This window comes from Hyperolius riggenbachi, chromosome 2 (assembly GCF_040937935.1).
Source record: "Hyperolius riggenbachi isolate aHypRig1 chromosome 2, aHypRig1.pri, whole genome shotgun sequence".
NCBI lineage: Eukaryota > Metazoa > Chordata > Amphibia > Anura > Hyperoliidae > Hyperolius > Hyperolius riggenbachi.
Genome location: NC_090647.1, coordinates 323,788,610 through 323,932,788, shown reverse-complemented (window position 1 = coordinate 323,932,788; position 144,179 = coordinate 323,788,610). Strand labels below are relative to the sequence as shown.

The following is a 144,179-nucleotide window of genomic DNA, read 5'->3' as shown; positions in this document are numbered from 1 at the left end:
GGGTAGATTAGGTAGGTGCCCCCCAGTATAGGTTAGATTAGGTAGCTGCCCCCTCAGTATAGGTTAGATTAGGTAGCTGCCCCCCAGGTTAGATTAGGTAGATGCCCCCCAGGATAGGTTAGATTAGGTAGGTGCCCCCCAGGATAGGTTAGATTAGGTAGGTGCCCCCCAGGATAGATTAGATAGGTAGGTGCCCCCCAGGATAGGTTAGATAGGTAGCTGCCCCAGTATAGGTTAGGTAGGTGCCCCCCATGATGCTAAACAGGAAGCAGCATGTGTGTGAATCAGCGTGTAGGCAGAGAGGAGACTGGCGGCGAGAGAGCAGCGCTTGGAGCCAGCGAGGTGAGTAGTTTTGCATAGCGCTCCCTGCTGCATTACTCTGCACTCCGAGGGGGGATCGCACGGAGGGCGGCCCGGGGAGAGGAAGGGAGGGAGAGGTCGGGCTGCCCTCCCCGCGGCTGCAGCTCCCCCTCCATCACAGCGCCCCCCTCCCAGCAGCACCCCGGGCGGCGGCACGCCCCGCACGGCCGTAGAAACGGCCATGGTGATTGTGATTCCTTTATCCCGCGATTGTGTTACCTTTATGCTGTAATTGTTCTGCCTTAATACTGTAATTGTCCATGCGTTTATACGGTGTTTGTGCTTTCGTTATGACGTGACATAATTGTGCTACATTTATGCTTCAATTGTCCTGGCTTTGCACTGTAATTGTCCATCTCCATGCTTTTATACTGTGATTGTACTGCGTTTCTACCGTGATTGTGATGCCTTTATACCACGATTGTGATGCGTTTATACCGCGATTGTGCTACTTTATGCTTCAATTGTCCTGCCGTTAAACTGTAATTGTCCATGTCCATGACTTTATACTTTGTTTGAACTGCCTTTATATCGCATTTGTGCTGCATTTAGACTGCAATTGTGAAGCCTTTATAGAACAATTGTGCTGTCATTATACCACAATTGTGATTCCTTTATAAAACGATTGTGATACCTTTATGCTTCAATTGTGCTGCCTTTATACTGTAATTGTTATGTCCATGACATGGTGCTGTGATTGTGCTGCCTTGATACCATGATTGTGATGTCATTATACCACAATTGTGAATCCTTTATACCACAATTTTGTGCTACGTTTTGCTGCAATTGTCCTGCTTTTCTGCCATTCATCCGCAATTCTAATGCCTTTATACCACAATTGTGATGCCTTTATACCGCAATTGTGCTACGATTATGCTTCAATTGTCCTGGCTTTGCACTGTAATTGTCCATGTCTTTATGCTGTGATTTTCCTGCCTTTCTACCACTATTGTGATGCCTTTATACCATGATTGTGATGCGTTTATACCATGATTGTGCTACTTTATGCTTCAATTGTCCTGCCTTTACACTGTAATTGTCCATGTCCATGCCATGGTGCTGTGATTGTGCGCCCTTTATACCGTGATTATGATGTCATTATACCACAATTGTGAATCCTTTATACCACGATTGTGCTACGTCTTTGTTGCAATTGTCCTGCTTTTATACGGTGTTTGTGCTTCCATTATACCGTGATTGTGATGCCTTTGTACTGCAATAGTGATGAATTTGTAACATGATTGTGCTACTTTATGCTTCAATTTGTCCTGCTTTACACTGTAATTGTCCATGTCCATGCCTTTATGCTGTGATTGTGCTGCCTTTATACCGCAATTGTGCTGCCTTTACACCACGATTGTGCTACTTTATGCTTCAATTGTCCTGCCTTTACACTGTAATTGTGCATGTCCAGCCTTTATGCTGTGATTGTGCTGCCTTTATACCACAATTCTGATGACTTTATGCTGTGATTGTGCTTCTATTATACTATGATTGTGATGCCTTTTTACTGCAATTTTGATACCTTTATACCCCAATTGTGATGCCTTTATACTGTGATTGTGCTACCTTTATGCTGTAATTGTCCTGCCTTAATACTGTAATTGTCCATGCATTTATATAGTGTTTGTGCCTCTATTATGACGTGATTGTGCTGCCATTTAACCGCGATTCTAATGCCTTTATACCACAATTGTGATGCTTTTATACCGCAATTGTGCTATGTTTATGCTTCAGTTGTCCTGCCTCTGTACTGTAATTGTCTATGTCCATGCCTTTATGCTGTGATTGTGCTGCGTTTCTACCGTGATTGAGATGCGTTTATACCGCGATTGTGCTACTTTATGCTTCAATGGTCCTGCCGTTACACTGTAATTGTCCATGTCCATGGCTTTATGCGTTGATTGAACTGCCTTTATATCGCAATTGTGCTGCATTTACACTGCGATTGTGAAGCCTTTATAGAACTATTGGGATGTCATTATACCGCGATTGTGATTCCTTTATAACACGATTATGATGCCTTTATGCTTCAATTGTGCTGCCTTTATACTGTAATTGTCCATATCCATGCCATGGTGCTGTGATTGTGCTGCCTTTATACCATGATTGTGATGTCATTATACCACAATTGTGAATCCTTTATACCACGATTGTGCTACATTTTGCTGCAATTGTCCTGCTTTTACACAGTGTTTGTGCTTCCATTATACCACAATTGTGATGCCTTTATACTGCAATAGTGATGCCTTTATACCACGATTGTGTTACTTTATGTTTCAATTGTCCTGTCTTTACACCTTAATTGTCTATGTCCATGACTTTATACTGTAATTGAGCTGCCTTTATACGGTGTTTGTGCTGCTATTACAATGTGATTGTGATGTCTTTATACCACAATTGTGCTCCCTTTATGCTGTAATTGTCCTGCTTTAATAATGTAATTGTTCATGCGATTATATGGTGTTTGTGCTTCCATTATGACGTGATTGTGCTGCCATTTAACCGCAAATCTAATGCCTTTATACCACAATAGTGATGCCTTTATACAGCAATTGTGCTACGTTTATGCTTCACTTATCTTGCCTTTGTACTGTTATTGTCCATGTCCATGCCTTTCTACCGTGATTGTGATGCCTTTATACCACGATTGTGCTACTTTATGCTTCAATTGTCCTGTCTTTACACTGTAATTGTCCATGTCCATGCCTTTATACTGTAATTGAGCTGCCTTTATACGTTGTTTGTGCTGCTATTATAATGTGATTGTGATGCCTTTATAATGCGATTGTGCTACCTTTGTGCTGTAATTGTCCTGCCTTAATAATGTAATTGTCCATGCGTTTATACGGTGTTTGTGCTTCCATTATGACGTGATTGTGCTGCCATTTAACCGCGATACTAATGCCTTTATACCACAATTGTGATGCCTTTATACCGCAATTGTGCTACATTTATACTTCACTTGTCCTGGCTTTGCACTGTAATTGTCCATGTCCATGCCTTTATGCTGTGATTTTCCTGCCTTTCTACCGCGATTGTGATGCCTTTATGCCATGATTGTGATGCGTTTATACCACGATTGTGCTATTTTATGCTTCAATTGTCCTGCCTTTACACTGTAATTGTCCATGTCTATGCCATGGTGCTGTGATTGTGCTGCCTTTATACCGTGATTATGATGTCATTATACCACAATTGTGAATCCTTTATACCACAATTGTGTTAAGTTTTTGCTGCAATTGTCCTGCTTTTATACGGTGTCTGTGCTTCCATGATACCGTGATTGTGATGCCTTTGTACCGCAAAAGTAGTTGTTATGATCGCTTCTGCAGCGTTTACTGCTGACTGCAGTGGTATTGCAAACCAAGCAGTTCTAATGTCATTACATGCATTTGCTTGCATAGTTTGGTTTGCACTTAAACTAGTTGCTGATTCCATCTGCAGTCGCTCTGAAGTTAATGACAGTTTAATATGCTTTTGTGTAAACAAACATTGTCTGCTGCAATGGAGGGGCAATCCCTTTCCTGCAGGCTGCATATCATTGTCTGCCTTTTCCTGCTATCAGCCTGTGATTAATTACCATTCACTTGTGTGGGAATCTGCAGGTCTGCTCCCATTGGATGACCTCAGTATAAAGAACTGCTTCCTGCAATGCCTCATGGGCTACCATAGTCTCAGATTCTGTCTGTTACTCTGCCCGTGCCCCACCTCGTTCCTAGTCCGTGTGGACTGCGCTGACTCCTGCGAAGGGGTCAGCGAGTCCTCCTAGTTCTGCTCTTGTTCTAGAAGTTGTTACTCTGCTTGTCTTGTGTCATATATTGGTTCATCGCCAATATATACGCATACTTGCGCATTTTATTATTTTCCTTGTATTCGTGTTACGTTGATACATCAGTGTCGCTGATATATACGTACACAAACTGTTTATATCCTATGTTCCGTTAGTCAGCGTTCCAGCACGCTGAGCTAGTTATCCTGTTCCTGGTCCTGTTTGTGGATTGCGTTCATCTCTGCGAAGAGATAGCGAATCCTTCTGAGTCCTGTTCCCTGTTTTACTCCAGCCTTAGTCAGAGTTCCTGCTTATGTCATATATCGGTTCATTGCCGATATATACATATGTTAGTCAGACGTTACAAATAGTTTCATTAATAGCTGTAATTGTAATACGCTAGGAAATCATACTTATTGTATATTTATCTGTGTTACGTTCATCTATCTTGATCCTGCTATTTCCTGACTATCCTGTCCTGTCTTTGTGAGGCACGCCATTGCTGCAAACGCATTGGCTACCTCATTCCAGTCTGTTTTATTGTGGACGCTTGCTGTCACTAAGTAGTGGCTAGTTTAGCAAGCATTCATTCTGTCTACCTGTCCTGATCTCCTCAGTCCTGGTTTATGCGCTCAGCGCTACTTTGCGCTGAGACGTTATTACGAAAGTGTTGTTTGTGGCTGTTCGGATCTGCACCGGCTCTGTGCACCACAATCTCCTATTGGAGTCAGTCCTCTCCTCCACTAAACTGGGGATATCCTGATTCCTTGTGCTGGTGTGTGTACCTCCTTCACGTCAGCTTATGTGTTGCATGCTGACTGTGGAGATTACACCTCCAAGCTTAACATTATGGTAGCCCCATTACCAATCCCTATTGTGGGGGGAATTTCCAGAAATTATGACACTGTTTGTCAGGGGTCCTGCTCCTTTAAAAAATTTGAAAAGCTTGGTCCTGAAGTTACAGACAAATTTATATCAGAATTGGTTAAAGTTCTGGCCAATCCCGACTTTCGGGCTTCTGCAATTTCTACCTGGTCTGATTGGATCGTTTGTGCTCTTTTTAAAGAGAACCCGAGGTGGGAATTACTTTTACTATTGGGGCACAGAGGCTGGTTGTGCGCATTAAGACCAGCCTCTGTTGCCCCATCGTGTGTCTCCATGTCCCCCCTGCTCGCCGCTATACCCCCCGCATTGCTGGCGACACGCAGCGTGTCGCCAGCTCAATGTTTACCTTGCGCTGTCAGTCAGCGCTGCTCCCCTGCCTCCTCCGCATCGGCACACCCGCCCGTGTCCCTTCCCTCCCGCTGATAGGAGGGAAGTGACGCGGCGGGTGGCGCCGATGCGGAGGAGGTGGGGGAGCGGCGCTGACAGACAGCGCAAGGTAAACATTGAGCTGGCGACACGCTGCGTGTCGCCAGCAATGCGGGGGGTATAGCGGCGAGCAGGGGGGACATGGAGGCACACGATGGGGCAACAGAGGCTGGTCTTAGTGCGCACAACCAGCCTCTGTGCCCCAATAGTAAAAGTAATTCCCACCTCGGGTTCTCTTTAAGGGCAAACTTTTTGATTGGGCAATCGATGTCTTAGATCACACTCAGTTTAGACAAAGTCCTTTGCAATTTATAGCTTTTGTAATTCACAATTAGTTGCGCATAGATCCATTGCCTTTTCCTCTTAATGAACTCCTGGCAGCAGGCCAATCAGCTGCTCCTTCAATTGCTTGCAAGAATGAGCAGCAAGCAGAAAGTGTTACTGATAATTTTCCTGCAGCTTTGAATAAATCACCAAAAACAGCAAGGTCAAAGGCAAAACGCAAACGTTCTAAGAAACGTGTCCAATCTGCAGAATCGTTATCTTTAGCGACTGCGCATCAGACCTGCAATGAGATTCTGCCATTAACAGATAATGAAATGCAATTGTCTTTCAGGGGAGTTAAATGGACTTATGAAACTACTAATGAACTTTCATCACTGGCTAGGGAAAATAAAGATTTTTGTTTAAAAGAATTATCTGAGTATGATTATGAGGATATATTACAGAGTATTGAACAAATCAATCTATTCGTGCAGCAAGAAAAATTTGCATACACTACAGTCCAACATTTGCTACAGGTATTGGAGATCCTTAGGAATAAGAAATCTGCCAATCGCCTGCTAAATAATCCAATGTATGTTTCTGCCAAAACCACATTTGCAAACTGTCATCTGCCTGTTAAGTATGCTTGGAATCCTCCATTTGAGAAAGGAGAGATGGAAGCTCTGGTCAATGAATGGAAGAATGATTCAAGTTCATTTTGTCAATTTTACAGTGCAAAAAGTGAATTAGTATTGAATGCATGCATTAAGTCTGCCTATAACCTAATAAAAACTGGTGTGTGTGGGTATGACCTTGTGGCTCCATTGATCGATGTGTGGAAAATGATTTTGGATGATTTTTATGCGATTCAATCAGTTGATACCAGGGAAGACACACTGTCAATTGGAGACTGTTCCACTTCTCCAGTTACTGAGTCCCTGCCATGTCTTGTGAATGTTCCCGTAACTCCACCCTGTACCATGGATAACTCAGTGTTACTTCCCAGTAAAACAGAAGCCACTGATACTTTCTTAACTTTGCCCTGCACAAATTTCTCAGCAGAGAATCCAGAGGTCCTGCTGACTTCTGAGTCCAGCCTAGCCAGTACTCATGAGTCTTTGTTCAGTGAAACAGACACCAGAAAAATCTTGCCTGTCTCTGCAAACACTTCTGCAGAAATTACCTGTGTTAATAAAGTTCAACTCCTGTCTGATCCAGCAGATGCCAATAGATGCACTACATCAGTTTCCGAGTCCCAGCAATCCTGTCCAGAAACCTCAGAACCCCAGCATCTGAATTTTCCAATTTCACAATTGAATGGTGATTTATATGCGCAAACATTGTGTTTTGATCTTCCTGTTTCTACACCTCACTCTAGCTTCGTGAATAACTCAGAGCGTCTGCTATGTGAATCCGAAATCGCAGAATTATTACCGTGTTCAGAAAATGTCCCAGTAAATTTGCCCTGTACCATGAATTGTGCAGTAGATCTCTCCAATGAAACTCAGGTCACAGAATCATTATGCTGTCCAGCAGGTGCTTCCATGGTTTTGCCCTGCAATATGGACTGTTCAGTGATCCTGTCCAGTGAAGCTGTGGTCGCAGAGTCTTATGCTTCACCCAGTACTTTGGATACTTCAAACCCTCTAGCAGAGGAGTCTGAGGCACTGCTTACCTCAGTTGGTGTTGCAGTAATATTTACTTGTCTAGCAGCTGTTTTGGAATTACAGTCTGCTCTAATAAAACTTGATGAATTTCTGCCCAGCGAAGCAGAAGCCATTGAAATATTGTCCTCGTCAGCAAGTGTGTTAGATACCTTGCCCTGTACACAGTCTGATTTAACCAATGTTGTTGAGTCCCTCTCCAGTGTTGTAACAGCCGAGGAACTCCAGCCCTGTCCTCTGAATGTTTCAGAAGTCTTGCCCTGTAACATGGATAATTCTGACTCGCTGGAAAAAATAATAGAAATCTCAGAATTTCAGTCCGGGTTAATGAGTGTTTCTGAAACCCAGCCCTGTATCCTGGAAAATTCTGGTTTTCTGCCCGGTGTGGCAGTAGTTCCAGAGTCCCCTTCCTGTCCAGTGAGTTTCTCAGTTTTGCCTAGTTCAGTGGGGATTGCTGCAATATTGACTTGTTTTGCAGCCCTTCATGAGCTCCAATCCAGTGTATTTGATGAGTCTCTGTCTAGTCCAGAAGAAGCTATGGGAACCATGTCTAGTTCAGTGCATACATCAGAAGATTTGCCCTGTCTTGTAAATGCCCCTGAACATGATGTGTTAATAACCCTGCTGGAATCAGCGACATCTAAGTCTGATCCTGCAGTTTTTAGTGAGAATCCAGTAACTGTGAAGTCTAGTCATGATGAATTTTTTTTGCCCAGTTCTGGTTTCGGTCCTGTCTTGACTGACTTTGAGGTTCGCAGTTCCTTGACATGCCCAGAGGTTTCTCTTGTGCCGGTGTGCCCAGATGTGCTTCGTATGCCAGAGTGCCCAGATGTGTCTGTGTTAGCGTGCTCACGTGCTTCCCTAGTGGAGACATGTTCTGATGTTGCCGGTTGGCCTGCATGCCCGGAGATGGTTCTGGTCCCTAAAAGCCCTGATCTTGATGTTTGTCCTTGTGACCCTGACTCTGGAGTTGCCCTGGGTTCCATAGGGGTTCTTGATAGTTCTCCATGTGAGCCTAAGGGGCGTTCTGACCTGTGGGGATCTCTTTGGAGCTTCCAAGTGTTCTGGGAGATCTCTGAGGAAACTTGTCCTGGTACCTTGGACTGGTTCAACAGTGGGTTTTGTGTTGGTAAGGACAGTTCCGGTGGGCATTGCAAAGGCTTTGGCGTTTTTGGACAGTTCCTGGAAGGCGGTGGGTATCGCTCAGAGAGTTTCTTGGGGTTGTTTTCTGGAAGTCGTGGTTCTGATGGGTATCACACTGAGGCTTGTAGTGCTGACGGGCATGGTTCGGTAGGTTCTGGTTCCAATTGGTCTAGTTTTGGTGAGACTGATTCGGGAATTTGGTTTTGTCAGGCTGATCCGACCTTCATGAATTTTCAGTCAGATCAGTTTGCTGGATTTCCCACTTCTGATTTTTTGGTTTGGGTGGTTCATGAGAAATATGTCAGTTTTTATAGGCGTCCAGAGGCCGCGTTTAAGGGAGGGGGTACTGTTATGATCGCTTCTGCAGCGTTTACTGCTGACTGCAGTGGTATTGCAAACCAAGCAGTTCTAATGTCATTACATGCATTTGCTTGCATAGTTTGGTTTCCACTTAAACTAGTTGCTGATTCCATCTGCAGTCGCTCTGAAGTTAATGACAGTTTAATATGCTTTTGTGTAAACAAACATTGTCTGCTGCAATGGAGGGGCAATCCCTTTCCTGCAGGCTGCATATCATTGTCTGCCTTTTCCTGCTATCAGCCTGTGATTAATTACCATTCACTTGTGTGGGAATCTGCAGGTCTGCTCCCATTGGATGACCTCAGTATAAAGAACTGCTTCCTGCAATGCCTCATGGGCTACCATAGTCTCAGATTCTGTCTGTTACTCTGCCCGTGCCCCACCTCGTTCCTAGTCCGTGTGGACTGCGCTGACTCCTGCGAAGGGGTCAGCGAGTCCTCCTAGTTCTGCTCTTGTTCTAGAAGTTGTTACTCTGCTTGTCTTGTGTCATATATTGGTTCATCGCCAATATATACGCATACTTGCGCATTTTATTATTTTCCTTGTATTCGTGTTACGTTGATACATCAGTGTCGCTGATATATACGTACACGAACTGTTTATATCCTATGTTCCGTTAGTCAGCGTTCCAGCACGCTGAGCTAGTTATCCTGTTCCTGGTCCTGTTTGTGGATTGCGTATATCTCTGCGAAGAGATAGCGAATCCTTCTGAGTCCTGTTCCCTGTATTACTCCAGCCTTAGTCAGAGTTCCTGCTTATGTCATATATCGGTTCATTGCCGATATATACATATGTTAGTCAGACGTTACAAATAGTTTCATTGATAGCTGTAATTGTAATACGCTAGGAAATCATGCTTATTGTATATTTATCTGTGTTACGTTCATCTATCTTGATCCTGCTATTTCCTGACTATCCTGTCCTGTCTTTGTGAGGCACGCCATTGCTGCAAACGCATTGGCTACCTAATTCCAGTCTGTTTTATTGTGGACGCTTGCTGTCACTAAGTAGTGGCTAGTTTAGCAAGCGTTCATTCTGTCTACCTGTCCTGATCTCCTCAGTCCTGGTTTATGCGCTCAGCGCTACTTTGCGCTGAGACGTTATTACGAAAGTGTTGTTTGTGGCTGTTCGGATCTGCACCGGCTCTGTGCACCACAATCTCCTATTGGAGTCAGTCCTCTCCTCCACTAAACTGGGGATATCCTGATTCCTTGTGCTGGTGTGTGTACCTCCTTCACGTCAGCTTATGTGTTGCATGCTGACTGTGGAGATTACACCTCCAAGCTTAACAGTAGTGATGAATTTGTACCATGATTGTGCTACCTTTATGCTTCAATTTGTCCTGCCTTTACACTGTAATTGTCCATGTCCATGCCTGTATGTTGTAATTGTGCTGCCTTTATACCCCAATTGTGATGCCTTTATACTGCGATTGTACTACCTTTATGCTGTAATTGTCCTGCCTTAATAATGTAATTGTCCATCATGGGCGTCCGCAGAAAATTTTCCAGGGGGGGGGGGCAAAAAAGGGGGGGGGAGAAGAAAATTTTGGGTGGTGTGGGAAAAAATGGGGCTACGTCAGCCGAACAGTGGGTGTGGTCATGAACCAGAATGTGGGTGTGGTCGCGGGTGGAGACAAGTTTACATGAACTTAGCAATGGTGGGACATTAGATTAGGACAGTGGTGGCGAACCTTTTGAAGGTCGAGTGCCCAAACTGCAACCCAGAAGTCACTATACTATCGCAAAGTGCCAACAGCAATTTAAACTACCGTAAATACAAACGTTTAAACTCATACATGAACATTATGGAAAATCCAAGTTGAAAATAAACTGTGAAGATAAACAATTTCATCCATCCGACTCCTGAAAAATGTGTTCATTTTTTTAGAACCTCCCAGTTTCATTTTCGATTTTAAAAAGCTGAAAAAGTAGGTTTAATGCTATTGTCTCATATGATGATGATCCAGCTTTTTCCATAGTCTCGCAGTTAGCAATCATGTGACCCCCAACAAGACAAATTCAGCAATCATGAGGCCCCCCCATCAAGACAAATTCAGCAATCATGAGGCCCCCAACATGACCAACTCAACAATCATGAGGCCCCCAACAAGACAAATTCAGCAATCATGAGGCCCCCAACAAGATAAATTCAGCGATCGTGAGGCCCCCAACAAGACAAATTCAGCGATCTTGAGGCCCCCAACAAATCATGAGGCCCCCAACAAGACAAATTCAGTAACCATGAGGCCCCCCAACAAGACAAATTCAGCAGTCATGAGGCACATAAATAGACAGCATTTCACATAAATAGGCAGAATGCCCCCTTAATATGGTAGACACCTCTCACCTGGCAGCAGTTCCCCAAAATACACTCAATCTGACAGCAGTGGTTCCCAAAAAATAGGTAGCCCCAGGTCTATAGGTGTCCCCAGAATAGGTGGCCAGCGGTATAGATGTCCCCAGAACAGGTAGCCAGGGGTAGAGATGTCCCCAGTATATGAAGCCACGGGTATATGTCCTAGTATATGTAGCCACGGGTATATGTGCCCAGTATATGTAGCCAGGGGTATATGTGCCCAGTATATGTAGGCAGGGGTATATGTGCCCAGTATATGTAGCCAGAGGTATATGTCCCAGTATATGTAGCCAGGGGTATATGTGCCCAGTATATGTAGCCAGGGGTATATGTGCCCAGTATATGTAGCCACGGGTATATGTGCCTAGTATATGTAGCCAGAGGTATATGTCCCAGTATATGTAGGCAGGGGTATATGTGCCCAGTATATGTAGCTAGGGGTATATGTGCCCAGTATATGTAGCCAGGGGTATATGTGCCCAGTATATGTAGGCAGGAGTATATGTGCCCAGTATATGTAGCCAGAGGTATATGTCCCAGTATATGTAGCCAGGGGTATATGTGCCCAGTATATGTAGCTAGGGGTATATGTGCCCAGTATATGTAGCCAGGGGTATATGTGCCCAGTATATGTAGCCAGGGGTATATGTGCCCAGTATATGAAGCCAGAGGTATATGTCCCAGTATATGTAGCCACAGGTATATGTCCCAGTATATGTAGCCACGGGTATATGTGCCCAGTATATGTAGCCAGGGGTATATGTGCCCAGTATATTTAGCCAGGGGTATATGTGCCCAGTATATGTAACCAGGGGTATATGTGCCCAGTATATGTAGCCAGGGTTATATGTGCCCAGTATATGTAGCCAGGGGGATATGTGCCCAGTATATGTAGCCAGGGATATATGTGCCCAGTATATGTAGCCAGGGGTATATGTGCCCAGTATATGTAGCCAGGGGTATATGTGACCAGTATATGAAGCCAGAGGTATATGTCCCAGTATATGTAGCCACGGGTATATGTCCCAGTATATGTCGTCATGGGTATATATCCCAGTATATGTAGCCACGGGTATATGTGCGCAGTATATGTAGCCAGGGGTATATGTGCCCAGTATATGTAGCCAGGGGTATATGTGCCCAGTATATGTAGCCAGGGGTATATGTGCCCAATATATATAGCCAGGAGTATATGTGCCCAGTATATTTAGCCAGGGATATATGTGCCCAGTATATGTAGCCAGGGGTATATGTGCCCAGTATATGTAGCCAGGGTTATATGTGCCCAGTATATGTAGCCAAGGGGATATGTGCCCAGTATATGTAGCCAGGGATATATGTGCCCAGTATATGCAGCCAGGGGTATATGTGCCCAGTATATGTAGCCAGGGGTATATGTGCCCAGTATATGTAGCCAGGGGTATATGTGCGCAGTATATGTAGCTAGGGGTATATGTGCCCAGTATATGTAGCCAGGGGGATATGTGCCCAGTATATGTAGCCAGGGATATATGTGCCCAGTATATGTAGACACGGGTATATGTGCCCAGTGTATGTAGCCAGGGGTATATGTGCCCAGTATATGTAGCCACGGGTATATGTCCCCAGTATATGTAGCCAGGGTTATATGTGCCCAGTATATGTAGCCAGGGTTACATGTGCCCAGTATATGTAGGCAGGTTTGCCTCTAGCAGGAGGGGAGCAGCGCAGAGAAGAGGGAGAGCTATGGGCACTCACCTTAGGGGGCTCTCCCTCCCTCGCTGTCCTTTCCGGAACGAAGTGTTGTGCAGCAGCTGGGCAGCGGGCGGAACTTACCTCCGTCTTGTTCAGGCGCCGGATGGATTTGCCGCTAGACAGTGGCACCAGAACTTCCGGCGCTGGATCGAGACGGAGGTTATGGAGGGGACAGCGAGGGAGGGAGAGCCCCCTAAGGTGAGGGAAGGGTGGGGAGATGTCCGCCCTTCCCCACTGTGCCCATAGCTTTCCCTCTTCTCTGCGCTGCTCCCCTCCTACTGGCCGCATAGGCACGCGGCCAGGGGGGGGCAACGGGCGGCCAGCATCGGGCAGATGCCCGATTTTGCCATATGTGCGTCCATGCATTTATACAGTGTTTCTGCTTCCGTTATGACGTGATTGTGCTGCCATTTAATCGCGATTCTAATGCCTTTATACCACAATTCTGATGCTTTGATACCGCAATTGTGCTATGTTTATACTTCAGTTGTCCTGCCTCTGTACTGTAATTGTCTATGTCCATGCCTTTATGCTGTGATTGTGCTGCCTTTCTACAGCAATTGTGATGCATTTATACCGCGATTGTGCTACTTTATGCTTCAATTGTCCTGCCATTACACTGTAATTGTCCATGTCTATGCCTTTATGCGTTGATTGAACTGCCTTTATATCGCAATTGTGCTGCATTTACACTGCAATTGTGAAACCTTTATAGAACGATTGTGATGTCATTATACCGCTATTGTGATTCCTTTATAACACGATTGTGATGCCTTTATGCTTCAATTGTGCTGCCTTTATACTGTAATTGTCCATATCCATGCCATGGTGCTGTGATTGTGCTGCCTTTATACCATGATTGTGATGTCATTATACCACAATTGTGAATCCTTTATACCATGATTGTGCTACGTTTTGCTGCAATTGTCCTGCTTTTACAGTGTTTGTGCTTCCATTATACCACAATTGTGATGCCTTTATACAGCAATAGTGATGCCTTTATACCACGATTGTGTTACTTTATGCTTCAATTGTCCTGTCTTTGCACTGTAATTGTCCATGTCCATCCCTTTATACTGTAATTGAGCTGCCTTTATACGGTGTCTGTGCTGCTATTACAATGTGATTGTGATCTCTTTGGCTATCATTCATAAAGCATTGCCGCATGCGGAAATGCTGAAAACAGCCGACTTTACCGAACACATAGCAAGATCTCCATTCATAAAGGCTCTTTCCGCATAAAAAGCTGACATTACCGAGCAGAGCGATAAATCACCGCCTTGTGCGGTGACTATCTTAACAAATGTAACAAAATGTTAATTAATAAAGATTTACGCAAGCGGTATGAGGACGGGAAATACCGTCCCTTGGATGTGGCGATAACCATGATAAGTTAATGGAGACACAGACCTCCCAGGCAGCTGCAGTAGAGTGGAACACGGAGAAATGTATCAACTCGGCAGCTTCCTGTGTTTCTGCAAGCCTACCGCCAGCCTACCGACAGCCTAGTGCGAGAAATCTCTGCACTGCTATCGCAACTGGCAACATTTTTATGAATGAGCTGCCAGAAGTCTAAAATACCGAAAGCGGTGTTTCCCCGCATGGATTTACTTTACCGACCACACTTTTATGAATGATAGCCTATATACCGCAATTGTGCTACCTTTATGCTGTAATTGTCCTGGCTTAATAATGTAATTGTTCATGCGTTTATATGGTGTTTGTGCTTCCATTATGAAGTGATTGTGCTGCCATTTAACCGCAAATCTAATGCCTTTATACCACAATTGTGATGCCTTTATACCGCAATTGTGCTACGTTTATGCTTCAATTATCTTGCCTCTATACTGTAATTGTCCATGTCCATGCCTTTATGCTGTGATTGTGCTGCCTTTCTACCGTGATTGTGATGCCTTTATACCACGATTGTGATGCATTTATACCGCGATTGTGCTACTTTATGCTTCAATTGTACTGTCTTTACACTGTAATTGTCCATGTCCATGCCTTGGTGCTGTGATTGTATAAGACCGTGTACCGAGGGGTACCCCAGGATACAGCGAAGTCACTGAACAAGGAAGGCGACACAGACACCAGCTTAGTGCAACCAAAACTTTCTTTACTGGAAAGTATTAACAGGAACAGTTACAAACACAACAAGATTTGCAATACACAGGTTACCCTATACCCCAGAGCCCCCACTTCTGTCCATCAGGACACCTCTACCTGATGGCAGTTTACAGCAGAGCCTCAAGTCATACTGAACTGCAGAATCACTCTTATCCATTAGCAGACACAGCAGAGCGAACAAGTCATGCTGAACTGCAGGATCAACTCTAGTCATGGGCAGTTTACAGCAGAGTCTCAAGTCTTGCTGCACTGCAATATCAATCCAGTGTCACCTGCTAAAAACAGTTCCTAACTATCTGCCTAAAGCAGGCCTAAGTCTCAGTTTCTTCAGGTACCGTACCACAGAAAAACAGTTTAATGAAAACACAAGAACCCGGGTTCACTGACCTGTTCCTACTTGGTATCAGCAGATGCCTCTCTTTAGGACAGCCTCAGGCCTGCAACCACACTTGCAGCCTTGATGGGTAGCTGGCGTAGAATCCTAAGCCCAGGGCAGCTAACTGGGAACAATCTCCACTCCAGCAAGCAGGATTCAAGGAGAAAACAGCGGTCAGCCTCTCTGCAGCTTGGATGGATCCAGATTGTCCTTTTCACAGACAGCTCTCCACAAAAACAACCATGTCTGTCTCTGTCTTCCAGGGACGGATCTAAGGGGGGGGGGGGGGGGGGGGGGGCAAGCGGGTATCTTGCCCCAGGCGCAGTTTGTTGCATTCTTAAAAAGGCGGCAAAATGAATGGCAGTTTAGGCGCCAAAACCTGACCTTTAGGTGCCAAAACATGACCTTGCCCCAGGCGCAACTTGGTCTTGATCCGTCCTTGCTGTCTTCTCTTCCTGGTCTCTCTATAGCTGCCAGGCCCCACCTCTCATGCTTGTTCATCCCTCAGCAGGATTAAGTTATAACTTTTTGATACAGGCGGCATCTAGTGGCCAAAATGCAAACTGTCACTTCAGAACTTAATTCAGGCAAGATTATTGACAATCTCACAATTGTGCTGCCTTTATACTGTGATTGTGATGTCATTATACCACAATTTTGAATCCTTTATACCACGATTGTGCTACGTTTTTGCTGCAATTGTCCTGCTTTAATACAGTGTTTGTGCTTCCATTATACCACGATTGTGCTGCCTTTATACTGCAATTGTGCTGCCTTTATACCACAGTTGTCATGCTTTACACAGCGATTGTGCTACTTTATGCTTCATTTGTCCTGCCTTTACACTGTAATTGCAGTGTTGCCAACCTTTCACGTTATTTTTTACTGACAAATACCTAAAAATTTACTGACAAAAGATTTTTTTTACTGACAAAACACCCTGCGCGGCGTGCCGAAAAATGGGCGTGGCCATGCAACAGAATGTGGGCGTGGTCATGGGTGGGGCAAAATATACATGATTTTAATATTGCTGTGAAAGGTCTGCCAGGGAAGTTTGAGCTCTGCCATAGTGTTTCCCCTTCTTCCCCCAAAATACATGTAATCTTACAGCATTTCACCAAAAATCCACGTTATCAGGCAGAGGTTCTTCCAAAATACATTTAATCTGACAGCAGTGGTTCCCCAAAAATAGGTAGCCCCAGGTCTATAGGTGTCCCCAGAATAGGTGGCCAGGGGTATAGATGTCCCCAGAACAGGTAGCCAGGGGGAGAGATGTCCCCAGAACAGGTGAACAGGTAGCCAGGGGTATATGTGCCCAGTATATGTAGGCAAGGGTACAGGGCTGGTTCTAGACTGGCACATATGAGGGGGCAGTCAAATGGGTAGGGAGCAACATGTTCGAGGAAATTTGCGGCGACTAAAGTGGGCATGGCAAGTAAATGCACATAATGAGAGACAGCGTTTCACCAGTAAATGCACATAAGAGACAGCCTTTCACCAGTAAATGCACGTAATGACAGACAGCTTTTCACCAGTAAATGCACATAAGAGACCGCCTTTCACCAGCAAATGCACGTAATGACAGACAGCTTTTCACCAGTAAATGCACATAAGAGACCACCTTTCACCAGTAAATGCACGTAATGACAGACAGCTTTTCACCAGTGAATGCACGTAATGAGAGACAGCTTTTCACCAGTAAATGCACGTAATGAGAGACAGCTTTTCACCAGTAAATGCATGTAATGAGAGACAGCTTTTCACCAGTAAATACAGGTAATGAGAGCTAGCTTTTCCCCAGTAAATGAACATAAGAGACAGCTTTTCACCAGTAAATGCACATAATAAGAGACAGCTTTGCACCAGTAAATGCACATAATAAGAGACAGCTTTTCACCAGTAAATGCACATAATAAGAGACAGCATTTCACCAGTAAATGCACATAATAAGAGACAGCTTTTCACCAGTAAATGCACATAAGAGACAGCTTTTCACCAGTAAATGCACATAATGGCAAACAGCCAGTGTCCTCAGTATATGTAGCCAGCAGATATATGTGCCCAGTATATGTAGCCAGAGGTATATGTCCCCAGTATATGTAGGCAGGGTTATATGTGCCCAGTAGATGTAGCCAGGGGGTATATGTGCCCAGTAGATGTATCCAGGGTTATATGTGCCCAGTAGATGTAGCCAGAGGTATATGTGCCCAGTAGATGTAGCCAGGATTATATGTGCCCAGTAGATGTAGCCAGGGTTATATGTGCCCAGTAGATGTAGCCAGGGTTATATGTGCCCAGTAGATGTAGCCAGATGTATATGTGCCCAGTAGATGTAGCCAGATGTATATGTCCCCAGAAGATGTAGCCAGATGTATATGTCCCCAGTAGATGTAGCCAGGGTTATATGTGCCCAGTAGATGTAGCCAGATGTATATGTGCCCAGTAGATGTAGCCAGAGGTATATGTGCCCAGTAGATGTAGCCAGAGGTATATGTGCCCAGTAGATGTAGCCAGGATTATATGTGCCCAGTAGATGTAGCCAGGGTTATATGTGCCCAGTAGATGTAGCCAGAGGTATATGTGCCCATGGGTAGCCAGGGTTATATGTCCCTAGTATATGTAGCCAGGGTTATATGTGCCCAGTAGATGTAGCCAGGGTTATATGTGCCCAGTAGATGTAGCCAGGGTTATATGTGCCCAGTAGATGTAGCCAGGGTTATATGTGCCCAGTAGATGTAGCCAGATGTATATGTGCCCAGTAGATGTAGCCAGAGGTATATATGTGCCCAGTAGATGTAGCCAGGGTTATATGTGCCCAGTAGATGTAGCCAGGGTTATATGTGCCCAGTAGATGTAGCCAGATGTATATGTGCCCAGTAGATGTAGCCAGAGGTATATATGTGCCCAGTAGATGTAGCCAGATGTATATGTGCCCAGTAGATGTAGCCAGATGTATATGTGCCCAGTAGATGTAGCCAGATGTATATGTGCCCAGTAGATGTAGCCAGATGTATATGTGCCCAGTAGATGTAGCCAGATGTATATGTCCCCAGTAGATGTAGCCAGATGTATATGTGCCCAGTAGATGTAGCCAGATGTATATGTGCCCAGTAGATGTAGCCAGAGGTATATATGTGCCCAGTAGATGTAGCCAGGGTTATATGTGCCCAGTAGATGTAGCCAGATGTATATGTGCCCAGTAGATGTAGCCAGATGTATATGTGCCCAGTAGATGTAGCCAGAGGTATATATGTGCCCAGTAGATGTAGCCAGATGTATATGTGCCCAGTAGATGTAGCCAGATGTATATGTGCCCAGTAGATGTAGCCAGATGTATATGTGCCCAGTAGATGTAGCCAGATGTATATGTGCCCAGTAGATGTAGCCAGATGTATATGTTCCCAGTAGATGTAGCCAGATGTATATGTGCCCAGTAGATGTAGCCAGAGGTATATATGTGCCCAGTAGATGTAGCCAGATGTATATGTGCCCAGTAGATGTAGCCAGAGGCATATATGTGCCCAGTAGATGTAGCCAGATGTATATGTGCCCAGTAGATGTAGCCAGAGGTATATATGTGCCCAGTAGATGTAGCCAGATGTATATGTCCCCAGTAGATGTAGCCAGATGTATATGTCCCCAGTAGATGTAGCCAGATGTATATGTCCCCAGTAGATGTAGCCAGATGTATATGTCCCCAGTAGATGTAGCCAGATGTATATGTCCCCAGTAGATGTATCCAGGGTTATATGTGCCCAGTAGATGTAGCCAGATGTATATGTGCCCAGTAGATGTAGCCAGAGGTATATATGTGCCCAGTAGATGTAGCCAGAGGTATATGTCCCCAGTAGATGTAGCGCAGTGGCAGGCGGCAACGAGCGGAACTTACCTGCGTCTTCTCTCGTCGCCGGCGCGTGATGATCTGCCGCTACTCTGGTCTGGTCCAGACCAGAGCAGCAGAACTTCCGGCGCAGGAGCGAGACGGGAGGTAAGTCCTGCCCGCTGCCAAGCGCCACTGCCAGTCACTCGTCGGAGGGGGACAGTCAGCGAGGGAGGGAGAGCAGTAAGGTGGAGAAGAGGGGGGGGGGAGATTGTCCCCCTTCTCCACCGCTGCCCACAGCTCTTCCTCCACTGCGCTGCTGTCCTGCAACAGAGCGGGCGGCCCGTTGGCCGCCCTTTTACGGACGCTGCTGAATTTCTTACGGAATTCACGGGCAGCTTCATTTGTATACAAATTTACGGGCTGCCCGTAAATTTACGGGCGGTTGGCAACACTGTGTAATTGTGCATGTCCATGCCTTTATGCTGTGATTGTGCTGCCTTTATACCCCGATTCTGATGTCTTTATGCTGTGGTTGTGCTTCCATTATACCACGATTGTGATGCGTTTATACTGCAATTGTGATGCCTTTATACCGTGATTGTGCTACCTTTTGTAACGATTGTGGAATTCTCTCCGTGATCAGCGCACAAGACGTGCGCTGACACTGTGGAAATCCTCCACAAGCGTGTAATTTGAGGGAACCCAGCAAAAGGTGCAATGCACCTGTAGAGGGAAATTCCTGTCGACAGGTGGAGCTGTGGAGTGCCGAGGAACAGCTCCTCTGCCCTGCCACACACGCCAGACAGGAATTGCACGAAGGGAAGAAACGCAGGGCAAGATAGCCCTGAAAGAGAGAGATCAAAGCGACAGAGGGTATGTGTGTCCACCAAACTAGTCGCCACCCTGCGACGATGAACACACAACCATGAAGACAAAGTGAGAAGGCAATCGCCAGAGATGGCGATTGCTAACAGCGACACAAGGCCGAATAAGCACAGATGAGGAATGTATGTATGTCCACCAATCTAGCCGCCACCCTGCGACGGCGGACACACAACAAGGGAAACCAAGTGAGAACGCAATCGCAAGAGAAGCGATTGCGAAAGAGAATGAGCACAGGGACAGATTGTATGTGTGTAGACCAAACTAGTCGCCAACCCGCGACGGTGCATACACAACAGCAGATATGAAGTAGGAACGCAATCGCGAGAAATGCGATTGCCCGAGGTGACACAAGGCTACAGCAAGGCAGAGCACGAGAGTAGCAAAGGCACAGCAAATGATACAATGAGAAGATAAGGAAAATAACAAACGCTAGCTAAACGCGAACACCGCACTCATTCGCAACAGTGCACGCGTTTAGGCGCGGTCTCCGCGTGTTAAGCACAACAGAGACAAGCACGCCTAACCCACCATCGACAGACAAACATGAAACAGAGGACGTGAGCACTTGATTAACGGTTACTTCACCGAGCCTCCAGCAAGCGTTCGTAGCAGACAAGACAGATACACGAAAACAGGAATAAGTGAGAGAGACGGATCCACAGCACTAGCGCAAGGCGAGTGTGATCCAGGCGAGACAGATTAGAGGAGATAGCTGGTAGCAACCGCTGCTCCAGCTATACTCCAAGAACAAAGATCAGAATGACTTCCTGTCGACCACCGCTGGGACAGAACAATCGCAACAGACAAACAAAACAGATATGCAATCCTAACTGCACTAGGGAAACTGCCTAGTGCAGTTCCAGGAATTACTCTAAGCTAATCTTCAAACAATGAGCAAGGCTGACACTCCGAGAGTGTTCCACAGGACTAACCCTTATGACCAGCAAAGGACTCTGGGAAACATAGCTCTTTATACTGCCAGTCATCAAAGGAGGCAGGTAGCGGATTTGCATAACGAGTGTATGCAAATTCCTCAGCAGCAGAACAGACCAGAAACTTGTAATGGAAAGACAGGTCTCTCTTGCAGAGACCTGCAGCCCACAGACTAGAGGAATGGTCAAACAGCTGTCTGCCAGTGCATCCAGCTGAGCGGATCATTACACCTATATGCTGTAATTGTCCTGCCTTAATACTGTAATTGTCCATGCGATTATACGGTGTTTGTGCTTCCATTATGACTTGAATGTGCTGCCATTCAGCCACGATTCTAATGCCTTTATAATACAATTGTGATGCCTTTATACCGCAATTGTGCTATGTTTATGCTTCAATTGTTCTGCCTTTGTACTGTAATTGTCCATAGGCCTGATTCACAAAGCGGTGATAACTCAGTTATCATGCCTAAAAGACTTTAGGCGTGATAACCTTTGCACCACACTGGTGAAAAGCCAGTTTAGGCGTGATAAGTTTAGGCATGATAAGTTTAGATAAGTTTAGATCGCGCACAAAATCCTGTACGCAAAGCAGCGCCATTAAACTCTATGCGAAGTGCACCAGACTTTGCTAGCGCAAAACTTTTGATCAGCTGTGCACTGCGGTGCTAACCCAGTTGGTGCTTAAACTTATCACACCTACACTTATCACACCTAAACTTATCATGCCTAAACTTATCACACCTAAACTTATCATGCCTAAACTGAGTTTAGGCATGATAAAGGGCTTTTCACCAGCGTGCTAACTGTTAGCACCGATTGTGAATCAGGCCCCATGTCTTTATGCTGTGATTGTGCTGTGTTTCTACTGCGATTGTGATGCCTTTATACCACGATTGTGATGCGTTTATACTGCGATTATGCTACTTTATGCTTCAATTGTCCTGCCGTTACACTGTAATTGTCCATGTCCAAGGCTTTTTGCTTTGATTGAGCTGCCTTTATATTGCAATTGTGCTGAATTTATACTGCAATTTTGAAGCCTTTATAGAACATTTGTGATGTCATTATACCACAATTGTGATTCCTTTATGCTTCAATTGTGCTGCCTTTATACTGTAATTGTCCATGTCCATGCCATGGTGCTGTGATTTTGCTGCCTTTATACCATGATTGTGATGTCATTACACCACAATTGTGAATCCTTTATACTACGATTGTGCTTTGTTTTGTTGCAATTGTCCTGCTTTTATACAGTGTTTTTGCTTCTATTATACCGTGATTGTGATACCTTTATACCGCAATAGTGATGCCTTTATACCACGATTGTGTTACTTTATGCTTCAATTGTCCTGTCTTTACACTGTAATTGTCTATGTCCATGACTTGTGAGCAAAAAAGGCCGGCACCACCCAAAGTAGAAAAGTAAAAATGAGCTCTTTATTGATCAGTCATTAAAATGACAGCATGGTCAAAAAATAGGCTCTAGCGGCGACAGCCCGCTGTTTCGAGCTGCTATAGCTCTTTTTCAAGCCGTTTAGCCCATAAAACTTTAACAACAATGGCCACACCTTTATATACAGATCTATACATCAATTAGCCAATCAATTAAAAATCGCATGCCAAGCGGCCACATGTATGAGTTCATTGTTACGTTACGCATTATGCGTCCTTTTATACGCATCCCTTTGAAGACTATGCGTTTGGACGGCGGATGGCGTCGCTTTTATGCATTGATATCGCGTCTTTCGGACGTGTATTATGCGTATATATGTAAGCGCCCTCCATGCGGAAATTGAGTGGTGGGCTGATAGTGTTTGTTCCCATTGGTGCATGTGATCTTTGTTTACAGTGCACATCGCGTTTTTGCATGCGGAAGTCTCTATGCCTTGCTACAATGGGCGGTCCTGAGTCGGCTGACTGGGAGGTATGTTTCTATGACATCACACACTGCCTGTTCCCCATCAGGTCCATCCACACATCCTTGTGCTCTGATTGGTGCTTCTGATTTTGAATTGATTGGCTAATTGATGTATAGATCTGTATATAAAGGTGTGGCCATTGTTGTTAAAGTTTTATGGGCTGAACGGCTTGTAAAAGAGCTATAGCAGCTCGAAACAGCGGGCTGTCGCCGCTAGAGCCTATTTTTTGACCATGCTGTCATTTTAATAACTGATCAGTAAAGAGCTAATTTTTACTTTTCTACTTTGGGTGGTGCCGGCCTTTTTTGCTCACAATGTTTGAGGATTCTGAGGATACAGGAACCCAAGGCTTGGGCACACATTAGTTCCTTCCTATGGATGAGTGCTCCTCCAACTTACATTTTTGATCTATGTCCATGCCTTTATTCTGTGATTGTGCTGCTTTTATACAGCGATTCTAATGCCTTTATACAGCGATTGTTCTATGTTTATGCTTTAATTGTCCTGCCTTTACACTGTAATTGCCCATGTCCATGCCTTTATACTGTAATCGAGCTGCCTTTATACCGCGATTGTGCTACCTTTGTGCTGTAATTGTCCTGCCTTAATAATGTAATTGTCCATGCCTTTATAGGGTGTTTGTGCTTCCATTATGACGTGATTGTGCTGCCATTTAACCGCGATTCTATTGCCTTTATACCACAATTGTGATGCCTTTATACTGCAATTGTGCTACTTTCACACTTCAATTGTCCTGCCTTTGTACTGTAATTGTCCATGTCCATTCCTTTATGCTGTGTGATTGTGCTGCCTTTCTACCACGATTGTGATGCCTTTATACCATGATTGTGATGCTTTTATACCGTGATTGTGCTACTTTATGCTTCAATTGTCCTGCCTTTACACTGTAATTGTCCATGTCCATGCCATGGTGCTGTGATTGTGCTGCCTTTATACCGTGATTGTGATGTCATTATACCATTTAACGATTGTGGAACTTTCCCCGTGATCAGCGCACAACGCGTGCGCTGACACGGCGGAAATCCTCCACAAGCGTATAATTTGCAGGAACCCAGCAAAAGGTGCTACGCACCCGTAGAGGGAAAATTCCTGTCGGCAGATGGCACTGGGGAGTGCAGAGGAACCAATCCTCTGTACCTCCACAAATGCCAGACAGGAATTGTACGAAACGCAGAACGCAATCGCAAGAGAGGCGATTGCGAATGAGAATGAGCAAAGGGACAGGTTGTATGTGTGTGCGCCAATCCAGTCGCCACCCCGCGACCGCACACACACAACAGCAGATATGAAATAGGAACGCGATCGTGAGAGGTGCGATCGCCAGAAGAGACACAAGGCAGATCAGGACAGAATACGAGGTTAGCAAAGGCACAGCAAATAATACAATGAGGAGATACGGAAAATAACAAACGCTAGCTAACCGCGAACACCGCACTCATTCGCAACAGTGCACGCGGTTATGCGCGGTCTCCACGTGATAAGCACAATAGAGACAAGCACGCCTAACTAACCATTAACAGACAAACATAAAACAGAGGACGCAAGCGCTTGCTTAACGGTTACCTCACCGAGCCTCCAGCAAGCGTAGCAGACAGACACACGAAAACAGGGACAAGCGAGAGATAGGATCCACAGCACTAGCAAAAAGTGGCTAGCGCGATCCAAGTACAGAGTAGCAGAACAGAAGGATCCCCAGCGCTAGCGAAAAGTGGCTAGCGCAATCCCAGAAGACAGAACAGAAGGATCCCCAGCGCTAGCGAAAAGTAGCTAGTGCCATCCCAGGAGACAGAACAGAAGGATCCCCAGCGCTAGCGAAAAGTAGCTAGTGCGATCCCAGGAGACAGAACAGAAGAGATAGCTGGTAGCAACCGCTGCACCAGCTATACTCCAAGAACAGAGATCAGAACCATTTCCTGTCAACCACCATAGAGACAGGACAATGGCAACAGGCAAGACAAGACAGAACAGGCAATACAGATAATACAATCCTAACTGCACTAGGGAAATCTGCCTAGCGCAGATTCAGGAATTACTCTAAGCTGATGTTCAAACAGAGAGCAAGGCTGACACCCCACCAGGAGTGTTACATAGGACGAAATCCTTATGAACAGCGAAGCATTGTGGGAAAGACATAGTACTTATAGTACACGCCTCCAATGAATGTGGCCAGGCAATTTGCATGACAACGTATGCAAATTTCTCTGCAAGCACAAGCTGCAAAACTGACAGAAGCTCTTCTTTCCAGAGTCCTGCAGCATGCAAACCTACACAATGGTCAAAAGGCTGGCTGCCTGCACAGGCAGCTGAGCAAATCATCACAGTACCCCCCCCTCCAGGGTCGAATTCCAGACGACCCTCAAAACTGCTATTAGCAACAGACTCAAACTGAAGACTCATGAAGGTTGGGGCAGCCCGACAAGGTCCAATTCCAGAGTCAGTCCACCCGAAACCGACCTCATAGGAAACAGAAGCCACCGAAACATGCCCATCAGTACTACCAGTCTCAGTATAACACCCATCAGGACTGTGAACGCCAGAGAAGAAGCCATCGACACCCTCCAGACAATACCCACCACCTTCCAAGGAGCGTCCGAAAATACCAAACCTGCCACAATACCTGTTCGAAGTGTCCCTTACAACACAAAAGCAACCGTTGATCTTATCCAGGGGACCAAGCAAAATTTCTCCCGGAATCTCCCAGAACCTTTTGAAGCTCCACAGAGATCCCAAGAGGGCAGAACAATCACCAGGCTCACATGGAGAATTACCAAGAACCCCCATGGAACCAATGACAATTCCGGATTCAGAATTACGAGGACACCCATCAAGATCAAGACTTTCAGGGACCACTTCTGGGCATGCAAGCAGGCAGGCTAAATCAGAACATGTCTCCACCGAGGAAGCATCTGAGTATGCTGGTAACCGAGGCACACTTGGGCTTTCTGGGTCACAGAGCACACTGGGGTACACCAGCACAGGAGAAACCTCAGGACATGTCGGGGAACTGCCAACCTCAGAGTCCAGCACGAGGAAACCAAAACCAGGACCGGGCAGAGAATCATCACGAGCATTGGTCTCAAGCACTGGACTTTCAAAAGAAGACTCGGATTCCAATTCGGAAATTTCTGTGACTGCAATATCATCATTGACTACACATGACTGAAGCTCCACCAGAGCTGAAAAGGTAGCCAGCAAGGCAGCAATGCCTACGGAAGAGGGCAACACCTCAGAAGGACTTGGGGGACAGGAGACATCTCCTACAAGTTCTGCACCCTTTGGGAGGAACTCGGGGACCTCCAGAACATCAAACAAGACCTCAGGAACATCATTTTTCAAGTTTTCTAGGAAGGATTCTGAACTATCCATGTTACAGGGCAAAACTGGAATTTTATTTTGTGGACAGGGCAGATGTCCCAGGAATGGTTCCACCATAACCTGAGACTGGATCTCATCATCATGAGGGGAATGTACAGGTATACTTACTGGAACACACACTGACTCCCTAACTTCATTCTCACTGTACCCAGAATTCTGTGTGGCAGTCAAACTAGCTTGTAACTCCAAAACTGCAGAAAAACAGGTAAAAATAGCAGCAATACCTAGACGAGCCTCTAGGGGCAGGGCAGGAGATATTGTACAAGGCAATATTGACTCATCCAGAGTACAGGGTGGAGAGTCAGAACTTCCCTCAGAGCAAGAAAGGGGCTCACAAACGTCAGTGCGAAAGGAAAACATGTTTTTATTCATGGTACAGGGCAGGTTCAGAGAAAGCATCTCTGAATAAGGCAAAGAGGGTTCAGCATCAGATTCGCAAAACCGAAGCGCTGTCTCACTCTTAGATTCGGCTAACAATGTCGAATCCGAGGAATCAGAACGCAAAACCTGCAAGTCAAAATTCACTTTAGGTTGTGAAACTGACGCTTCTATAGCGCAAACCTCCGCGATCTGCGGAGCAGCCTGCAAGGCATCTAGGACCGAAACGCTGGAGCAACTGTCCCCAGGCAACGGGCCCTTACAGGTGTGAACAGGGTGAGACAGGGAATCATTTGCAGAAGAAATAGCGACATCAACAGGATAAACTTTATTAGGCATATTAATTTTACTTTTGACGCTGCACAGTCGAGAAACTTTCCCCATAGCAGGGTCACAGATGGAAGATCTCAAAGATCTGTTTCTAAATGACAAAGGATCCCACACATCCTTGAGGAAACCGGCAGACTCATGCCGATCACAATCTGCAGGAACATCCGAGAAACAGGCATTACATCGCACAGATTCAAACTGCACACTGTCAGGAGCGAATCCTTCAGGATTCGCACAGGAATCAACCACAGCGGCACACTCATTCATTTCAGATTGCACAAAGTCAAGACTCACATGCTTTACCCCAGAAAGGCAGGAACAATCATCCGACAACGATGTCTCTTTATTGGAATCAATTGGTTGGTGTGTGTGCAACTCATCCAAAATCGTTTGCCATACATAGATCACCAGATCCACATCATCCTTGTCACATTCATCGGAATCAATCAGAAGGTACATAGAGTCAAGACAAGCATTCAAGACATCTTCGCTTTTTGCGAGGTAAAAATCGCAAAAGGCTTTCCAATCCAAATCAAATTCCTCCAGCAAGGCCCCAACATCCCAGGAAGCAAATGGGGGTTCAAACAGGCCAGTATCCAAATAATCTCCATAGGGGTGGAGTTCAGGAACAAGAACAGATTTTCTAACTGCTTTAATGTAGTGTGCGATCCTACCTATAGCAGGATCCACATAAGCTTTGGATTGGGGCAAAAAAGCCGGAGACGGAACAACATCATTACAAACATCAATAGGGAGTGTTTTATTCCGATGCTTGCGTTTTTTAGTTTTTCTCTTTTTCGCCACTTTTCATGTCTGCTGTTTAAAACCTGAAGTGGCAACAGACACATTGAACTGATTGTCATACTGAAAAGTTTTGCATGGAAGGGAAAGATCAGCTGACTTGTCAGCAGCTACACACTCAATCAGAGCAGGTGGTAAACCAGGCAGTTTAAAGCAGTGAGAGAAAATCTCTGCAAGCAACTGATACAGATTACCATTCCAAGAATTGATTTTTAACAGATTATATGCCCAGGTGAACAAATCGTCTTTTAAGAGCACATAGGCAAACAGAAGAGCCGACGTGGATGGATCAGAAATCTGAAAGGTGGGATTCAGACAAAACCTCACACATTCAGAAAGAAATTCCACCTTGGTCTCTGAATTTAGCCTTTTAAAGCTCTTAAAGACACAGGACCCAAACTCGACAAAATCGTACAAATCGGGATTTCCGTCTACACTGGGGTTTTGGGTTGGGCTGTTCATACTGTAACGATTGTGGAACTTTCCCCATGATCAGCGCACAACGCGTGCGCTGACACGGCGGAAATCCTCCACAAGCGTATAATTTGCAGGAACCCAGCAAAAGGTGCTACGCACCCGTAGAGGGAAAATTCCTGTCGGCAGATGGCACTGGGGAGTGCAGAGGAACCAATCCTCTGTACCTCCACAAATGCCAGACAGGAATTGTACGAAACGTAGAACGCAATCGCAAGAGAGGCGATTGCAAATGAGAATGAGCAAAGGGACAGGTTGTATGTGTGTGCGCCAATCCAGTCGCCACCCCGCGACCGCACACACACAACAGCAGATATGAAATAGGAACGCGATCGCGAGAGGTGCGATCGCCAGACGAGACACAAGGCAGATCAGGACAGAATACGAGGTTAGCAAAGGCACAGCAAATAATACAATGAGGAGATACGGAAAATAACAAACGCTAGCTAACCGCGAACACCGCACTCATTCGCAACAGTACACGCGGTTATGCGCGGCCTCCACGTGATAAGCACAATAGAGACAAGCACGCCTAACTAACCATTAACAGACAAACATAAAACAGAGGACGCGAGCGCTTGCTTAACGGTTACCTCACCGAGCCTCCAGCAAGCGTAGCAGACAGACACACGAAAACAGGGACAAGCGAGAGATAGGATCCACAGCACTAGCGAAAAGTGGCTAGCGCGATCCAAGTACAAAGTAGCAGAACAGAAGGATCCCCAGCGCTAGCGAAAAGTGGCTAGCGCGATCCCAGAAGACAGAACAGAAGGATCCCCAGTGCTAGTGAAAAGTAGCTAGTGCGATCCCAGGAGACAGAACAGAAGGATCCCCAGCGCTAGCAAAAAGTAGCTAGTGCGATCCCAGGAGACAGAACAGAAGAGATAGCTGGTAGCAACCGCTGCACCAGCTATACTCCAAGAACAGAGATCAGAACCATTTCCTGTCAACCACCATAGAGACAGGACATTGGCAACAGGCAAGACAAGACAGAACAGGCAATACAGATAATACAATCCTAACTGCACTAGGGAAATCTGCCTAGCGCAGATTCAGGAATTACTCTAAGCTGATGTTCAAACAGAGAGCAAGGCTGACACCCCACCAGGAGTGTTACATAGGACGAAATCCTTATGAACAGCGAAGCATTGTGGGAAAGACATAGTACTTATAGTACACGCCTCCAATGAATGTGGCCAGGCAATTTGCATGACAACGTATGCAAATTCCTCTGCAAGCACAAGCTGCAAAACTGACAGAAGCTCTTCTTTCCAGAGTCCTGCAGCATGCAAACCTACACAATGGTCAAAAGGCTGGCTGCCTGCACAGGCAGCTGAGCAAATCATCACATACCACAATTGTGAATCCTTTACACCACGATTGTGCTACGTGTTTGCTGCAATTGTCTTGCTTTTATACGGTGTTTGTGCTTCTATTAAACCGTGATTGTGATGTCTTCATACTGCAATATTGATGAATTTGTACCACGATTGTGCTACTTTATGCTACAATTGTCCTGCCTTTACACTGTAATTGTCCATGTCCATGCCTTTATACCGCAATATACTTTGTGCTGCCTTTATACCGCAATTCTGATGTCTTTATGCTGTGATTGTGCTTCCATTATACCACAATTGTGATACGTTTATACTGCAATTTTGATGCCTTTATACTGCGATTGTGCTACCTTCATGCTGTAATTGTCCTGCCTTAATATTGTAATTGTCCATGCATTTATACAGTGTTTGTGCTTCCATTATGACGTGATTGTGCTGCCATTCAACCGTGATTCTAATGCCTTTATACCGCAATTGTGCTACATTTATGCTTTAGTTGTCCTGCCTTTGTACTGTAATTGTCCAATCCTTTATGCTGTGATTGTGCTGCGTTTCTACCATTATTGTGATGCTTTTATACCACGATTGTGATGCGTTTATACCACAATTGTGCTACTTTATGCTTCAATTGTCCTGCCTTTACTCTGTAATTGTCCATGTCCATGGCTTTATGCTTTGATTGAATTGCCTTTATATCGCAATTGTGCTGCATTTATACTGCAATTGTGAAGCCATTATAGAACGATTGAATGTCATTATACCGCAATTGTGATTCCTTTATGCTTCAATTGTGCTGCCTTTATACTGTAATTGTCCATGTCCATGCTGTGGTGCTATGATTGTGATGCCTTTATACCATGATTGTGATGTCATTATACCACAATTGTGAATCTTTTATACCACGATTGTGCTACGTTTTGCAGCAATTGTTCTGCTTTTATACGATGTTTGTGCTTCCATTATACCGCGATTGTGATGCTTTTTTTCCGCTATAGTCATGCCTTTATACCACAATTGTACTGCTTTATGCTTTAATGGTCCTGTCTTTACACTGTAATTGTCTATGTCCATGCCTTTCTGCTGTGATTGTGCTGCCTTTGTACCGCGATTGTAATGCCTTTATACGGCGATTGCGCTATGTTTATGCTTTAATTGTCCTGCCTTTACACTGTAATTGGCAATGTCTTTATACTGTAATTAAGCTTCCTTTATATCGTGTTTGTGCTGCTATTATAATGTACAGACTAACCACCAAGCTCATGGTGAACCAGAACTCATTGGAGTGTGTGAGGGGCTACAATGGTCCTAAAAGAAAAACAAAAGTTAGCTTTCTTAAAACAGAAAGAATTTGCGCTAATTCAGCTTGAAGTGAGCTTGAGATGTCTCCCAGTGCATCACTGCTGAATATATGCAAATTAACCAATGTTACTCTTAGAAGCTAAACACACCTCCAGAACCGCTGGAATGCAATGATGTGTCAGCTTGTTAATTTATACTGAACCATAATAATCCAACATGCATACAGACTGTTTCGAATTGTTTGATCCTCATCAGTGCATGGCATGGATTAATATTATAATGTGATTGTGATGCCTTTATACCGCAATTGTGCTACCTTTATGCTTTAATTGTCCAGCCTTGATAATGTAACTGTCCATGTGTTTATATGGTGTTTGTGCTTCCAATATGACGTGAGTGTGCTGCCATTTTACTGCTATTCTAATGCCTTTATACCACAATTGTGATGCCTTTATACCGAAATTGTGCTACATTCATGCTTCAATTGTGCTGCCTTTGTACTGTAGTTGTCCATGTCCATGCCTTTATGCTGTGATTGTGCTGCCTTTCTACCGCGATTGTGATGCGTTTATACCACAATTGTGCTACTTTACGATTCAATTGTCCTGCCTTTACACTATAATTGTCCATGTCCATGGTGCTGTGATTGTGCTGCCTTTATACCGTGATTGTGATGTCATTGTACCACAATTGTGAATCCTTTATACCACGATCGTGCTATGTTTTCGCTGCAATTGTCCTGCTTTTATACGGTGTTTGTGCTTCCATTATACCGCAATAGTGATGCCTTTATACCACGATTGTGTTACTTTATGCTTCAATTGTCCTGTCTTTACACTGTAATTGTCTATGTCCATGCCTTTATGCTGTGATTGTGCTGCCTTTATACCGCGATTCGAATGCCTTTATACGGCGATTGTTCTACGTTTATGCTTTTCTTTTCCTTCCTTTACACTGTAATTGTCCATGCCCATCCCTTTATACTTTAATTGAGCTGCCTTTATACGGTGTTTGTGCTGCTATTCTAATGTGATTGTGATGCCTTTATACTGCGATTGTGCTACCTTTATGCTGTAATTGTCCTGTGTCACGGACGGTTGCGGGGCCGCAGGCGCGTCCTGGAACCGCCCGTGAAGAAAAGAACGATCGCACTCGATTCCCTGCATCGATTGCGCTTCAGATCAATAGAACCAAGATTTGATGTGTAGTATCCCTCTGCCTAGGAACAGCTGGGGGATCTGTCTTAGCTGAGTGAAAGCCTGGGGGGAGGTGTTAATTAGCTTGGACATATTCCTGTGGAAGGCACAATTCCCCTTTCTGTTCTGGGAACCAGGTGACACCTAGCTGATCTCATGTAGATGTTAATTAACCAAAGGGTGATCAGGATGCCTAGGTGCAGCCAGGCAGGCTACGAATCCTCGGGAGGTCTTGACACCTTGCTCTCTGGTAAAGATCAAAGGGAAGTCAGCTGTTAGCAGCTAGAACACATCCTGAATAAACCTGAGTCTCATAGCATAATCCATAACTTTCCAGATCTGTCATATTTCTGGGGTTCCTGAGATGGCAGCTTCGCCAAACGTGGGGGAAGTGTAGCATGAGTCCCGATGCTGGTTCTGAGGAAGTTTCAGAACATTCTGCGGTAAGGACTGCCAGTTAGGCAGTTTGAAAGTGCCCTGATGATACCACAGGGGTCCCACCCCTCATGTCTGGTATCAGGGCGCTGGGTAAATCGAGGCAGACCTGAAAATATTAGTAAATCTGCCCTGACCTGTACGGTTCTGTGAGATAGAGCCCATATATGGTTAAGGCATGATTTCTGGTCCCCCAGGACAAGGGGAGGACTCATCTCATGGTCTAAGGGGGTGTGTGGGCCCGCCCTCACTCCCTCCTACTGAATCAGGGGCATAAGAATGGCAGAGGACCCAAACTCAGTGTCCTCCACCCTGAAAACATCTTGAACTCATCGGTGCCAGCTTGAGGATATGCTGGCATCCACCTGGTCTGAACTCTGAACTTTGATTGAAACCCAGGACTCTGTTTTTCCCACAAAAAGGACATCTTTCCAGGAACTAAGTATTTTTCTCCCTTCTTTTATTTTTTATACTGGCTATTACTGTTTTAATAATTGTTGATTTTAATAATTGTCTGTATATATTAATTATTTATATTGCGTGAATAAACGACTTTCTCCAAGTCATTCACTGTCCACTACCCTGCTTATCAGCACACACAGAACTGATCCCGGGTCTCTGAAGATACGCTACTGTTTGTTTGTTGTTGGCTAGACAGAATACCGTGTGTTTAACCGTTTTATTCGCAGGACTAGTCAGTCAGTTAGTGGGCTCCACGGTCCCATGGTAACCGCGGTGGTGGCAGTTTACTCTGAACCAGTGGGTGAAGTTGTAATCACCCGTGTCTCACAGGCTCCCTTCTGAGTTGTCTGCGGCTAATTCTTAACGGTTCCTGCGCATTGACTGCGACCAGAGTTCGCACGATCTGTGCGCTGGCACCGTTTAGAAGGCTAAGTGCGGTCAGCCACTAGGGCTCCTGTGACATCCTGCCTTAATAATGTAATTTTCCATGCGTTTATATGGTGTTTGTGCTTCCATTATGATGTGATTGTGCTGCCATCTAACCAGGATTCTAATGTATATTTTTGGTATTAACGTGGACGGCCACATATATCACAATTAGCACAACCCTATTAGGGGAGCGTCAACCAGAAAATTGATCATTTATTGTATATAAAAGACTCTGGTGACCCTACCTGTGCTTATCAAAAAAATGTATTAATTTTTATTGTCATACAAAAAATCTGGTCGAACAGTTTCGTACACCCCACACAATATAAAAACATTTAAAATCATACCAGGGTAGGAAGGAGAGCTCCTTCATATGTCCACTGAGCCATATCAGGTAATTGCTCAAGCACAATTACCCAGCACAAGCCTATGCAAACCGTCTTGGCCACCAATAGAAATGGATCATGTGTGGGCCCACCACCGATGCACACCACAGAGGCCTCAAAGTTTTATTCTCTCTAGTTGGCTGTACAGCATGGTTTTTGGCAGGACTAGCTTGATGACACTATGTATTGCTTGATAACCAAAATGTTAATACATGCTCTTATAATTTCTCATCTGGACTACTGCAACGTACTACTTTGTGGACTACCTTCTAACAAACTGGCCCCGCTCCAGTCGGTACTGAACTCAGCTGCTCGTCTCATTCATCTTTCTTCTCGATCTTCCTCTGCGGACCCTCTCTGTCAAGCTCTTCACTGGCTGCCAATTAACCAGAGGATCCAGTTCAAACTCCTAACCCTAATCTACAAAGCTCTCCACAATCTCTCTCCCCGGTACATATCCTCACTAATTTCCAGATACAAACCCAATCGCAATTTCAGATCTGCACACGATCTTCTGTTGTCCTCCTCTAGAATCACCTCCTCACATTCATGCTTACAAGATTTTGCACATGCTTCACACCTTCTCTGGAATCCCCTCCTACAACACATCCGTCACTTGCCAACCTTTGTTACTTTTAAACGCTCTCTAAAAACTCATTTGTTCCGACAAGCATATGCGCTACCTTAAGTCACTTCCCTTTGTCCTAAGACCAAATTGCACTCCTACTAGGTATCCTAAAACACACTGCCCTTTATATATTTTATCGTATACTACCCCTCCTCTTGTTTCCCTCCATTCCCTTTAGATTGTAAGCTCGCAAGTGCATGGCTCTCTCCCCCTTTTGTGTCTTGGAAATCATTATACATTTTATTCATCATGTTACTTTTTATCACTGTCATTACCACTTCTGTATTTTGTATTCTGTATGCTGTATCATTTTTTGTATTTTGTCACTAATTATGTATCTTGTATATTAGTGTACACCATTGTCTGTATTGTGTACAACAGGTTTGTTTCTTACTTTGTACAGTGCCACGGAATATGTTGGCGCTTTATAAATCAATAATAATAATGATAATCTAATACACAGTTCCCACTCAATGTGTGGCTAAACTCTCGCATCATAAACTAATGTATAGCTGAGAGCTGCAGCGGGGAGCTGCGTGTGTGACGGCAGCTGGCGGAGCCTTCCATTAAAGTCTATAGTAAAAATGTGAGCGAGAACAAATTTGCGTTTTAGGCGAACTGCGAACAGTGAAAATTTGCGCAAACTACCCCCCGGACGAACCGTTCGGGCCATCTCTATTGCACAGTTCTGGATTGATCTCGTTGTGACATCTCCCGAGTTGAATCACACCAAGGGTTGGACTGGGCCACCGGGAACACAGGAGAATGCCTAGTAGGCCTAGCTCCTTTACTTTAAATGAGCCCTCCCAGGCCCCGCCGAGCAGCAGGAGGGGGTAGCACCCCAGGAAAGGGGGGCTTTGGCACACAGCAGCGGGAAGTGGTCCCAACTTCCCCCTTTTCCGGAAGTACGGTGAGCAGCATTGGAGACTGAAGACAGGTTAAATGCAGAGGCTCTGCGGCAGAGCTCCGGCTTCTGGAACCAGGGCAAGGTGAGTCCCACCCGCTGCCGCCACTGTGCTAAAAACTAGAGGGGAGAGCACAGAAGGATGGGGCGGGCCCAGGTGAGGGAGTTGGGCCCCATATCCACCGCTGTGTGCCAGCAAGCTCCCCCTTCCAGGCTACCTATACGGGGACACCTATAGCTAACTACCTATACTGGGGACATCTATAATTAACTACCCATATTGGGGACACCTATAGCTAACTACCTATACTGGGGACACCTATAGCTAACTACCTATACTGGGGACACCTATAACTTGCTACCAATACTGGGGAACATGGAACATGGCTACTTAATTTATGTATACAGGGCCCATTTGGCTACTAGATTATTTTATCTTGAAGCACCTGGCTATTTATTTTGTTCATTGTAAGGCACCTGGCTACTTAATAATTTTATCTGGAGGTATATGACTACTTTATATTTTTATTTAGCGGCATTTGACTACTTGATGAATTATCATGAGGCATGTAACTACTTGATTGTTTTATCAAAAGTTTATCTGGTCAGACCCACTCTCTGTGAATAACACCACTACTTATTTTGTGTATTTTTGAGTCTGCGCATGACCCATCATGACCACGCTCATGTTCCAGTGCATAGTCACTCCCATTTTTCCCCTGCGGCGTGCGCCACATGTAGCTATCTTCCTGTTATGGACTGTCCTCAGAAGAGCTCACAATCTATTCCCTACCATAGTCTAATGTCCTACCAAATTATGTATTTATATAGCACTGTCATCTGCGCAAAATTTCTAGAGTACATGCATATGTGAGCTCAAAAAGGGGGGGGGGAGGGGGCAGGGGCAGACTGGCCAGGGGGGAAGGCTGCCTTTCATTCAGTGATTTAGGGCCGGTCCAGTGTCTGGTGTATGCAGGTTTGTTGTTGTAAGGCAATGTGAAACACTAGGCTAGCTGATAAAAGTGCAATTAGAGGGTAGGCAAGCTGGTAAATATACACTGCATAATGCAGAGCTTGCCTGGAGGGTCCGTGGGCAAACATCTGTCTTTTCTCTCCCCATTGTTATAATGACTGCATGTGTAGATAAGGTGTTAAACAAGTTGAAAAGTTTTTGACAGTCCCTAGACTCCAGGAGGGCTGCTTTCTGACTTGTGTGAGAGACTGGCAGGGACAGGAGTCATATTACAGGCAAGTAGCCTCTGTGTGATGTGAGACTGCAATACAGATGTAATGAAACGCGGAAAAGCCGCGGCCTCTCAAGGTGAGGCGGCTGTTTCCGCGTCCACCAGGGCGCCACAACGCGGAAAAAACGCTGCATGCCGCATAGGCAGAGTGGCGGAATCCGCATTGGAAACGGCGGAATCCGCATTGGGAACGGCGGAATCTGCATTGGTAACGGCGGAATCCGCATTGGAGGCGGCTCCCGCACTTGGTTCACTAGATACATTGCAGAACAGTACTGGTGTGGCTGGGACTGATAGTCCACCAAGATTCGGACTTACACGCGCGCGAGCACAGAGGCTGAGTTTAAATAACAGCCAGAAGTGAGTCAGCTGACCAGGCTGGTCAGCTGACATTTTCCACAACTCTCATTGGTCCAGCAATTAGGGAGGTCCTGGAAAGGTCCTTGAGTATATATACTGCTGGCTGTTCACTTGCTCTTTGTCTAGCGTTGCGATCACATATGTGGGAGCACCCAGATCCGTAGTCAGATCCGCAAGTGTGCCGGGACCAGCTGGAGCTGTAATCCTACACTTAGCTAGATTCTGTTGATAGCTAAAGTACTAGTTTGATTGTATTTATTTGTTATGACTTTTGCCTGCCTTGACTATCCTCCTGAACTCTGATCTTGTACCTCGATATTTCTGATACTCTGTTGCCGATCCCCGGCTCGTTCCTAGACTCCGCCTCAGCCTCCTGATTCTGTACCTCGATATATCTGATACCCCGTTGCCGAACCCTGCCTGTACTTAGACTCCGCCTTTGTCTCCTGATCCTCTACTGTATCTGTCCGTGTGTGTACGACCTGGCTTGTCTGACCTCGAGAACCGACCTTATCATTAGAGGCGGTTCCTCGCTCTGTTAGCGACTCTTCCTCCTGAGGGTCACTTTCAGACATCCTTCCTACTGTGAGTCTGACTCCTCCCGTCTTGGAGAGCTCAGGTCTGCGGAAGGAATCTGTGCAGTACTTCTTGCTGCACTGAGGCTTAGTCCTCAAAGTGTTACTGTCACACCAAACACTACACTCTACTCAGGTGAACAGAGGTTAGCTAGTATATCGGATTATCAGTGATACTGCAGATCACTTATAATCTGGTATACATCTGTATTCCCAGTGATACTGCAGATCACCGGTAATCAGATCCTCTCTGTGCTTCACCGATCGTTACAGAATGCCAGACCAAAAAACAGATGGACGCACGCACTGACCCTCTGACTGTGCTTGCCACTTCGGTGGATAGCATCCATCAAGCACTGGGCCAGCACAAAGCCTTAATTGATGGCCTATCAGGCTCTGTGCGAACTCTTCAGACGTCAGTTGATTCGGTGCGATCCCCTCCGACTAATGATATACGTATGCCCGTACCTGATACATTTTCCGGCCACAAGTCTGACTTCCGGAATTTTAAGAGTAGAGTGTTATCATATTTCGAGTTGAGACCCCGATCCTCGGGGACTGAGACCCAACGGGTCATCTTTATTAAAACTTTGTTAACTGGTGACTCTCAGTCCTGGGCGTACAACCTGCCCCCCACAGATACAGCTCTGACCTCGGTAGGGGAATTCTTTAAGGCCATGGCGGTAATTTACGACGACCCTGACCTTGCTGCGACCTCTGAGCGGAAGCTTAAGCTTTAACGGCAAGGCAGGGGTTCAGTCAAAGATTACGCGGCCGAATTTCGTAGGTGGTCAGTTACGGCCAGGTTTGACACCTATGCCCTCTTAGATTATTTCATGTGTGGGTTGTCGGATGAGGTCTCCGACCTAATGTTAAGCCAACCCGAGCCCAGAACAGTCGATGAGGCCATCTCAGCGGCCATTCGAATCGACCGCAGGTTGCGCTATCAAAGACAAACCCGGGGTAGTCACCGTGTCAGAATGGTGTCTTGCGCCACAACCCCAGTGACCCCACCTTCTCCCGAGTCAATACAGATTGGTCGGTCTGAGCTGTCCCTAGAGGATAAACGGTTGCTCCTCCCGTGTACAATTACATGGGAAGATAAGACCGAGCTCACGGAAGCCTTTGCTGATTCTGGCGCTGCAGCTAATTTTATGGACTTTGAGTTTGCTAAAAGGTTGGGTATTCCACTCACCCCGGTAAAACCACCCGTCCAGGTTACAGCAGTGGATGATTCCCCTCTGCAGAGGAATCACCCGTTATCACAGACTTTAGAAGTGGGAGTCACTATAGGGGTGCTGCACAGAGAGAGACTGCAGTTCATTGTATTACATATGTCCACCTCCACAATCATCCTAGGCATGCCGTGGTTACAAATCCATTCACCACAGATAGATTGGGCCACGGGGCAGTTAACAGCATAGTCACCTCATTGTTTCCAGCAGTGTTTAGGGAGGTTGACGATAGGTCAAACCAGTGTACAGGTGGAAGGAGTACCTGAACAGTACTCGGATTATGCTGACGTGTTCTGTCCTAAGGCTGCGGATAAATTGCCTCCGCATCGCCCTTTCGACTGCCCCATTGACCTCCATTCTGGTTGTATGCCCCCTCGAGGTCATTTGTATAATCTGTCTGGACCTGAAAAACTAGCCATGCAGGAGTATATCCGTGGAAACTTGGCCAAGGGCTTCATTCGCCCGTCCTGGTCGCCGGCCGGGGCAGGCTTCTTTTTTGTTAAGAAAAAAGACGGGGGTTTGCGGCCATGTATCGATTACCGGGGCCTAAATAAAATCACAGTGAAGAATCGCTACCCGTTGCCATTAATAGACGATTTATTCACACAGGTCACTGATGCGAGGATTTTTTTGAAATTAGATTTACGGGGGGCATACAATCTGGTGCGTATAAGGAAGGGCGATGAATGGAAAACGACCTTCAATACACCTAACGGGCACTACGAGTACCTGGTGATGCCCTTCGAGTTATGTAATGCCCCGGCCGTTTTCCAGGAACTCATTAATGAGGTCTTTAGGGAGGTGTTAGGGAAGTTTGTGTTAATCTACCTGGACGACATTCTTATATTTTCTAACAATCTCCCTGATCACAGAACCCATGTCAGATTTGTACTGGACAAACTGAGGCAGAATTTGTTGTACGCAAAACTTGAGAAGTGTATTTTCGAGGTTACGTCTGTCGCCTTTCTGGGATATATAATCTCCACCTCGGGCCTGTCTATGGACCCTGCCAAGGTCTCCGCGGTCCTGGAGTGGCCGCAGCCGGTGGGGTTGAAGTCTTTGCAACGGTTCTTGGGTTTTGCAAACTATTATAGAAGGTTCATAAAGGGGTACTCCACAGTAGTCGCACCCCTCACCGGTCTTACAAAGAAAGGGGCAGACACCACTCACTGGCCTCCCGAGGCTTTACAGGCATTCTCTACTTTAAAGGAACTGTTCTGCTCAGCACCCATACTGAGACACGTGGACACTTCTTTTCCTTTCATTGTTGAGGTAGACGCCTCAGAGGTTGGAGTGGGAGCGGTGCTGTCTAAACGTTCAGGCTTACAGGGTAGATTACACCCGTGTGCCTATTTTTCTCGGAGGTTTTCTCCTGCGGAGAGAAACTACGATATAGGCAACAGGGAGCTTCTAGCCATTAAGTTAGCCTTCGAGGAATGGCGTCATTGGCTAGAAGGAGCAGAGCACACGATCACGGTTTATACCGACCACAAGAATCTGGAATACATCGAGGGGGCTAAGAGACTGAGCCCTCGGCAGGCCCGATGGTCTCTGTTTTTCTCGAGGTTCACATTCTTGATTACGTATACTCCAGGTAGTAAGAATACCAAGGCGGATGCCCTCTCCAGGTGTTTTGAACCAGAGACAGCACAGTCCCCCGCTCCTGAGTCCATCATCCCGCAGAAACTAGTGTTAGCTGCCACGGAAACCTGGGAGGATTGGACAGAGGTTTTGGGTCCCTTTCAGCAGGATGTTCCTGAGGGAAAACCTGAAGGGGTCATGTTTATCCCACTACCATTTCGCTTACAAATCCTGCAACTCTTTCATGCCCATAAGAATGCTGGTCATCCTGGAGCTGCCAGAACGCAGGATCTGATTGCCAGGTGTGCTTGGTGGCCTTCTTTGGCAACAGATTGCAAGGAGTATGTCAGGGAGTGTGCGGTATGTGCCAAGAGTAAACCCTCCCGGCTGGCATCTGTAGGAAGGTTGCAGCCTGTGCCCACCCCGAGTGAGCCATGGACCCACTTGTCCATGGATTTTGTGGGGGAATTGCTCAGGTCTGAAGGCATGTCGGTCATCTGGGTGGTAGTCGACCGTTTTAGCAAAATGGCCCATTTTGTGCCTCTGAAAGGACTCCCCTCGGCTCAAGAACTGGCCGAATTGTTCATCATTCACGTCTTCTGGCTGCATGGCATTCCGGAAGACATTGTGTCAGATAGGGGAGTCCAATTCGTGTCTGGATTCTGGAGGGCATTTTGCAACCAAATGGGCATGAAATTGTCTTTTTCGTCAGGCTACCACCCACAGACAAACGGGCAGACTGAACGAATTAATCAGTCTTTGGAGCAATTCCTGAGATGTTACGTTGCAGAGGCTCAGAGTGACTGGGTAAAATTTTTACCTTTTGCGGAATTCGCACAAAATAATTTAAAGAATTCTTCGTCTGGTTTCTCTCCATTCCAGATTGTGACAGGGAGGTCACCCAAATTTTCCCCTTTTCCAATTGTCTCTTCTCCTTTTCCAGCACTGTAGGATTGGCAGAGGTCACTGAGGGACAATTGGGGAATCGTTAAGGGGAACTTGCAGAAGGCATTCCAGAATCAGAAGGGTCAAGCGGACAAGAGACGGTCCGTGGAATGGAAATTTCAGCCAGGGGATTTAGTCTGGGTGTCCACACGTCACTTGACCTTGAAGCAGCCTTCTGCCAAACTGGGCCCTAGGTTTGTGGGTCCATTTTCCGTGACTAGGAGAATTAACAACGTCACTTACGTCATTGATCTTCCTGCCAGCATGCGAGGCGTAAGGTCGTTTCACGTGTCTCTGCTCAAACCCGCAGTCCATATGGGCCCTACTCCGCCTCCTCCGGTCTAAATAGATAGCCAACCCGAGTTCGAAATAGAGAAAATTTTGGACTCACGTGTTGTCCAGAACTCGGTACAGTACCTGGTACACTGGAAGAGGTATGGCATTGAGGAGAGACAATGGGTCCCGGGGACTCGCATGCATGCGGATGAGTTTAGGGAAGAATTTCATACCTTACACCCCGAGAAGCCTGGTAGGAGTTGTCCGGAGTCCACTCCTCGGGACTGTAATGAAACGCGGAAAAGCCGCGCCCTCTCAAGGTGAGGCGGCTGTTTCCGCGTCCAGCAGGGCGCCACAACGCGAAAAAAAACGCTGCATGCCGGATAGGCAGAGCGGCGGAATCCGCATTGGGAACGGCGGAATCTGCATTGGTAACGGCGGAATCCGCATTGGAGGCGGCTCCCGCACTTGGTTCACTAGATACATTGCAGAACAGTACTGGTGTGGCTGGGACTGATAGTCCACCAAGATTCAGACTTACACGCGCGCGAGCACAGAGGCTGAGTTTAAATAACAGCCAGAAGGGAGTCAGCTGACCAGGCTGGTCAGCTGACATTTTCCACAACTCTCATTGGTCCAGCAATTAGGGAGGTCCTGGAAAGGTCCTTGAGTATATATACTGCTGGCTGTTCACTTGCTCTTTGCCTGGCGTTGCGATCACATATGTGGGAGCACCCAAATCCGTAGTCAGATCTGCAAGTGTGCCGGGACCAGCTGGAGCTGTAATCCTACACTTAGCTAGATTCTGTTGATAGCTAAAGTACTAGTTTGATTGTATTTATTTGTTATGACTTTTGCCTGCCTTGACTATCCTCCTGAACTCTGATCTTGTACCTCGATATTTCTGATACTCTGTTGCCGATCCCCGGCTCGTTCCTAGACTCCGCCTCAGCCTCCTGATTCTGTACCTCGATATATCTGATACCCCGTTGCCGAACCCTGCCTGTACTTAGACTCCGCCTTTGTCTCCTGATCCTGTACTGTATCTGTCTGTGTGTGTACGACCTGGCTTGTCTGACCTCGAGAACCGACCTTATCATTAGAGGCGGTTCCTCGCTCTGTTAGCGACCCTTCCTCCTGAGGGTCACTTTCAGACAATCCTTCCTACTGTCAGTCTGACTCCTCCCGTCTTGGAGAGCTCAGGTCTGCGGAAGGAATCTGTGCAGTACTCCTTGCTGCACTGAGGCCTTGTTCTCTAAGTATTAGTGTTACACCAAACACTACACTCTACTCAGGTGAACAGAGGTTAGCTTGTATATCGGATTATCGGTGATACTGCAGATCACTTATAATCTGGTATACATCTGTATTCCCAGTGATACTGCAGATCACCGGTAATCAGATCCTCTCTGTGCTTCACCGATCGTTACAACAAATAAGCTCTCTGCTCCATCTCAGGCTAGTCTCAGTCTCTCTCCACTCCTCCTCTCTCTGGGATAGTGCATGCCAAAAACGCAATAGCAATCGCCAGCAATTTGCGAGTGCGATTTTGTGAAGCGATTTTCAGAGCGATTTTTGAATGAATCGCTCCAAAAAATGCTACATGCAGCGTGTTTGCGATTTTTTAAAAAATCACAACGCTGCTGTGAGAACACCGTCATAGGGTAACATTAGCCAAGCACTTCTCAAATCACTGTCGATTTGAAAAACGCTCAGAAGCACTCTTGGTGTGCACCAGCCTCCCTCATTCACCTTTGTTTCCCTCTTCCCCTAGAGCTGGCTGGCTGTGTCTTCTTCTTATACAGGAAAGCTAAATAAAAGTGCAATCCTGGTGAGGCAAATTATTGATATAATTATTTAGTATTTATATAGCGCACCATCTTCCGCAGCGCTGTACAGAACATATTGTCTTGTCACTTAACTATCTTCTTCCTTCTCTTTCAGCTTCTCTCTCCTCACCGTTTCTCCCCTTCTCTGCATAAGGTCTCAGACACACTATAAGCGCTTTTCTGAGAGATTTTACTGCGATCATGATTTTACCATGAATTTAATGTAAGTCAATGGGAGCCCTTTTTAAAAAGCTCTCAGAAAGTTCTGATGGCTAAAAAGTGCTCATAAAAGCGTTTATAGTGTGTCTGAGCCCTTAGTATTTGTATGCTGCGGGTAAGTTGGGCGCCCGGAGCGCCGAATGATGGCTCTTCCTGCTGCCACTAAACTCCCTGGCTATGTTAAATACTATTCCCCCTCCGAGTCGTTGCAACTCTGAGGGAGGTGTAATTTGGGGTACGCCGATCACCGAAGCCCCGAATTTCCCTTAAGCGCCCCGCGCAGCATATTATTGCTGCTATGGGTCTCCTAGTTTGGGTAACCGGTGCTGAGCGCCTTGCACCAAAACCACCTGCTTTGCCTTCTCTCTCCTCTCTCCATTCTTGTTATTAGAAACCATAATCTAAAGCTGGCCATACATGCATCAATTGTTACGGACAGATTCTTTCACTATGATCGAATCATAATGGCTTTTCCACCTATCAGTACTGAGTATGGATGTGGCCTATAGGGTTTCATACTATAGTGAAGTGGGTCGTGGGCAGGCAGTGATGCACTGCCACTGACCACCAATAAAAAGCAGGTAAGCAAAGCATGGATGTTGGGGGGGGTGGTAAAAGCAGTGATGGAAGAAGGGGTATCGAAACTTTGGAAATTAGCATTAACGAAGCAGGGATCATGGTGCCAGCAGGAAGGTCAGTAAGGATGTGTCTGGTAAAGGGGGAGGGGATATCCAGGGTGGAAGAGGGGCATATATGGAGGATTAGTATGGTGGCGAAGGGGAGGACATACCGTATTTTTCGGAATATAAGACGCACTTTTTCTCCCCCAAAAGAGGGGGTGAAAAGTCAGTGCGTCTTATATTCCAAAGAGTAGAAAATTGCACATAAATGTTGTAAAATTGTCACCTGTGTGTGTGTGGTCAGGCTCTATGGTAGTGTTAGGCAGCGTGTTCAGTACCTTGAGGCTCTGACTGTACCATGGGATCGGTGCGGGGGTCTGAGCAGGGTCTCTGATCGGCGGACATCTCGGCATCTCAGCGGGCTTCAGCGGCTGTGCTGTCTGTACCATGCTGGGATCCATGTGGGGCTCTGAGCAGCGCTGCAGTGTCTCTGATCGGCGGACATCTCAGCGGGATTCAGCAGCTGTGTGTGTGGGATCGGTATGGGGCTCTGAGCAGCGCTGCAGGGTCTCTGATCGGTGATCCAGGCGGGTCATTTCAGCGGCTGCGTGTGTGGTCTACCTGCTGGGATCAGTGCGGAACTGAGCAGTGCTGCTTTCTGTAATCCGCGATCCTGGCGAGGGCTTGTGTGGGATCCAGCATGTGGATGTCCTGGCTGTGTGTGCGGCGATCCTGGTGGGGACCTGCGTGGGATCCAGCATGAGGACGTCCCGGCTGTGTGCGCGGGGAATTGGTGCCCAGTTCCTCATCTCAAACAGCCCGGGTCTTCTTGCACAGCTCCATGCTCCTCCACCCATTGGATACCGAAGAGGCTGAAGTTCCGCTCCCTCCAATCCTTCTCCACTATCTATTGGTTCCTGCAGAACATCCTCCCGCCTCCACTACGTCACATACTAAGCCTCCTCACACTTGCAGCAGCAGCCAGCTACGTGAGTGAGGAAACACAGGTACAGAACTACTGTACCATACTATGAACCCCGTAATGGGGACTGAGGGGGGTTTATAATAATAATAATAATAGTAATACAGTACTGAGGGTCATAATGAGCGTGTACCATATGTACTGTTCCTCATATGTACTGTAATCAAAGTGGAATCGTGTGGAATGAAGTGTAATCACACTGTAATCAATTTTAACTTGAGGGGGGGGGGGGGGGGGAGGGAGGAAGGTTCTAGACAATAAGCATGGTAATGGACCATAATTAGTGTGTGAATTTGGGGGAAGGGGAGGGAGGGTGGAAGGTTCTGGACACTAAGCATACACAGTACTGTACTAATCAGTGTGTGAATTTGGGGGAGGAAGGTTCTGAACACTAAGTGCAGTACTGTATGCAGTATGCGTTGGATATTTTTGCTGTGCAATTTGAAAGACAGTTCATTCTCACATAGGGCTCATTAACAGTTGCAATGCAAAGCCGCACCGCTATGCTTTGCCAGTGCCTCCCCGGGGGGCGGCGCTTGCGATCCCATTCACTAAACGAAATGGGATCGCAGATGCAATCGCCCCAAAACTCAGGCAACCATGTGCTGCAATTCACCACTGAATCACAGCACATGGTTGCCTGAGTTTTGGGGCAATTGTGTCTGCGATCCCATTTCGTTTAATGAATGGGATCGCAAGCGCCGCCCCCCCCCCCCCCCCCCCCCCAGGTACTGCATGTATGGTAATGGCAGACAGTGCAGTCTATGCACTGTCTGCTGCCCCTGCGATCATGTTTCCATAAGCGTACCTAAAAGCACACTATATGGAAACAAGCCCTTAAGCTATTGCCTATCTGTTGAAGGAAAGCCTAACAGTATTACACTATGCGAGATTCAACTGTCTTTTAGATTGCTTCGAAGTGGAGTGCGCAGCAGAAAAACACAATGTACTGTATATTGAAATTATTCGATTTGGTGGAATATAGGGGATAATATGACAGCACCTGATGGAATATGGGGTGATATGACAGCACCTGATGGAATATGGGGGGATATGACAGCACCTGATGGAATATGGGGGGATATGACAGCACCTGATGGAATATGGGGGGATATGACAGCACCTGATGGAATATGGGGGGATATGACAGCACCTGATGGAATATGGGGGGATATGACAGCACCTGATGGAATATGGGGGGATATGACAGCACCTGATGGAATATGGGGGGATATGACAGCACCTGATGGAATATGGGGGGATATGACAGCACCTGATGGAATGTGAGGGGATATGGCAACACCTGATGGAATATGGGGGATACGGCAGCCCCTGATGGATTATGGGGGGATATGACAGCACCTGATGGAATATGGGGGGATATGACAGCACCTGATGGAATATGGGGGATATGGCAGCACGTGATGGAATATGGGGGGATATGACAGCACCTGATGGAATAGGGGATGATATGACAGCACCTGATGGAATATGGGGGGATATGACAGCACCTGATGGAATGTGGGGGGATATGGCAGCACCTGATGGAATATGGGGGGATATGACAGCACCTGATGGAATATGGGGGGATATGACAGCACCTGATGGAATATGGGGGCAAGGGGGAATGAAGAACATATCGGTATTACTGGAACTGACAGTTCTTCCATTATTTGCAGAAAAATACCAGTACCACCTCCTACTGTGATTGTACGTGCTGGTACAAAGATGTCCAAGCAAAAGAGACTAGCATACAGAATTCCTTATAAACTGGAAGTAGTGAAGTATGCAAAGGAACATGGGAACAGAGCAGCGGAGAGACACTTTGGGCCACCTCCAACGGAAAAAATGATTAGAGAGTGGAGGAAACAGGAGGAGCAGCTGCTAAAGTTTGATAAAACCAAGCACAATTTCCGTGGGCAAGCTGCAAAGTGGCCACAGTTAGAGGTGGAGATGAAAGAGTGGATAACACGTCACCGGGAGAATGGCATTGCAGTCTCAACTAAAATGGTCATTTATGAGGCCAAACGTGTTGCTGCGGAGAAAAACCTTCAGGACTTTACTGGATCACCGTCGTGGTGCTACAGGTTCATGAAGCGATGTGGATTTGCTATGCGCACAAAAACAAGAATAGCACAAAAAATGCCCAAGGAATATGAAGCTAAGCTTACATCTTTTCAAGCATTTGTCATTAATGCGAGAAAGAAAAATAATTTTGAACTGAGCCAAATTGGAAATATGGACGAAGTCCCACTAACTTTTGATGTGCCATCCAACAGAACTGTAGACACAAAAGGTGCTAAAACCATAACTGTAAAGACCTCAGGACATGAGAAGACCCATTGCACAGTTGTGTTGTCCTGCTGTGCCGATGGTACCAAACTGCCACCAATGATAATCTTCAAAAGGAAAACATTTCCTAAAGAAGCGATTCCAAGGGGAGTTTATGTACACGTTCATGACAAAGGGTGGATGGACGAAAATGGAATGCGACTTTGGATTGAAAGAGTGTGGGCCAAACGTCCTGGTGGGCTTCTGAAGAAACCGTCCTTATTGGTGCTTGACCAATTCAGAGCACATATCACAGAGAATACAAAAAAGAGGTTTAAAGAGGTAAAAACGCACATTGCTGTAATTCCTGGTGGTCTGACCAGCCAGCTGCAACCCCTTGATGTATCAATGAACAAGCCATTTAAAGTGTTCATGCGCGAACAGTGGAACAACTGGATGGCTGCTGGGAACCATGACCTGACACCCACAGGCCGCATGAAAAGGCCTACTATCACCCAAGTGTGTGAGTGGGTGAAAACATCCTGGGACTCGGTAAAGGTCGAAACCGTCATCCGATCATTTAAAAAATGTGGCATCAGTAATGCCTTGGATGGATCTGAGGACGGTATCCTGTATGAGGATACCAGTTGTGATGAAAAGGATACCAGTAGTGATGAAAGTGCAGCAAGTGACTGTGTGGATATGAGTTTCTTAAACTCCGACACCAGTGATGAGGAGGAATTTGTGGGGTTCACCTAAAACAAGAAGACCACTTAACATTAACTTCAAATGTTTCTTGTTTTGTTACTGAAGTTTCTACTGTTTTTTACACACTTTTGTGATGGATCTTAATACTGCTGTTCATTTTAAGTGGTTGTTATAAAAATGTCTTCATGACAGGTTCCAATATGGTTCTTAACCCTCCTGGCGGTTAATTTTTTTTGCCAAAATGGCAAAAATCCTTTTTTTTCTAATTTTTTTTTTTGTGTTTCATGTAAAGCTACCAGAGTGGTAGCTACATGAAACACCACTAGAGGGCGCATGTGTCCCTCTAGTGCGATCGTCGCCGGCATCAATAGCAAACAGGGGAACGCGTATATAACGCGCTCCCCTGTTTGGCTTCTCCTGTCGCCATGGCGACGATCGGAATGACGTCATGGACGTCAGCCGACGTCCTGACGTCAGACACCTCCGATCCAGCCCATAGCGCTGCCCGGAACTCATTGGTCCGGGCAGCGCAGGGCTCTGGCGGGGGGGGGGGGGGCCCTCTTGCGCCGCTGCGTACGGGCGATCGCCGCAGAGCGGCGGCGATCAAGCTGTACGCGCGGCTAGCAAAGTGCTAGCTGCGCGTACAGCATTTTAAATGGAGCAAATCGCTCCATCAGGGGCTGAGATATCTTCCTGCGCGGCATAGCCCGAGCTCAGCTCGGGCTTACCGCCAGGAAGGTTAATGCTGCTGTTGTGCTGCTGGTCACTTTATATAGTTGATATAAAATGTTTTAAACCACTATTTGGCTCAGAATCTTTATTTTTTCTTAATTTCCTGCTCAAAATCTTTTTTTCTTAATTTCCTTGCTCAAAAACTGGGTGCGTCTTATACTCCGGTGCGTCTTATATTCCGAAAAATACGGTGTGTGTGTGTGTGTGGGGGGGGGGGGGGGGGGGGGGGTTTGAAGAATGAGCTTTGGGGAATTAAAGTGGCCATAAATCTGTTGACAAAATTTTGGGTGGAAATTGGTTGAATGTATCAATCTGAGATGTTGGGAAATCTCGGGCCAGTGTGGTTGTCAGGTGCGATAATCACGGCATGCAATAACCACGAATGATAGACACGACGTAAACCCCGGCCGTTGTCCCTCAAAATGTGTGTGCACCCGTTGCCTGTATTTCCGCATTGGTGCTCCACGTGACTACTGGCATATACGACGTAAAGTGCGTGTGTGACGTAATTTGGGCTGGGGCTGCCATGATAACGGGCCTCTGGTTTGTGTTTCCCCCCAGGCCAAAAGGTCCCAGTCCTCCCCTGGGAGGGGGTGTTGGGATGGTGAGCCCCAGGCTGAAACTTTCCGGGTGGGCCCTTAGTGTCCGATCCTGATCACGTCTCCTTGATCATGATCTGGATCTTCTTGAATCTCATCTAGAATAAGAAGGTCTCGAGTCTTTGTAATATTAATATCTACTTGGACTTCTGTATCTCATTGGAGAGCATAAATATCTTCTTGGTCTTGAGCGTGATCGGTCACGTTGAAGAAATCTGCATGGGCTAATCCAGAATATCAGTATTAGTACGAATATGATTAGCAGAGCAATTATGCCCCTCCTTTTTTTTTTACTTTCAAGCTGGCCACTAACGGTCCAATTTCTAGTGAAAAATCGTTTGAGCGATCAGAAATTCTGATCGGATTGATTGTAAATAATCTCCATTGGTGGACACAATCGATTATGAACGAATGAAAAAAATGTCGCCCGAATGAATTTTCGGCGAACGAAAATTTGGATTTTCTTGGTGGTCGTGATAGATAGGAAGCAATGATTGGTTAGTTGATGGTGTAGTTAACGATTTTTCGTCCGATCAGCATTTGATCGCTCAAACGATTTTTCGCTAGAAATTGGACCGTTAGTGGCCACCTTTAGACTGTCTGACTCTTTTTCTTCTTCATCACAAAGATCTGTGAGGCACAGTGCACAAGAAAAACAACTAAAAAGAGAAAATAAAGAGAAAACAAAATGTAAAGAAAATTAAATATATGAATGCAGCCACAAGAGGGCAGCAGAATCGGTGAAATGACAGTTACAAGCATTAATACTGTAAAGGTTTGCACGGAGGTGAAACAATGTCAGTATCCTTTCCAGGACTACTACTACTGATGCAGCCCTTCCCTAAGCTGCCTGCATGAAACTAAGCAGAATCGCAGTTTACAGCGTTGCCTTTTATAGGCTACAGCCAATTAACAGTGACATCGTCACTGCCCTAAAGCAAGATGGCCACCGCTGCCTCTTGTCCTTGCCCAGCCACCAATCCACTGACTGGAGTAGTGCTGACATCACTTCCAGACTTTCAGAAAGAACCCGGAAGTAACATGGCTGTCGATGCTGCAGGGGAGAAGGAAAAAAAATCCTGTAAACATACCGGACAAATACAGAGGTAAGAAAAGAGAAAAACTGCGATGAAAATGTATGAGCAATGTTAGCATCAAAATGCCTATAAGTCAAAGAGGACAAGGGGAAAAACAGTCAGGGGTAATAGCAACATTTAGCCAGTGGTGTAGCTTGGGTATTTGACACCCAGTGCTGACTTTTCACAGACACCCACCACCAGCACCCGATCAAGCAATTTTTGTGTGGTGTGTGTGTTAGGGGAATTTTGTGTTGTGGCAGAAGTTTGGGGAAAAGGAGTGAGTACACCACGAAAATGGTTGTGGCCAAGGTAGCAGTGTAACTCAGAGGCAGTGGGTCTGCATTTTCTCCTAAAACACAGCAGGCAAAGTGACCTTAGGTAATTGCCATGACCCTAAAAGACTGCCACGAAGAATTAAGGCAGTTCTGAAGACTAGAAGGGGTCAAACTCAGTATTAGCAAAACATAGTTAATTAAGTGGCCAGTGCAATATATCAGTTTTCCTATCGGTGTTGTAGTGGTTAGCACTCTCGCCTTGCAGAGCTGGGTCCTCGGTTCGCATCACGATCAGTGTACTTTCTGCACAGAGTTTGTATGTTTTCCCTGTGTCTGCGTGGGTTTCCTCCAGTAACTCGGAGTTTCTCCCACATCCCAAAAACATACAGATAAGTTCATTGGCTTACCTAAATTGGCCCTAGACTACGATGCATACACTACATGATACATACATAGACCTATGACTATGGTGGGGACTAGATTGTAAGCCCCTCTGAGGGACAGTTAAGTGACAAGATGATATACTTCAGTGTTCTTCCCAGGGCTAATTAGGTGGGCGGGCCGCCTGGGTGTTTTCAAACCCTGCCCGGCTGCCAATAGTCTGTGCTGAGGGTTTGATTGGCTGGTGTGTCATCGGCGATTCGACGGGGGGCAGCGTGTCTCGGCCATGAGCAGTGTGGAGTAGCGGATTGCCAACAAGTGCAGAATCTGGAGTCCGACCTCTATCCTCCCTCCCTCTTCCCCCGCTCAACCAGCTCCTCCGGCGGTAGATTCAGCGTCACTGGCTCTGCGCTGTCTCGAATGCTAGAGCACAAGCTAGCCGCCTGATCCACACTGTCTCCTGTCCTTTCTCTGTGATGCTGCACATACTACCTCCTTTTTTAGTGTGCGCAGCATTGGAGAGAGGAGACAACGTGGGTCAGAGCGGCTGGCTTGTACTCTAGCGTTCGAGACAGCGCAGAGCCAGTGATGCTGAATCTACCGCCGAAGGAGCTGGTTGGGAGGGGGATAGAGGTCGGACTCCAGCTTCTGCACTTGTGGGCATCCGAGACATGCTCCCCCCCCCCCCCCCCCCCCCGCTGAATTGCTGATGACGCTTGAGGTTTGAGGGAGGAGCAAGTGACGCTGTATCTACTACGGAGCAGGGCTGAGGTGAGTTGCACATCCTCCCCACTAGCCCACCAGCCTGACCACCTCCCCACTAGCCCATCAGCCTGACCACTAGCCCATCAGCCTGACCACCAACCCACTAGCCCATCAGCCTGACCACCAACCCACTAGCCCATCAGCCTGACCACCAACCCACTAGCCCATCAGCCTGACCACCAACCCACTAGCCCATCCAGCCTGACCACCAACCCACTAGCCCATCCAGCCTGACCACCACCCCACTGGCCCATCCAGCCTTACCACCACCCCACTGGCCCATCCAGCCTGACCACCACCCCACTGGCCCATCCAGCCTGACCACCACCCCACTGGCCCATCCAGCCTGACCACCACCCCACTGGCCCATCAGCCTGACCACTAGCCCATCAGCCTGACCGCCAACCCACTAGCCCATCAGCCTGACCACCAACCCACTAGCCCATCAGCCTGACCACCAACCCACTAGCCCATCCAGCCTGACCACCAACCCACTAGCCCATCCAGCCTGACCACCACCCCACTGGCCCATCCAGCCTTACCACCACCCCACTGGCCCATCCAGCCTGACCACCACCCCACTGGCCCATCCAGCCTGACCACCACCCCACTGGCCCATCCAGCCTGACCACCACCCCACTGGCCCATCCAGCCTGACCACCACCCCACTGGCCCATCCAGCCTGACCACCACCCCACTGGCCCATCCAGCCTGACCACCACCCCACTGGCCCATCCAGCCTGACCGCCCCCCCCCCACTGGCCCATCCAGCCTGACCGCCCCCCCGCACTGGCCCATCCAGCCTGACCACCCCCCCACTGGCCCATCCAGCCTGACCACCCCCCCACTGGCCCATCCAGCCTGACCACCACCCCACTGGCCCATCCAGCCTGACCACCACCCCACTGGCCCATCCAGCCTGACCACCACCCCACTGGCCCATCCAGCCTGACCACCACCCCACTGGCCCATCCAGCCTGACCACCACCCCACTGGCCCATCCAGCCTGACCACCACCCCACCATCCTAACCACCACCCCACTAGCCACCAGTCTGACCACCGCCTCACTATCCCACCAGCCTGACCACTAGTTCACCAGCCTGACCACCCCCGCACTAGCTTACCAGCCTGACCACCCCCGCACTTGCTCACCAGCCTGACCAACACCTTACTAGCCCATCAGCCTGACCACCGCCCCACTAGCCCACCAGCCTGACTACCACCCCACTAGCCTGACCACTAGCCCACCAGCCTAACCACCACCCCACTAGTCCACCAGCCTGACCACTAGCCCACCAGCCTGACAACCACCCCACTAGCCACCAGCATGACCAGCTACCGACCCCACTAGCCACCAGCCTCACCACTTACCAACCCACCCCACTAGCCACCAGCCTCACCACTTACCAACTCACCCCACTAGCCCACCAGCCTGACCACCACCCCACTTGCCACCAACCTGACCACCTACCCACCCCACTAGCCACCAGCCTCACCACTTACCATCCCGGCAGTAGATTCAGCGTCACTGGCTCTGCGCTGTCTCGAATGCTAGAGCACAAGCTAGCCGCCTGATCCACACTGTCTCCTGTCCTTTCTCTGTGATGCTGCACATACTACCTCCTTTTTTAGTGTGCGCAGCATTGGAGAGAGAAGACAACGTGGGTCAGAGCGGCTGGCTTGTGCTCTAGCGTTCGAGACAGCGCAGAGCCAGTGATGCTGAATCTACCGTCGGAGGAGCTGGTTGGGAGGGGGATAGAGGTCGGACTCCAGCTTCTGCACTTGTGGGCATCCGAGACATGCTCTCTCCCCCCCCCCCCCCCCCCCGCTGAATTGCTGATGACGCTTGAGGTTTGAGGGAGGAGCAAGTGACGCTGTATCTACTACGGAGCAGGGCTGAGGTGAGTTGCACATCCTCCCCACTAGCCCACCAGCCTGACCACCTCCCCACTAGCCCACCAGCCTGACCACCTCCCCACTAGCCCATCAGCCTGACCACTAGCCCATCAGCCTGACCACCAACCCACTAGCCCATCCAGCCTGACCACCACCCCACTGGCCCATCCAGCCTGACCACCACCCCACTGGCCCATCCAGCCTGACCACCACCCCACTGGCCCATCCAGCCTGACCACCACCCCACTGGCCCATCCAGCCTGACCACCACCCCACTGGCCCATCCAGCCTGACCACCACCCCACTGGCCCATCCAGCCTGACCACCACCCCACTGGCCCATCCAGCCTGACCACCACCCCACTGGCCCATCCAGCCTGACCACCACCCCACTGGCCCATCCAGCCTGACCACCACCCCACTGGCCCATCCAGCCTGACCACCACCCCACTGGCCCATCCAGCCTGACCACCACCCCACTGGCCCATCCAGCCTGACCACCACCCCACTGGCCCATCCAGCCTGACCACCACCCCACTGGCCCACCAGCCAGACCACCACCCCACCATCCTAACCACCACCCCACTAGCCACCAGTCTGACCACCGCCTCACTATCCCACCAGCCTGACCACTATCCCACCAGCCTGACCACTAGTTCACCAGCCTGACCACCCCCGCACTAGCTTACCAGCCTGACCACCCCCGCACTTGCTCACCAGCCTGACCAACACCTTACTAGCCCATCAGCCTGACCACTGCCCCACTAGCCCATCAGCCTGACCACTGCCCCACTAGCCCATCAGCCTGACCACTGCCCCACTAGCCCATCAGCCTGACCACTGCCCCACTAGCCCACCAGCCTGACTACCACCCCACTAGCCTGACCACTAGCCCACCAGCCTAACCACCACCCCACTAGTCCACCAGCCTGACCACTAGCCCACCAGCCTGACAACCACCCCACTAGCCACCAGCATGACCAGCTACCGACCCCACTAGCCACCAGCCTCACCACTTACCAACCCACCCCACTAGCCACCAGCCTCACCACTTACCAACTCACCCCACTAGCCCACCAGCCTGACCACCACCCCACTTGCCACCAACCTGACCACCTACCCACCCCACTAGCCACCAGCCTCACCACTTACCATCCCGCCCCACTAGCCACCAGCCTGACCACCCACCCCACTAGCCAACAGCCTGACCACCTACCCACCCACTAGCCACCAGCCTCACCACTTACCCAACCCACCCCACTAGCCACCAGCCTCACCATCCACCTACCCAGCCACCAGCCTGACCACCTACTTACCCACCCACCAGCTTTAAAGGACTTACGAGGTGAAATGTGACATGATGAGATAGACATGTGTATGTACAGTGCCGTGCACAAAAATAACTAGTCAGTGTTCCTTTTTTTCTTTCTCTGCCTGAGAAAGTTAAACATCAAGTATGCAAGTGACAGTTTCTGTCTGGGTCGGGACCGGGTCAGACTATAGCATAACCCTCACTGATAAGTAATTACAGCCATAAAACATTTTTCTGTCAGTAAATGGCTTTTAAGAGCAGGAAAGAGATAAAAAGGGTCAATAATTCATAGATTTGAGCTCTGGCATACTCAATGAAGGTGTCATTGAGCAGAGACAATGAAACAGTAAAGACTTAAAAACTAGATTTAAATATAAAATAAAACTGTGGGATATCTAACAAAGTCATTTTTAGGAGAAGTAGGATAGATATAATTGTTTTTCTCAGAAGTGTATTTTCACCTCGTAAGTCCTTTAACCTACCCACCACACTAGCCTCCAATATGACCTACCTCACTAGACACCAGCCTGACCACCTACCCACTTACCCAACCCACCAGCCTGACGTACTTACCCACTAACCCTCCTTTTCTACCCAGCATGACCTTAGGGCCCTTTTTACACTAGCTACGATCTGCTTCAGAAAGCGTTAGCGATACGCTTCAGAAAGCGTTAGCGCTATATTAATAATAAATAAAGTCAATACTAGGGAAAAGCAAAGGTGGCCATACATCAGATGACTCAGCGGCCCATCAACCATCTGATTCAATAATTATCAAATCAGATGTAAATCTGTGCCACCACAAGCATGCCCGATTGACGGTTCAACCAATTTCAGCCCAAAATTGGTTGAATGTATTAATCGGACATGGTGGAAAATCTCAGGCTGTCGTTGGTAAACTTGATCCATGGCAGTAATGGCATGGGATATCGTGACAAGCGAGACGGAACCCCTGTCCCCCCAATGCAAATGTGCCTCCGTGCAGTTATACTTTCCCTGTCCACTGTTGCCCATTGTGGTGCCCATCCATTTTCCGCTTTCGTGCCTCACTCGCTGCCGGGGTATAGCACATGACACAACACACGTGCCCCTAGTGCTATATGCCAGTAGCCATATAGGGTGGCAATGCAGAAGATGGATGAGCAACCGAGGAGGCTGATTCCCAAGAGATTTCATGCTGAAATTGATTGCGAATCAGCCTGCGGTGTATGGGTGGCCAAAAGATCTCTCTGATCAGATTCGATCAAAGGGAGATCTGTCTCTTGGTTGATCTGCTTATACATCACTAGATGTATGGGCACCTTAAATGTAGCCATACATCTAGCGATGATGGCCAGATTCCACAAAGAGACAAATTTCTCTCTGATTGGAGAGAGATCTGTCAGCTGCCCATACACCACAAGATGATTCCCAATCAATATCAGCATGAAATATCTCGGGAATCTGCTGAGCCCGCCGCATCCGCAGCCTCGCCGCTGTGTGTATATGTTATGTTTATGTGCTGTAATGTGTGTTTATACATTACCTGTTCTGTGTCCTGGTGGCCATCCATCTTCCGCCTCTCTTAACTCATCCACATACATGTTGCCTAATAGGTAAAGAAGATGCAGAGAGGCACACTTGTCCTGGTGATTATTTCGGGTGCATGACCTTGGATGCTAAGCGACATCCCAAGTACAGTCCAAGTAGTAGATAGGTTGGTCAGCACTAGGGCTGCACGATTTTAGGTAAACATTGAAATTGCAATTTTTCTCTCAAATTGCGATTTCGATTTTTTCACGATTTTTTTTCAAATCGTTTTGGCACTAAATTCACTATGCCCCCAGTATAGTTTATCCAGATACTGCGGGCGGACGATTGCTTTAAGAGAAACTCGCTCGAGTGGACGCCCCCCCCCCCATTAATCATAATGCACATTCACTGCTTCTGGCGACTCTGGCCAATCGGCGCACAGCGGTGCAGCCAGACAAGCGTGCGGGCAGCGGGCGGGCACTCAGCAAAAACCGAGGATACTGACGATCACCAGATCGTTTTGTCACGAACCGCGGTTTCGGTTTTGAACCGGAAAACCGTGCAGCCCTAGTCAGCACACCAGCTTCTCAATGAGCAACGTTTAATATAAATCACATGTCAACACTAAGGTTAACAAGTGTTGCGGGGCCACAAAGGGTCTTCATCAGAAAAGTGCAGACAAAAAAACTGTTCTGATGAAGGGGACCCTTTGTGGCCCAGAAACAATTGTTAACATACACGTTGCTGGCGTGGCGCGTGTGATGTCATGTGTAGGCGTGTTTTGCGCCAGCAACATGTATGCGGCTGATTGAAGAGAGGCGGAAGATGAACGTACACCGCGACACAGGACAGGTAATGTGTACACACACACACACACACACACACACACACACACACACACACACACACACACACACACACACACACACACACACACACACACACACACACACACACACACACACACACACACACACACACACACACACACACACACACACACACACACACACACACACACACACACACACACACACACACACACACACACACGGGTTTCATCGCTTATCCCGATATCACTCACCGCTACCGCCACACACCCTATCAAGCAAGTCAGCCCTACATCTTGCAGCATGTCTGATTGCCTAATGCAACAAATTTTGCCCTGAAATTGGTTGCATTGTCGGTCGGGCAAGCACTTGGCGGCAACAATTTTTATCAGATTTTGATTATAATAATCAAATCTATGGTCAAGTCGCCTGATATATGGCCACCTTAATGTATTGCAGCTTGCAGTAATGTGACAAACCATACATGAAAGAAAAAAATCATTCATGAACTATCAACAAATAGACAATACAGTATATCCAACTAGAATCAATTTCTGTTGAAATAAAAATAAGCTGTCCCATAGAGAAAGATAATGTGCATGAGCTAAGCATGTGTAAATAAAAAGGGGAGGGGGAGGAGGCAGACAGCGGCAAGAAAGTACAGAGAGAGAGAGAGAGAGAAAGGAGAGACAGTGAGCAGAAGACCCTTGAGGATGAAAGCCACTTCCTGCTACATTGCCCCAAATATACTGCAACCAGGGATACTTACTTTAAGAAATTGATGGAACTATTCCCAGACTTTCTCACATTAGAAGATGAGAGAAAACATGTATCTTACTGGGAGAAGAGGAATCCAAAGTGGCAATCGCTGCACGCTATGTCACAGCATGCCACAGACTGAGAGGAGCATAACGCAACTGTAAACCTAAAAATGTCCACAGACTGCTTAGCCATTGTCCCCCTACCTCACCCCTTACCATGTCCCCTTTTTCCCCTTGCTTCGCCAATACCTGTATGAATCTTGGTCATGTCAATAAGCTGTCTTTGATTTGAGAGTGGAACTTCTTGGAATAACAATAATAAAGATAAGATCACAATGCCTAGACAGGTACGCTTATGTGAACTTGGCTGCAGGAGAAGGTGCACAGGAATATGAGGAGGATCGCCTGTCACACACGCTGCTCTCTCCTACATCTTCTGCTGGTTTCCCGGGGATTGTGTGGGCGGGCTCTCAGCTGGCTGCCTCTCTGTTTCATTGGTAGGAGAGAGGCGCCAGCATAGTAAAGGTCTTTACTGATTGGAGAGAGGGAGAGAAGGGGAAATGTTACTTCTGCTGTGGCCGGAGATCCCCTGCCTGTAACCACAGCGATGCGCTAATGTAAATTGCAGCAAGGAGCCCTTACTATAATGACATATACCTGTCATTATAGACAAGTTGGCATTAGCAAGCCTGGCAACCCTCTCAGTGTCAAGTGTGGTGCGGATTGCACTCCCCTAGCGACGCCAGTGCATATAGCTGCATATACCAAACCATGTATCCCATGGCTTCCCCCAATCTGGCTCCTTTAGATGCCTATGTGAGGACTTCCCACAGGAAAGGGGCAAAAACCTGCAGGGCAATAAAAATTAGAAAAGAAAAAAATTACCAGAAAAGGTTTGAGGGGGCGGAGTCAAACCCATTAGTATGATGCCATGGAGGCACCAGGGAATTTTCTTTACAGCCTACCTAATACTTTTGTGGTACACAAAGAAAGATTTTACGAGAAATGTAGCTACAGTACAGTGCATATAGAACATGCTATTGTTGAGGTTTCAAATAAAAACAAAACCAGTTGGGTTCTCTGTTATGCTTTTGGTTTAAACAGCTAATCTCTTTAATTTTTCTAAAGCATTTCCTTTTATGTACATGCAGGCATGTAACTGTTTACTTTCTTTGTTTTCACTGTAGAGATACCTGAGTATGAAGGGAAGCAGTGATGCTACAGTTTCTGTCACTGGCGCTCTGAGCTCCACTTCTTAGCTTTAAGATGGAAGGCATCAGCATTGCTCAGGACATTATTTATAGGCAGATCAGGGTAAGTATGAGGGTACTAATACAGTTTATCCTGTAATAACAGACATACAATGTGTATTATATAGAAAAGAGCTGGTGGCGTGCAGGGCAGGGGTGCGCACACCGTTTCTTTGGACATAGCGTGTGCCATTTGGGCTGCATCTAATCACAGTGAGAAGCGGACGTACGTACGTACGTGACAGCTTAGAAATTATTATTATAGATATGCTCTTACCCCATACACCAGTCCCCAGTGCACAAAGAAAAGGTTTTTTTTTATTTTTCAAAACTGTGCTTAGGGCAGCCCCTCGCTCTGACCCGGCCGGTGATTTTCCCACCATAAGTCCACAGTACCCACACTAGTGCACCTCAACTTCCCGCTTTACCTGTCCGAGGTCTCAACACCTTTCCCATTGACTGACCTGGCACTCTGCCCTTACCATGAAGGAAGAGCCCATAACCCACACTTGGCTGATTTCCTGTGGAGACTTGTTATTTCGACAAGCAACATTCACATTTGAACAACAAAATACTGCCGTGTGATAAGTACAATTACATATTTACTATATCTGAACACATAATATTGTAAGAATATATATATTTTGTTATACTGCCTCCACCAACTGAGGCCAGATGTATGATCTGTATCTGCAGGACTCCCACCTCCTGGTTTTCTTGATGAGAAAGAAGTGAAAGTGGACTCAAAGCACTTGAGCTGCAGCCACTAGGGGCGCACAGTGGGCAGTTAGTGTTAGAGAGCCTTCCTCAAGTTCTCCTTACTGAATAGGTGCACCCGAGATTGAACCCAGGCCTTTTGTGTCCGAGGCAGAGCCCTTAACCAGCACACTATCCAGCCACTGCTTGTGGCCCCTGAGCTATCTGCTCCACGAGGTTGCCATCACAATGCACCTCCTGAGATACCTGTTCCACAGAGGTGTTCTGTGACAGCACCTGAAATGGCAAAAGTGAGGAAGAAACTCCCTCCAACCACCCAAATAGGTGGCCTCTATCACGACTAAGCTGTACATTACTCTGTATCATTACCTGACGCTCGCGTGGCTAAATTGTGGATGGCTGACCGCTCTCCTCATTTGTGTATGGCTGGCCGCTCGCTCCGCAAGGTACTCATATATTGGAAATGCTATATAACATATACTATGCCCTGCCCTGATCAGAATCTATACTGAATACACTATATGATGTAGCTTAACAGAACGGACCTGAACTCAGAACTTCCTCTCTGTTCTAAAAGATAAGCAGCAGCATAATACCCTTTTCAAAAAACCTTTTTTTTCGTTTTGTTACAGCTGATACAGAACCAGCAATAAATCTGCAGTGTGTCTACTTGATGGAAGCAGGCATATTGTTAACATGCTGTGCTTTAAAATGAGCTTATCTGCCTTACCTGCCATGACAGTCAGGGGAGAGATTGAACTACAACTTGGGATAGACACAAATGAGGGGGGATTAGTTAGGCTAAACTCTATAAATACACACAGGGTGCATGTCTCCATGTTTTCCTCTTGTCCTGTGCAAGGGTTCAGGCCCACCTTAAGTGTAATCCTGTTCAACGTAGGTGCAGGTTCAACTATATGTAGAACTGTATGTTTAGGATTGCCTGAATCCACCTGCATTACAAGAACTGTAACAAAGGGTATATTTAGAAAAACTTTATACAGAACATATATGCTACTCTACATTTAAGAGTGGATAAATCAAGGTACACATAGTGTACACGCTGCATAATATGTTGGCGTTTTTATAAATAAATAAATATATATGCTTACCTTACTTATCTATTATTATTATTATAATAACAACAACAATAATAATCACAATTATGATTATTATTGCTACCACTATCATTACCATTATTAATGTACTTATTTAAATATATTAAAGTTGTGTACCTTCTAAATTACATCCCTTATCAGACACAAAGCATTTCCAGGTATAAATGCACCTTAAATGCAAGAATCAGTCTATATACTATACAATACAAACAGAATAACCAGCATGAAGCGGGGGAGCAATTGTTTCAGCTGATAGAGATTATTATTTGTTGTATTTATAAAGCGCCAACATATTATGCAGCGCTGGACAATAAAACAAGGTTATAGAGGCAAACTGGGTGTAAGATGCTTTATCATGCAATTCAACAGAGACTCCACAGGAGACCCCAAGTTAGTCTAGGGGAAAGTTATTGGTGGAGCTCCACCAATTTGGGTGGGGGGGGGGGGGGGGAGGAGGTGGCTGATAAAAGGCTTTTGAAGATTAAAAGTACATGTAGGGTTGTTGTGTTTTTTTTTTTTGTTTTTTTTTTTTGTTTTTTTATGAGCGAAATTTACACGCAATCCTACCTTGAGTTGATAAACAACTTCAGTAAACTAAAGGCTGCCATACACTGGTCGATTGCCACCAGATCGACCAGCAGATAGATCCCTCTGTGATCGAATCTGATCAAAGAGGGATCTATTGGCTGCCTACACTACAAACAGATTTTGAATCGATTTCACTATGAAACCGATTCACAATCTGTGGAGCTGTCGCTGCCGCCTGATCTGGCCGTCGCGAGTCCCCCGGTCCCCGCTGCCTCTTCTCCGCACTGGGCTCCAGCTTCACTTTACTTCCTGTCGGGGGAAGGTTAAACAGAGGGCGCTCTACTGTTTAAACTTCCTGTCAGGACAGGAAGTAAGTAAAGCCAGCCGGAGCCCAGCGCGGAGAAGGGACAGCGGGGACACACGCCGGCGGAACAGGTAATGTATTGCCGCTAGCCTTGGACATTCGAATGCCACTATCAACGCACTCCCGACCTGCCGGGGATCGAGGGAAATCTTCCGCATGGACAGATCGCCGGAAACGATTGATTTTGGACGGAAATCGATCGTTCGGTCAGCGTTTGCGCAAGGATTTTACAGCAGATTCGATCACAGTGATCAAATCTGCTGTATATCGGCGGGAAATCGTGTGTGTATGGGCCCCTTTACTGTATCTATTTCCATGGAACTGTATTTACTCACAGGGGGAGGGGGGTTGTTGTATGTGAAGGATATAGCTCCCCCACTGAGTGTAGGGCTCACTGACTAACATCTCTCCCCCCTCTCACTGTAGTAATACCACATGGCTCTCTTCCCTCCATCCTGTGCCGAGTTGGAGGTATTTTACAGTCTTTTTCACTGGAGGAAAGTTACTTCTATAATACTTTTGTAATAGACCCATTTGCTCTAACATGCAACAAGTTCATTACCTGACAAGCACCTGCACACACACCAACCAACCAAACAACCAACTCTCTTAAATACCATGGGCTTGATTCGCTAAACCGTGATAACTCAAATATCACACCTTATGAAAAGATAACACGCCTTATCAGAGTAGCATAGCGAGTGCTACGAACCCGCAGGAGCTCAGGGCAGGACGAGTGCCATTGCCAATTAGCAGGCATAAGTTCGTAGCACTTGCTATGCTACTCTGATAAAGCGTGTTAACTTTGATAAGGTGTGATATCTTTGATAAGGCGTGATATCTTTTCATAAGGTGTGATATTTGAGTTATCACGGTTTAGTGAATCAAGCCCCATGTGTGCAAGCTAAATGACAAACTTCACAACATGTTTGCAGTCAAAAACAACAAAGTTATTCAGAAGACTTGTACACACGCTCCAACAGTGGAAGTGTTTAGTTCTTTTTTTGGGGGAGTTTTACTTTATAGGAGCAGTGTCTGACGTGTATATAGACCCTTTGTGGTTGGATAAATGGCCACACTTACCAGTCTTTCTCTGCTGGACAGAGCACTAGTGTTGAGCAAAAAGTCTCCTAAAATGCAGGACACATTCACAGTGGTGCATTGCAGTGTAATGGCTTCTTTCTAACATGGCTTACCACAAAGCAAGGTACCACTTATGCAATGGTCACAGTGTGGCATGAGCGTTGTGGTGTAATGGATTACGGCATTGTAATGCACTACCGCTAAATGTGCATATTGACAGCAAAAGTAAGCTTTACTGTACATGACACAACGCAAGGATAACGTGTATTCTGCTGTCACAGGGAAAGCAGTGCAATGGCCATTGTGAACATGGCATCACTGATCCAGTGAGGAGTTCGCACCTTGGTTCAGTTTTATAGCAAGATGTGAACTATCAGTAGAAGAAAAAATTGTATTGGAAAATCATGTTTATATTTACAATATAAAAATAAACATCCTGCTGCAATAGATCACAGGTGGCCTGCAGTCTGTTCATTACCTCCCCTATGAGTAGCAGTTATGCTGTGCACATTATAGGTGTGTGGGAAGGGTTGGGACTCTTGGGCCAGAGGGGCCCCAAAGGGCCCTCCCTCAACTACATTATTAGTTCTCTATTGGTCATGTGCTCATAATCACTTCTATAGATACTTTGAATAGTGGTAATCATTAACAAACTGTTTCACATCCTCTTCTTGCACCTCTAACACTGTAGTTGCCATTGGCAGGTTTTGGAGCGACGTATCAATTATGTTTAGAGTGCTTGGGGGGCCCCATTGTAAAACGTGCATCGGGGCCCACAGCTACTTAGCTACGCCACTGTATTGAACTCCCTCTCTCATCCTCATCAGGCTTGCCCCACCTTCATCTAATTTAAGCAGGCCTTAAAGCGGATCCGAGATTAAATACTCACTATAACAAGTAACTTGTCTATATATCTTATCTAAAGTTTAGCACAGTAAATCTAGCTACAAATAGCTTCAACAGTTTATGATTATTTATTCTTGTGATACAATGAGAGCAGCCATGTTTTGTTTGTCACATTACACACAGGCAAGCTGATCTGTATCTCCAGCCCTCAGCCTGCGAAAACTTCACTCCCCTCTCCTCCTCCCCTCTGCCTCTGAAATCTCTGGCTAGTAACCTCCTCCTGCCGAGACTGAGCTCCCATAAGCCCTTGCTACTAAGACTGAGAGTGCCAAGGCTCTCTGAAGAAGCTGTGGGCGAGGCTTTTTTTTAGTTTTTAGGGAATTAGAGCATTAAAACAAACAAAAAAAGGATTTGGCTTTAGGAATGCCCTATAAACTATATGAAAGGAACACAATTATGCAATGAGTAAAAGTTGATCTCAGACCCACTTTAAGTAGAGCAATTATTTATCTACTTATATATGTGTTGTTGTTTTTTCTGAGATAGTATGGCTGACAGCTCCTCCTTATCATTTGGTTAATAGGTAACCAGTAGAGAGATTGGCAGAGAGGGGCTGTGTCAGAGGAGTGGGAGAGGTGGAAGAGGCGCACAGCAGAGTTCAGTAGGGACTGAAGAGGTGCCTGTCTATTTTTTGCAACCTAAGCTATAGGTCTGTACAGGCCTTAAGTGACCACTTGCCAGTCTGAGTGCTTGCAATCTCATTTATTTAGTCATCCTAAAAGTGACCACAGAGGGTTACATTTCACATGAAACAGGACTTGTTAAAGAGAATCTGAAGCCAGATTAAAAATGGCTTTTTACCTTATATCCATGTGAGGCATGTTTACCCCAGCTAAAACGCCGCTATCCCACGGCATAACGAGGGGTCTTTACCCCCCAAATTCCCTCTGCAAAATCCACGACTTTCTCGGTTGTGGATTTTGCTACCCGTGTGCTTCCGTGTGAGGCAGGGCTAATGGCCGCAGCCCTGCCTCACACGTGTCTGTCAGCACGTATCTCCGCCTCTTACCCCGCCCCTCTGAGCGAAGGAAGAATGAGAGGGGCGGGGGAGAGGCGGCGATACACGCTGACAGGCGCGTGAGGCAGGGCTGCGGCCATTAGCCCTGCCTCACACGGAAACGCTCCCTGGGCACCATGGAGGGGTTTTGGGGGTAAAGACCCCTCGTTATGCCGCGGGATCGCAGTGTTTTAGCAGGGGCAAACATGCCTCACATGGATATAAGGTAAAAAGCCTTTTTTTAATCTGGCTTCAGATTCTCTTTAAATTGAATCTAAACTCAGAACTTCCTCTCTGCTGCAAAAGATTATGTATAGCATGATAGCCTTCATGGGGGATACTGCACAAGAAGTACAATACAATAACATTTGTAAAGCGCTTTTCTCCCATAGGACTCAGTGCATAGTTGTGCCTCAGATCAATACAGGGTTGCAGGCTGGGCTGTATTACAGAGGAGATAGTCAGGAGTTCATGAATGCCAGACTGAAGAGATGGGTTTTTAGTTTAGACTTAAATGCTTCCAGGGATGGAGCTGTCCTGATTGGGTGTGGCAGGGAGTTCCAAAGTGTAGGGGCAGCATGACAAAAGGCTCTGTCTCCAAAGGTTGTGAGGTGGACTCTGGGGATGACCAAGGTGTTACCTCCTTTTGATCTAAGATTGTGGGGGGTGTGATGCAGTTGCAACAAGTCCATCAGGTATCCAGGGCCCAGATTGTGCAAGGATTTGAATGTCAGTAAGCCAAAATAAAATTCTCTATTTTATTGGTAGCCAGTGGAGTGAGCACAGGGTTGGTGTTATGTGGCAATGGCGGGGTTGGCTCGTTAACAGCCTTGCGGCGGCATTCTGTACTAATTGCAGGCGGCGTAGATCTTTCTTATGAAGGCCTGTGTAGAGGACATTGCAGTAGTCCTACCTTGATGTGATGAAGGCATGAACTAGGGCTGGAAGATCCTCTGAAGGAATGAGGTGTTTAATCCTTGCAATATTCCTTAGGTGAAAGAAGGAATGTTTCACAACAGCTGAGATTTGATTCCTGAAGCTTAATTTCCCATCAATCAGTACTCCCAGGCTGCGCACAGAGTTGTTCAGGTCTGAGCTCCCTATCCTTAGCGGTGTTGGTTGAGACTGGGGCTGCTTTGCTGTTGGACCCCGACCCTCAATAACAAGAACCTCAGTACTGGGATTCCTGGGGATCCCTTTCCTGTATTCCATTGTTGTGCGCTGCAACGCCACTGCCAACTTTTTTAAAAGGTATGCGTAGCCAATTGCATTGCATTACTTCCGCTACCAAGGAAGTCCTGCGGTAACGCACTGTTGCAGCGGATCGCGCACTTCCAGCAGAACGCGACTCATTTTGCTATGCCTCATTGCCCTACATTGCCGTTGCCCTACCCTGTGGTAAAACTGGGTAATGCAATGCAGGTTTTCAGTGCAAGTGTAAAAGGGGCCTGAGCCTCCCACATAAGGATAGATGAACTAGTCCAAAACTAGTGGAAAGGCTCAGAGCTGTCAGACTAACAATGCCCACTATAAGTGACGACTTCACAGGAAATCTTTCATTTAAAGTGCATTTTACTTTAGCAGGGCCGGTTCTAGACTTTTTGCTGCTTGAGGCAAGCTTGTGAGGATGCACCCCCCGGCCTGATTTGGAATGATCGCACAGCATCCGACAATTTACTCCACTTCATTCAATGTTCTCACATGACTTGCTGCAGCTCAACACAAAAGCACACTGGCTGGCTGTGAGTCTGTGACAAACAACTGCTCTCCCCTGTTTTTTGTCAATTCACACTTTTGATCAAAACACCTCTACATTAAACTGGGATTCATACAGTTATGAATGGATAGTCATTGATTGAATATTTTTTTATGCTATGTTTTCTTTACAAGTTTCTTGTCTTTCCTTGATAAAGTATCATCTAGACAAAGTACGATGCACATTTATTGTTTTTACCTTAGGAAAGAAAAGCTAGAAGCTTTCAGAGACGTCATCATGTGACAGACCCTTTCATACGTCGTCTAGGACTAGAGGCAGAGCTACAGGTAATCTTCCTGAAAAGTTCATCCTATGCATACTGCATGAAGATAGGCAGAACTTAATTTATTTTTCATATTCTATCCCTGTTTGCTAGCTTACCATAATCATTCAGAAATGTATTATAAAATCTGCTCCCATCACACCAAAGAAAGTAAATAATGTATAGCTGACAAAACTAACCAGGGGTGCCTCTAGGCATAAGCAGTGCAGGCCATTGCCTGGAATGCCATTGGTCCTGGGGGGTGCCATATTGCTGGATTAAGCCCCATCCCCAAATTAAGCCCCGCCCTGTGCGTGTTCTATTACTTGCTTCTCCTGCATCTACTTAGTGTAAGTTGCAGACAGCTGCCACCTCTGTGCTTCTTTCTTCTTTGTGCCTCTTTCTTTCCCCTTTTGTGCCTCCTTCTGTCCCTTGTGTCCCTCCTTCAGTCTCCTCGTACCTTCTTTAGTCCCTTGTGCCATGTCTGACCCCATTTGTCCATCTGTCTCCCTTTGTGTCCTCTTCTGTCTCCATATGCCTCCTTCAGTCCCCCTGTGCCACATCTGCCTCCTTCTGTGCCCCTTTGTGCCTCCTTCTGTCCCCTTTGCCTTTATTTGTCCCCCGGTGCTACCTTTTCCCCCGTTTCCTCCTTCAGTCCCACTCTGCCTCCTTCTGTCCTCCTGTGCCTATTTCTGTCCTCCTCTGCCTATTTCTGTCTCCCTTTGTGCCTCCTTCTGTCTCCATGTGCCTCTTCCATTCCCATGTGCCACCTCTGTCCCCTTGCGCCTTTCTCTGCCCCCTGTGCCTACTTCTGTGCCTCTTTGTGCCTTCTTCTGTCTCCCTGTTTCTCTTTCTGTCCCCCTGTTTCTCTTTCTGTCCCCCTCTGCCTCCTTACATCCCCCTCTGCTGTCTTCTGTCCCCCTTTGTGCATACTTCTGTCCCCCTCTGCCGTCTTCTGTCTCCCTGTGCTTCCTTCTGCCCCCCTTTGTGCTTTTTTCTGTCCCCCATTATGCCTCCTTGTGCCACAGGTTTTCTCGCCTGGAGTGACAAAATGGCTAGAGGCGCCCCTGAAACTAATAAAGCCCAAATACCTTTGTCCTTTTTTTTTCCTTCTTCTCTTCTTGCCGTTCCATTGTATGTTCAATCATTACAATTCAAGAGCCTGTCACTTTTTTTTTTTTTCTTATACAGGGTCATACTGGATGTGTTAACTGCCTGGAATGGAACGAGAAGGGGGAGTGAGTATAGCTTACTTGTCTCTGTACTCAGACTGGTCATTTGTACTATCTGCTTACTATCTCTGTCTCTCTGGTCAGGACATCAACTGTGTGCTGTATTTCCTCATTCCTCAGTAGAACTCTGTATCAAATTTCTAACATGCAGTGCGTAGTTTGCTATTTTTAGATGAGTAACTTGTGAGTTGGCTTTTCTGTAAGGTTTTAGACATTGTCCTACTGTTTGGCTGCTCATAATAGAAACTGCTTTGTCATTTAGGAAGCTTAAGCTGAAGCAAAACACTTGTCCTCATATCCTTCTAAGAAGAAGCCTATTATCTAACCTTTTTGACTACCAGTCAGCTTGCTAGTTTAACCTGTTTAGCTTTACTGCCTGACACCTGAAACGTACCATATATACAGATTGGTAGTCAGATAGCGTATTTACTTGTTCCACAGGAGGCTTTAAAGATCGATATGTGACTTCAGGATATATTAACTTCAAAGCAAACCTGGATTCAATAATAGGAAGTCCTCACCTATAACTTTTAATACACCACAAGACAATAGAAAACAATAATACAGGGAGTGCAGAATTATTAGGCAAATGAGTATTTTGACCACATCATCCTCTTTATGCATGTTGTCTTACTCCAAGCTGTATAGGCTCGAAAGCCTACTACCAATTAAGCATATTAGGTGATGTGCATCTCTGTAATGAGAAGGGGTGTGGTCTAATGACATCAACACCCTATATCAGGTGTGCATAATTATTAGGCAACTTCCTTTCCTTTGGCAAAATGGGTCAAAAGAAGGACTTGACAGGCTCAGAAAAGTAAAAATCAGTGAGATATCTTGCAGAGGGATGGAGCACTATTAAAATTGCAAAGCTTCTGAAGCGTGATCATCGAACAATCAAGCATTTCATTCAAAATAGTCAACAGGGTCGCAAGAAGCGTGTGGAAAAACCAAAACGCAAAATAACTGCCCATGAACTGAGACAAGTCAAGCGTGCAGCTGCCAAGATGCCACTTGCCACCAGTTTGGTCATATTTCAGAGCTGCAACATCACTGGAGTGCCCAAAAGCACAAGGTGTGCAATACTCAGAGACATGGCCAAGGTAAGAAAGGCTGAAAGACGACCACCACTGAACAAGACACACAAGCTGAAACGTCAAGACTGGGCCAAGAAATATCTCAAGACTGATTTTTCTAAGGTTTTATGGACTGATGAAATGAGAGTGAGTCTTGATGGGCCAGATGGATGGGCCCGTGGCTGGATTGGTAAAGGGCAGAGAGCTCCAGTCCGACTCAGACGCCAGCAAGGTGGAGGTGGAGTACTGGTTTGGGCTGGTATCATCAAAGATGAGCTTGTGGGGCCTTTTCGGGTTGAGGATGGAGTCAAGCTCAACTTCCAGTCCTACTGCCAGTTTCTGGAAGACACCTTCTTCAAGCAGTGGTACAGGAAGAATTCTGCATCCTTCAAGAAAAACATGATTTTCATGCAGGACAATGCTCCATCACACGCATCCAAGTACTCCACAGCGTGGCTGGCAAGAAAGGGTATAAAAGAAGAAAAACTAATGACATGGTCTTCTTGTTCACCTGATCTGAACCCCATTGAGAACCTGTGGTCCATCATAAAATGTGAGATTTACAAGGAGGGAAAACAGTACACCTCTCTGAACAGTGTCTGGGAGGCTGTGGTTGCTGCTGCACGCAATGTTGATGGTGAACAGATCAAAACACTGACAGAATCCATGGATGGCAGGCTTTTGAGTGTCCTTGCAAAGAAAGGTGGCTATATTGGTCACTGATTTGTTTTTGTTTTGTTTTTGAATGTCAGAAATGTATATTTGTGAATGTTGAGATGTTATATTGGTTTCACTGGTAAAAAGAAATAATTGAAATGGGTATATATTTTTTTTTTGTTAAAGTGCCTAATAATTATGCACAGTAATAATCACCTGCACACACAGATATCCCCCTAAAATAGCTAAAACTAAAAACAAACTAAAAACTACTTTCAAAAATATTCAGCTTTTATATTAATGAGTTTTTTTGGGTTCATTGAGAACATGGTGGTTGTTCAATAATAAAATTATTCCTCAAAAATACAACTTGCCTAATAATTCTGCACTCCCAGTATATTAGATACATACAGGAAGTCCCCGACTTACGAACGACCCGCCGATACAAACAGCATAGATTCTGTGTTTCCGTGGGAACAAGTCAAACAAAATTCTCAGATTGGACTTGTAGTTCTTGAGAAAATCGATTTTTGAAAAAATTCAAAGAAAAAAATGGGTTTTAAACTTGTATAAGTAGGTACAGAGGGCATAGGTGACACAGAGGAGGTACCTGAGGTGACACAGAGGGGGCACAGAGGCGGTACAGGGGACAGAGATGGCACAATGTTCCGACTTAAGAACAGATTCAGGTTAAGAACGAACCTACAGTACCTATCTCGTTCGTTAACCGGGGACAGGACAATGGCACAAGCTGTCTAGAGTGCTGTCCACCAATGCAATAGCGGTTTATGCGTATCCTCAAAAAGCTACTGTGGCAACGCACATCCCAATAAAAGCCAATACTTTATTAGAACATAGTTAAAACCCATGAAAAACCCACAGTGGGAGGGAGGTGTCAAAAGGAGGTACAGAGGTTGACAGTCGCTTCCCACTGATGCGGTGCTTCCATGGGTCCTGATGAAGCATCACATAGTTGTGAAATGGCTGTCAACCTCTGTATATGCTTTTGACACCTCTCTCCCGCTGTGGGTTTTGCATGCTGGCATAATGCTTTGTTCTAATAAGGTATTGGCTTTTATTTGGATGTGTGCTGTCACAGTACCTTTTTGTTACAGATTGCCCAGTAAGCTCATGATGAACCATAACTCCTGGGAGTGTGTAAGGGGCTAAAATGCTCTCTTACTAAAATACTATATAAAACAGAAATTTGCCTTTTTAAAACAAGGTATTTGCAATTATTCAGGTTGGAGTGAGCATTTGAGTTGTCCCACAGTGCATCACTGCTGAATATGCAAATTGTGCCTCTGTTGTCCCTAATCGCTAAACATACCTATAGATCCGCTGGAATGCAGTGATGTGTCAGCTTTTAATTTGCACAGAGCCATACTAATCCAACATGCATACAGACTGTTTTGGAATGATTGGTCCTCATCAATGCATGGCATGGATTAATATGACTCTATGGGGTATGTAACTAGCGTTTCAAGTTCTACCCCAGAGAGCTACAGTATATTAATTCATGCCATGCACTAATGAGGATCAATTTAACAACAAAAGAGGAGAGGGATCGGCACTGCAGAGATACATTTATTGTCCAAAAGTGAGGCTCAGTACATAAAGTGACAGGTATGCGGCTGCTATACAATAAACAACGTACCAATGCTGTACCAAGGCTACTGAGCCTCACTTTTGGACAATAAATGTATCTCTGCAGTGCCGATCCCTCTCCTCTTTTGTTGTAAAATGCATCTGCTCCAGGACCAGAGCACGCAATCTACATTCTAGTGAGCGAGGTGTGCTTACACTGCCTACCCCAGATGACACCAGCTATCTTATGCTGCAGTGCCAACTATTCCCCTACTTGTCTACTAATGAAGATCAACCAGGGGCCAACTGTCACTAGACAATTGGTGGGCTAGATTACCTGTTCCTGACTTTCATGGTGCTTGTTGTTTTCAAGGTCCCTCCTGTTCCCCAAGCGTTTAATTCCACTAGCCCATCAGTAAACTATGCTAAAAGAAGTGTCCGTGCACAAACGAAACAGAACTGGCCATGTGCAAGTTCTTGGCCTATGCATGTCCAGTAAAAGGAAGCGTACTTAAAGGACCTGTGTCGCAAAAATATTAAAATTTAAAATACATGTAAACCTATATAAAAATAAGAAGTACATTTCTTCCAGAGTAAAATGAGCCATGAATCACTTTTCTCCTATGTTGCTGTCACTTACAGCAAGTAGTAGAAATCTGACATTACCAACAGATTTTGGACTAGCCCATCTTCTTATGGGGGGTTCTCAGTTTTCTTTATTTTCAAAAGCACTTAATGAATGGCAGTTACTCCGTCCAACTGCCAAAAAAGTGTGCAGCGAGCAGGGAGGCTGGCTAGCATCATTGTATAAATCTTTTTCAGGGAGTGTCTTTATAAAGAATAAAGGCTATTCCGAGAATATCCCATGAAGAGATGGACTAGTCCAAAACCTGTCGGTAATGGCTGATTTCTACTACCAACTGTAAGTGACAGCAACATAGGAGAAAAGTCATTTATGGCTCATTTTACCCTGGAAGAAATGTACTTCTTATATGTATGTGTTTTCAATTTTAAGACGGTTTAACAGTTTCTCTTTAAAGTACTTGACAATATTTAATTCTTTTATTTTATTTTAATCAAACAATATGTTTTTTACAGCTTGCTGGCTTCTGGCTCAGATGACCAGCATATGATGCTCTGGGACCCATTTCATCATAAGAAACTCCTGTCTATGCATACAGGGCACACTGCCAACATCTTCTCTGTCAAGGTGAGCTTGAGCAATAATGGGCGGGTCATTTTTTTTTTTTTTTTTTTTTTGCAGCAGCAGATATGATGCATGCAAAGAAGTATTGTAAATGCTCCCCTTTAATTCTTATTAAAGGGTAGTATTGAGAAAAGAAAAAAACAGAACCTATTTGGTATAAAGCACCTATTTCCATACCATCCAAAATTAGAAAACTTAATTGCACAGACACTGATACACACATACCTGCATGCATACATGGCGTGGATAAGGAGGAGAAAAATGGGCTCAGCCAAGATAATCCGGCATTCTGGGTCTTTCAGAGGTGCATTAGGGAGGATTAGGGACCTTGTACACATGCTGGATTCTCAAGGTACATACACACGTCAGATTTTTCGAAATGACTGGTCGTTTGGACGTTTGAACGTCCAGTCGTTTTGGACGTCAAATTGGGCATGTGTATGGTCGGATGTTCAGCTGATCAGACTGGATTTCAACAGTTGAAATCCAGTTTTATCAGCTGAACGACCGACTGTATACACGCCCGATTTGACATCCAAACAACCGGACATTCAAACGACCAGTCGTTTAGAAAAATCTGACGTGTGTGTGTACGAGCCTTTAGAGACGGCCCTGAGCCAAGAACACCGTACAAGGCTTTAGGAGTCTTTCTCTGCCATGCCAGAGTTTTATGCCCTTTAATTAATGATCAGTGAGTATCAAGGTGTGCACTAATGCACGGCGAGTGTCACTCCCAGGGTGGTAAATGTAATTTTGCCTTCCTAAAACACAAGGTATTTGTGATAACTCAGATGTAAAATAAGCAGCTGTGGTTTCCCATGATGCATCACTCCCAGACATGCAAATCATCTCTTTATGCCCTTGAATGCAAGGCTGCATATGCAGAACCCCTGCTGTATAGTGAGCCTGTAGCTAAAACATTTTACAGAGCCACACCAATCCAACATACACATAGCCTGTTTCTGACTTTCTGGTCCTTATCAGTGCATGGTATGGATTGATATGGCTCTATGGAATAGTGCTTGGACCAGTACTAAGAAATACCCAGACAGCTCATGGTGACCCAGAACCACTTGGAAGGTATAATGTCCCGTACTTTTAAGACCTGTAAAAAGAAAACTTACCACAGCATAACTCACCTACTCTAGGTTCCCTCCCTTGTCTCTTCCACCCTGTCAGCTCTACCATTCCGCAACCGTGTCCTCTCGCATTGCCGGCATTTTCACTGCCGACCCTGATGTACTTCTGAGTCATCGCCATGGCGATTAAAATGCCGGCAGATACAAGAAGACATAGTGACGGAACTGAAGAGCTGACGGGCCGGAAAAGACTGCAAAGGGAACTCTGAATTAGTGGGTTATTCTGTGGTGGTTTTTTTTTTTACAGGTCTTAAAAGTACAGCAGTTCTAGGGGGCGTTCCTTGGGAGTATAACTGCCATTTCCTCCCCGTCCATATTCGATGTTCTAGTCAGCCGAAATCTTCGACTGCCCAGAACGGGGGCACTGGAATGTGAGAATGCTTAAAGGGAACCAGAGGTGAACGATTCACACAAAATAAACATATCAGTCGATAGCTTGTAAAGAATAAATGCTCTGCCTGATAATTTTGCCACTCTGGTGGGTCTTTTTGAGTGTTTTTTTTCTTTAACCATTATTGCTCCAGGAAAAATCCAATATGGCCGCCGGCTCATATCCCTTCTGCTTCCAGGTTATGAGCTGTTCTGGATGTGCTGTCTAGCCTCTATGAAACTATAGTCAAGCAGGGCTGCTGCTGCAGGCTTTCATCTGTGTGCTTTCAACTTTATTATTCTGGCATGCTGTGTGGCTGCCTGTAGGAAGTGTCTCTCATAGAAATGAAACTGCATACAGTAGATAATGACTGGCTGCACAGTGCACACAGATCACACAGCCACACTTGTCTCTTTCAGAGCTTCTTTCTGCAGGAGCAGCCCCTCCCATGTCATCAGCTCTGAGTATGCAAAGCAAGAAAGCTGAACCAGGAGGGGGCAGGCTTGGGCTTGAAAAGACTCCACAGAAGACTGACTCAGCTATAATGATTCCAGGTCAAACCTAGACTGAATGCTCAGTCGGGGATTCTTATCACAGCTGATAACAGACAGATTAAGCAGAGCAGAATGAAACTAAAGGTGGCCATACAATCGTTAGATTAGCAGCAGATAGATCATCAGATCTCTGATCTATCTGATGTGTTTAGGAACATTTTTTACTAGGAACAGATTTCCAATAGATTTCAGTATGAAATCTATTGAAAAATCGATCTGATGGCATTTGTTTGCCATCAGATTTCCATTAGGTTCAATGCAAAATGATAAGCCATCTCAACAGATCCACCTAGATTTTCCATCATGTCAGATCGATCGAAATCGGCCGCAAATCGATCGATTGGTCAACCGATTTGCGATAGATCAATTTCGTCTATTGATTGGCCGATAATCGGCTGAGTGTATGGGCCCCTTAAAGAGAACTCGAGGCGGGGTTCTTCCATCGCAATCCATATACAGAGGCTGGGTCTGTCTATAGAGCCCAGCTTCTGTTGCTAGTTAGTTTCCTTCAAAGCCCCCCCTGCGCGCTGTCAGACCCCATAAAACACAGCCGCGCTGGCGACACGCAGCGTGTCGCAGCCGGCTGTGTTTAGCTCACTGCTGTCAGTCTCGCCGCTCCCCCGCCTCCTGAATCGCTCCGGTCCCCGCCCACGTCCCTTCCCTCCAATCAGTGGCGAGGGAAGGGACATGGGCGGGGACCGGAGCGATTCAGGAGACGGGGGAGCAGCCAAGACTGACAGTAGTGAGGTAAACACAGCCGCATAGCGCGGCTGTGTTTTATGGGGTCTGACAGCGCGCAGGGGGGGCTTTGGAGGGAACTAACTAGCAACAGAGGCTGGGCTCTATAGACAGACCCAGCCTCTGTATATGGATTGCGATGGAAGTACCCCGCCTCGGGTTCTCTTTAAAAGGTGGGTAGGTGTTTACTGTCATGTTCCCACTGATAAATGTATTGAAATACAGGAGGGTGCTTTGTCTCTGGTTCTCTTTAAGACCAAAAACCCTGCTATTAAAAAGCAATGCTAAATGTAATCCTGACAGACCCCCACAGCCTTGCACTGTGTTTCAGTTGCTATGGTGTGTGAAGGAGAGACAACTGTATATATTATGCATTCAGAGTGTGTTTGTGTGTGGCTAAAATGATCCTGTGTCCAAATCCCATGAATTAAAGAAAAGGTGTGAAAATGTTATGTGTTGCCATATTATAATTGTGCCATGTCTGCCTTCAAGATACATTTTTTTTTTTGCTCTGAAACGGCCTTTATTGTTATGTGTGTGGCATGAGACTTATGCTACATACACACTTGAGATAAAAGTCTTTGGAAAAGGCAAGATCACAGACCAATTTTACCCCATTCCATGTAGTATGAGAGCCATACTCTACACAGTCTATTCTATGGAGCTGCACTCCCCATCAGATAAAATCTTTGCAAGATGCTGCACACAAAGATGCTGTACACATGCAACAGATCAGTATCTGCAAAAGATCTCTTCCTGCAATAGATCCATTCCTGCAAAATGCATTCATAGTCTATGAGATCTGCAGATCCTCATACACACCTTGTTTAACAGACTTCATCTGCATATCTGGCAATCATCTGCAGATCTGAAAATCCATCCTGGTGGATCTGATCTGCAGATGATTGCCTGTTAAACAAGGTGTGTATGATGATCTGCAGAACTCATAGACTATGAATGCATTTTGCAGGAATGGATCTATTGCAGGAAGAGATCTTTTGCAGATAATGATCTTTTGAATGTGTACGGGCATCTTTGTGTGCAGCATCTTGCAAAGATTTTATCTGATGGGGAGTGCAGCTCCATAGAATAGACTGTGTAGAGTATGGCTCTCATACTACATGGAAGGGGGTAAAATTGGTCTGTGATCTTGCCTTTTCCAAAGACTTCTTTTATCTCAAGTGTGTATGCAGCATTAGTCCTAAGTCATGATTTGTACACACTTGCGCCTTTTCACCTCACTAATCTACTCCCATTAATCAATTAACACCATCTCTAGTCATTTAAAGGGAACCTAAACTGAGAGGGAGATGGATGTTTCCTTTTTAACCAATACCAGTTTCTTGTCAGCCCTGCTGATCTATTTGGCTACAGCAGTGGTTGAACCATAAGCCCCATCTACACGATACGATTCTTAATACGATTCGATTACGATTCTATTTACGATCCAATTAAATCCAACATGTCCGATCGGGATTCGATTCGAATCAATTCGATTTGCCATTGTTTTGCAATGGCAAATTGAATTGAATCGAATCCCGATCGGACATGTTGGATTTAATTGGATTGTAAATAGAATCGTAATCTAATCGTATAAAGAATCGTATTGTGTAGATTGGGCTATACACCTGAAACAAGCATGCAGCTAATCCAGTTTGACTTCAGTCAGAGCACCTGATCTGCATGCTTTTTGAGGGGCTGTGGTTAAAAGTATTAGAGACACAGGATCAGCAGGAGAGTCAGGCAACTGGTATTATTTTAAAAGGAAAGATCCATATACTTCTCAGTTTAGGTTCCCTTTAATGGTGACATGCTTTAGTGAGTAAAAGTCTTCTTTTACACTTGCACCATTGCATCCCGCAATATCGCCACATCCCATCACAGAATGCGGCATGGCGGGTCCCGATACATTGACACACTATATGCTGTGCGTTAACAGTACAACGAGTGCATTTACATTGTCAGTGAGGGATACTTTCCTTGTACTGTATGCCTCACTGTATGGTCACACCACAGGGCATCGTGCGGTACGCCGCTTCAGGACTGCTGAGGTGCGATTGTAGAATTATCGCACCACAGCCAAATGTAGCAAGTTTGAAAGGGGCCTAAAGGCAGACAATGCGTGTCACCTAAAGGGATCAGGACTTGATTTACAAACCACAAAGAAGAAAACCGAAAGTAGGCATTTCCTTATTATTACCCATTATATCTGTACCCACATTCAGCTTAGTTGTTCTTTCACACTGCTGGCAAAATTTTAGCTGTTGTATTCTGTCATGCGCTTTTGTGTCTGTTTCATCAGTTTCTTCCGCATACTGGGGATCGCATCTTGATTACTGGGGCAGCAGATGCCAAGGTTCATGTTCACGATGTGAACTCCAAAGAGACTCTCCATGTGTTTTCAGAACATACCAATCGAGTGAAGCGTGTTGCCACTGCCCCTATGTGGCCTAACACTTTCTGGAGTGCAGCAGAGGATGGCTTGATCCGGTAAAAGTTTATTGTATGAAAAAAGTTCACTGCTTAGAAAGCATTCTGTTGCTTAACCATACTTGCTACAGTCTTACAACCATTTTATACCCTTATCAAACTGGCACTCCAGGAAGGAGCGAAAATATATTTCCTCAGTTGTCTTCATCTGATGCCATTCCACAATGCTCACAGCGAAAGCAGGCAAATGCTCTAATGCCTCCATCTGAGGCCAGCCAGAAAAATCCCTGATAAATGCTACAAGATACTGGCACAATGATCCATACCAAAGATTGCAATCGCTTACTTCTTTACTGCTCCCACTGTACAGCTTAATTCAAGTTGAAAGCCTAGCACTTTTAAATGACAGAACATCTGTTCTCTGACCTTGCCTTATTAAATGTACACTGAAGACCAGAAGCAGAGGTTGTGATGGCTATTTTAGGTAGTGATAACTGCACCAGCAACCTTCAGCTGTTTCTGGGAGTTTTGTTGGGTGGACCGGGAACGATGAAGACATTTAGAGAATCTCCTAGCAGTGCCTCTGACACAGAAGATGATATTGTAAAGCATTCCTAATATTTGTAACCTGTACGATTTAAACATGGGACTGATTGTGCTGTAGGAGATGGAAAAATGTATGTTTGGACTCGAGAGAAGTGATTGGTAGACATTAGTGTCAGGCAAGCAGTGATTGATATATTTTAGTGTCAGGCACGTAGTCATTGGTAAATGCTAATGGCAGGAAGGTAGTAATTGGGGGATTCTAGTGGAAGGCAGTTAGGGATTGATTCTAGTGACAGGCAGGTGGTGACATGCAGTAGGTAACAGATAGTGAAAGCTTCTGGATAACAGGTTGTTGATGAGCAGTAATTAGTGGGTGACTAGTAGTTAGGTGGTGACTAATAGTGACAGATAGTGGAAGACAGCCCAGGTGCTAAAATGACCTAACTGCAGTCCAGATTAGCTTTGTGAAACAAATATGACAAAACCTACCAAGAACTGTTGAGCTGCTGAAATACTACACCAGGCAAGAATAGGAGAACATTAATTTTTCAAATATTAGCAGTCCAATGTCCTTACAGCAATCCCACTCCCCAAGTGTGGCTGGCCCCAAGTACCAAGAAGACCTGGTGGGGAACAGAAAATGCTCACGTGACGGATATTAGCTGTTGCTGAGCTGAATAAGAATTTCACGAGGCTTCTTTTTTTTTTCAAAATATTGCTCAGGCTGGAGCTGCAATCTCATCTCACTAATATTATAAATGTGAAAGTTTAGATGTTTGAAAGTTTGTTACTCAATCATGCAACAATGGCTGGACGGATTTTAATGACATTTGGCACACACATAGTACATTACCTGGAATAACATATAGGATACGGTTTATCCCCATAACCAAAAAGTGGGTGGAGACAAATACATATTTCATTGTAAAGCGTAAACTGCAGCCATTCTTGCACTGTGCATGGTAGGGTTCTCAAACTTTGGACAGTTAGTCACTGGGTGACTGGAAGTAATATTCAGAAAAGTGGGTGGAGCCTACAAAAGCCAATCAAAATTCACCTATTGATTTTCAAGGTGAATATTTAATTGCTGCCATTCTTGCACTGTTAATGGCACAAGCCTCAAACCTGGTGCAGTTGGTCATTGGGTGACTGGGGTTCAAATTCAGAAAAGGGGTCAGGCCACAAACAGCAAATCAAATTTGTTTCATTTCAATGCAAATTATTGATGCCAAAGACCGCAATGCTCACAAACTTGATCATTGAGTAATTGTGTTTTAGGGTTAGAAAAAAGTTGGTGCAGCCAACACCAGCCAAATACATACACGGGCAACGCCGGGTCACCAGTGGGCGGAGACAAATACAAATTTCACTGGGAAGATGTAAAGTGCAGCCATTCTTATACTGTGCATGGTGGGGTTCTCAAACTATGCACAGTTGGTCACTGGGTGACTGGGATTAATATAAAGAAAAGTGTGTGGAGTCTACAAAAGCCTATCAAAATTCACCTATTGATTTTCAAGGAGAATATTTAATTGCTGCCATTCTTCCACTGTTAATGGCACAAGCCTCAAACCTGGTACAGTTGGCCATTGGGTGACTGGGTAATCACATCCAAAAGGGGGTGGCGCCACATCCATTTGTTTCATTTCAATGCAAATTATTGATGTCAAAGACTGCAAAGCTCACAAAATAGGTCATTGAGTAATTGTGTTAGGGTTAGAAAAAGTGGACGGAGCCAACACCAGCCAAATACATACCCAGGCAATGCCGGGTCATCAGCTACTGGTAATATATTTCCAATAATTTCTGCTTTATTTCTCTTTCCTTGTTTGGCCTGGTAATAAGTGACACATGTTGACATGAAGAAATTTATAAAGTAATTCCTTTATTTGGGGATTTTTATGGGGGTTTTCTTGATCTAATCTTTGTTAAATATTTACTGTATACCAGGGGCGTTTCTAGGGTCCTTGGAGATCGGGGGCACCTGTGGACACCAGGCGGGGAGGTATATGGCAAAAATGGGCGTGGCCATGCGGTGAGTGGGCGTGGCCATGGGTGGGGCCAAATGTACATGAACTTAGCAGCGGTGTAAGCTACAGATAACGGGCCTGCCCATCGAAATATTGGATGGAGCCCCCTGTCCTTTATTTGGATAATTTACAATCAGTACAGGCATAGATCAAAGATGTATACGCACATACAATTTTGATTGGTCAATCACTGACCCCCAATTTTACCACCCCCGTGCAGTAAGTGGGCCAACAGACAATGAATTTTATGAACAGAGCTAAAATTGGCTAATCAAAATTGTATGTGTGTACCAGGCTTTACAGCTAATACTGTACATACTGAAAGTAGCAGGGATCAGTATACAATATAGCTGGTTTACAATCAGTAAAGTTACAGAGTAACACCTTACACTGTACACACTGGAGGTAAATCAGCACACAGTGCAGGCACTAGAGAATAGCGTATACTGTACATACTGTAGGCAGCAGAATTCAGCACACTGCAGCTAGCGTGCCAAAAATATGAGGATCACGTTGTGCGGCGTGCTTATCGTGCCGCACCGAAAAATGGGTGGGCCATGGACCAGAATATAGGTGTGGTAACGGCCGGGTGGAGACAAATTTACATGAACCTAGCAATGGTGGGACATTAGATTATGACAGTGGTGGCGAACCTTTTTGAGGCCGAGTGCCCAAACTGCAATCCAAAAGTCACTTATCTATCGCAAAGTGGCAACCGCAATTTAAACTAAATACTGTACAAACGTTTTAACTCACACATGAACATTATGGAAAATCCAAGTTGAAAATAAACTGTGAAGATAAACAATTTCATCCATCCTACTCTTGAAAAATGTATTCAATTTTTTAGAACCTCCCAGTTTTATTTTCTGTTTTAAAAAGCTAAAAAAGTAGGTTTAATGCTATTGTCTCATATGATAAGTGTCACAAGAGCCCTAGTGGCTGACCGCACTTAGCCTTCTAAACGGTGCCAGCGCACAGATCGTGCGAACTCTGGTCGCAGTCAATGCGCAGGAACCGTTAAGAATTAGCCGCAGACAACTCAGAAGGGAGCCTGTGAGACACGGGTAATTACAACGTCACCTACTGGTTCAGAGTAAACTGCCACCACCGCGGTTACCATGGGACCGTGGAGCCCATTAACTGACTAATCCTGCGAATAAAACGGTTAAACACACGATATTCTGTCTAGCCAACAACAAACAAACAGTAGCGTATCTTCAGAGACCCGGGATCAGTTCTGTGTGTGCTGATAAGCAGGGTAGCAGACAGTGAATGACTTGGAAAAAGTCGTTTATTCACGCAATATAAATAATTAATATATACAGACAATTATTAAAATCAACAATTATTAAAACAGTAATAGCCAGTATAAAAAATAAAAGAAGGGAGAAAAATACTTAGTTCCTGGAAAGATGTCCTTTTTGTGGGAAAACAGAGTTCTGGGTTTCAATTTGAGTTCAGAGTTCGGACCAGGTGGATGCCAGCATATCCTCAAGCTGGCATCTGATGAATTCAAGATGTTTCAGTGTGGAGGACACTGAGTTTGGGTCCTCAGCCATTCTTATGCCCCTGCTTCAGTAGGAGGGAGTGAGGGCGGGGAGCCATACACCCCCTTAGAAGATGAGATGAGCCCTCCCCTTATCCTGGGGGCTAGAAATCATATCTCCCCATATATGGGCTCTATCTCACAGAACCGTACAGGTCAGGGCAGATTTATTAACATTTTCAGGTCTGTCTCGATTTACCCAGCGCCCTGATACCAGACATGAGGGGTGGGACCCCTGTGGTATCATCAGGGCATTTTCAAACTGCCTAACTGGCAGTCCTTACCTCAGAATGTTCTGAAACTTCCTCAGAACCAGCACCGGGGCTCATGCTACACTTCCCCCACGTTTGGTGAAGCTGCCATCTCAGGAACCCCAGAAATATTACAGATCTGGGAAGTTATGGATTATGCCATGAGCCTCAGGTTAATTCAGGAGGTGTTCTAGCTGCTAACAGCTGACTTTCCTTTGATCTTTACTAGGGAGCAAAGTGTCAAGACCTCCCGTGGATTCGTAGCCTGCCTGGCTGTACCTAGGCATCCTTTGGTTAATTAACATCTCCATGAGATCAGCTAAGTGTCACCTGGTTCCCAGAACCAAAAGGGGAATTGTGCCTTCCACAGGGAATATGTCCAAGCTAATTAACACCTTCCCCCCAGGCTGTCACTTCAGCTAAGACAGATCCCCCAGCTGTCCCTAGGCATAGGGATACTACACGTCAAATCTTGGTTCTATTGATCTGAGGCGCAATCGATGCAGGAATCGAGTGCGATCGTTCTTTTCTTCACGGGCGGTTCCAGGACGCGCCTGCGTCCCCGCAACCGTCCGTGACAATAAGGATTCAGCTTTTCCCATAGTCTCGCAGTTAGCAATCATGTGACCCCCAACAAGACAAATTCAGCAATCATGAGGCCCCCAACAAATCATGAGGCCCCCAACAAGACAAATTCAGCAATCATGAGGCCCCCAACAAGACAACTTCAGCATTCTTGAGGCCCCCAACAAATCATAAGGCTCCCAACAAGACAAATTCAGCAGTCATGAGGCACATAAATAGACAGCATTTCACATAAATAGGCAGAATGCCCCCTTAATATGGTAGCCCCCCAAGTTAGGTAGTGAGTGACAGGCGCCTCCAGTTAGGTAGTGAGTGACAGGGACCCCGATAGTGAGTGACAGGGAGCCCCTTTAGGTAGTGAGTGAGTGCCAGGGAGCCCCTTTTGGTATGTAGTGAGTGAGTGCCAGGGAGCACCTTCAGGCAGTAAGTGAGTGCCAGGGAGCCCCTTCAGGCAGTGAGTGAGTGCCATGGAGCCCCTTCAGGCAGTGAGTGAGTGCCAGGGAGCCCCTTTAGGCAGTGAGAGAGTGCCAGGGAGCCCCTTTAGGCAGTGAGTGAGTGCCAGGGAGCCCCTTTAGGCAGTGAGTGAGTGCCAGGGAGCCCCTTTAGGCAGTGAGTGAGTGCCAGGGAGCCCCTTTAGGCAGTGAGTGAGTGCCAGGGAGCCCCTTTAGGCAGTGAGTGAGTGCCAGGGAGCCCCTTTAGGCAGTGAGTGAGTGCCAGGGAGCCCCTTTAGGCAGTGAGTGAGTGCCAGGGAGCCCCTTTAGGCAGTGAGTGAGTGCCAGGGAGCCCCTTTAGGCAGTGAGTGAGTGCCAGGGAGCCCCTTTAGGCAGTGAGTGAGTGCCAGGGAGCCCCTTTAGGCAGTGAGTGAGTGCCAGGGAGCCCCTTTAGGCAGTGAGTGAGTGCCAGGGAGCCCCTTTAGGCAGTGAGTGAGTGCCAGGGAGCCCCTTTAGGCAGTGAGTGAGTGCCAGGGAGCCCCTTTAGGCAGTGAGTGAGTGCCAGGGAGCCCCTTTAGGCAGTGAGTGAGTGCCAGGGAGCCCCTTTAGGCAGTGAGTGAGTGCCAGGGAGCCCCTTTAGGCAGTGAGTGAGTGCCAGGGAGCCCCTTTAGGCAGTGAGTGAGTGCCAGGGAGCCCCTTTAGGCAGTGAGTGAGTGCCAGGGAGCCCCTTTAGGCAGTGAGTGAGTGCCAGGGAGCCCCTTCAGGCAGTGAGTGAGTGCCAGGGAGCCCCTTTAGGCAGTGAGTGAGTGCCAGGGAGCCCCTTCAGGCAGTGAGTGAGTGCCAGGGAGCCCCTTCAGGCAGTGAGTGAGTGCCAGGGAGCCCCTTCAGGCAGTGAGTGAGTGCCAGGGAGCCCCTTCAGGCAGTGAGTGAGTGCCAGGGAGCCCCTTCAGGCAGTGAGTGAGTGCCAGGGAGCCCCTTCAGGCAGTGAGTGAGTGCCAGGGAGCCCCTTCAGGCAGTGAGTGAGTGCCAGGGAGCCCCTTCAGGCAGTGAGTGAGTGCCAGGGAGCCCCTTCAGGCAGTGAGTGAGTGCCAGGGAGCCCCTTCAGGCAGTGAGTGAGTGCCAGGGAGCCCCTTCAGGCAGTGAGTGAGTGCCAGGGAGCCCCTTCAGGCAGTGAGTGAGTGCCAGGGAGCCCCTTCAGGCAGTGAGTGAGTGCCAGGGAGCCCCTTCAGGCAGTGAGTGAGTGCCAGGGAGCCCCTTCAGGCAGTGAGTGAGTGCCAGGGAGCCCCTTCAGGCAGTGAGTGAGTGCCAGGGAGCCCCTTCAGGCAGTGAGTGAGTGCCAGGGAGCCCCTTCAGGCAGTGAGTGAGTGCCAGGGAGCCCCTTCAGGCAGTGAGTGAGTGCCAGGGAGCCCCTTCAGGCAGTGAGTGAGTGCCAGGGAGCCCCTTCAGGCAGTGAGTGAGTGACAGGGAGCCCTTTAGGCAGTGAGTGAGTGACAGGGAGCCCTTTAGGCAGTGAGTGAGTGACAGGGAGCCCTTTAGGCAGTGAGTGAGTGCCAGGGAGCCCCTTTAGGGAGTGAGTGAGTGAGTGACAGGGAGGCCCTTTAGGGAGTAAGTGAGTGACAGGGAGGCCCTTTAGGGAGTGAGTGCCAGGGAGCCCCTTTAGGGAGTGAGTGAGTGCCAGGGAGCCCCTTTAGGGAGTGAGTGAGTGCCAGGGAGCCCCTTTAGGGAGTGAGTGAGTGCCAGGGAGCCCCTTTAGGGAGTGAGTGAGTGCCAGGGAGCCCCTTTAGGGAGTGAGTGAGTGCCAGGGAGCCCCTTTAGGGAGTGAGTGAGTGCCAGGGGGAGCCCCTTTAGGGAGTGAGTGAGTGCCAGGGAGGCTCTTCCTCCAACCGCCGCCGCTCCCCCCACCGTTGCAGACCTCAGGATCAACGGCGACCCGACCAGTAAGAGCGGGTGCCGGACGCACCCGCTCGATATGCGGAAGTGATGTCACTTCCGCATATCAGTGCGGGCGCTGGGTCCTAGCGCCCGCACGATTGGTCGCCGGCTCGCCGCCTGATCCTGAGGTCTGAGTGACGCGGCGGCTGGAGGGAGCCGCTGCCAGAGGGGGCACAGATTAGGGGCACGTGCCCCCCCAAAATAGGGCTAGCGACGCCCCTGCTGTATACCTTTTCTTTGGGGATGGTCGGTGAGATGAAAATAATTGATTCAGGATTATGCAAATGTATGCAATTTGACCAATCAAATCTCATCAATGTGGATTTAAAAAAAAATTCAACCATTCTATTTGTTTGAATTGTTTTAAATTTTTTTCTCATTCTGATTCTTACATATTACTAGAAGTTTTGACTGGTCCATAGGTATCGATTATAATTTAGGGCAGTGGTTCTCAACCTTTTCAGAACATGTACCGCGTTGTGGGTCATCACCAAGCAAATGTACCCCCTACCAAAGAAAGTGGTGCCCCACAGCAAAAAAGTGGGCGTGGCCATGACATGTGGGTGAAGCCAAATGCTAGCGAAATACAGGTAGTCCCCAGGCAACAAATGAGGTAGGGACTGTGTCCATTCTTAACCTGAATCCGTTCTCTTTTGTCCCCCTCTGTTCTCCCTGTGCCTCTTTTGTCCCCGTGTGTCACCTCATTTTGTGCCTCTTTTGTGCCCCTCTGTGTCACCTCATGTCCCCTGTTTCATCTCTGTTCTCTCTGTGCCTTTTTGTCCCCCTTTTGTGTCACCTCATGTCCCCCTTTTGTGTCACCTCTTGTCCCCCTGTCCTAGCTACGTATAGGTGCCCCTGTATAGGTATCCAGGTATAGGTCCCCCAGTATAGGTAGCAAGGCATAGATGCCCCCAGTATAGGTATCCACACATAGGTGCTCCTAGTATAAGTATCCAGGCATAGGTGTCCCCACTATATATTAGCCAGGTACAGGTGCCACAGTATAGGTAGCAAGCTATAGGTGCCCCAGTATAGGTAGCCAGGTACAGGTGGTGCCATCAGTATAGGTGCCCCAGTATAGGTAGCAAGTTACAGGTGATGCCCCAGTATAGGTTAGCCAGGTGCCACAGTGTAGGTAGCAAGCTATAGGTGCCCCAGTATAGGTAACCAGGTACAGGTGGTGCCCTCAGTATAGGGTAACCAGGTACAGTTGCCACAGTATAGGTAGTGAGCTATAGGAGCCCCAGTATAGGTAGCAAGTTACAGGTAGTGCCCCAGTATAGGTTAGCCAGGTGCCACAGTATAGGTAGCGAGCTATAGGTGCCCCAGTATAGCCAGGGACTTGTGGTGCCCTCAGTATAGGTTAGAGACTTACTTACTGTTCCAGGGCAAACTCCTATCACTGCGCTTTCCTCTTGTCCCTGCACTCTCCTCTTCTCCCCGTGTCCTACCACCATGGTTACTTCCGGCGGCACCTCTGACATCATGAGAGGCGCCGCCGGGTAACCATGGAGAAAGGACGCAAACGCAGTGAGAAGAGTCCACGGTGGAACAGGGCACTGTAAGTTAGGGCACCCTTTGCCGCGGACACTGCCTGCCACCTCTCCTGGTGGACGAGATTTGACAATTTGTCTATGGCCCCTGGGGGACCCCCTGACAGGTGCTAGTGTACCCCCAGGGGTCTGCAGTCCCCAGGTTGAGAACCACTGATTTAGGGGTTTGACTGAATATCCGATATACAAATGGTTAAAATATTTTGACATCCTTGTCACCAGTGTTCATTATTCAGTAAAATGATTTGAAGTCTGAACAGTAATGTACGGTGGTGGAGGAGAAGTGACTGGCTATAACTGTTTGGGGGCTACAGCAGGAGCCCAAATGGTGCAGTGTAAAACGATGATTTAAAGATGAGGTGGTAGGTGAGTAATACTCACAAAGATGGGTTGCAGAGGGGCAACCGACCACTGTAGGCATGTGTAGATGTATCACCCCGTCTCCACTCGGGTTTCCAGACAGAGCTGGAGATGGTCGCACTCTTGAAACAAAAATAGCCCAATTGTCCTGAAGGGTGGTGGGGGCCACCAAGTATAAAAAAGGGGATGATACTGTGAAGGCACAAGGTAGGTGGAAGAGGCGCCCAGAAGAGATAAAATATGTTAATCAAATAAAAGAAAAAAAAAAAAAATTGGGTGGCTTACCTCAATTAACTTCTTGCCGACCGCTCCACGCCAAGTGGCGTGAACGTGGCGGCAGCCCCAGAACCGCTCCACGCCAATTGGCATGAACGGCTTTCTATGGGGCTAGCAGGAGACCGTGCGTGCCAATGCGCGCACATCTCCGCTTGGAAGGCGGAGCTCCGCTCTGCCTTCAGTCTACCAGCGACGATCGCCACTCGGAGACTGTTAGCAAAACCGCCATGTCACTCACTACCTAAAGGGGGTCCCTGTCACTCACTACCTAAAGGGGGTCCCTGTCACTCGCTACCTAAAGGGGGTCCCTGTCACTCGCTACCTAAAGGGGGGTCCCTGTCACTCGCTACCTAAAGGGGGTCCCTGTCACTTGCTACCTAAAGGGGGTCCCTGTCACTCGCTACCTAAAGGGGGTCCCTGTCACTCGCTACCTAAAGGGGGTCCCTGTCACTCGCTACCTAAAGGGGGTCCCTGTCACTCACTACCTAAAGGGGGTCCAGGCTGGCTACATATACTGGGGACACTGGCTGTTTGTCATTATGTGCATTTGCTGGTGAAAAGCTGTCTCTGATTATGTGCATTTGCTGGTGAAAAGCGGTTTCTTATTATGTGCATTTAGGCTACTTTCCCACCAAGACGTTGCGTTTTAGGGGACGTTATGGTCGCATAACGTGCCCCTAACGCAATGTATGGTGGTGTTGACGTTGGTCGTCAGATTGAGCTGCGTTATGCAGCTCTCAAAGCAGCCGCTCCAGGTTAGTGATAGGAAGTCCCGATCTTTTTAAGGATTCGGATCATTTGAATCGGATCATTGAAAACATCCGGATCTTTGAGCCGAATCATTTGACTAGGGAATCATTTTACTAGGGAAGCAGACTGGGTGAAATGACTAGCAGGACAGGACTTTCCCTGCACTGTACATTCTGTATGTTTCTGTTTCTTCCAGACAGACATCCACTGTGAACCGAATCTTTCATTGTGATGATCCGGATGATTCGACTCACAAAAAACATCCGGATCAAATGAACGATTCGTTCATGATCCGGACAACACTACAGTCTCACCAGGAGTCTCCACAGTGCAGTGAATATTAATTAGCCATGTGGCTGGCCACGGAGGAGGAGGGGAGACCTCCTCCTCCAACATTACTGAGCATGTGCAAACAGTCTAACGTGGCTTAGCCCAGTATAACGTACAGCATGCAGCACTTTGTTTAAACGTGCTGCGTTACTATGTAACGCAACGTGGGCACTGTGAACAAGCACATTGATTTTACAGTGCTGTGAGTTAGGCTGCGTTACTGGCTGCTGTAACGTGGGACTTTAACGTCCCACTGTGAAACCAGCCTTACTGATGAAAAGCAAAAATCTATTAACCCTTCGGACTCTCAAATGCAAATGTTCAAACAAATGCATTCACAGATTCATTCATCCAGGCACAACTGTTATCCCTACAGCTAAGTTAAAAGCCGGGGTTTTAGTTCACAGAAGAATGCATTCTTATGCTTAGTCACCTATACTGCGTTTGCATGTCTGCACTATGCATGTTACAGGACCAGAGATAGGACACCTATGTTTACCTGGGTACTTCTGCGCAGTATAGGTGACTAAGCATAAGAATGCATTCTTCTGTGAACTAAAACCCCGGCTTTTAACTTAGCTGTAGGGATAACCGTTGTGCCTGGATGAGTGAATCTGTGAATGCATTTGTTTGAACATTTGCATGTGAGCGTGCGAAGGGTTAATAGATTTTTGCTGTTTTCTAGCCACACCCCCTTCAGCACCTCCCTTTCTTTAACTTATTTAATGTCCTAACTAGATGCGATGTGCCTGGATATATGTATTTTGTTCTTGTTACTGGTGAAAAGCGGTCTCTTATTATTTGCATTTACTGGTGAAAAGCTGTCTCTTATTATGTGCATTTACTGGGGAAAAGCTGTCTCTCATGTGCATTTACTGATGAAAGGCTGTCTGTCGTTATGTGCATTTACTGGTGAAACGCTGTCTCTTATGTGCATTTAGTGGGGAAATTTTGTCAGTAAAATAATCTTTTGTCAAATACGTAGTGTGTGACTGCGTCGCACTCGCAGAGCCTCTCAGACTGAGTCAGTCCAGAGACTAGCAGGCTCGCAGGCAGCCAAAGCCCACCAGGAGCAAGCCCATGGAAGAGGGGTAGGAATGGGGTATCACACGCATGCGTAAAGAGGTGGAAGGTGTGGGTGTGATTAGGCAGGACATGGGTGTGGTTATGTGGTTGGGCGCGGTTAATTTAACCACTCCCATATGCGCAAGAGAAAATCTTGCACCCAGGTGCCAGGCACCCCAGGCTCACCCCTGGGTCCTCAAGTGGTTAAGACAAATTCCATATATTAGATGAATTTTCCCAAAAACTGCTAATGCCGCAAATTAGGTGCTTAGGCACTTTTATTTGGCCTGAGGAATTGGGCACGTACCCACGGAATACATTGCCAGTGCATATCAATAAAAATTCGTCTAATATATGAATTTGTCTTCATTGAGGTAAGCCACCTCCCCCTTTTTCTATTTTATTTGGTTTTAACATATTTTATCACTCCTGGGCACCTCTTCCCTCCACCTTGTTACTTCTTTAAAAAGCCCAAGAAATGGCTTTTGGTAATTACCTGTTCTTTTATCTGGGTTATAAGTAGGTTATGCCATAACAGACCCATTTCCTTGCAAATTTGAATAATTAATATGGTGTCTAAGAGGCACTGAAACAAACTCCTTTATAAAGTTCCCAGATGCAGTAAACTGATAAATACCTTCAGCAATACAGCAAACAAGCTATGAGGAAAATGTGATGGATTGACTTGTGTCCTGTTTTGTCTTTAGAAGTTATGAATTATAAATAGGAGGGCTTAGTGTTGAAATAGTGCAGTTCCTCAGAAAACACTAACTTTGATGTACATTTGATGTTATAACTTGTGATCTGCTTTTGACACACTAACTTTTCAGTTCTTCATCTGATTTCTGTTTCTCTTCACACCTTAGGCAGTATGACTTGCGTGAGAGCAGTACACAGTCAGATGTCTTGATTGATTTAACGGAGTATTGTGGCCAATTAGTGGAAGCAAAATGTGTAAGCATAAGCCCTCAGGATAATAACTGCTTGGCTGTTGGAGCCAGTGGACCCTTTGTGAGGCTTTATGATATTCGGATGATTCATAGCCACAGGTGAGTGATTGCACACTCTGAGAAGGGATGATCAAGAGACCATCTTTATGTTTATATGTTTGCTTTACTACCTGCATTGTAGGAAAACTCTTCAGCAGACACAATCTGGACTACATACGTTTTGTTCAAGACAAAAGCCTATACCAGATGGAGCTGCACAGTATTATGTAGCAGGTGGGGTGCCAAACATACTTTATTTTCATTACCACTGTTTACCTTTCTGTATTTTTCTGTATCTTTTGTATGGGCATCACTATAATTTACAGAAAAAAAGTTTTTTTTTATGTTTTGTGTTTTTTTTTTTTTTTTTTTTTTTTTTTTTTAAATGAATGCAGTCTGCCCACAGTGGAAGCATGTTGGTCAGATTTGCAAAACAAGTAATCTAGTCTGGTGTTTGTGGAAATGCCAGCTCAACAATCAAAGGAAAGGAATTGTGCACATGTGCAATGGGTGCATCACACTACACAAATATGCAAAACAGAACTTTGCATTTTAGTAAGGAGGCTTCTTGGTCTCTTCCTGCCCCTTACACACTCCTAAGAGTTTTGGTCCACCATGAGCTTTCTGGCCAATCTATTACACAAATATATTATTAAACTGAAACTCTACTTTTGTTGAGAAATAAGCAGTCTCTTCAACTCACGTTGGTTTTATTGATGTCCATGCTGCTGCCAATCACTCGGTTAGTGCAGGTGTGAACATAGTAATGCTTCTTGCTTTGTGCAGTTGGTTACCTAAGCAGAAGGAGAGAAACAAATCTGGGTTGTCTGTATTGCAACACAAGAGTACAGGTTCAAGGCCAGAAAATATGTGCACTTTGTTTTTGGAAAATCAGAGCCGCCTGCAAATCAAAAAGGAAATATCATTTTAGGAGAGTGGAATTTTACTATATTGATTCAGGCGCTGTCATAATAAAATTGCCTTCAAATGACACAAACCAAAGTCAGTGACTGGAAGAAACGGTGAGAAGGTGCATCGTACACTATGATCCACACATGGGGCTCGATTCACTATAGCGTGATAACTGCTATCACAGCAGTTATCGTGCGATCTGCTGCGCGCAAAGGTTAGCGTTACTTTGCGTGATAAGCAAAGGTTTGCACGCAATCGCGTGCACTTTTCACGTGAAAAGCAAACCTTTGCTTATCGCGTAAAGTAACGCTGTTCGCTCGCTAACCTTTGCGCGTGGCAGATCACGTGATAACTGCTGTGATAGCAGTTATCACGCTATAGTGAATCTAGCCTGTACTGTGGTTATAATGATGTTCCAATTTTTTTTTTTTTTAACAGTTGAAGTTTTTATTGATTTTTTTTTAAAAGGAAAAACGTATTACAGCAATGATGTTCTAATTTGATGGATTGGGAGAACCATAGACAGACTGAATGGATAAGCTATTTATTAATTACTTGTAATGGAACTCACAATCTATGCTTCTGTTCCTATTCTGAGAGAAGTCAAGTCACCCAAGATGGACAGGTGCTAGGACTCTTGGCATCGGATAGGTTCTCTTTTCTCAGAAAGTGGTAATTTAAAGGGACACTTAAGCCAAAAAAAAAAAAAAAAAAAGTTTTACTCCCCTAGGGCTTCTACCAGCCCCCTGCAGCAGTCCTGTGCCCTCGCAACCACTCACTGATCCTCTGGTCCCCCGCTGCCAGCTAGTTTCCTTTTTGCCAACAGGCCCGACCACGTATAGCTTCCTCCGCATTCCCGACTGCAATTAGTGCCATTGCGGGCCACAACGCGTACAAAAATACGAGTTGCCGCATGCAACGCATATTTTTGTACGCGTTGTTGCCCGCAATGGCGCTAATAGCAGTCGGGAATGCAGAGAAAGCTACGCGTGGCCAGTCCTGTCGGCGAAAACAAAACTAGCTGGCAGCGGGGGACCAGAAAATTAGTGAGTGACTGCGAGGGCACAGAACGGCTGCAGGGGGCTGGTAGAAGCCCCAAGTGAGTAAAACACTTTTTTTTTTTTTTTTTTTTCTGTTTAAGTGTCCCTTTAAGCCATATATTTTGCCACGAAAACTACAGAAGAGAAAGCTCCTTTACTCCAGCTGAAGAAGACTATCAATGCAGTGGTGCAGGATGGGTGTCACAAATTAAGCTACATACAGATGGTAGATTTATTTTGTCAAAAATTGTCAAACGTAATTGTCTCTGATGACAATTTCAGAATGATCCCTGTGCAGCCAGGGATCAATTATTACCTGCCACCTGTTCTGCTGTATAGAGAGGGGAGGGAGGAGAAGGAGACAGATGTGGGAACTATAACAGATCAGCAATAACTTTTGGGTCAAAGTATCATGGACTGTAAAACCTGATCGGAATGCCTTCTTTCTTCAAGCGTGCGTATTTTGTCATTGAACAAAACATCTCCCACTGCTAAATTTTTTTTAGATTTTACTTTATAAGAATTTGATAGTATGCGGTAGGCATACTGGGCAAAAAAACATGTAAACTTGTATGTAGTCACCCTGTTCTCTCATCTTCAGACCCCATATATTGTGGACAATCTGGCTATGTTCTGACAGCACATTGTCTACAGCAGATCATTTCAGACTTTCAGTACATGTAGTGATGTAGGTTCTGGTTATCCATATCAAAAAACAATATTTCAGCGCACATCCGTTGTTATAAGTCCTTCAACACATCAGTCCATGAAATGCATTAAAATATTCAGCCTTCTGTATCTTGCTATCATCGGTAATCTTTTCAGGTCCACCACCAGACACACCCCTACAAAAGACACACTCACCAGACGTCTTTGACCACTGTTAGACTGGTCAGAGAAAGTATGAATCCAGGAGGCTCAGTGCTTCAGGGTCGACCCCGAAGCACTGAGGCTCCTGGATTCATCAGAATCAATTTCAGAATTAGATTCAATTTTATTTCGCCAAGTAAGTTTGCACCTACAAGGAATTTGTCTTGGCAGTTGCACACAAACACAAACAAAAACAATACAAGGACAGACAGTGTGTATATTACAAGTCAAGGACATTATGCAAGTATAGTGGCAGTAAGCAATGTGAGAATTGTACATTTTCAGTTCTGTGCTGATTACTTTCAAGTCCTAGCAGCTCCAGCGGGGTTCTGCATTTAGTATGGCTACCGCTTGAGGGAAAAAGTTGTTCCTCTGTCTAGAGGTTTTGGTAGCGATTGACCGGAATCTTACTCCTAAGGCCAGAGCTGGAAGATGGAGTGAGCTGGGTGAGAGGCGTCAGAGGCAATTTTGGTTGCTCTCTTTCTGCACCTGCTAGCGTAAAGATCCTGCAGGGAAGATAAGCTACAGCTAATTATCCTTTCCGCTGTTCGGATGATGCTCTGCAGCCTTACCTTTTTCTAATGCTGAGCAGGAGCCGAACCATACAGTCATAGATGATGTTATGGTGGATTTGATGATTGCAGTGTAGAACTGCACCATTAGATTTTGAGGTAGGCCAAACTTTTTTTAGCTGCCGTAGATGGTACATCCTCTTTGCTCTTTCTTGACAATAGTGGCAGTGTTTTAGGTTGTTTGAGATTGTGGACCCAAGAAACTTGAATTACTCTACCTGGGTTATTGTGGATCCATTTATGGTTAAGGGGAGGTGCTGGGGGGGGGGGAGATCTCCTAAAGTCTATTATCATCTCCATGGTTTTGAGAGCATTTAGTTCCAAGTTGTTGTTGCTGCTGCACCAGGAGGAAAGCTGTCTCACCACATGCCTGTATGCAGACTCGTCCCCGTTTCATATGACACCAACTACTGTTGTGTCATCTGCAAACGTCAGAACCTTAACAGATGGTTCTGTGGAGATGCAGTCATTGGTGTAAAGTGAGTAGAGCAGTGGGGAAAGCACACAGCCCTGGGGAGCACCAGTACTGACTGTCAGAGAGCTTGATGTGTGTTTCCCAAGTCTAACATGCTGTCTCCTGTCGGTTAAGAAATTGGTTAGCCATTTGCAGGTGGATTCAGGTATGTGTAGCTGGGAGAGTTTGCTGTGTAGCAGTGATGGAATTATGGTATTAAATGCAGAGCTGAAATCTATAAATAAAATCCTGGTGTAGGTTCCTGGGCTGTCTAGATGCTGTAGTACATAATGCATACACATGTTCACGGCATCGTCTGCGGATCTATTAGGCCTGTAGGCAAATTGCAGAGAGTCCAGCAGGGGGATCTGTGATGGATTTCAGATAAGCCATTATCAGTTTTTGAATGCTTTCATGACCAATGATGTCAGGGCAACAGGCCTGTAATAATTTAAACATGTCGGTTTTGATTTCTTTGGAATTGGTACAATGGTTGAGCTTTTAAAACAGGCAGGGACAATTGAGAGTTCCAGAGATGCTTTGAATGTGTCTGTGAATACAGGTGCTAATTGATCGGCACAGAGTTTCAAGCAGTTCGCAGAGACAGTGTCTGGCCCCATTGCTTTCCTAGTGTTTTGTCTTTTGAAGAGTTTATTTACATCTGATTTGCATATTGGTAGAGCATGTACATCTGGGGACAGGTTAGCAGATTGTGTCTGGCCTCCTGTGTTGTGTAGATGCTGAGGCACCGCAGGGGGTGGAGACGTTGACTGGCTGGAGGAATGCTCAGTTTGCCTGTTGCAGAGATGCAAATTATGCAAATTGACTTGGTGTGTTTGGCTTATGTTGGTAGTGTCAAACTTGCAATAAAATGTATTCAGTTCATTTGCAAGCTGCAGGTTGTGTAGTGATTGTGGAGATTTCTTTCTGTAGTTCGTAATTTCATGTAGAGATTTTCATATTGTGAACGAATCGGCCGTGGAACATTTTTCCTCAAGTTTTTTTAGAATAATCTTTTTTTTGCGTTAGTAATGGCTCTCTGCAGCTTGTATTTCACAGCTTTGTAGAGGACTTTATCGCCTGTACGATATTTATTTATTTATTGTATTTATAAAGCGCCAACATATTACGCAGCGCTGATATGCCCTTTCTTTATCGAGGCGCAGCTTCCTGAGATGTGATGTAAACCAGGGTTTATCATTGTTGTACCTGATGCACTTTTTTGTGGGGATGCAGGACTCTTCACAAAAGGTAATATATGATGTCACAGCGTCAGTGTATTCATTTAGGTCACTGGTGGATTCTTTAAATATATTCCAGTCAGTTAAATCAAAGCAGCTCTGTAGTTTTTCTACAGCTTCACTCGTCCATTTCTTAACTGTGGTCACTACAGGTTTGGCAGTTTTTAGTCTTTGTATGTATGTTGGGATAAGCTGTACAACAGCATGATCTGAGTTCCCCAAAGCTGCCCTGCTGACAGAGTGATATGAGTCCTTAGTCGTAGTGTAACAGTGATCAAGTGTCTTACCTTCTCTAGTTGCGCTTGTGACGTGAAAAATACTTTGCTGTATATGAAAAAGTACGTGCGTTTTGTCATCTCCATTTTATAAATGGCACTTACGGCCATTTTGTTAGTAACCATTTCTAGCGCTGTATAAATTGGCCTCTGTGTGGCAAGGTGTTTTAACAGGACGAAGCTAAGAATATTGCGTTACCCAATCGTTTACTGGTTTGACCTTGATGTTGTACATTGACATCATGCAGTAGGCATGTCTGGCTGTAACAGTCTTTATCTAATTTCCCTTTTGACAATTCTTACAACCACAAGCAGAAATTGGTTTAATGTATAGCATTTGAGGAAAGGTCGACATGAGTGCGTTGACAGTTTCCTTGGTCTATGGAACATTACATTATGTCACTTGAAGTGAAAGGGTATGGAGGATGCCATATTTATTTCCTTTTAAATAATGCATATTGTCTGGCTGATCCTCTGCCTCTAATACGTTAAGCCATAGACCATGAACAAGTCTACAGATCAGATGTTTGACAGTATTTTCCGCGTGCTTGTTTTAGGTGGGTGATTTGGACTCTGACGCATGAAAGATCAGCAGGACTTCTAGGTAACTGGTATTGTTTAAAAGGAAATAAATACGGCAGCCTACGTATCTCTCTCACTTCAGGCGTCCTTTAAGCTTGTGGACTGATTATGGGCATTCTTATTAATGTCTGAGTACAATGTACAATCCAAAATTTCCTCAATAATGGCACATGGCCTCAATAAATAAAAAAGTCACCACAGTAGAAAGGTGTATTATGGCCTTATTCAGGTCCCATTTTTGTAGCATTGCATTTTGTTTAAATTGCAGGCCATTTTATAGGTGTGGTTATTGTCCTTGGATTTTAGTGGGCCATGAACATCTGCCTCTTTCAAGTTTTCTCTTTATTCACATATAGGGAAGAGGCCAGTTCTGTTTAGAGCATGCATGTCAAACTCTGGCCATCAAATTTGGCCCGCAAGTGGTTTCCCTACCTTGCATTAAGTTTGGCCCACTCTAGACCACCAGGGAAGCTATATTGCGGCTGAAGCCCTAGCTCACTAGGGAAGCCATAAGGGGGTGGGGGAAGGGAGGGGGCACTATCCGCAGGGAGCTGTTTAGGGGTTCGAGGCTGGAGGGACCACTAAACACCAGGGAACTGTAGAGGGGAGATGGACCATTAGACACAAGGGAACAGTCTAGGATGGGGAGCAGGTATTAGACACCAGGGAACAGTATAGGGGAGAGAATAATAATAATACAATACAATAACATTTGTAAAGCGCTTTTCTCCCATAGGACTCAAAGCGCGAGAAGAGGGCCACTAGACACCAGGGTACTGTATAGGGGAGGGAGGAGGACAAATAGACACCAGAGAACTGTATAGAGGAGAGATGGGCCACTAGACACCAAAGGAACTTTATAAAGGAGGGAGGTGATCACTAAACATTGAAGTTGGCCTGCAACTTGTTCCCAATGTTCAATTTTGGCCCACTTTGTATTTGAGTTTGAAACCCCTGTGTTTTTTTTTTTTTTTTTTTTTTTTTTTTTTTTTTTTTTTTTTCTAGCTTGACTCGCCGAGAATTCTTACCATAGACACAGAATATGAATCTTATCTTGTTGTTTAACAGACTTTATATAATCTGTCCAATATTCACAGGCACCTGATTCGGATTGATTTTTAACTTTCTACCTTTCTTCTCTCTCCTGCTGTTTATTGACTTGCCCTGCATATTCCAAACTGCTCTTTAGGCCATCTTCCAGTCAAGCTGCCAGATTACAACAACCGATTACGAGTCTTAGTGGCTACGTATGTAACTTTCAGTCCTGATGGGACTGAGCTGCTTGTCAACATGGGAGGTGAACAGGTGAGCTCTATGTTGTGCAAGGGTATTTTAGTTGTTTTTTTATTTCAGTGTTTTATTTTAGTATTCCTTTATGTATAACATTGTTAGTATCTGTGTATTTTGGTGAAGATTTCCTTGCTGTCTGAAGTAGATGCTATATGTCACTGTCTTCTAGGTCTATCTTTTTGATCTAACATTCAAGCAAAGACCTTGTACATTTTTACTGCCTAAATCCCACCATAATTCAGGAGGTAAGCATTGGTTTAGGTGCTTAAAGACTTTTGGGTGTTTTTTTGCACTTTGGTGTAGGAGTGATGCAAAGATTGGCACTCTGTTATCACAGCACGTACACCTCCCTACTACCTTTCAAACTCCTCTGCTGAAAACATTTCCTTAGCCTCACCGCCCTATAGTGGGATCTCTGTAAGATTCTATGAAGACATTTTAGACTGGGGTATTACAGCTAGACAGTTATATATATGGGTGAGATCTGCCTCTCTCCATACTGCACTAAATACAATTTGTTGCCATACTAGATGATGTAATGTGATATGTTGGTCATTTCATTTTGTATTGTAACTGTATTTTATCCTTTCAGAAGTTCAAAATGGAAAAACCACGAGCAATGGGCTTAGTCTCTACAGTAATGGCGTGCGTGTCAGTGATGCCAAAAACTTGGTTGGGTATGAACAGTTCACATTGGATTTCTTTTCAACTTTCTCTCTTCTTGTGCACAGTGTATGTGATTCTTTATCTTACTCCCTCTCTGTAAAGAAGAGCTCCATGAAATGTCATTGGATTGAGCATAGAATAGGAATAACAATCTGTCATTTGGATATTTTGAACATTGGTTTTTTAGCCTTCAAAATTATCATCTGCAAAAGTTTGAAAGTCTCCCCAGCCAGCTGGTCAACTTTCCTGTTTCAATGTGTTTTGTGATAAAAAGAGAAGCAGATTACCGTATATACTCACATATAAGCGGCCCATTTATAAACTGAAGTACCCACCTTTCTCTCAGAAACCTGGAAAAAGTGATTAATTCGCTATAAGCTCCCTCCCCAGTATTGCCCTAGCCAAATGTGCCCCCACTATGAGGCACCCCCATACCTGGTATAAATAGCCAGACACTGTATGCCCCCAGTATGAGGCAGTTCCCTCTCTGTAGCCAGATGTGACTCGCTATAAGCTCCCTCCCCAGTATTGCCCTAGCCAAATGTGCCCCCACTATGAGGCACCCTCATACCTGGTATAAATAGCCAGACACTGTATGCCCCCAGTATGAGGCAGTTCCCTCTCTGTAGCCAGATGTGACTCGCTATAAGCTCCCTCCCCAGTATTGCCCTAGCCAAATGTGCCCCCACTATGAGGCACCCTCATACCTGGTATAAATAGCCAGACACTGTATGCCCCCAGTATGAGGCAGTTCCCTCTCTGTAGCCAGATGTGACTCGCTATAAGCTCCCTCCCCAGTATTGCCCCCTCCACAGTAGAAATAGCCAAATGTACGCCCAGTATGAGGCACCCCCATACCTGGTATAAATAGCCAGATACTGTATGCCCCCCCCCCCCCCCTCCAGTATGAGGCAGTTCCCTCTCTGTAGCCAGATGTGTCCAAAGGTGTTAGGCAGCCCCCCTCCCCATAACCATATATGTCTCCAGTAGGCAGCCCTTCTCCTCCTCATAGTCAAATGTGCCCCAGTAGGCAGCCTCCCTCCACATGGGAAGCAGAATGACTATTCAGAGTGTTCCCGGCAGTGGAGTGTGACAGAATGTACAGCAGTATCCAGCATCTGCCATCACCTGTGCACCCCGATGTGTCTGTATCCCCACAACATTTTTAGTGCTGCAGTGCGCGGTACAAGACTACCTGTGCCAGGAGCGCTCTGGGAGGCAGTGTGTTGGTGCTGATGTTGATCAGGGATTCCCTTTTGCCACTCTGTCACATTTGCTGTGTTTTGAGATGCCACTGGATGGTGCTGTAGATACACAGCATGTGCTACAAAATGGCAAGAGGGAATCTCCAATCAACACCGCCACAGACACACTGCCTCACAGAGTGCTCCTCAAGCCAAGGGTCACAGAAAGTCTTGTACTGCGCACTGCGTGCTAAACATATTCGCGGGGACACAGACACATTGAGGAGCACAGGTGCCAGCAACTACAGGATCCCAAAGCAGAAAACAAGGGTGCAGGAGCCCTTTCGGAAAAATGGTGGCGGCGATAACAGCCGTGTTTTGTAGCAAGAAAGGTGAATTTGGGCGCATAGCAGCGGCTGCTATCGGGCGCCTCCGTGTCCCAAAATGTAGCTTCTTTGCAGCAAATTGCAGCAAATGTTCTATTGGCTATTAGATTGGACAGACTGCCTGCTAAATTCTGCATTAGTTTTTACACCATGTATAAATGAAACCCGCATAGATGGGAAACTTCCATGTATTGCTTTTTCATGTGCTTGCTCACGTGTACACTCCCATGTATAATTTGCTGTAGCATCTAATAATCTTCCCACCTTCTCATCTAACTTAGGGCAACAAATGAGCTTCCACCACACCTAGAGAAAGTGAAGCAGAAGGCCAATGATGCATTTGCTCGACAGCAGTGGAGCCAAGCAATTGAGTTATATAGCCAAGCCATGCTGGGAGCTCCTCGAAGTGCTATGTTATTTGGAAATCGTGCAGCAGCATATATGAAGCGCAAGTGGTAAGGATGACAGACTTCAGTGCTCTGTGAGTAATTACTTAGCCAAAGCACTGTTCTTATAACTTCTACTCTGCTGCTAGGGATGGAGATCACTATGACGCTCTGAGAGACTGCTTGCAAGCACTGGCACTGAACCCTGCCCATCTTAAGGCTCACTTTCGACTAGCCCGATGCCTGTTTGAGCTCCGCTATGTCTCTGAAGCAATGGATTGTTTGGAAGAGTTCAAGACAAAGTTCCCAGAGCAGGCCCAGAGCAGTGCATGTGACGCCCTAGACAGAGATATCAGGGTTGCCTTATTCTCCAAAAATGACAGCCGTAAGTAATAACTTAATGTGTATTCATTATTTATTACGTTTTTAATCTTCTTAGTAATATTGCACTTAGCAAATCTGCTTAGTTTTCTTTATTTGTAGTATTTTATTACTCTACAAAGAAACCTATGCCACAGATTCTCTAAAGCCAATAAAGCAAGCACCTGTACAGGTGATTCACATGGAGATTCTGTAGAAAGGGTTTTTTTTTTCCCTGGCTAAAAGCTGAGGAGAGCCCTTCCAAAGCAATTACTGTATATTTGGGCTAAATGTGCAGCTGAGAAAACCAAGCGCCTCTCTTACCAGTATTCACTGTTCTTTCCATCAATGTTTTACCACTGAGAGGTTTACAGCATATGTTTGAAACATAGCCAGCAAAGGAGGTGAACATGGTATATCAATTTTGTATGCACTTTGCATAATATTTTCTAAAATATACTTGTACATTTTAATTTAAAAGTAGAATGGTGGGTGATATCAGAAGTCTTTCTTAAAGTGGACCAGAGATTTATTTGTTTATTTATTGTATTTATAAAGCGCCAACATATTACGCAGCGCTGAGATGACGTGACATGGTGAGATAGACATGTGCATATATAGTGGCAAGCATACAGACACTTATGCTTTGGTCCTTTTCTTTTTCCCTGCCTGAAAGAGTTTATAATTAGCTATGGAACTGACCGTTTTTCTCCAGTCAGGACTCAGTCGGCTCACTGATAACAGATTACAGCTATAAATCACTTTCCTAAGCAGATACCTGGTAAATAGGTAAATAGTTCATGTATTTTCACTCTGGGACTCTTGATACACTGCAATTGAGCAGAGACTATGAAACATTAAATCTGCTTTGTAAATGTGTATACATAAAATAAAACCTTGACATATCTTAAAAAAAAAAAAAAAAAAAAAAGTAATTTTTAGGAGTAGAAGGACAGATCCAATTTTTTATCACGTTGGTTTATTTTCATCTCTGGTTCACTTTGAAGGGCGTTTTCATTAGCAAAGAGCAGTTTGTCTGTCAGGGGAAGGTAAGTGGCAATTGTAATTAAAGGTCACCTGAACTGAGAGGGGTAGGAAGACTGCCATATTTATTTTCTTTTAAGCAATACCAAGTGCCTGACAGTCTTGCTGATCTCTTTGGCTGCAGTGGAGTCTGAATCACACAACTGAAGCAAGCATACAGCTAATCCAGTAAGACTTCAGTCAGAGCCAACTGATCTGCATGCTTGTTCAAGGTCCATGGCTAACAGTATTCGAGACAGAGGATCAACGTGACAGTCAGACAATTTTCATTGTTTAAAAGGAGCTAAATATAACAGGCTCCATATTCTTCTCACTAGTGTCCTTTAACACTTCTTATTGATAAAAAATCAATGCATGCTTTTAAATATTTTTCTTTTCAGGCCTCTCTAACAAGAATACAGATCGCATTGGACATAACTTTTATCATTAAAGTGAGCAAAAAATCAACTCTTTACTATCCGACCGCATCACACCGATGGGCGTGATCGCGGTGGCAGCCCCAGGACCACCTAACGGCGATCGGCGTAAAGTTCTGGGGGTGGGGATTTGCAGAACCGTCATCAATCTCCCAGCGGCGATTGACGTCTATTTAGTCTGTACAGTGCTGCGATGTACTGGGGACAGCCGTGTGACACGGCTGTCTCCCTGGGACGCAGGAGAGCATTCAGCTCTCATTGGCTGAAGCCTATGACAGCCGATCGCTGTCATAGGCTGGCAGGGGGAGGGAGGGATAGGGAAATAATTAAAAAAGTTTATTTAAAAAAAAAAAAAAAAACAATACATATTTGTAATAATCCTGGGAGTGATCAGAGCCCACCAACAAAGAGCTCTGTTTGTGGGCAGAAAGGGGAGGTGGAGTTGTACGGCTCTGTAGCGAGACCTTAAAGCTGCAGTGGCCTATTTTGTAAATCATGGCCTGGTCACTAGGGGGTTTAAGCCCAGAGTCCTCAAATGGTTAACGTGGACCTCCAGTGAATATAACATATTCACTGTGTTTCTTCCATACAGTTTTAATCACTTGCCGTGTCTTCTGTTTGTAAATCGCCCCTGGGGCTGCGAGTCCGCTGATGTCCGTTCGGAACGTACAACAGAAGATAAAGCATGTTCTGTTACATGGTTTAGCTCAACACTGTTCTCTCTACCTTGCAGTCATTTCCCATTTTGTCTGTCCCACAGAGGATGATAAAAAAGGAGGCTCTGTCCGTCTTCGCTCTGGTGGCAGGAAGGATTCCCTCTCTGAGGATGAGCTGTTGCTTAGAGAACGAAGTATGGATTACAAACACAGATACTGTGGCCACTGTAACACTACTACAGATATAAAGGAAGCCAGCTTTATGGGGAGGTAACTAACCTTCTTATTTTTAACAGAATGTACTGTCTCCTTTGTTTCTGACTGTCAGTATTACTGTGGCTGTTTTTAAATCATTTGGGAAGCATGGTGGCTAAGGTGGTGTTCACACTACAGTGCTCCGTACCATGGACAGGGACTGTGCATACTCTGTCACCATCCCTGGAACAGAGCACTGAATGCAACACCAGTTCAGGATTGTCTGTTGCATCGTACTCGTCATAATAGCATTGCTATTATGACATGGCCAACTTCTGTCCGGTGTACATAATCCTACATGCAGCAATTTTGTGTTCTGTCGCTTCTGCGGATGAAAGGAACATGTCTGAGCAGATCCTATGTTTAACATTTTTATTTTGTAATGTAAACCAGCCCTAGGTTAGCCCTGAGCTGAGAGGGGTATGGAAGCTGCCATATTTATTTTACTTTAACCACTTCCCGACCGCCTAACGCACAGAGGCGGCCGGAAAGTGGACCCCGCAAGGACCAGCTCATGCCCAAAGGCGGCGGTCCTTGTAGGGGCATGGGTGGCGTCAGCCGCCGGCGCCTGGCTCCGCCCCCCTTGCGCTGTAACCCGCCGGCCGTTTGGAAGCGCCGGCGGGTTACTAGCACCCGGATCGCCGCATACAAAGTGTATAATACACTTTGTAATGTTTACAAAGTGTATTATACAGGCTGCCTCCTGCCCTGGTGATCCCAGTGTCCGAGGGACCACGAGGGCAGGCTGCAGCCACCCTAGTCTGCACCCAAGCACACTGATTTCCCCCCCCCCCCTCGCCCCCTGATCGCCCACAGCACCGCTCAAACCCCCCCCTGCCCACTCCCCAGACCCCTGTTTGCACCCAGTTACCCCCCTAATCACCCATCAATCACTCCCTGTCACTATCTGTCAACGCTATTTTTTTTGTTTAGGTCCTAACTACCCCCTGGGGACTCCTGATCACCCCCCCCCCCCTCAGATTCTCCCCAGACCCCCCCCCCCCCACTGTGTACTGTATACCTCTATCCCCCTGATCACCTGTCAATCACCCATCAATCGCCCCCTGGCACTGCCACCCATCAATCAGCCCCTAACCTGCCCCTTGCGGGCAATCTTATTACCCACCCACACCAATAGATCGCCTGCAGATCCGACATCAGATCACCTCCCAAGTGCAGTGTTTACATCTGTTCTCTACCCTAAACACCCACTAATTACCCATCAATCACCCCCTATCACCACCTGTCACTGTTACCCATCAGATTAGACCCTAATCTGCCCCTTGCGGGCACCCAATCACCTGCCTACATGCTCAGATTGCCCTCAGACCCCCCCTTATCAATTCAACAGTGCAATATTTACATCTGTTCTTCCCTGTAATAACCCACTGATCACCTGTCAATCACCCGTCAATCACCCCCTGGCACTGCCACCCATCAATTAGCCCCTTTACCTGGCCCTTGCGGGCAATCTGATCACCCACCCACACCAATAGATCGCCCGCAGATCCGACGTCAGATCACCTCCCAAGTGCAGTGTTTACATCTGTTCTCTCCTCCAAACACCCACTAATTACCCATCAATCACCCCCTGTCACTGCTATCCATCAGATTAGACCCCTATCTGCCCCTAGGGCACTCAATCACCCGCCCACACCCTCAGAACGCCCTTAGACCCCAGCCCTGATCACCTCGCCAGTGCATTGCTTGCATCTATTCCCACCTCTAATCACACCTTGAGACACCCATCAATCACCTCCTGTCACCCCCTAGCACACCTACCCATCAGATCAGGCCCTAATTTGCCCAGTGTGGGCTCCTGATCACTCGGCCAAACCCTCAGATCCCCCTCGCACCCCCTTCCGATCACCTCCCCAGTGCATTGATTGCATCTATTTTCTCAGGGCCAATACAACCTGTCATCTAAAAGGCCACCCTGCTTATGACCGGTTCTACAAAATTCGCCCCCTCATACACCACCTGTCATCAAAATTTTCAGATGCTTATACCCCTGAACAGTCATTTTGAGACATTTGGTTTCCAGACTACTCACGGTTTTGAGCCAATAAAATGCCAGGGCGGGATAGGAACCCCACAAGTGACCCCATTTTAGAAAAAAGACACCCCAATGTATTCTGTTAGGTGTATGACGAGTTCATAGAAGATTTTATTTTTTGTCAAAAGTTAGCAGAAATTGATTTTTATTGTTTTTTTTTCACAGTGTCATTTTTCACTAGCTTGTGACAAAAAAATAAAATCTTCTATGAACTCGCCATACACCTAACGGAATACCTTGGGGTGTCTTCTTTCTAAAATGGGTTCACTTGTGGGGTTCCTATACTGCCCTGGCATTTTAGGGGCCCTAAACCGTGAGGAGTAGTCTAGAAAACAAATGCCTCAAAATGACCTGTGAACAGGGCCGGCCTTAGGTTTCACAGCGCCCTGAGCGTAATCAGATATTGGCGCCCCCTCCCTCCCCATTCATCCTCTTCACGTGCATATAATAGGCAGATCCCCCCCTTAGTGTATATAGGCTACTTGTCTTGCATATGTAGGCAGATCCCCTTTAATGTATAAATAGGCAGATCCCCCCCTTAGTGTATATAGGCTTAGGCTACTAGTCTTGCAGTTGCAGATCCCCTTTTAGTGTATTTAGGCAGCCAATCCCCCCCCCCCCCCTCCCCTCTTAGTGTATCTAGCATAGGCATATTCTCCCTTTCGCGTAGGAAGGTTGGGGATGGGGAACCTTACTTTTTTGCTGGTCTTCTATTCTTACTGTCTGCAGAGCAGTGCCAGTGTAGCTGCTGGAATTCTGGGAGCAGGAGAGAAGGACTTGTCGTCACTCAGGACACTGTCACAGAGCTGGTGGCACATGTACTGCGTGCTTCCCTGCAGCAGCCTGAGCCTCAGGGCGCCTCCGCCCATGCTGATTCCTGACATATCGCGGGGCCTGGCAGAGTCTCGCACTCCAAGAGGCAGCCAGAGGCGTATCTGGGTAATACGGCGCCTATGGCAAACACTGAAATTTCTCCGCCCCCCCCAACACATCACAGTCACATGCCATCAGATAATTCATCTGGTAATCCTATGCCATCAGATAATTCATCAAGCAGTCTCATGCCATCAGAAAATTCATCAAGCAGTCTCATGTTATCAGATAACTTGTCAAGCAGTCTCATGCCATCAGATAATTCATCAAGTAATCACATGCCATAAGATAATTCATCAAGTAATCACATGCCATCAGATAATTCATCAAGTAATCACATGCCATCAGATAATTCATCAAGTAGTCACATGCTGCCCAATAAAAATAAAGTTGCAACAGTCAACCAGATAAAATAATTACGGTAAGTAGCCAGGTACCTCACAATAAAAACATTACATAGACAGATGCCTCAAGATAAAACAATTTAGTAGCCAAGTCCACCCTGGATACATAAATTAAACAGCCATGTTCACAAAATAAAAGCATTAGATAGCTATGTGCCCATACATATCAGTAGGTAGAAAAATGTGCCCCTAGATGTTAGGTAGCCATAGCGGACCCCCAATTGCTGGCTGGGTGCAGGGTATTTGCTGGGTGCTGGTTAGGGCAGTGTGCAGGCTGGTGGCTGGGTGCAGGTTAGGGCGGTGTGCAGGATGGGTGCAGGGGCAGGATGCTGGTTAGGGCAGTGTGCAGGCTGGTGGCTGGGTGCAGGGTGGGCAGTTGTGGCTGAGGCAGTTTGGGCAGTTGTGGCTGGGTGGGCAGTTTGGGTGGGTAGTTGTGGCTGGGCAGTTGTGGCTGGGTGAGTAGTTGTGGCTGGGTGGGCAGTTTGGGTGAGTAGTTGTGGCTGGGTGGGCAGTTGTTGTGGCTGGGTGGGCAGTTTGGGTGAGTAGTTGTGGCTGGGTGGGCAGTTTGGGTGAGTAGTTGTGGCTGGGTGGGTAGTTGTGGCTTGGTGGGCTGTTTGGGTGGGCAGTTGTGGCTGGGTGGGCAGTTGTGGCTGGGTGGGCAGTTTGGGTGAGTAGTTGTGGCTGGGTGGGCAGTTGTGGCTTGGTGGGCTGTTTGGGTGGGTAGTTGTGGCTGGGTGGGCAGTTGTGGCGAGTAGTTGTGGCTGGGTGGGCAGTTTGGGTGAGTAGTTGTGGCTGGGTGGGCAGTTGTGGCTTGGTGGGCTGTTTGGGTGGGCAGTTGTGGCTGGGTGGGCAGTTGTGGCTTGGTGGGCTGGTTTGGGTGGGTAGTTGTGGCTGGGTGGGCAGTTGTGGCTGGGTGGGCAGTTGTGGCTGGGGCAAGTCACAGACCTCAGATCTCACGGCGACCGGTCCCCGCAGCCTGTCCCCGACAGACCTGTCTGGCAGTCCAGACCTCAGATGCGGCGACAGCAGATTGGCTGGCCGTGCACGCTACCCGCGCTCAATGTATTCCAAATGTGGAAGTGACGTCAGCGGTCAATGACGTCACTTCCGCATTTGGAATACCTTCAGTGTGGATAGCCTGCGCAGCCAGCCACTCTGCTGTCGCCGCGATCTGAGGTCTGTCGGGGACAGGCGGCGGGTGCAGAGGCGGCAACGGGAGGGGAGGCTCAGTGGCAAAGGTGCAGCTGAAACGCCAGCAGTTTGCTGTTCTTTGCCGCCAGCGGCACCAGGGGGTGGACCAAGACGCACAGCAAGACGGACCCATCTGGAGCCCGCAGCAGCCAGATAATGCATGCGGCCAGGCGGCAGGAGCGCCCCCTGGAGGCCGGCGCCCTGAGCGATCGCTCTGGTCGCTCAGGTCTAAGGCCGGCCCTGCCTGTGAATAGGATGTTGGGCCCCTTAGCGCACCTAGGCTGCAAAAAAGTGTCACACATGTGGTATCGCCGTACTCAGGAGAAGAAGTATAATGTGTTTTGGGGTGTATTTTTACACATACCCATGCTGAGTGGGAGAAATATCTCTGTAAATGGACAATTGTGTGTAAAAAAAAAAAAATCAAACAATTGTCCTTTACAGAGATATTTCTCCCACTCAGCATGGGTATGTGTAAAAATACACCCTAAAACACATTATACTACTTCTCCTGAGTACGGCGATACCACGTGTGGCACTTTTTTGCACCCTAAGTGCGCTAAGGGGCCCAAAGTCCAATGAGTACCTTTAGGATTTCACAGGTCATTTTGCGACATTTGGTTTCAAGACTACTCCTCACGGTTTAGGGCCCCTAAAATGCCAAGGCAGTATAGGAACCCCGCAAATGACCCCATTTTAGAAAGATGACACCCCAAGGTATTCCGTTAGGAGTATGGTGAGTTCAAACAAGATTTTATTTTTTGTCACAAAAGTTAGCGGAAAGTGACACTTTGTGAAAAAAAAAAACAATATAAATCAATTTCCGCTAACTTGTGACAAAAAATAAAATCTTCTATGAACTCACCATACTCCTAACGGAATACCTTGGGGTGTCTTCTTTCTAAAATGGGGTCATTTGTGGGGTTCCTATACTGCCCTGGCATTTTAGGGGCCCTAAACCGTGAGGAGTAGTCTTGAAACCAAATGTCGCAAAATGACCTGTGAAATCCTAAAGGTACTCATTGGACTTTGGGCCCCTTAGCGCACTTAGGGTGCAAAAAAGTGCCACACATGTGGTATCGCCGTACTCAGGAGAAGTAGTATAATGTGTTTTGGGGTGTATTTTTACACATACCCATGCTGAGTGGGAGAAAGATCTCTGTAAATGGACAATTGTGTGTAAAAAAATTAAAAAATTGTCCTTTACAGAGATATTTCTCCCACCCAGCATGGGTATGTGTAAAAATACACCCCAAAACACATTATACTACTACTCCCGAGTACGGCGATACCACATGTGTGGCACTTTTTTGCAGCCTAACTGCGCTAAGGGGTCCAAAGTCCAATGAGCACCTTTAGGCTTTACAGGGGTGCTTACAATTTAGAACCCCCCAAAATGCCAGGACAATAAACACCCCACAAATGACCCCATTTTGGAAAGTAGACACTTCAAGGTATTCAGAGAGGGGCATGGTGAATCCGTTGCAGAATTAATTTTTTTTGTCGCAAGTTAAAAGAAATTGAAACTTTTTTTTTTTTTTGTCACAAAGTGTCATTTTTCGCTAACTTGTGACAAAAAATAATATCTTCTATGAACTCACTATGCCTCTCAGTGAATACTTTGGGATGTCTTCTTTCCAAAATGGAGTCATTTGGGGAGTATTTATACTATCCTGGAATTTTAGCCCCTCATGAAACATGACAGGAGGTCAGAAAAGTCAGAGATGCTTTAAAATGGGAAAATTCACTTTTTGCACCATAGTTTGTAAACGCTATAACTTTTACCCAAACCAATAAATATAGGCTGAATGGGTTTTTTTTTTAAATCAAAAACATGTTTGTCCACATTTTTCGCGCTGCATGTATACAGAAATTTTACTTTATTTGAAAAATGTCAGCACAGAAAGTTAAAAAAATCATTTTTTTGCCAAAATTCATGTCTTTTTTGATGAATATAATAAAAAGTAAAAATCGCAGCAGCAATCAAATAGCACCAAAAGAAAGCTTTATTAGTGACAAGAAAAGGAGCCAAAATTCATTTAGGTGGTAGGTTGTATGAGCGAGCAATAAACCGTGAAAGCTGCAGTGGTCTGAATGGAAAAAAAGTGCCTGGTCCTTAAGGGGGGTAAAGCCCACGGCCCTCAAGTGGTTAAACAATACCAGTTGCCTGGCAGTCTTGCTGATCTCTTTGGCTGCAGTAGGGTCCGAATCAAACACCTGAAACAACCATACAGCTTATCCAGGCAGACTTCAGTCAGAAACATCTGATCTGCATGCTTGTTCAGGGTCTATGGTTAAAAGTATTAGAGGCAGATGATCAGGGGATCAGCCAGGCAATTTGCATTGTTTAAAAGGAAATGCATATGGCAGCCTCCAAATCCTTCTTACTTGAGGTGTACTTTAAATCAATAGCTCAGAATAAGCCCACAGATCAGATGCTCTGAATCTGATCTGTGTCCATTGGCCAAAAGCTCAGTAATGTAGATGGCATCCTCTGTATTGCTGACACTTCAGGTTCCCTTTAGCTTTGTGTAAGTAAGCTGTCGTATTATATGGAGGTGGTAAAATTGGCTAATCATTGGATGTGTGAATGCCCTCTAGAATTGGTACTATGCAAACACATTTACAGTATCTAATCATGCTAAACGTCATTTCAGGTACATTTTAAGTCATGACCTATTAAAGGGGACTTGAACTCAGAACTTCTCTCTGCACTAAAAGATAAGCAACAGCATAATAATCTTTAACCACTTTCCCCTCCACTACAGTATATCTACGTCAGCTGTGGCACCCTCCAAGCCACAGCCACGTAGATATACTGACCTGCTTGCAGCCCTGTTGTGCAGGAACAGGTCTGCTTCAGAGCGCACCCCCCCCAGCACTGTCAGCTGCCTTACTAATTGGCAAAAGGGAACATGTTCCCTTGTAGCCAATTAGTGACCCCCCGCGGATGAACGATTATCGCTGTAGCAAACAGCGTGATCATTCATCTCTCCCCCTCCGTGGTCGGATCGTAAAAAAAAAATGCCCCTGCAAAATGTATATCTCACCTTACTTGGTTCCTGCGATCATCCTGCAGCTCCAGCCTCCATTCACCGCTCTTCACGCTGAATATCCGGGTCCCGGCTTGATGACGTCATCAAGCCGGGACCCGGATGTTCGCCATCAGAGGGCTGAGTGCACCGCGGAGAATGGAGGCTGGAGCTGCAGGATGATCGCAGGAACCAGGTAAGGTGAGATGTTCATCTTGCAGGGGCATTTTTTTTAACGATCTGGCCACGGAGGGGGGGGGGGGGGCATAGTGGCAAGGGGGGGCACATCTGTCTGCCCATAACAGAGGGTGGGGGTTCTAAATCTGAAGGGGGGGGGGGTTTGAAATTATTATTGGGGCCCATCAGGGTAACTGGGTGGGGGATTTCATAATGGGGGGCACATCTGATGGTCTTGAGGGACATAACTGAATGCTGGGGGCACATATGGCAATAATGGGGCGGGGCGCTAATCCTGGGGGCACATCTGGCAATAATGGGGTACACTGATCCTGGGGACACATCTGGCTATAATGAGGGGTGCTTTATTGGGGTACGCAGCTGTATATGTATATGTGGGGGGTAGCAAATGCGGGGACATATCTGGCTATAATGGAGGCTGATATTGGGGGGCACATCTGGCTATCTATCCTTGGGGGACTTAATACTGATGGCATGTCTTTTACCTACTGTAGCACTTTTTATTTTTTTACTAGAATTGAAGAAAACCTGAGAAATAATACAATTTTAACGGTTTTCCCTATTTTTTCCCGCTAAAATGTGCAGAAAAAAAAAATTCTCAGGACAAAATATCCCCCAATGAAAGTCTAGTTTATCCTGAAAAAAACGATATCTAGATCATTTAGGTGTCGTGTGTAGGGATAAAGTTATTGCTGATTGAATAGGGACATAGCTAAAACGTCAAAACTGCTCTGGTCAAAAAGGGGAAAACAAGGTCTGGATGCGAAGTGGTTAAAGAAAAACCTTTTTTTGTTACAGCTGATACAAATCCTGTAATAAATCTGCAGTGTTTCTACTTCCTGCTTTCATGGAAGCAGACATATTGTTAACATCCTGTGCTTACAAATTAGCAGCTCTGCCATGTCAGAGGAGATTGCTGCTCTAACACAGCTAAGGCAGGGAACACATTTGACTGTTTTCGTACTGGTTTTATGCACAGAAAAACTGAGAACTCAACTGAATGTTAATCAATGGGCTAGTTCATGCTTAATGTGTTTTTTTGTGCACAGAAAAAAAACTGACATTCTGCATCATGATTCTGCACATTTTGTCAGTTTTCTGTATCAATTACATTAGCTGCTGTAAAAAAAACGCACGCGTTTTCCTGCATAGAAACACACTTGGTGTGCAGGAGTAATTTGCATCATGGTTTGCTCTTACAATTATATAACTTTTTATTACTTGTATCCATACAAAATGTCTTTAACCACTTGAGGACCCACCCTTTACCCCCCCCCCCCCCCCCTTAAAGGGAAGGTCCAAGCAAAAAAAAAAATGAGTTTCACTTACTTGGGGCTTCTACCAGCCCCATGTAGCCATCCTGTGCCCTCGTAGTCACTCACTGCTGCTCCAGTCCCCCGCTGGCAGCTTTCTGACCTCGGAGGTCAGGGCCACATTGCATACATTTTTACGCATTCTAGCTAGTGCAGGAACAAAAATGTACGCGTTGCACCACTAACACGTAAAAATGTATGTGTTAATGTTCCTGCACTAGCGGGAATGTGTAAAAATGTACGCAATTCGGCCCTGACCTCCGAGGTCAGAAAGCTGCCAGCGGGGGACTGGAGCAGCAGTGAGTGACTACGAGGGCACAGGATGGCTGCATAGGGCTGGTAGAAGCCCCAGGTAAGTGAAACTCATTTTTTTTTTTTTGCTTGGACCTTCCCTTTAAGGACCAGCGCTGTTTTAGCTGATCTGTGCTGAGTGGGCTGTGCAGCCCCCAGCACAGATCAGGGTGCAGGCAGAGCGACCAGATCGCCCCCCTTTTTCCCCACTAGGGGGATGATGTGCTGGGGGGGGTCTGATCGCTCCTGCCTGCCTGGGTGTTGCGGGGGGGGGGCACCTCAAAGCCCCCCTCCGCGGCGAAATTCCCCCCCCTCCCTCCCTTCCCCGGAGATCCGAGGCTGCACAGGAACGGATCTGTCCTGTGCAGCCTCTAACAGGCTCCTGCCTGTCATGTGACAGCGATCCCCGGCCGCTGATTGGCCGGGGATCGCTGATCTGGTACAACGCTGCTACTGTTAGCAGCGTTGTACGGATGTAAACAAAGCGGATTATTTCCGCTTGTGTTTATATTTAGCCTGCGAGCCGTTGCGGCCCGCAGGCTATTCACGGAGCCCCCCGCCGTGAATTGACAGGAAGCAGCCGCTCGCGCGAGCGTCTGCTTTCTGATTAATTAGCCTGCAGCCGGCGACGCAGAACTGCGTCGATGGTCCTGCAGCTGCCACTTTGCCGACGCGCGGTATGAGTGCGCGGTCGGCAAGTAGTTACCAACAATGTTTAGTAAAAAAAAATAAGGCTACTGGTTTTACATCAGACTTCCTCACATTCATACAAACACACAAAAAATTCCAGATCTCCCCATCCAAACAGACTCCTCCTCTCCAACAACCCCTCCCCGCCCATGACTGACCCACTATTATTCCCTGTAGAGCTATCTATTCAACTCCCCTAAATATCTCCACTCTTCCTACCCTTGCTTTATCCCATTCAATCATTCACCCCTTCCAAGTCCAACCACTCTCCCCATCAGCTAAATGAACCATATACCGGCTTCTCGCATAGTTGTTTTCTCTCTTTCTCTTATCTTGGGATTGGTAGAGTAGAATCTTCCTCACCCCTATTCTCATCTTCTCCCCCCTCATCCTCCAAAAAAGTCTACATTTCCTCTACCTATTCTTGAAGGGATGGAGATCCTTGGTTACTCCACATCTTTAGAATAAGCCTTCTTGCAATGGATGTCTCTAAATCTATTACTGATTTTTGCAGTCGATCTGATATCCATTTTCCATCACAGACTCAGAATAATGCATATACTAATGCAATATCAAAGCCTACTTCAGGACACAATTTATCTCTATAAAAGGTCTCCACCTCCCACCCAAAACTGCCTCACCACAGGGCACCCCCACATCATATGCACCACGGTTCCTGGAGATCTCTTACATTTCCAACAAAGATCACTAACTATTCATTTACTTCTCCACATACAGATAGGGGTTAAATACCACTGACTTATTAGCTTGTAATGGGATAGTTGGATTAGAGTCTCCGATGAGCCCCATACTTTTTGAAAAATCTTTTCCCATAGCTCTCTATCTAACCTTACACCATCTTCCTTTTTCCATTTCAGGCTTTCCTCTTTATAGACGCTTAGTTAGCACTTTCTTAATTCTAGCAAACCGAGGTAAACTTTGCCCATTTCAAGGCAGCATATTGTATATACAGTTGTTAAATCTTGGTTACCCTAATATATTACATAAAACCAATAAGTACTATACAAAATAGAGTCCCTGCATTCCAAGATACTATGCCAGGCAGAAATTGGTTGTGGTCTAAGAAGCAGGCAGTGATGACACTTTGCACACTCCACTATTTACATGAAGAAAGTTCAGAGAAGTAGATATTTTATGGGCAGATCTATCAAGTGCTATAAACCTTATGCATTTTTATATGCCAATGTTGACAGCACATGCACATTTCGTATTATACATTTTATTTGTACCTCGACTTGTGCTTTAAGTGTAGAACAATACATTGTTTTCACCTACTTCGAGATGACTCCGCTTCCCTATTCACCAAATGATCCCCAGTCATGTGACCTCGCCATCACCCTAGGTGGTGCAGTTCCTTATTGTATAGTGATATTATTAGCCTAAAAAAAAAAATACCTACTTCCAGAGATGGCTATGATCATAATCGATCTTATCTAATATGGGGCGAGTTATTATTTTTATTTTATATCAATTTTATTGTAGAATCGCCTGCGAGTCTTTTTATACTAGGTAGTTACACCAAGTTTGATGAGAGCTAAGTATCTGGAGAGTAGTGGGCAGCTCCATATGAACCAGAACTCTAGAACTCCACTCATAGGTTAGTGTTGTGAAAACAAACATGCAGCACCATGCAGATGAGAATGAAAACCATGCCACATTCCCACTATGAAGAGATAAATGGTCCCCTGTGACTATATGCATAGTCCTGCCCCCTGGATGGTAGCATGTTAAAGGAAAGTGGAAAAATTCTGATCATGTAACCAGATCAATAATTGATCAGTATAGGTATATGGCTTCTTTTTTTGTAGTAGATTAGGACTGAATTTAGGCACATAGCATTAGTTTCTTTTGCCTGCACTTTAACCTATTTTGGTTCCTGGACGTAGTTTCTACGTCCAGGAACCATGCGCGCTCCCGCGGCCGATCGTGCGCGTGCACGCGCACTCCCGGCCGCGGATTCGGTAGCCAAGGAATCAATGTATCGGGCTATGGAGCCCGATCACTGATTCCTCTCCCCCGCTGAAAAAGCGACAGCTTCTCTCGGAAGCTGAGCTTTTTCTGGCCGTCTCCTTCCCGATGCGTCACTCTAAGCGCGTGCTACGCTTAGAGTGACGTCATGTAAACAAACTCACATTAACACACATTTACATTATAAATCTATTGTTTACCTCCCACCCTCCCAAAAGTACCCAAATAAAATGTTTAGTATAAAAAAAAAACCATTACAATAAAAAAAAAAAAATGTAAATATTTACCTAAGGGTCTAAACTTTTTAAATATCAATGTAAAGATGAAATATTTCTATATTTTTTTATTTTAAACTTGTAAATAGTGATAGATGCAAAATGGAAAAAATGCACCTTTAATTCCAAATAAAATATTGTCGCCATACATTGTGATAGGGACATAATTTTAACGGTGTAATAACCGGGACATATGGACAAATACAATATGCGAGTTTTAATTATGGAGGCATGTATTATTTTAAAACTATAATGGCTGAAAACTGAGAAATAATTAATTTTTCCATTTTTTTCTTATTCTTCCTGTTAAAATGCATTTACAGTAAAGTGGCTCTTAGCAAAATGTACCCCCCAAAGAAAGCCTAATTGGTGGCGGAAAAAACAAGATATAGATCAGTGCATTGTGATAAGTAGTGATAAAGTTATAGGCCAATAAATGGGAGGTGAACATTTCTCACGTGAAAACGACGGAACCTGAATGGGTTAAGGTTTTAAATGTAAGTACATTAACACTTTAACCACTTAAAGGGACTCCGAGCTCAAAAAATAAAATAAACATTGCACTCACCTTGGGCTTTCTGCATCCCAGTGTAGGTCAGGAGGTCCCACGACGGCGTCCCGGCTCTTCTACCAGGTCTTCTCCCAGAGATGGCTGGCCGGCGGCTTCCGGGCGGCTCCAGGCGACACTGGCCCGAGTTTCGGGCTAGCGCTTCTGCATACAACACGTGACGTAATCACGCCGGCCGCCTCGCGTCATCACGGCGGCCGGCGTGACAGATGCGCAGTTTAATATAACATTTGTGGGATTAACTTACAGTTAATTACTAAAAAAAATTATCACACACTAAAAGCCTAATTTGTCTTTAATAAAAAAACAATATATAGATTTAGGTTATGATAAGTAGTAATAAAGTTATTGGCGAATGAATGAGAGCAGCAACGATATGTGAATATTGCTCTCGTCCTGAAGTGGTTAATTCATATGAATGTTTACTTCTGCTTTAGAAATAGTCTTGCTGGTTTATATATTTCCCATGTGTTAATCTCTGAATGTTCTGTGTTTCCAGTAATGCTCAGTACATTGTGAGTGGATCAGATGATGGATCATTCTTCATCTGGGAGAAGGAGACACGAGCTCTTATTCGAGTTCTGCAAGGCGATGAGTCCATAGTTAATTGTCTTCAGCCGCATCCAAGTTATTGCTTCCTAGCAACAAGTGGAATTGACCCCGTTGTGCGACTGTGGAGCCCACGCCCTGAGGTTGGGAAAATATTGACTATAACAAGATTGATTCAGAAACATGCAGTGAAAGCTGTTAGGTTGAAAATGGATCAGAAAGGCATTTTGAGTTCAGTTCTGTTTGGTTGTTTACAACAGCGATTTTTTTATTTTACCCTTGGACATGTTTTCTGCAGAGAAATCATGCTGAGCTCACCTATCATCCACTAGAGATGTATAACTTATTGAAAACTGCATTTTCAGCCTAATAGAGGTGGTGCATGCCTGAGCGATTAACTAGTCAATTGCAGCATGGTTTTAAGGATGTGCAAGCCCCCCCCCCCCCTCCCCCACACACTTTTCCTAATCCACTAGATACTTTTTCTGGATATTTCACAACTACAAGCAATGCTGGGGTTGCCGAGGAGGTTATAACGTTTAAAAAAAATCTGGAAAATGATGCCTACTGTGTGTATTCGGAGTTGGCCCCGTTATTTGCATCCTGGTCAATGTGGTCAGTGCACTTTGACCCTGACATACTACACTGCGCCGGACATACTCTGCTGCATATGCATAGTATGTCTGATTGGTGTGGAGTGCGTGCGTACATCACAGGGGGTCGCCAGGGAGCAAGGTCACAAGGAGCCCAAGTGGACATACTGTGCTTTTGCAGCGTAGTACGCAGACGCAGACCATGATGTGAAGAACAGGGCCAATTACCAGAGAACGGAGGGAGATGCACTTGTGTGCCGAGTTGTGCGGCCCTGCAGTGAAGCCTTAAAGATGCAGTGGCCCATTTGTTGAAAAATGGCCTGGTCTTTAGGGGGTTTAACACTGCGGTCCTCAAGTGGTTAAAGACCTAGTTGCTCCCTCGAGATTTTGTCAGTAAATAGGGGACAGTGCTATTATTCACTCAGTTGTCATATTTCATTGATCCATTCCAGAGACATGACCTTTGGAAAAGACTAAAGTCTTGTGAGCCAGGGATCACTTCAGAAAACATGCAGCTGGCAGGAGGGTGCAAATTTGCATCTCCAGCAGAAAGCCAGATTAACTGGCCATGCCCACCTTCTCTCTTTGTCATTGAAAGAAACTCCTTCTGCCCATCATTGCACCTACAGTGCAGCAGAATCTGATTTCTCCCTGCTCAGAGTTTAATAAAGCATTTAAATCTTCCAATATCCCCCCCAATGCATTCTCTGCAGATTCCTGCTAAAACCTGATTGGACTTGAGTGATGAAATGCGTTATTAGGCTTCGTTCCCATTTGCATCAGATCAGTGTAATGTCTGTTCCTATGTTCCAACTGTACCCCCGGGGCAGATGCTTTACCCCCATAGGCTATATGTAGGAAAGCATCCGCCTGTACAGATATGTGGTCCGCTTACCACAACGGATCCCACTGATGCGTTGCAGAGTGCCAAGTGTGAACGGCTCCTATTTATAAAAGGGCTTGTCAGCAATCACATCGAGGCTGTACTTCTCGTTTGTCATACAGGCAGCCGTACTGTCATGCATGAACGGCTCCGTGCCAATGTGCAAGCGCGGCCATGCTCATGTGGCCTTGACAAGCGACGGGGACCAGAGGACAGCAACAGTAGCCTCAATAGGATTCAGAGGCTTCCCTCTCCTTAGGAAAGTATCTGTTTCTGGACCTGAGCTTTAGTGTGGATTCTCTTTAAATATTACGGTTCATGTAAGAAGCCTATCTGTCACTCATTGACCACAGTGAATACAGAACCCTAGAGTCTACACACAAATAAATTACATTTCCTTCCTTCTCTTTGACAGTTTTTATTCTGAAAATAAGTTTTTTGTAAGATGGCAGCCCTGGGTATCTTGGTGTAGTTGGAAGTTTTATAGATCTCAGAATGATGCTAATATTTTAGACATATGGCCTCAATTCACTAAGCAGTTTAGACTAGTCTACTGATGGTTTTTAGTCTACTGATGGCTTGGTATCCGTTGCATCAAAAGCAAATTCACTAATAATTACCAAATGTTTTAGACCTGTTTTTCAAACTGGTCTAAATCATTTGGTAATTAGGTCGGCAGAGCAGGTGAAATTATCAAAAGATGCAATTCACAAACGAGTACCTATGACTGACAGAAATGAGCTGGTCTAATCTCTGTCAGAAAAAGTGGGTGTGGTTACTCATTGTTTGCCTTTGTAAATTGCATCTTTTGATCATTTCCCCTGCTTTAACGACCTAATTACTGAATGTTTTAGAACAGGTCTAAAAACATTACACCAAACCATCAGTAGACTAGTCTAAACTGCTTAGTGAATTGAGGCCTATGTGGGACAGGGCTTCGCAATATTTTTAGCAGTGAAATCCTGGCAGAGGTATGCTCAAAATGGTTGTTTATACTTCCATGTAGGATTTGTTTACTTATAATTTGTATTAATGTTAACCTTGTTATAATGCTTTCTGTTTTGTATTATCAGAGTGATGGTCCGGACAAGCGAGTGGTGCAGGACATGGAGAGCGCTTGCCAAGCAAACCAGAAAAGAATGAATGCTGACCCCTTAGAAGTGATGCTTCTGAACATGGGTTACAGGATTACGGGACTAAGTGGGGGAGGCCCTGCATCTGGTGGTGGGGGCTCAGACGATGAGGATTCTGCTGAAGGACAAGTGCAGTGTCGGCCCAGCTAACCCAAGATGGCAGAAAGTATGTAGAATATGGGGAGAATACTCCTTATTTAGAAAGGCTTGACCATATTTTAATGGCCATTCATTTTGCTTTTAAAGCAGTCTGTGAGGGAAAGCGTACCTCAGAACATTTAGGATCAAGAATGCAGAGGCACAGGGGCCCTTCCACACCTCCATTGGTTACGTTTATTGCCTAATGAAAGGCATCTCCTCACATCTGAAATCCAAATAAATCCATGCCTATTGCTGCACACCTCATTTTCTGGAGTTAATTATGAGTTTTGCATAAAAGAATGGATACCATGCGGGATATAGTAACACTGTGTGCTGTTTTACCCGATGTCTGGATTTCTACTAGATTGACTGCTGAACTGATTTTGCAGCAAGAAAAGTGACAGTAGGAATGCTCACGGCAACTGAATAAAATGTGGCCACAACTATCGTCTACGCTAATTTGCCTCACACGTGACTTGTAGAAATACTTAAGCAGTGAGGTGAGATTAACAGTGGTCTCTGAATGAATATTACAAGGGCAGTTGTGTGGAAATGTGCTTTTGTGATGCTATTTAAGTGTTTTCATTTTCTAAATTTCACTGTCAGGAAGGGTGATCTGTATATTTCATCCGCAAATTAAGCTACTATGAAGACCTCTGGCTGATCTAAAATGCATAATAACCCATCTAGTTGATTTAAGAGTTCAGAGAGAGCCTGCTGTGACGTATTATTGAGCACTACTTTAACTTAAGAAAAAGGTCGATAAAGGCAGCGCCATTCTTTCTTTTTCCATTGTTTTGAATGGAGAATAGCTGTGATAGACCTGCGATTGACTCCAATCGATTTGTATTTGATGTACATCAACAAATAAAACTTTTTTTTTTCTGAGTTGATGTTAATTGAATTCTGAATGATTGTACCACAAATACATGCTTTTCTACAGTACTGCAACAATTCTGTACGGAATTCTCATTTAAAAGAAACCAGAGGTGAGAGACACATGGGAGCTGCAATATTAATTTCCTTTTAACTACTTTACAACCGTTCCACGCCAAATGGCGTGGATGCGGCAGCAGCCCCAGAACCGCCTAACGCCGTTTGACGTAAGGTCCTTGATGCGGAGTTTGCAGGGGATCGTGCACACCAATGCGCGCGCATCCCCGCTCTGATGGCGGAGCTCCACTCTCGGCTGTCCCCTCCAAAGGCATAAAAAGCAATCCGCTGTGCCTGTCACAGCTGATCGCGCTGATTGGCTGGCAGGGGAAGGAGAAAGAGCTGGGGAAATAATAATAAAAAAGAGGAAATTTATCAAGAATAAAATAAAATAAATATTTATAAAAAATAAACAATGCTGGGGTGATCAGACACCACCAACAGAAAGCTCTGTTGGTGGGGAGAAAAGGGGGGGGGGGGGAAATCACTTGTGTGCTGAGTTGTGCGGCCTTGCAGCGACGCCTTAAAGCTGCAGTGGCCCATTTGTTACAAAATGGCCTGGTCTTTTGGGGGTTTAACATTGCGCTCCTCAAGTGGTTAAACAATACCAGTTGCCTTGCAGATCTTTCTGATCAGTAGTGAGACACATTTGAAACTAGCATGCAGCTAATCTTATCAGATTTTTGTCAGAAACAGCTGATCTTTATGTTTACTCAGAGTCTATGGCTAAAATATTAGAGGCAAAGGATCAGCAGGACAACCAGGTAATGTGCATTGTTTAAAAGGAAATACATTTCAGCCTCCACATGTCTCTCTCTTCGGGTTCCTTGTAAAGGACCATTATCACCATATATTTTATGCTTTTTTTTTTTTTTTTTTTTTTTAATTATCTACAAAAGAGGTCCTTAGAAAAGGTCTATACAAAGATGCCAGCATCCCTACTCATTGGCACTAGACTTAGTAACTGCCATTAAGTATGTGATTTTGAAATTAAAGTGAACCATTTGTCATGAGGAGACATATCAGTTCAAAACCTGTCAGACCTGTCATTTTTATTACCTACTGTAAGTGACAACATAGGAAAAGTTATTTATATTTTTTTTTTTTTTTAATTTTGGGACAAATTTACCATATATGCTCAGATATAAGCTGACATATTTGACCCTCTTAAGCTAGATTTTTCTTAAATACTGAAGTGTAAGTTTATCCAGCAAAGTTAATAGCTGCACTTGAGGACCAGAAGGTGTTAACGGCTTTACTTGGGGGCCAGGAGGGGTTAATGACTGCGCTGCATAAATTATTGTAGCCATTAACCCCTTCTGATCCCAGGTCCAGCCAATAACTCCTCCACACCCCACATGTAGCCATTAACCATCTGATGTGTCCCCATTCCCCCTATCATTGTTACCAGTTTCTGTGCCACCTGCTCCCCCTTCATTGTGGAAAAGGAATTTTAAAGCGGACCCTAACTCTTGCACAGTACACAATGAAAAGTCAGTATTCCACATACAGTATACCGTAGTTGCTACAGGAATTCACTACACTGTGCTGTATATTTGTTTTGCTAGATCTAAGAGTCTAATTAGCTCTGTGAAACAGACTGCTTTGGCTATCTGCCTATACAGGAAACCCAGAGGCTTAACACTTTCAGTGCTCCCAAAAAAAGTGATAGCAAGCTAAATCTTCAGTTTTGTTTTTTTAGGATTTCCATAAATTGCAATGAAGACTTTTTTTCCCCTAAAGGTTATCTTTTATGCTTGGGGATACACGGTACGTTTCTGTACCATGTATCGAGCAGCTGATCCGGCCAGCTGATAATATTCAGCTGGTCCGATCACGCTGCTCGACCCCCGCCGGCGGACAATGGCAGGGAATCGAGCAGCTGATTAGGAGCGCTGGCGGGGATGAGCGGTAATCGATCTGCGGTGACGAGGCGGGAGATGATGCGGCGGCTAATCGGCCGCCGGATCGATCCGTGTATTACCAGCATTAGAGCTGAGAGGAAGTTCTCAGTTTAGACCCACTTTAAAGCTCCCCTAATTAAAGGTCTGCAGCAGTACACTATCACCTTATTGTACTTTAGCAGTGCATTAAGTAAGAGGCTCCTAGATTTGATTTTGTCTACCATAATATTTTTGGGAGGTTCTAATTCTCCATAACCTTCTCCATAACCTGAGTACTCATGTTTATAGTCTGGCAAGCCCTATCCAGTCTTTAACTCACAGGTGTTAAACACAAGGCCCGAGGGCTGAATGTGGCCCTCCTTGCTATTAATGTGGCCCTCAAGAGCTTCCAACGCCCATCATTGTAAACCGCAAAAGAAAGTTGGCAGCCATCCCATCATCCAGAGGAGCATACCGGTGACAGTGTTTTCTGTTCAACCCCCCCATCCCCAGTGAAATTAGCATGGGCCCCCTCCAAGCCCCCCCCCCATAATTGGTAAATCATACACACCCACACACCCATCTCCCTACATAGCAGAGTAGAGCTGTGGAGCAGTGTAATGTTTGCCTGCTCCAGCGATACGTTGCCTCTTCTGCTCTTCCTTGTAGTGGCACGGTCTGTGCTTCCATACTTCCCTCAATCACGTGACATGCCCCAGAAGGTAGAGGTATGCAGCATAGAGTATGTGGCTGTCAGGAAGATCAGAGGAGACCAGAAGTGATATCGGAGCACATACATATTATACTGCTCTACTGAGGAAGGGGAGGAGCAGTTCACTTAGTCAATATAGTTACATCACTTGGTTTGAGATTGTCCAAAAAGTGTTAAACGTTAATAAACAATTTGGACTGTGACTTAGATTATGTTGTAGATTTTGGCCCATTACATGATTGAAGTTGATACCCCTGCTTTAACTGATGATAACCAAATCAAAATGAAACGCCTCCAAGTAGGTATGCTACAGATGTGGCCATAAGTATTAGTACACTTTTTCCCAAGGAATGTTTTATATTAAATGAGTTGAAACTGACAAGTCAATGGTATAAAGCAGGCTCTTTGCTTTCATATAGGATTTAAGTTTTAGTAAATAATAAATCATGATGCACATAGTTACACAAACAGAAAACATTTTTGAAACAACTGTAATGGAGCTCTTTCTGTAGCTTAGAATAAGATGACACACTTTGCCAGCCATTTTGTCAATGGTTTGACACGACTTTTGTCAATGGTTTGACATGTGATTTTAGGCTTTTTACATAAATGTTCAATTGGCATCAGATTAATGCTAAAGGCAGGCTTCTTGAGAATTGTCTGTTTGCATTTCAGCCATTCTTGGAGTCTCTTCTATTCCGCAATTCCGCAAGTGAGGAAGAACTTTCTAACAAAGGGTAGCTGTGTTTGCCAGAATTCCCTGATACTGATGCCAGATTCAAGACATCCTTAGCCAGAGGCAGCAACCGTTGATTGTCAACATTTATTTTAGCAAACTCCATTTGGACTTTATTGTGTCTGTATTTTGGAAGTGGTTTCTGCCCAAATATTTAAAGGTAGAGATCACTTTGATCCAGACAATGACTGATGTTTCAGCTTGATCGTGTGATAACAATAACAATAATAATAATATTTATATAGCGCTTTTCTCCCTGGGGACTCAAAGCGCTGTGACCCTGCATTATGCAGTCTCAAAGGCTAGGGAAAAGAGGTGAGTTTTTAGCCTTTTTTTAAAGCTGTCCAGAGAAGGAGCCTCTCGTACTGATTGTGGAAGTGAGTTCCATAGAGTAGGGGCTGCATAGGAAAAGGCCCGAGCACCAAATGTTAAGTGTATCCTGGGAATAACCAGCTTCATCTTGTTGGCAGAGCGGAGGGTGCGTGGAGGGGCATAACGTTCCAATAGATCCGCTATGTATTTGGGTCCCATGTGGTGTAGAGCCTTGAATGTCAGCAGGCAGATCTTAAAATTGATTCTCCAGTTTACTGGCAACCAGTGAAGAGTTTGCAGTACTGGGGTGATGTGTGAGCTGCGGGGGGCATTGGCTAGGAGCCTGGCTGCAGCATTCTGTACTAGCTGTAAGGGGCGCAGAACCTTATCTGTAGATCCAATGAACAGGGCGTTGCAGTAGTCTAGGCGGGAGGATACAAATGCGTGAACCAGGGCAGGTAGGTCTTCAGCTGGGATAAGGTGTTTGATTTTCGCTATATTTCTTAGATGGAAGAAGGAAGACTTGACGACAGCTGATACCTGTTGTCTGAGTTTTAGATTTCCATCCAGGATCACCCCAAGGTTTCGAACAGAGTCTTTATACTGTACAGTATCTCCCCCAATTGCTAGTTTGAGGTGGTGAGCGTTTTGAACTTTATCCATCATGTGTGGACCACCTACCACCAACACCTCTGTTTTGTCAGAGTTCAGCCTCAGCCAGCTGGTGTTCATCCAATTTTGTAAATCCACTAGACACGCATTTATGGATGCTGATGGGTCTTGAGTGCCAGGCTTGAAGGACAGATAAAGTTGTGTGTCATCTGCATAACAATGGTATCCTAGGCCATAGTTCTGGATTATTTTGCCCAGTGGGAGCATGTAGACTGCAAAGAGTAATGGTGATAGTACAGAACCCTGTGGAACTCCATAGGCAAGTGGCACTGGATTAGAGTAGTGTGTGCCCAGACATACTTGCTGTGTCCTGCCAGATAGGAAGGTCTGAAACCATCTAAGAACAGTACCCCTTAGGCCACAGTAATTCTTCAGTCGCTGGATTAGTATTTCATGATCCACAGTATCAAATGCTGCTGACAAGTCAAGAAGAATCAGAATTGAGCAATCACCCTGATACCCTGATCTTGGCGAGAAGACAGCAATAAAAGAAAAATACTGAGTCTCTACCTGGATAAATGCAATTGTAGCACTATTTTATTGCACCATAGTGACAAAACAACACGACAGCAGGCCTTTTTCAAGTGTTACATGACAGAGCTCGTGCTCACAAATAAATTACATACCTGGAGTAAAGAACACAACCACAAGGGCCGGGCACATGCTTAAAGAACAAATGGCCAAGTTTAAAGAGACAGTACAATCATAAAAAACATTTCAGATTGAATTCATTGTTCAGTCCATTGGGTGCTAAAGTACTTAGCTTATTAATCCATCTATGCTCACGTCTGAGCAGGCATGTCTGTCTGTCTATTCCTTCAGTGATAGCGAAGTACACACCAACGTAATTCGCTAAACCATGTGTTCACTATCAAAAAAATGCTTTACTATAGGAGAATCAAATTTCCTATTAGGGTCATCATATTTCCTGTACAGGCGAATATTACTTCGGTGCTCATGTATCCTCACTCTGACCTCACGGGATGTTTGGCCCACATAGCCCATCCCACATGGGCATTTCAAAAAATAAACTACATTAGATGTCACACAAGAAAAGTGTCTCTTGATATTAATTTTATTGCCCATAGTAGGATGTCATAGTAGTAATGTGGTCACCCTTTATAATGCTGGAGCAATTTTGGAAGTTTAAACAAGCAAAAGTACCCATCTTTTTGGGCAGGAAAGTGTTCTGTTGCACTGTGCGCTTTTTAATGTCAGCTCTCACTAACTTGTCTCGTAAACTTTTGCCTTCACGATAAACAAAAGATGGTGGAGAGGAAAAAACCCTAGACCAGCGATGGCGAACCTATGGCACGCGTGCCAGACCCGGCATGCATAGCCTCATCTGCAGGCACGCCATCGCTGCTCACCTGGCCACAGTAGGATTGCATTGAACTGGCCGTGGCGTCTAATAGCCTGCATAGTCTTCCAGCAGGCAGAGCAGGGCTACGGGAAGATGGCATCTGAAGCCCTGCACTGGAGACTTTGTGTCTTCAGTACAGGGCTTTCGGGCGCCATCTTCCTGTAGCCCTGCTATTCCATTCAGCGCGGGAGATATGCAGGAGGATCGTAAGGGGAGCTGCACACCAGAAGCCGGCCGGGTGAGGAGACTTCTGCCAGGTGAGTAAATTCTTTTTTTTTTTTTTTTTTTTTGCAGGTGAAAAGCTGCCCTCATTGCGTTTATTTTCTGATGAAAAACTGCCCTCATTGCGTTTATTTTCTGGTGAAAAGCTGCCCTCATTGCGTTTATTTTCTGGTGAAAAGCTGCCCTCAATGCGTTTATTTTCTGGTGAAATGCTGCCCTCGTGTTTATTTTCTGGTGAAATGCTGCCCCCATTGCGTTTATTTTCTGGAGAAAAGCTGCCACATTGCGTTATTTTCTGCTGAAATGTTGCCCACATTGCGTTTATTTTCTGGTGTCTGGGGTAACTGTTGCTGCATTGATTATTAAATGGTCATAGTTGGCTATATTTGCTGCTTTGGGGTTACGGTATACTAATAAATAGCATCACACAGTTTCTGCACACCCATGATGCGAATCCTCGTTTCACCACATCATGGCGGAAACACTGCTTTCTTATGCACTGCTGTTACATCATTACATTAGCTCCGCCCATACACCATGGCCACGCCCACCCCCACCCTGTGTTGAACCCAGAAAAATCTGGTCACTGTAGGTTTGAGGGCCTGGTATTTGTCATCTCTTCTGGGCGGGGGGGGGGGTGTTCAAATTGGCATGTTGGCACTTTACGAGAGACCAGAGACTTTTTTGAGTTGAAGTTTGGGCACTCTGTCTCGAAAAGGTTTGCTACCACTGCCCTAGACAGTAGCGGATTTACCTCAATTAGTGACCAATTATCCCAAATTGTTTTTTTCACCAAACCTGCATGATTATCGTAAGTGGAAATAAACTGCACTTCTCTAAAATGTTGTACTTGTCTTTCTTCTGAGATCTCGCCTATCTAATTGCGCAACTGCCTGTGCTGTAGTTTCGACCTCCTCCCTAACATAACCTCGTGCTGAAAAACTTTCCACAAGTTTAGTTGCTTGTTTAACGTAAGCAGAATCACTAGACGTGATGCGTCTCTCTCAAATAAATTGGCTCTTGGGGAGTTCCCGTATCACAGGAAAAAAAGAAGCAGTCCCAGGAGCTCAACTGTTATATCCCTTGGCAAGAAGACAATCTGTTTTGAAGTGTTGGTTCTCTTTTTCCCACTATTTGAACTATCCTTTTGTCAAAATGACATCCTGAAATCTCAAGTAGTTAAAGAAAACAAGAGGATAGTATAAACTACCAGTTTCAAAATGTTAAAAAGACTAGGTTTTATGTCTAACCCTTCTCAGTCTGGTAAGGGAAGTGTAAGTCTGCTAAGTCTGGCAAATAAGCATTTTAATCCCAATTAATATGTTCTGGAAGTGTTTTTTTTTTTTTTGTTTTTTTTTTTCCTGAAAATTGTGAAAAGTTTACTTAGAATTAATATATCAGAGGATAACTTCAGAGGGTGCTTACATTTGAAATGGCTGTAGCCAAATTTTGGTGCAGGGTGAAGCCGAAATATGGCTCACCCTGCTGCAAACCTCTGGGTGGGGTTATTGCTATTTCCACTCAGAGTTCTTGCAACTACCGGGCAATATGTGACTCATGCACCAGCTATTGCAGCCAAATTACCTCTTTTTTTCTAATTTGAGCTCTGGCTATCACAGGCACCCACATTAGTCATTGCAAAAAAAAATTAACAATTAACCCCTTGCACACTCGCATGCAAATGTTCAAAACAAATGCAGTAGTGGGTAGGATGGAGGCGCCCAATGTACATTCTATTTAAGTATTTTTAAATACAAATAAATGATATAATAAAAAGAGAGGTAATTGATTACCTCTCCAGAAGATACAGACACCAGTTCAACTGGAAAAACGTTTTTTTATTCAAAAAGCAATCTGACAACGCGTTTTATGGGTCATGGCCCGCTTCCTCAGGTCAATACAAAATGCCTTGATAGCATAGGGATAGAGAGTAGGTGCCTCTAATGTAGGCATTTTGTATTGGACTGAGTAAGCGGACCATGACCTGTGAACGCATTCTCAGATTGCTTTTTGAATAAAAACTTTTTTCCAGTTGAACTGGTGTCTATATCTTCTGGAGACATAAGCAATTACCTCTTTTTATTATATAATTTTTTATTTGTAATTAAAAATAGAACGCACATTGGGCGCCTCCATCCTACCCACTACCAGTCAGACCTCCTTAGGAGGTAATAGTTTTTCTGAAAAGTCTATCGTACTACAGGAGAGCGACCATCCAGTATCCAACAGGACCTGGAGTACCGAGCAGGGGCGGTTAATTCGCTGCAGGCCTATACAGTGGTTGCAGGAACTGTAACCCAGCTTTATGAGTATATATTTATATGAGTTTATCCTCCCTATACCTAACGATACTGCACCATTGGGCTCCCGGTCTCTCCCTACTTCTCACCTAGGTATTCTTGGCCCTTACAAGAATTAATAAAGAAAAAAAAAACCTATATTTCAAACAAATGCATTCACATGAATCAATCATCCAGGCACCACTGCTATCCCTACAGCTAAGTTAAAAGCCGGGTTCTTAGTTACAAAAGAATGCACATTTTTTTGCATGTACTTATTTAAATGTTCTAACTTGAGGTGATGTGCCTGGATATGTATGTGTTTCTTTTTTATTAGAAGAGGTTTTATTGTAGCATGAAAAGATTAAACAGAGTATTAGCATGTTATGAACAGTACAAAGATCAAACCGAGAAATGGCAGGGGGAGCATGAACAGACATATGCCAGAGAGGAAAAAAAAATTGGGGTTTGATACGCCTGGAAAATGGGGGACTGAAACCACCCTCCTGAGATTCCAGGGATCACCCTATAGGTAAAATCTATTTTAGCCAAGCTAGTAAGCTCACCAATCCTGCGCAAAACCAAATAAACAACCAAATGAATATATATGTGTTTCTTTTCTTGTTACTGACCCTTGTGGCCAGGGTTTTAATCTAGTGCAACCCCATCTTCCCGTATGTGGTTTTTGTCAGCATGCACTCAGCTTATGCTGGTGTGTGCGCATGGATGCATTACGTTAGCTCTCTTGTGCGATTGGTATGGTGCACGAGAGGACACCAGGATGTGTGTTCCTAATCCCTAGATAGGTTTGATGCAATGAATGTTTGCACTATGCATGTTACAAGGCCAGAGTTAGGACACCTACCTACCTGGGTACTTCTACGCAGTGTAGGTGACGACGCAAGGGAATGCATTCTTTTGTAACTAAGACCCTGGCTTTTAACTTGGCTGTAGGAATAGCAGTGGTTGCTGGATGATCGATTCATGTGAATGCATTTGTTTGAACATTTGCATGTGAGTGTTCAAAGGGTTAATTGTAAAAAAAGAATGTTGCAATAACTAATGTGGGCACCTGTGATAGCCAGCCAGCATTTGTTTGAACATTTGCATGTGAGTGTGCAAAGGTTAATTGTATTTTTGCTATTTTTCTGGCCACACCACCTTTAGCAACTCCCTTAATAATGTATTTAAATGTCCTAACTTGAGGTGATGTGCCTAGATATGTGTTTTTTCCACATTAGTCATTGAGCGCTGGTATAGCCGTAATTCTCATTACAGCTTATGGTGGTGCACAAATGATCGGCGCAGCACCTCAATTAGCTGATTCGCACAGGGTTGCCTGACTGTAATGGTCAAAATGTTGTACTTTCTCCCTCTGCATGAATGCTTTTGTAGATTGTGACCTGCATTTTGGGTAAATATGTTGGAATAGCAAACCCCTGTGTAACTTCAACTTTGTGACTGATGCATGAACATTACCCTGCAGAATGTGTTGATATTGGTTTGAATTCATCAGACACTTGACTTTAAAGAAAGGGCACCAGGCCCTGAACTAGCCACACAGCATCATGAAACCACCACCAAATTAGACAGTAGGTAGCAAGTATCTTTATTGTTCTTTATCCATCATTGATTGTCCAAATGAGCCTTTGCATACACAAATCAATTCTGTTTGTGTTATGGGTGCAGATAGGGCTTCTTTCTCATCACCCTGCCATACAGATGTTCTTTATGCAAATTGTGCTAAATTGTAAAACAATGTACAGAAAGCCCATATGAACAAAGATGTACATGCAGATCTTTGGAGGTAATCTGAGGGTTGTTTGCAACTATTCTCACAATCCTCTGCATATGCTGCTACTGTATTTTTTTTCTGGCCTGCCAGACCTGAGTTTAAACTGTAACTGTCGGGCATAAAATCAATTCTTTATTTTTCTGGTAAACAAGTAATAAGGATGCTAACCAGGCAAGTAAAAATCAGGGCTGTGGAGTCGGAGTCAGAGTTGTGGAGTCGGAGTCGGGCAATTTTGGGTGCCTGGAGTCGGAGTCGGGAAAAAATGCACCGACTCCGACTCCTAATGAATTTGTAACTGTAATTAAAATAGAAAATATGATAAAATGTTCTACTTCTCAGAAAATAGTCATTAAAAATAATGTATATATACAGTATATATACAGTAATAGCTGTGCTTAGTCCACAAAAATGAAATAAACCAATCAAAATTAGTTACTTGTGCTGCTTCAATAAAGCAGTCCCCGTATTTTTAAGGTCAGATATACATATCTGATTGTGACTGTATATATGATGTGTACACAGGAATCTCTTATATATACTAAATAACATCTATGCTGTAAGAATAAAGCCTGATGTGTAGCTGTGTCACTAATAGAGATGGTCAATGAGATGGAAATAATTCTGCACTGATGCTGATTTATGCAAATGTATGCACTCCCTTTGCTGATGAAATAAAATAATTTGATATGTTATTAAAATTTGGTTTGGTGACTACAAATTAAAGGGTAACTGAGACGGATGAAAAGTAAAGTATTATACATACCTGGGGCTTCCTCCAGCCCCCTTCAGGCTAATCAGTCCCTCACTGTCCTCCACCACCCGGATCTTCTGCTATGAGTCCTGGTAATTCAGCCAGTCAGCGCTGTCCGGCCGCATGCCGCTCCCACAGCCAGGAACATTCTGCACCTGCGCAATAGTGCTGCACAGGTGTAGTATGCTCCTGGCGGCGGAGTGTGTGCATGCGCACTACGCCTGACTGGCTCAAGTACCTGGACTCATAGCAGAAAATCCAGGTGGTGGAGGAGGACAACGAGGGACTGATTATCCTGAAGGCGGCTGGAGGAAGCCCCAGGTATGTATAAAACTTTAATTTCATCTGTCTCAGGTTTACTTTGTTACACAGTAGTACTATACTCTACATATGCACTCCCCACAGAGCTGCAGGGAATCCACTGAGAATGCTGTGCACATTGAACACAGAGGTGTTGTCTGTTTACAATCTCCTCATTCCCCTGCAGAGTGCCTGCACATCATTCTTACATGTACCCAGAGTTACATTGCCTAGGGCCTGATAGATGTTCTTTGTTCCGGTTTGTACCTTTTACAAGTACTCTTACCAAGGACTAGTTTTAGTCTAAAGGGAATAAATATAGTAGTCTACATATCCGTCTCACTTCAGTTGTCTTGTAAAATTCCTAAGCGTTGGCAGTTAAGAGACGAATTTCATGTTACATACTTTTAATCAACAAAATTGTAATATACAAATTAGAGGAGGTGGAGTCGGAGTCGGTGGAATCCTAAACTGAGGAGTCGGAGTCAGTGGATTTTTGGACCGACTCCACAGCCCTGGTAAAAATCACTATTACTTTTCTTGTTGATAAATGATCATTCCCCAGTGTACCTGACTCTTATTTGGTACGCACAAAGGAAGCTGCAGGGCATGCTGGGTTGTCCTTTTTTGCTTCTCTACTTTCCCCTCAGACTTAACAAATGGAGCCTGATTGACTGAAGCCTCTTTCCCTCCTGGTTTCCCCTGCCCACACTTCTGTTCCTCTCTGATTGGCCAATATTTCTCTTGCTGAGACAATGCACTTTCTATAGTGGAGAGCGGCCAATGCATACACAATCAGGCAGAGGAGACTAAGGGAGGAAATGACATCAGGATTGGCTTCAAAATAGCCACAGTTAAAATGGGAAATACTAAGAAGAATTTTCTCTTTTTACTGTAGAAAAATCACTAAAATGAAAATGTGGACAGTGCATAACATATATTCTGCAAGTTGAGCAAGTATTTGTCTACTTATATATGTGCGTTTTTGTTTTGTTTTTTAGATCGTATGGCTGACAGCTCCATGTTGCCTTCCATTTCCTTATTATATTCCTTACCGTTGACATGGACACTTCAAACCATTGAAATAGCTTTTTGTATCCTCCCCTAAACCATGATACTGAACAATCTTTGTTTTCAGATCTTTGGAGCGTTGCCTTGATGATCCCATACTGACACTCTTCAGAGGACAGTCAGAGAGAAGTACAACTTGCAATTGGCCACCTTACATGCCCTTTGTCATGATTGGACACACTTATCTATGAATTTTAAGGCTTACCAAACGTATGCAAACAATTTGGTGTGCAGATTAATCAAGTGTTAAGCAAAATTACAAGAGTACTCAAATTTTTGCACAGCCAGCTTTTCACATTTGATTTCATTTCATACAACTGAATATTGATTCACTAAAAATCTCGGTTTTGAAAACATCACGGTACACAGAGACATACCGCTGTTTGTTGATAAAGTAAATTATTATGCAGGCTGAGAATGTTCCCAAACTTTTTCATATGACTGTATGAGACACCATAACATTTGTATGTACTATTGCTACTACAAACACAATTATCTCTTGAGTTCATCTCCTTTTCAGGCAAGCATATAATCTTTCCTAGGACATCCATCTTTGACTGCAACAAGAAAACCTCATAGACAGCCTCCCTTTACCTACTGTATATAACCCTTAAAGGATACCCCAACTGAAATGTGACATAATGAGATAGACATGTGTATGTACAGTGCCTAGCACACAGATACCTATGCTGTGTTCCTTTTTTTATTTTTCTGCCTGAAAGAGTTAAATATAAGGTATGCAAGTGGCTGACTCAGTCCTGACTCAAACAGGAAGTGACTACAGTGTGACCCTCACTGATAAGAAATTCCAACTATAAAACACTTTCCTAGCAGAAAATGGCTTCTGAGAGCAAGAAAGAGGTAAAAAAGGGGAATTTCTTATCAGTGAGGGTCACACTGTAGTCACTTCCTGTTTGAGTCAGGACTGAGTCAGCCACTTACATACCTGATATTTAACTCTTTCAGGCAGAGAAAGAAAAAAAAGGAACACAGCACAGTTATCTGTGTGCTAGGCATTGTACATACACATGTCTATCTCATTATGTCACATTTCAGTTAGGGTATCCTTTAAAGGGCAACTGTAATTAGCGGGATATGGAAGATGCCATATTTATTTTCAACAATACCAGTTGCCTGGCTATCCTACTGATCCTCTGCCTCTAATACTTTTAGCCATAGACCCTGAACAAGCATGCAGCAGATCTGGTGTTTCTGACATTGTCAGATCTGACAAGATTAGCTGCATGCTTGTTTATGGTGTTATTCAAACACTACTGCAGCCAAATGGATCAGCAGGACTGCAAAGCAACTGGTATTGTTTAAAGGTAATAAATATGTCAGTCTCCATAGCTCTCTGATCAAAGTTGTCCTTTAACTTAACGACCGCGTCACGCTGATGAGCATGATTGCAGCAGCGGCCCCAGGACTGCCTAACGCCAAATGGTGTCAAGTCCTGGGGCGGGGTTTTGCAGGAGATTGCGCGCACATATCCGCTTGAATGACAGAGCTCCGCCATTAGTCTCCCAGCAGCAATCGCTGCTAGGAGACTGTTAGACGGTGAAACCGATATCTCTTTATTGTGTACAGCGATGCGATCCACGGCAGCGCTGGACTGGGGACAGCCATGTGACACGGCGGGGAGACAGGAGTGATCGCTGTCATAGGCTGGCAGGGGGAGGGAGGGATAGGAAAATTATTTTAAAAAATAGGTAAATTTATTTAAAAAAATTGTAAAAAATAAATAAACAATCCTGGGAGCGATCAGAGCCCACCAACAGAAAGCTCTGTTGGTGGACAGAAAAGAGGGGGGGGGGGGAAATCACTTGTGTGCTGAGTTGTACGGCCCTGCAGCGAGGCCTTAAAGCTGCAGTGGCCTTAATTGCAAAAAAATAGCCTGGTTACTAGGGGGGTGTAAGCCTACGGCCCTCAAGTGGTTAAACCCCATCCCCCCGGATTGTTAACTCATGGTATGGGGTCTCAAGTTGAGACCAAGTGAGGAGACTTAGGTCCAAACTATACTTTTTTTTTTTTTTTATTAAATTGCAATGGAGAATACAGATTGCACAAAATCAGTAGCAAGCAGAATTCTGAAGGAAAAAACTTCTTCATATCTTTTAAAGTCACATTTATAGTCTACGTTTATACAAGACCCTGCACCACATTATCATTTGTAACTTCAAAAAGGCAGGTTCCCTCCCATATTGTGCTTCATTACTGCTTGTAGGTACATATTTTACAGGTTTATGTAGAATTTATTGTATCGCATGTTTTTTGTAATTGTATGTAGTATAGTAATTAACCCCACCAGGACTTTTGCAGAAGCAGGGTGAGCTGCTTAATTATATGCATGCCTTTGGAATACCTTGAATTGACCAAGACAACTCCAACCCTGGAAGCATTTAGATCAAAACTGAAAGCCAGTAGTGGTGCTCCTAATTACCCATTTTGACTTCGGGTAACTTCGTCGTAATTGAAATTACGTTTGGAATCGGATTTCCATTTTGAGTCAGATTATATGCATGTTTGTATGATATACGAGTGTACAATGCAAGTATGATAGAAATCGAGACTACGCCCAGAATACCATGTAATTTCGACTTTTATTATACTTGCATTGTACATGCATACTATACAAACATACATAACAAACATGTATATTAAAAAATGTTTTGGAATATTATACTGTATGTTGTGGAATGAGTAAAACAAATAACAGCAACAGCTGCAGGGGTGGCAAAGAATGCTGTGGAACCTGGTAGTGGTACCACGGCAATAAATCAAAATATAACAGCAATAGCAGGAATTGGTGGCAGCAGAGTATTCTGTGGAACCTGGCGGTGGTACCACAGCAATAACAGGAAAAAATTACAGCAGAAGGTCCCAGGCAACTGTTGTAAAGCCGCAATTGGTTCCGTATGCCACAACTTGGACAGCACAGTTTTCCATTAGGAATTAAGGCACCTGCAGATATTAGCATGAAAAAATTTGGCACAGACTAATCTTGTAAATATTCTAAAAGGTAACACTTTTCATCACAATTATGACAGCAGCAGCCGGAGTAGTTGGTGGCAGCATAGGAGGCCATGGATCCTGGTGGTGTGAACACAGCAGGAATAAAATAAAAATATGGCAGCAGCAGGAGGAATTGGTGGGAGCAGAGTAAGCTGTGGACCCTGACGATGGGACCACAGCATGAATAAAATCAAACTGTATCAGGTGGAGGTTCCAGGCAGCAGTGGCGCAATTGCGTCCACTCTGCAACTCCGGACAACACAGTTTTCAACTCAGACACCCCCAACATGACTGTAGATTAGCAGTTGTTTGGTGAGTCAGGTAGACAAGCAGACAATTGTAATAAATCCCATAAAACATGTTATCTGTGGGTTTGTCATGACTTGTGAGTGGCTTGAGTGCGGTAGAGGCAGGGACCCTAGCCAGTTCAGGTCCTCCTATCACCAACAGCCTCGTTAATATTTATGAACGTCAGTCTGTCAGCCGACTCGGTGGACAGATGAGAGCGCTTCTCAGTGACCACACCACCAGCCGCACTGAAGCACCTCTCTGACAGCACACTGGAAAGGGAGCAGGAGAGGACTTCCAGGGCGTACTGGGCAGGCTTCCTCCATGTGCCCAGTCTCTTGACCAACTACTTCATGGGGTCCTCAGTGCTCATGCTGTCAAAGGCAATGACAGACTCCATGTAGTTAGCCACCATGCAGGTCACCTGCTGGCAGTGATTAGAGGAGGAGCCTGCTGCTGGAACCTCCTCTGTTAGCTTCTTCACCTGGCAGAGTGCCCAGGTCAGGCCCAGAAGATCTCCTGGGCGTCTGTTGCTTCAGCCACAGGCACCTACTGGGAAGGCTGGGGGAAGGCCTCCTTGTCTGCAAACAAGGCCCTCCTGCAATTGCCTTGATTACTTCTTTCGCTGTCCTTGACACAAAGTCCCCCAGTTTCCCTTTCACTCGTGGGTCCAGAATTATGGCAATCCACATGTCCTCCCTTGCCTTGATCTGAACCACCTGGAGTTCCTTGCGAAGGCATTGCAGCATGTGAGTGGCCATGAGCAAAAGTTGCGCCCACTGTGACACCTTCATGGCTGGACAGTGCATGCTTGTCGTCTGCTCACTGCTGATACTCCTCATCTCCACAGCCCCAGACAAGTGAAGCTGCACTGTCTTGCTCCCCCTCTGCAGCAAGGTTAGGCACCTCCACCTCATCCTTCATCACCTGTAAGTCATCTTCCTCAGAGGGGACCTGAAGATCCATCTCTTCCAGGGCTACCTGGACTGCTGCTGGATGCGCAGAGGGAAGGGATGCTGATGCAGAAGCAGCATTGTTGCTGCTCTCACCATCCTGCTTGCACAGCTCATGCTCCTTCCAGTGATGGATCTTCAAGTGGGAGTGGAGGCCTCAATTTCCCAGCTTGGCCAGGTCTCTCCCTCTATGCACAGGTACATGGTATGTGTGGCAGATTGCAACGCACAGATCCGTGGCAAATTGGTGGAAGAACTGACACACAGGTGCTTTGAACATCCCCTTACAACTTGAAGGGGGGTGTGGGGTGTCCTGGTTGGGGCTGGAGGGTGGTGGTGGTGTCTGAAGCAGCAGGCTGTGGCTGCTGGCTTCCACTTCCACTGCTGGCCCTGCCACTGGATGCCATGGTGCAACTGCCCCACCCTCTGATTTCTTATGGAACAAAAGCAGGGTCCTGCCACTCATCCTCCAGCAACTCCTCCTCTGACCCCTACTACCTGTACTGCTCCAACATTGCCTGCCATATGCCCCTCCCCTTCATCACTAGCAGGAGATTTTGCAGCAACCACTTCCCCACTGCACATCCTGGCCACCAGACCCCAGAATCAAATCCGCTTCTTCCAAAGCGACCCACAGCAAGCTCCCTGACATCGGGCTGAAATCAAGTGGAGTTTCATCCAAGGAGCTCCACACCGTTGGGGTTGAAATAAATTGCGCGGTTCATCGGCTGCAGCTGCTGGGAGGAAGGCTCACGGGGGAAGACAGTGTAGAACAGCTGCCCTGCTGCTTCAACATCAGCTCTATAACTGCTTCCACCTGCCTCTCCTCAACAACCCTCAGAGGCGAAGAAGCATGCAATGTCTTGCTCTTCTGCGCCTCTACTCTCTCAGCTTTTACCGCAGCCGAGCACCCACTGTAGGTACCTACAGTGAGGTACAGGTAGTTTATCATGCTTCAGAGAAGAACATACAAATACCTTTCACATAATGAGATATTCAGACCTTAATTAAATTGCATGTAACAGAAGTGTTAAACTATCCAGCTCAGTGGCATAGTGCATAGCATTGCTTGCTGTTCAGGGGCAAACGTAATGCAATTTTTTTGTAATGGTGTGTTCACATCAGCACATTAGCAGTGTAGTGCCACTGAATTCATGGGAATAACGCAATGCTTGCAGTTTGGTACCGGGAAACGTGCGTAATTACAATTGCATTGCTGAAATCTATTTCTGTACTGTATGCTTCTTAGGGATAGTCGAGAACAGTCTGCAGGAGGTAAGCATGATATGTGTGGGGTTAACTCACCTGGCCACAGCCTGCATTCCAAATTGTCTATGGTGTGTTCCATCAGCTTACACTTCCCCATTCAGAGATGATTGTGAAACTAGCCTTAGGTGCTCATACATTTGCTTGATTTTTCCCACCAGATTTCTTCATTATGATTGAATCTGCAAGGGACATTGTTTGGTGTGTGCCTAACTTTAGGCTACCCTGTTGTGAAAATTAGTATTTATTATACCCACCAGGGAGGACTGGGACCTTTTAGCGACCTTTTAGCATTGGGGAAGCACAAACTTGAGGCCCATTTACATGGCAGCCTCAACCCAAATTACATCACACATGCGCCCCATGTGCCCATATGCCAGTAGTCATGTGAGGCAGAAATGTGTAAATACAGCAAGGACAACTCAAGGGACAGGTAAAGGTATAAATGCACAGGAACCCAGGGGTTACATTGGACAGGTAAAGACCAGTGGTTACACACAACGACTCACGCTCTCGCCTCTCTCTCTCTCTCTCTCTCACTCTCTCTCTCTCTCTCCCTCCCTCATCTCTCACTCTCTCTCTCTCTCTCTCTCTTCTCTCTCTCTCTCTCTCTCGTCTCTCCTCTCTCTCTCCTCTCTCTCCTCTCTCTCTCTCTCCTCTCTCTCTCACTCTCTCTCTCTCTCTCTCTCTCTCTCTCTCTCTCTCTCTCTCTCTCTCTCTCTCTCTCTCTCTCTCTCCTCTCTTCATCTCTCTCTCTCTCTCTCTCTCTCTCTCTCTCTCTCTCTCTCTCTCTCCCCTCGAATATGTGTCCCTCCTCCATCCATGCACTCCTACCCCTTTACCAGACCACCATTTCCCTCAGTCTTTACTAACCTCCCTCCTGGCACCATGATTGTCATGATATGACATGAGGATTGTCCATAAACCGTGAGCAGACATGGAATCCAAAGATAAATGCTTTATTGCGATCAATACAAAAGTCAACTTCCATCCATAACGTAGCATACAGCTTTCACCTAGCTGTCTCACACCAACCTGACTGTCTCTCCCTCTCTACCAGACAGTATATCAGCCTGTCAACAAACAGACCTAAAACCTTATCAGGTGATAAGGACAAGGCCAGTCTGCTAACACACAACAGAACAATAGTATATTCCCCACCCGATTCCCGTAACACAATCAATGCAGGGTCCAATCACAGCAAACAAACAAAGCAGAATCAAAATACATTAAGCAAAACATACGGTTATTACATATCATACATCACATTCCTCCCCCCATACATTCCTGGACCCCCAGGTGAACCCATTAGTTGGGTGAGACTGAGGTACAGGCACGTGGCAAATCTGTCCATCTACTCCTTCTCAGTCTAGGTGGGAGTTCATAATGAATTGTCCTTGTTTTTCATACGGGCCAGTTCGACTTTTACTCGATGTCTACATATGATTTGTCCATTTAATCCAAATACAGCCCTCACTGCATCATCTGGATTTTCATACTCAACAAAACCGAAGCAGGAGGACTCCTGGAGACCCAGATATGACGCATAGGTCCATAGCGGCCAAACTCTTGCCCCAACTCCCACTTGCTGCTTTGTCTTCCTAAGTGTCCAATGTACACTTTGGAAATTGTGCTGCGAGCTCCATGGGATTGGGCACAGTCAGATACATTATTGGTCAAAACATCATGTGACAGACGAACGTAATTAATCCCTCTGGCATGTGTCTCTTTCCGCTACTGTTTCTTAAGAGTGGGGAAACGCCCGAGGAGTTGGTTGCCACATTCCTATCATCAGTGGGCTGAGGAAACTGAGCAGCTCCATTGTCTCTGATGACATGCGGGCATGCTGCTACCAGGTGCTTAGTCGACCCACAACCAAAACATGACTTTCTCACCTGGGTACTTCCATCAGTTGATGTGGCCTAACTCCTCTCTGGATGGGCTGGTCTGGGATCTACACACAATGCAGTCCTGGATGCTTCACAGACACATAAATCCTCTGGTAGATGACACACCTGGGACCGGTTCTCCACAAACTGATCGGCCAGCTTTGCAGCATCCCTCATTGTTGCAGGGTTTCGATCCAGCACCCACATTTTCACCTTTGGAGGACAGTGGCTCAAGAATTGTTCTCTCAAACAAAGTTCTTTTAAGTCCTCCAAAGTCCTGACACCACTGCCCTGAATCCACTGATTAAACACATTTGTCAGCTTAACTCCAAACTCAGTGAAAGAGTCTTTTGGGGTCTTAAACAAGGATCGGAAAGACTGTCTGTATGCCTCTGGAGTTTTAGCATACCGAGCCAGCAATGCCCGCTTCACTTCCACAAAGTTCCCTTCGTTGTGCCAGAGGAAGCAATTGAAAAGTGTCACTGGCACGTCCCTGTCAGCTTTCCTAACAGGATGCGATGCCACTCACTGGTTGGAATACAGTGTGTCTCACAAATTAGTTCAAAAGTTTCTAAATAGGCATCAATTTCCTCTTTAGACTCGTCAAACATGGGGAATAATGAGTACAGTCTAACATTGTCCATATGTGGCTGTGACATTCCCCCTTGAGATCGGTTCACATTCTGTGCCATCATCTCACCAACCATCCTGAGCAATGTGTGAAGCATGTCCTCACCTCTGGCAACACCTTGCTGAGTCTGATCCTGAGACCTGTTCCTCCGAGCCTTCATCAGTCTGCACATCTCCACCTTCACTCAGTGCCTCACCATTACTTGTAGCTTGTATCCTGTCCACCAGAAGTTCCACAAGCTGAGGTTTCTTCAGCCCTTCAGGATGTAAGCCCCTCTTCTGGCATAACCTCCGAAGGGTAGCGATTTCCAGCTCCTGCAGTATCTCCTCCATGTTTATGGTGTTCCAATGTCTGCTCTGTCCCACCACTGCTCACCAATATGTCATGATATGGACATGAGGATTGTCCATAAACCGTGAGCAGACATGGAATCCAAAGATAAATGCTTTATTGCGATCAATACAAAAGTCAACTTCCATCCATAACGTAGCATACAGCTTTCACCTAGCTGTCTCACACCAAACTGACTGTCTCTCCCTCTCTACCAGACAGTATATCAGCTTGTCAACAAACAGACCTCAAACCTTATCAGGTGATAAGGACAAGGCCAGTCTGCTACCACACAACAGAACAATAGTATATTCCCCACCCGACTCCCGTACACCAATCAATGCAGGGTCCAATCACAACAACAAACAAAGCAGAATCAAAATACATTAAGCAAAACATACGGTTATTACATATCATACATCACAATGATCTCTGCTCTGCTAATTCCCAAAGTTTAGGTACCCCTCCTCCCATCTCTGTTGCGCCTCTCCCCCCCCCCCCCTCCCCATTCCATGACTTGCTACAGGCCACATACATACTCAGTACTGATAGGTGAAAAACCCATTATGATAATCTGAGTGTAACAACCAGCTGATTCTCTCTCCCTCCCTACTCCAGTTCTCCGTGAAGTTTTTCTGGCAGCATCCTCAGACCTTAGCTCATCCGTCCTCAGAGTCAGGCTAAATGTGGTCTCCAAACTCCAGGCAGCATCTCCTTCAGGCACTGTCTGGCAGCCAGCAAGGACCCTGCTCTCCTCCGATCCAGCCTCGCTCAAGTCTCTCACAGCTTACAGCCAAGTCACAGCTCGTTGCTTGTGGCTGACAGTCTGCAAAGTTGACCTAGCAACACCAATTGGAAAGCTCCAATACTGGGGGCGGAGTAGTCAGGCCAGTGTGTCCTGCATTGCTGCGGCAGACAAAGCCAGCCAGGTGCATGCATGTATGATGCATCCAGGGCCACCATCAGAAATTTCTGGGCCCCATGCTTGGCAAACCTACAGAGCCCCCACCCCTAATCTCAATCTACAGTGGAAAAAGGCTTTCTGAAAAGAAAAAATAGCAGTGATCCCCACAGAATGCACCACCAAACAGAAGTAGCAGAGTACCCGTTTAAATGCCCTGTATTCCCTGGTGGTCTAGTACCACAGTATTCCCTGGTAGTCCCGTGGTCCCCCTCCTCCTTTATAGTATTCCTTGGCAGTCTAATGGTCCCCCAATCCCCATATAACATTCCCTGGTGGTGTAGAGTTTTCCAACTGATCCCCCTAACAATATTCCCTGTGGTCTTGTGGTACACCCATATAGCTCCTCCTGGTAGTCCTACCCTTACCCCATCACAGTATTCCCTAGTGGTGGTCTAATGTTCCTCCCTTTCCCACATAGCCTTCCTTTTCCTGGTGGTCTAGTGGTCCCCCAGTAGATGCAAAGCTACTGGCTACAGTGGATTTTAAGAATTGAGATAAGACCCTCACCTCTTCCAGTGCTGGATGATCTCATCCATGCTCTGATTCAGCTGGCCACTCTCTGCCTGTCTTGATTTCCTGCAGGAGAACTAGGTAGTCCCTTGCTAATCCCTGCTAGAATACCAGGTGTGCATGGGTAGATTGCAGGATGAAGGTTGGTGCCCACTGAGCGAGATCCCAGCCTTTGCGCACAGTTGACTGGTGCAACAATACGAGTGAGTACTCACATGAGAACTGTTGTGGAGGCTGGCTGTAAACGCAGCGAGCAGTGAACATCAGGGTGTTTGCATGCTATCACATAATCTTGGCTTGCCCATAGGGATCTTCAAAATTTTAATTTGCATGCATGCCACGCTGCAGTATGCTGCTTTAAAGGGGGCAATCAGTTGATCTGCTATTGGTGGGGGCTTATATAGCTACTGCAGTTATGTTGTGTAAAAATTAGCTCACAGAATATTTGACACCTGCAGCACCTGTGTGTGATTTGACCAGTGGATGATCGCAGGGGGCGGGATCTTATGCCTCTCCTGACTTCTATGGTTTTAAAACTAATTACATTTGTGTCCGTGGTGCTCGCCATTGAAGGCGGTCTAATAAACAGGGATGATCTCATAAATGATTACGAGTAGCTAGCTACTCGAATTCATGATTCTAATGAGGTGTAATTGCTGTAGGTGTGCAGCTGGGAGAGAGGGGGTCAATTACCCAGCTGCCCACTGCTTCTATATGTATCACACAGCCTCGCACACGTCCACTGGGATGCGCTCCACAACTCAATGCTGGGCACTTCCTCCTTCCGGTGGAATGCATCCCAGTGGACGCGTGCGAGGCTGTGTGATACGCATAGAAGCGGCGGGCAGCTGGGTAATTAACCCCCTCTTTCCCAGCCACACACCTGCAGCAAATGTGGTTCATTAGAATCATGAATTTGAGTAGCTAAATACTCGTAATCAGTTCTGAGATCATCTCTGCTATTAAAGTGAACCTAAACAGACACCCCCCCCCCAAAAGTTTCACTTACCTGGGCTTCTACTACCCCCCCCCCCCCCCCCTCACACAAGTCTGCAAGCAGCCCTTCTATAATCTAGGTACTGTCGAAAACTTTTCAACCTAAGGGCCCATTCACACTACACGCGTTTCCAGCCGCGTTTTGGAAACGCGTGCGGGTGGCCCGACACGCACGACATCAGACAGTGCATAGAGTTGCACTGTCTGATGTTCACACTGCATGCGTTCCGGACCTGTGCGGTCCGGGAACGCATGCTGCACGCAGATTTAGCAAAAACGCGCGGCTGTCCCATTCACTTTTCAGTGATGGGATCAGCCCCGCAACGCATACAAACGCGGGTACTTATCCGTTAGCCGGGCGCATCCGGCAGGTGGCGCTGTTGTAGCGAATTTCATTCATGCTTAGTTAACGTTAGTGCTGTGTGAATGGAAGCGCCGCAGGTGGCGCT

General features: G+C 45.7%; 1 protein-coding gene across 1 annotated transcript; it reads left to right on the top strand.

Annotated features, from left to right (window-relative positions):
- The first annotated feature begins 50,665 nt into the window (after positions 1-50,665).
- Positions 50,666-120,750, top strand: WDTC1 (WD and tetratricopeptide repeats 1). The gene is made up of 16 exons (XM_068269251.1): positions 50,666-50,771; positions 59,664-59,790; positions 67,399-67,482; positions 68,649-68,695; positions 73,108-73,219; positions 78,320-78,507; positions 90,972-91,154; positions 91,237-91,328; positions 98,230-98,345; positions 98,500-98,575; positions 98,923-99,007; positions 100,848-101,021; positions 101,102-101,337; positions 103,533-103,698; positions 117,063-117,255; positions 119,662-120,750. The coding sequence occupies exons 2-16, from the start codon at positions 59,743-59,745 to the stop codon at positions 119,869-119,871; spliced, it is 2,010 nt and encodes a 669-aa protein (XP_068125352.1). The 5' UTR covers positions 50,666-50,771; positions 59,664-59,742; the 3' UTR covers positions 119,872-120,750.
- The last annotated feature ends 23,429 nt before the right edge of the window (positions 120,751-144,179 follow it).

Bases quoted from the DNA above. Each gene is read 5' to 3' on its own strand.
- WDTC1 (XM_068269251.1), top strand. From the start codon at position 59,743: ATGGAAGGCATCAGCATTGCTCAGGACATTATTTATAGGCAGATCAGG. The intron at 98,576-98,922 runs GTAAGCATTGGT...TTATCCTTTCAG, and splicing joins ATCCCACCATAATTCAGGAG to AAGTTCAAAATGGAAAAACC. The intron at 101,338-103,532 runs GTAAGTAATAAC...TCTGTCCCACAG, and splicing joins ATTCTCCAAAAATGACAGCC to AGGATGATAAAAAAGGAGGC.